Here is a 144,179-nt window from a genome sequence, read left to right as displayed (position 1 = left end):
TTCATAAAATCTTAAGGATGCTTAGTGTCATACTTGGTTGATTGAAGAGAGAACATGGTGGGCAGCTGGTGAAATAATGCAGATACTTTGTGTTGATCTAAAACATGCATGTTGAAATTCTGCCTGAGAAAAGATCAATTAAAACACAGCTTGTAACATGTAGCATTTGAAAGAGCAGTTTTATACTCTTAAAGTTTCACTTTTTAAATGTAATAAAGTATAACATTCCTTAGAGTCAATGATACTTTAATTTTGCATAGCTGGAGTGGGATTTTTCCCAAACTATATAACTTTTAAGTATTTTTCAAGAGAAAAATGTATCTAATGATCAATGTAAAGAATAATTAACTAGCAAAGTTGCTGCATTTTCAGCTGAGTAAAACAGCAGTCAAAGCTACTGAAGTTGTGCTCAGCCCTGAACAGTCATGTCTGCAGCCTACTTGTGTTTTCCTGGAGAAAATTACCTAGTGAGAATGGACAGTATTTGAAAGCATGACATGTATTTTATTAATGCTGATTGCACACAGGAAAAACTGTGTTGGCAGTGTTTGAAGGTGAATCATGAAGCATTTAAAAATATGTACTGTAGAGCTACCTATATGGTGGGCTCAGAAAATGAGACACAGCAACATGGGCTGTAAAAGGCTTTTGAACAAGTGCTTCCGATAATAGGAAGAGAAAACCAGAGATGACCAGACTTGTCTGAGAGGTTCTTATTGATCAGTTATTTATTGGGTGATGGAAAATACAAGAATAAACCTCAGGGTTCTTCCATTAGAGAGTTACACTGCTAACTTGCACCCCAATGCACCAAACTCAGGCAAGTACTTCTTCTAAATGGTTTGTTCTCTCCTGAGTGCTTTAACAGCAATAGGTTAGACTTTTTTTTTCTTTAAATATTGGAAAGAAGCATTTGCTCTCAGACTAATTCCAGAGAGTCAGGGTGACATTTCTGCTTATGGAGAGCATGCTTTTAAAATGTAACAGTTGGCTGAATTGTCTTTTATTTTCCCTGACCTGTTATCTGCTTTGTTTCTTGTGTCAGGAAGTCTTGTAGCTGAAGCCAAACAAACTCAAAAAACTAAAACCAAGAAAACAACAAACCAAAAACGGACCTCAAACAAAACCTAAACATGACGACCCCACCCCAAAACAAAACACAAAAGAGAAAAAACACAACCCCCAAAATGATCCCTCAGCATCATTGCACAGTAAATGATCTGCTAATATGACTTCAGATGTATATGTACTGTTGCTTCACCAATCTGTATGCAAAGATACAGTCGAAGTTGTTTTCATTTAAAGGCTTGTTCCTTCTGGTGTGCTGCTGCGATGGGTGGAGGTTGGGCACGACGATCTCTGTAATACAGTGCATATTATTTAAATTTCTGACCTGCAGCTTGAGGGGGAAACACATATTACAATGACAAGGAGCTAATAAGTGTAAGCATGAAGGAGTTTATAAAATCTTTGTGGAAGTGAAGTCTTGACTTACAAGACAGTGCCACCAATGTCCCTGTCACCTCGGGGGCCCATGTGCTGCCTAATAGGTTGGAATTCCAACAGCTAAGGATGGAGCAAGGCTCTGTGCTGCACCCCTGCCTAGGTGTGTGTCTGGTGGTGGCAGGTGTCCCTGCTTTTCTGATTGCAGCTTATTTGCAGTGAAAGTCCAGAATGATTAAAATGATCCAGCTGTTACAAATTAGTCCATACTGTGTTTCAATAAAAAAAACTTAATGAAGCATTTTTTTAACCGTAGCAAGTGACTTGTGTATTGCAGTGCCAGGGATTCTGTGGAGTTGAGACCTGCTCTGCTCAAGTGAGGTGTGGTGGACACAGCACAAGAAGCACCAGAGGCAATAAGTATAGGCAGGTTTCCTATCTATTACTATAGATCTATTGCTATATGATGTTTCTTTAATTTTGAGATGTACTTGTGTGTTCAATTGTAATATAAAAGTAAGAAATCTTGCATTTTACTGTAGTTTTAAAACAGTAGTTTGAGCTTCATTGAAAATTTATGGTTAAATCCAGATTACTTTGCCACCTACACTTTGATCCAAGCAGTGATGGGCCACCCTGCCATTTATTGTTTTAAAAAATGCTCTTCTTATTCCCATTTTTTGTGTACTGACTCCTTTTATAAAAATACTATACTATTTCTCTAGCACTGCTGAAATCACAGTACCATGTTTGTAATTTGGGGAGTGCGTTTCAGTTCAGTAGGCCTTGACAATTCTGAAGAGTATTATCGCTCAACATATTTAGGTCTCTTATGAAATTTAAAATATAATAAATTACAGCTGTTTGTAGCTGTAAACTTCTCTTTGGAGTAAATTGGTGGGGAAAATCAACTGGTTTTCCACAATCTGACTTAATGTAAAGCATGACCAGCATCCCTTTTGCTTGTACAGAGGTCAGGACAATAATTTTCAGCATATTGCACTACTTGACTACATAAGGAGCAATCCCGTCTAATCCAATCCAGAGTGGGTCAGTAAATGATAAATTTTGTTTAGCTTGTAAGCATACTGATTTTCACAGTTCATTTACAGAAGAACCATGCATCTCCGCTTTTGAAGATGCTCCATTTGTTGAAGTCCTTGTCTCTTAGCATTCCCAGTAAAATGTGCAAGATGAAAAATACTGTTTTAATGACATATTATTGTGGAGATATTTTACATGGAGAAAGCGGGAAATAGGACTTGCATGGTTGATATAGAAACCATTGTTTAATTTTCCTGAATATAATCAAATGTTTTGATTACCTCCTGGCTTCTTAAGGCTTATTGCAGTTGCCTGGATGTGATTCTGTCCTACTGGTTGAGGTTAGTTGTTTCTAAAACCATAAAACCCAGGTCTTTGTTACCACCCAGCTACTTACTGGTGCCCTCACCGAGGAGGGGGACAGACATCAGGGTGAGCTTGATGCTTATTAGACGTGGGAGCAGGTAGTAACCCTTGGTGGTCCTGATCTTGTAGGTGCAGGACAGTAGCACTCTCCTGGGTGGTGGGACTGCGTGTTGGTGGAACATACATGTGCAGGATGATGTGCAGTTTTTACATCAAAAACATGACTAAAATGTCAGCATTTACTGTGACTTTTTCTTTACTTAAATGGTAGGGTTTTTGGTGCTTGCTGCCACAAGTGTTGTGCAGGTTCCTGTATGTGCAAAGCTGAGGTTATGAGTGGGAGGAAAGCTCTCTTCAGCATCCTGGGTTATTTAACATCTTGGCCAAGTGAATTGATGTAGGTTGTAAATGGCAATGAAAAGAAAAGACTGTATATGCATGTATATTTTACTAGGGTAATCTATAAAGCAGAGTATATGTTGATAGCATTTCTGCTAGGTCACTGCTTGACTACCAGTACCTCTTTCCCACTGCAGCATGTTATGCTCTGGGAACATGCTGCTGGACAATTAAATAATAACAGTAAAATGTTTGGTTTTAAAAAGTGCTGCAAATGCTCTAAAAAAACCTTAGCTACTGGCATATACACTGTTGCACATGTGTGTGCACTTTGAGTGTTTTTCATTATTAAGAATAGTGGAAGACCCTCTGTGTTCTTAGCCTCATTATTTGAAATCTGAGCATTCAAATGCTGTGGAAAATAGTGGTGAACATTAATTCAGCCCTTCAAAAGTGTTTAAGGAAAAATACATTTATCTTTCAGGTTATTCTACTGAGTTTTCTGTCTGAAGTTAAATATTTTGTTGCAGGAAATTATATTGTTCATTGCAATAAGAGACCAGAGGGTGTTTTTTAATAATTCTAAATTGCTGCAATCGATATACAACTTTAAAACAGCAGGATTTATAAATGTAATGGCATGAGTAGTGTAGGGTAATGATTACATAGGTAATCGTTGCATATTACTGAAATGCTGCGGGTCTGAAGGTAGGATGTTTCTGGCATTTCAACAGTTAGGAGAGAGCTGTGTTGAATAAGGATCTTCCCTAACTCCTGTTGGCAGTGGTTGTCTCCTTGACCATATGTTTCTGTTTGGAAGCTTGTGGTTGGCTGGTGAGGAGGATTTCTCTAGGCTGTGATGTAGTTCGAGCCCTGGTGTAGGTGCTTAGCAGTGATGCAGGAGGAAATCTCACTTCTGCAGGTGGGGCAGGATCTTGGGGCTGTAATAGGAGCATTTCTTTCTTGCTGTAAAGAAATTAAATCACATGGTGCAGTTTCATAGTGTTTCTTATCTAGCAGAAAATAGGGCATTTTAAAACAGCTTCATTAAACAGATCAGTACTACATTAACTATAAGCATTTTTTGAGATGGTAGGACTGGACTTTGTTCCAACAATGCTTTGGCTATTCTCCATCCCATCTCCTCTAAAATTTGACCACTTTGAATACTCAAGGAGGTGACAGTTGCGGAGAAACCAGAAGTGTATTAGAAGGAACAGCTGGTGCTCTTGATTTCTTCTCCTGCTGCCAACCATGACTGGGGAGAAGGGCGAATCAAGGGCATGGTCACAGAGGGGAGGCTGTTCCAGTTGGAGGCTGCCCTTCTTGGCAGCCTTTTGACTGCCCTGACCACCCAGAATGATGTGAAAAAAGCCCATTGCCAAACCACTGTGGTGGTGGGATGCCCCATTTCATGCCATGTGCTCACATCTGCTTGTGTGGAATTGAGACTGAAGGGAAGGAGCAGAGCTGAGTTCAGACTGAAATTAACCTTTTCATTTTTATGGTGTGGAGTTTTTTTTGTTGTGGTTTTTAAATTTTCTTTTTACAATGAAGTATATGCCTGAATTATTGGTAGGCCACTGTTCCCATTTTGAATTACAAGGGCACATTATTATAAATACTTGCCCTTGAAACATATGTGAACTTATTAAGCACTAAATTTCTCTGTCACGTTGTTCTGTACTAAATTTAAGTTTCACTTCATTGGTCCATACAGTGGAACTGCTAATGATATCAGTTGTTTCCTTTTAACCTTGGGATTTAAAATATATTGCCTTAGAGTTATTAAAAGGCAATTGAAAACATTTGTGCTACGTCACAGGGGGATATATTTAAACATTGATTGATTGAAGTTGCAAGAGAGTAGCCTTGCCACTTTGGAGGTTGCCTGTTAAGTAAGCCCTAGTTTTAAGTATTGGTACCAGCTTCTGGACTATTCAGATCTGCATCGGGCTTTTTAGGAAAACTCCTAATGTTTTTGTACATGAATTGGCATTCGTTATACACTGGTGCTGGCTCCAACTCCTTCCTTTCCATCTGTCCTAGTTTTTGCTTGTGTTGACTAAATACAGTGTTTTTTCACTGTGCAGATAAATGTATGAAAGTGAGTATCTGCTTTGGGTAGTCTAGGTGGAAAGGGTAGGGGTTTTAACTTTTTTTCTTCTCTTTCTTGTATGAGTGCATGTAAACATGTGAATTGAATCATCTGTTAGCGTAATGACTTGTACAAAGTAGTGGGTGTAACTTACCGAGGGATTCCAAGTGCTTTCATGTAACTGTCCAATGAAGCTTGGAACTGAAGTTTTCCCTGAGACCACAGATCAGTAGGTAAATATTAATATCAGATTATATTTTTCAAGCATGTTTTCCTATGTCCAGATCTTATGATTTGGACACTGTATATAGTGGTTTAAATCGATGGGAAATGCTGCTAAGCATGCTTCCAGAAACTTCAGGGGAAGGAAGCCCATTGAAGGCAGTTCGTAGTAAGCTGATCATCTTACAGCAGAGGGAAGCCTTAGTAACTAATGCGTGGAATAACTGATAGATAAAATATTAAATTTTATGGAAGCCCTGTTAAAAGTCACATGGAATATTTTCTGTATACTTGATTATGTCGTCCCTTATGTTTTTTTCTGTGGCCAACATCTTTAGTTTTTGTAACTAGAAAACACTAAAAGTTAAAGGTCATGATGACCTTGGGGAGTCAGATGCTTTGGGATCTTCAGGGATCCCAGTCCAGCTCTTCAGGTAGATACGCTTTGAATGGAGTGGGTGACTGCCTACTGCTCTAAATTGGGGGTATGAATGGGGTAATATTTTCTATTCCATAAAAATTAGATTCTGAATATTAAGTTGAGTGTAACTACTGTAGTGGGAGTGAGTACCAATGAATGGAAGGGGGGGAGAAATCTGTCACTTTCATCTGTGTTTATGAAAGAAGTGAATTCTTAAAAGATAATGCAAATCAGCAAATATGAAGAACTACATAGTTAGAATCCCTTTAAACCTTGAGTACTGAAATATGCAGAAATGTTGGGAATGGGTGTATAGGGTTGATAAATGTTTATCTTGTGGATTGTGTGATGCTACTTATGGGCAGATTACTTCAAACACATTCAGATCTACAATGACGACACTAAATTTTTAACTCTTCTTTCAAAAGAACTCACACATAGCTCTCAAACTTTGCAAAGAACTCTTTGGGTTGTTATTTCATGTCTGCAGATGGGGAGACTTGGGAGAGGTGAAGGAAAGCACCAATCATCCATTGGTGGCATAGTAGGGGTGTTGTAAATTCCTGAGGTTTACTGCGATTTATCACTCATCCTGCCTCCCAAGGGAACACAGGGGGGAAAACGGTGTGTTAATTAGTCATTTCATTATGGATTGGTACTTGTAAGTAGAACAGGGACTGCCAGAGCACTTCATTTTAGAGCTGACTCTTCTACCCTCTTGCCCCCTGGCCAGACAGATCTGCTCACCAGGCAGGACATCTGCACTTCACAGAATCAACTAGGTTGGAAAGGACCCCTTGAAGATCATACAGTCCAACCGTTAACCTCACACTGACAGTTCTCAACTATGCCAGATCCCTCAGCACTATGTTGACTCTACTCTTAAACACCTCCAGGAATGGGGACTCCACCACCTCCCTGGGCAGCCCATTCCAAATGCCTAACAACCCATTCTGTAAAGAAATGCTTCCTAATATCTAGTGTAAACCTTCCCTGGCTCAACTTGCACAGTTCCCTAAGGATGGAGGAGGAGGTGAGGAAGACAGCCAGGGGCAGCTTTTGGGTCTCCTGCAAGGGAGAGGTACAATATGATGATGCTGAGCCTCTCTGCTGAACCATCTGCTGGGATTTTTCTTTTTTTTTTTTTTTTTTCCCTTATAAAACCTCATAACATTAAAATGGAGAACTGTTTGATTTCTTCACTTGAATTGATTCTCTTGTTTTATCTTTTCTGTAAACTGATTTTAAACCAGACAAACTAAAATAACTTTAACAGGGAGAGGTTTTATGTTTATCAGCCTTATTACTATATTGGCCTTTTAGTGTATCAGTTTCTAGCTCTCATGTTTTTATCTTTTAGGATTTTTCTTACCTCTTTTTCCATTAAATTTTGAAGCAAGCTGCTGAGGTCAGGAGGTTCCAGATGATGCTGCCATACTAAAAAGGGGAGAGGGAAGAGTTTAAAATAGAAATCAGAGTTTTACCTAAAAATTTGCAGAATTCATTAGTTAAGGCTGAGTTGTGGTGGAAAATAAGCATTGCTACATGTGTCTTGGGAGGTTTTGCCACTTCCAAGTGATGCACAAGAAAAGGTTTTGAGTCTCCTTTATGTGCAGTCATTGGTTTACAGGATAAAAAGCAAAGCTAAAGCTTGCAGAAGAGGAGGAGGATAAACAAATCTAATTTAGCAGTCAGGAAGGAGATACGGTTAAGAATAGAGGTAATTTAAATAAATTTTTTTAATCCCTCCTAAGTTTGAAAGATTTGGGGGATAATGAGTAAAAAAAAAGAGATGCCTAAGTGACTTGGCTGTTTCTGAGCTATAATCCTTGAGTTAAGGGAGACATACAGAGGATCAAGTCATCTATCCCCTTAGTAACCCTTTAATTTAGCCTGCATCAGCTCTTTGACTTTGTTCATTGCAGGTCTGACAAATGGCTGTGCTGGCATCACCTAAGGAGTGAGTAACTAGGCAAGGGTACAGGCAAAATCAACACTGCTGCTGAAAAAGCATCTGTGTAACCCAACCCTTGAATTTGAAAGTGATTAAGTCTTTTGGGGAAAAAACAGAACTTGCGTTCCTAAGGTTTGTAGTCCTTCATGTGAGGTTTTCAACTGTGCGGTCCCAAGTGTCTGTTTGAGCATTTAAGCATATGTTTTTAGTAATGTGCACCTCCTCTAGATAAAGATTTATTGATTTTACAGAGATATTCTAGGTACTTGTTAGGTTTGTGTGCATGTCATTAGTGACATCTGAAAAGCTTCTATTTGTATACCAAGCTTTTTACACCATAGAAAATACATGTTTTCTTCTTGTAGACTAAAGATCTCATCATTAATACTGAAAGAAGAAGAATGTATATATGTTTTCTTGACCAAACAGCTCCCTGTTAAAACTGATGGAAAACCTGGTAGAAGGTGGCTGATTCAATTCATGCCAAAACCTTTTTTCTTTGATTAGAGTTGGGTGCCAGTTTACCTGGACCTGTAGCCTGCAGAAGCTGTGGAGCCCAGTGCTGCTGTGTGCAGCCCTGAGGAGCTCTGTTGCCATCACTGCTCAGCTGCAATGGAAGCGCACTCAAATATCATTCTCTTCTTGACAAGATAAAGGGCAGCAGCTGCTCATGTGTAACACTTCGCCCATTCTTGAACATTTACTTGTTTGTCTATTTTCTCCTCTTGACTAAGCTGTTGTCCCAGAAGTAGCTAAATTAATGTAAACCGAAGTTATTTTCCTCTTCTTCCCCCGCTCTTGAGGGTCTGCCTTCTCACATAGCACTGCTCCTCTTGTTGCTTGTCTCGCATCTTTTCTGTTCTAAAAATTCTGTTGAAATTATAGTGGAAAAAGCAATGAAGCCTTACAGAGAACTGGCAAACAATTTGTGGAATCAAATACAATTACTGAAGTAGTTGCATATATACGGTAGTTTTCCTTTTATATGTTTAGCTTAATCTGTTTATAGATCTTGCAGTTTATCAATTTCTCACTATAATTGTTGTAGCTATTGGATTTTGACTCTCATGTTGACTATCGTTGCTATTGTATTGCTAAAGAAGCTAAAAATCTGTATGGCTCTGGTAAAGAGTTGTGTTTCTAATGCTTTAAAAGCTGTAGTTTAGTCTATTTGAGCATCCTTTTTCCTTGATAAGCCAACAGAAGAGGTGTTATGTCTAACCATGCTATTCTTCTGTAACTTATGTGAAGAACAAGTAGGGTTTCCTTCCTTGAAGAATAGCAAAAGATTGTGGGTTTTGCTTGGCATTTTGTTTTGTAGTAAGTTCTCCCCTGCCATGTAACTGATTCACACACCAAAATCCAGATACTGGAAAGTTCCAGTATTTCATCAGGTGCGCTTGTTAGACCAGAAAACCCTTCTGCAGATCTGTCCTACAAAACAGCTGAAATAAGTGAGTCTTCATCAAGAAACACACCATCGTCTTCAAAAGCACAGCCCTCAGAAGCCCCTGCGTGGGGAGACGAGTGGTCCCAGCCTCTCCGAGAACCAGCCCTTGTGTATCCACCATGGAGATCGCGGTGTCCTGACCTGGTGTTTGACACTGCTGTTGGGTTTCCTCTGGAAGTGGTGATGGTGGCATTTGATGCCTCTCCATAAGGCCCTGGGGTTCAGAAAAGGATCACAGGCTTTTCTCAGTTTTTCCATGTTTTCTTCAACAACTTCCAGGAGGAGCATAGTGTCCCTTTCATGTTCATTATTTATTCAAGTCCAAGTTTTGCTGCAACTTAATCAACACTTTTGTAAGACTGTAAGGTTTTGACCTTGTCCTTATTCTGTCCCAAGAATATTCTTGACTAGACCCATTGTGGGTTGATTAATTTATTTTAAAATTAAAAGATCCTAACAACTCATTGCAAGTCTGCTGTTCTGACTAAAGTAACTGCAGTATTTATATTCCTTTCTACAAGTATTTCCAGATGACTGCAAAACAGCTTCTTCATAGTCAGGCTCCACTTAAAAACTGTAAAACAATTTCTTACTCATACTGCCAAAGCTCAGCAGCTGGGCTTACTGTGCAGATGTTGCATGTCGTGCACGGGAAATATCAAGGAAAACAAGTATGACAGTTACATTCTCTACTAAACTGTACTTAGCTTCTAGTGGGTGGGTGGTTTGGAGGGGGGGAGAGGGGATGACAGGATGATGATGACACGTGACAGACGCAGATTTGGGGTTTTTTGGCCTCTTTCATTGGTAAGAGGGCAGAATGTCAGTACTTGAGAGGCCTCTGTCCCAAGTGTAACTTAGCTTGAAAACTGTTTTGATATCACTTGTTGAATGTACTCCAGAGTTAAGGAAGTTGTATAAGCTCCTTATCTGAAGCTAAGCAGCTTAAGGCAGTTGCAAAGCTCCACCACCTCGTGTTTCCTGCTGGTGAGCTATTTTGACATACAATCTTCTCTTCCACCAGCATCTGAACATCCTAATGTTACAGATTTCGATAACTTGCATAGTTAACTGCTCATGCCTGTATGTTATTCTGAAAGAACAAGATCTCCTAGACTTTTCACATTGTTGCCATTTTTAAAAAATAAAATAAAACAGCAGAACTTGTGAAACTGATAGAAAACAGTAGTAAAGTTTGGTGAGATTAAACCTGAAGTTTTCTCTCTGCTTTCATTCCAAGATGGATGTTCTTATCACTTAATGCAGAGTAGTCATGAGTTGTGATCTGGTCTTTTTATCCCCTTAACTTCTAATTGGGTATCCACTTTGTTCCTGGGAACCTCGGATACTCTCAAGATAGAAGTTGCCAGCTGCTCCCTGAAGCTTTCTACAGAGTTTGAAAAGAATTATGTAGAAGCCTCAAACTTATAAATCGCTAATAACCGAGACGTTTCCTTTTATGTCCAAGGATGCTCTCTTTCCAGCAGATAACAGTCTGCAGTGACATTTTTAAGAGGACTAGGCTTGGAATTTGTAATTGATGCATACGACGTCATTTGGAAGGGGAAAATCACTTTTTTTTTTCCTCTCCAGGTATCCCAACAGAATAAGCAGAAGAAAATAGTCTCCTTTATCCTTATGCCCTTTGCAATACTGTAACAAAGGGAATCTTTTCCCAGTTCTTGGTTCCTTGCAGCAGGGAGGGAAGAATCAACATTTCCACCATATTTTCAGAAAACTTTAAAGTAAATCAGCTGGGCAATAAGCACTGTGGAAAGTTAACTGTCTGCAATTCTAATTTAATTTTTCTCAAATTCTGAATTTGTAAGAATCCACACTTTTCCTTTCCAAAAGATTTAGCAACTCGTCCAGTCAGCCTAATTAAGGTGGTAATGAACATACTGTTCTCAGATTAATTTGCCCCCGTACTTCCTAGGAAGTAGTATTATATAGTGATTTGAACTAGCTAAGTGGCACATACGAGAAGCTGTTTGGGATACAAGCAGATCTTGCAGCAGAGAACTGATTTGTTATTTTATTTGCACAAAAGAAATGTTAATGTTGCAGTGATGCACCACACATTTACACTTTACATATGTTAAATTTAACCCATAATGGATTTATGGAAATAGGCTTTGCTACTTTTATGAACTGGGGGGATAGAAAAGTGCTAGTGTGGGGTTTTTTTGGTGGGTGGTTGTTTTTTGGGTTGGTTTTTTTTTTGTCCTTAACCAGGTCATGTTTGGCAACAGAAATAACATTTTTTTTCCAAGTCATCTTAGAACTGCCTTTTGACATCACTTACTGTCAATGTCTCAGAGTTATGCGAAGTCACACTGAATATTTGGGTGATTGTTGCCAGCAAACAGCCAATGCCAGTTACCTGGAGGAGGGTGCAACAAGCCTGATGGGATCTGTGTCTCTAGAGCTGCTGCTTGGCAGAGCTGGTTCCCCCTCTGCCTCTGGCAGCTACAGGCTGTGTCCTGCAGCACTGGCTGCAGCCCCTGTTTACTTAGGAATGTAGAAAACTGTAATTCTGGGCACGCTTGTTATTTGTGTTATTTATCTGGTTCCTTTGCGAATCCTCCTGAGTCCTGAGTGATTTATTATTCTGATAAATTCCACAAGTTTTCTCTGCATTGTGTAGAGGACTTGTAAAAAATACAACCCTTCTTAGTTTCTCTGGGATATATTTTACATACCTTAGACTTTTCTAACTGAAAGACACTGGTACTTCTAGAAACAAAATCCCAGCAAGGCTTTATCATCAATTGAAAAAGTTGTATTATGGTATTCTACCTCTCCACTATGACAAGGATATGTAGATCCAATTAATATTACAGGAATGTGAAAGAAGTCTTGAAAGCCCTCTTTAACCATTAGACTTTGAAAAATCCTGCTTCTTTGTGTATGGTCAGGTGAATTTAATGATCTTGTTAGTCAAAAAAGTCTCCAAAAGGCTTTGTAGAATTAACATTTTTTTTAATGACAAAAACATATGCGTTGTAGGCACAGCTTCAAGTACTCTTGTACAAGGTTTTTTTGTAGATGAGTTTATACTTTGTTGTTTTGCTTGATAGCACTTAAAGCCAGACATAATATGCTCTTTATGTCTGTTTTAGCACAAGTTCCGATCTTCACCTTCCCTCTCCATTACAATGGAGGATGCAGAGGCATCCCAAACTTTTTATTAATTGCAGTGTCTTTCATGCATTAGGTCACAGGTCTGACTAATCAAATTTCATATTCAGATTTCATATTCAACATAGAATAACTTCTCACTGCAAGGAGGAGTAAGAACCCATCTATGTGACACACGCATGTACCTATTCTTCATAGAGGGTCTTCCCTCTTCATGAGGGTAGCTCAGAAAAATGTAATGCAGAAGATCTTGATTTCTGTAGGAACATTTGGAAAGTACTAAGGGATACTCCTCTAGGTTGTAGAGGTTTAGGAAAAAGTTTTATGTAGGAGTGTCCAGGAGCCTTTACTCCTTTGGCTGTAGCATGAAAAATACAGATTCAGTGATATGAAGTAGCCTGTCTCTAGTGGAGCTGTTCATAAAGGATTTCTGATGTCTTTGGGCCTCTTCCTTCTTTTCCTGGCTCAAAACGCAGGTGTATTGTTAAACTATAGAAACCATTTCCACTCAGTGCTTTAAATAAGAGGTGGTAGTGAATCTTGCTAAAGGGAGTAAAGCAACTTGGCTGCTTGCAGCCCACTGCAGAAGGGCTGAGCTTTCTGGTTCAGTGGGTTTATTGTTTCTTAAAGAATTACAAATTTAGTTTGAGGTCACTTCTGGAAAAGCGCTTTCTCTTGGTCTGCAGTACATGATTAGTAGTGAGAACATTGCCAAGTGCATTAAGACATAAAGTGAACGCTGGAGATTCAAAAGAAACAGCATCTTCTGGAGTCTGGGGCTTGTTGCTACTTTCCTGTTAGGCACAGTGGAAAATAATTTTTCTTTGAAGCAAATGTAAAGTATTTGGGAAGTGAAGCTTTTTGGTTAGCAAAGCTCTAAGCGTAAGTTTTCTGAAGCTGTTTTTCAGACATGTTTTGGTGCCACAAGTGATTTCAGAACAATACTAGTAGTCGTAGTAGGATGAACTAATACTTCTGAACCTCAAAAATTAAGTTTGGGTTTGTTTCTGCATCTCCATCCCTCGTGCAAATTCCATGCACTCTCTCTGACTCTTCTGCAGGTTTGCTTTCCTGCCAGGGCATTTTGCATCAAGGTAGTTTTAATACTTTACAAACCAATAAACCTCCCTCCCTATCTTTTTCTTCCATGGTTTTTGAACCTCTGTCAGACAGAGATTTCCTGATTTGAATTTAGTTCCTAAGTCAAGAAATAGTTGGGGATTTTTTTTAGTAGTCTAGACATTCTTAGGTTCATCGCCACTGAATGTTATCTCAGTGTAGCTCTCTGCTCCTTCCAGTTTTATTTGGGTTTTTTTTTTTTTTTTTAAACCAAAGCTGTCAAACTTACCCAGCAAAGCCTATATAGTCCTTATCATGTCTAACCTTGTACTGATACTTGAAGAGATCTTGCTAAGTAATTAACACTGCTTTTTGTAATTTATTTTGTTTTCCTGAAAGTGAGACCTTACTATGTGGGAGGGATAAAAGGATAGCCAAACAACTATGAAACTCAAGTCTAGTAGTTTTTTACTGCTTTTTATGGCCATAGATCAGCTGTGGTTGCATGCAGTAATTTTGCTATAGATGCTAATATTCCTCTTTTAGTATCAATGGAAGAAAAACAGTCAGTTTAACTTCTGGTATTCTGCATTTTTTCAAATTGTGGTCTCATGCTGAGACTTGGTTTCCTGCCTGGAGACATGAGTAACAAGGATACCCAATTAATAATTATAATCTCTAAATTATGCAAAACTGAGATTACCTGCTGTCGCTTCATTGTTCATCATGTTTCCTCCTTTTCCCATTTTACTTTCCATTGTAGGGATCTGGGTACTGTTCCCTTCCAGTGGTGAGTTAACAAAGCAAGTGTGTATCTGATGCTGGAATTAATTTTGCAGTAATGGAGGGGAGCAGACATGTGTGGGGCAAAACAGAGGGAAAATGAGGAGTGGGAGGAAGTGGGGTAGCGTTCTATTAAAATCAAAATAAAAATACTTTAGAAAATACCATATTCTGTGTCTTAATAGTAACCATAAAATGGTTTGGTGCTGTTAAACAGTGTATTGTCATGTGCAAGCTAATCAGCCGTACTAATCAACTGAACATCTGTAATGGCTTTATCGTATTCTCCAATGGGTATTATTCTGCCAGCTAGTTCAGTTTAAGTGTTTTTTCTGTTATAATCTCACTTTGAAGTTAATATCTCTGCTAGTAGTTAGAAATTTGGCTGAAATACAGTATTCAAGTTTTCAGGCAATATCTCGTAGTTTCTCTTTTAAAAAAACTTTGCATAAAAATATTTGAGCATTTTATTTCTATTCATGAGAGAGGAAAGTCTCTCGGGCTGAATAACTTTTAAAGTGAAACTTCATAGACATCAATGCAGATTAAGCTGCCTTGGTTTCAAGTAAGAAGTAGAAGGGAAGAAAGTACTGAAATGGGTTCAGCTATAACCATTCAGCTGTGACTTCGAGCTTTTCTTTCCTTTCACATCAGTGCTCTATGCTGCAGGGGATTATTTTCTTGCATGTGACTTCAAGTGAGATAATCACAGACAGGATAAATTAAGGGTACCTGTGGCCATATCTCCTGAAGCTCAGTTCCTTGCTAAAATTGGTGAATTCTTCTATCTAACTCCTCCATTCCCAGGCTATAGATATTTCAAAAGAATAAGAAAAGGCAGGTAAGACTATATATGAAATTTAAATGCCTCACATTTTTAAACTTTTCTCCTTTGTTGTTTACCTATGTACTTGAAGCATTTATGCCATTTTGTTCTCTTGGTATCTTACTACTTGGGAATTAATTTTTCTTTTACAGTTAAACAAAGACAATACATCACCCTTACCTATTTCATGTCAGCTTTCAGGCTGTAAACAAGGGTTGTGGCTGGAGCATGTGGGGAAATGGACTGGTCCTTCAGTTTGCAAGGTGAGGTCTCAGTTTGGGACTACAATGGTGCATTCCCCCAGTGCTGTTTTGGTCGGTTATCTTCAGCCATGTAAGATGGTTTGATGTGAATTATTCCCTGTGAGGAGCTGACTTGATGTAGGGCACCATGGGTGGTCCAGCACCATGTTTAGCTTCTCCATCACTGGAGGCAGTTTGAAGGATGCATTGAGCTTCAAAGCAGAAGGCTCTCCAGGGGAGCCTGTGGTCGTTGGCTTCCCCACCCAAACTGCTCTGTATCACATCAAGTTGAGTTTTCAAGCGAATCTATCCAGTGCATACATACTGGTTGAAAGACTGTTGTACTAGAAGGTATGTGCTGACCTCAAACCCAAGGATTTACTGTTAGTTCAGTGATATCTGTGACACCTCACCCTTGCCTACCGTGGCAAAAACTGTAGATGTCTAATAGCTAAAGAAACAACAAAGGATTCCTTGTGTTCACCTGCAGGCTTCTTCCTCTGCTTGCCTGTCCAGGAGGCAGACAGAAAGCCTGTGGGTTCTGTCTCAGGTCATCTCTTCCTCTTGGCTTGCTTCTGCTTGGAGGGAGAAAAAAAGAAAACTATGTGCGAGGCTTATGGAAAGAAGAGAAACTTGCCGTTTCTGCTGGTGTGGAGCAGTGTGTCTTGCCAACAAGTTTGCATCAATTCTATGTCAGTTTTGGTCTAGAAGGTTTTATTGATACTGGTCAAGAAGAAACAAATGTATAGTGTAATAGTAAAATGCTAAATTCATACCTATGTGTAAGCGTATAAATGTGCCAGAGGCTCCATGTAAGGGACAATCATCTGCCTTAGTGTCACAAAATACAATTGCTTGGGTTTTTCATGTGTTATCTTTTGTAATGACTCCATGCTGTTACATTTTAAAAAAAAAAAATAAATCAAAGTAGTGGTTTAAAAAAAAACAAAACACAGAAAACCTGGCCATCAGACTTCTGAATCATAATGCAGGAAAGACTGTCCTTTCTTGCTCTGAATAACTTGGCTGGAAGAGTCTGCACTAAAATATGTTATTAAAGACCTTAAAATATGAAGTCTTGGAGACTTTTCAATTTAAAAGCAAAATTGAGCCCAATCCTTTGCAGGAAGCCGCAAGGCCTGTGGTGGCATTCAGGGAGGAGAGGTACAGGTGGAGCCTAGATACTTAGAGGCTCTTGTCCTCAGACCTCTGTTAAGATTTTTTTTTTTTTTTCCATTGGAAACAAAGTTAAGTAACTATTGATTTTTCTGGAAAATGCCTGGTTAATGCAATACACAGGTCATACTTTAAGTTTTCATTGGGTGTTGTAACTAAAGAGGTGGTCATGCATTGAAGATTTCTTGCCTGTATTGAGTTATGCGTATGACAAGAATGCCATTAAAATTGAATAAATGTTCTTGTAGGTACTTGAGCGTTAATGAGACTTGGAAGGAGGAAAGAGAGGGTGAGAAGGGAGGGATTTTTCTGCAATTATCTGTTTAGTATACATTATTATATTGTTACATACACTTTTTAAATATGGATCTAGCTGAAAATATGTGTGTGCGTATGTGTATATATACAGCTAGCAACACATTTACTGTTTAACCTAGAAAAATCTCTTGTTTTTTTCAGGCCCAAAGTGCACTGACTGTTTAATTTGTCAGCTATAGAATTCCTAGGCACAGAATGATTTTTCTGATATGTTACAGTTTAAACTCTTCTTTAAACTGAGAATTTAATGGGATAGAAATGTTGAGCTTCTGTACTGTCTCCTGTAGTGAGACAGACCAGAAAGGCTAGAGTGTACATTTTTGATTATTTTGGGGACTAACAGCAGCAGTATTTATTATGGGGAGCTTTGTAAATCAGTGTAACTTTTGTCAGGAAAAGTTAGTGAACACGGGTGCCTGTTGGTGTAATATTTGGCATAGTCTGGTATTGAGAGTATTTCTGTGTTGAGTTGTGTATGCTTTTGAGTTGCAGTGCCCTGACAGAGTAATATATTGTCAGTGCTTTTAAAGTGGATGGACTAGACAGTCCATTATTACTCTGTGGCACTTTCCTGCTCCCTAGATGCCTCAGTTCAGGTAAATGGAACTACCTGAATTTCAGTTACTGGGCTTTGAAGCCTGTCTCAAGGGTAGGATGAGTCTTGCTTGTCCTGTACCCTGATTTTATGTAGATACTGCACTTCTGTATGGGAGAAATATGAGGCAGAAGGACACATTCTGTTTAAAAAAAAATATTTGAACTAATGATATTACTGTGGGCACTAGGAATATTGGAAATTCAGCAGTCTTTAAATTTTTGATGAGGGAACTACTGACAAATTGGTGTAGGTAACCCTTGGAGCCAGGTCAGCAAGCCCTGATCAGCATTCCTGGGGCTCCCTGGCCAGGTGAGATGGTGCCCGGCGGGAGGTGGATGTTAATGCCGGCTGGGACAAGGCAAGATGTACAGATCAACTTTGTTCTCGCCAAGGAATATCAAAGTGAAATTATGTATGCAATAGAAAGTGATGAGTTATATTTGGGCAACCATGCAGGATAAAAGAAGCTTTTGAAGTTATGATTTGTAGAGATGGAACCAAAGATGTTGTGAAAGAAATACTCTATTATTTGTACCTCATCAGAGACCACTCTCATATGCTAATACAAAAGCTCCTTATATGGGAATGAGGAATGGCTAATGAAAGTAATCCTAACTGCCAAAGGTTGGTCTTATTTTCACAGACTTAAGTATTGGCTCATCAGTAACGTTTCCTGCCCTCCCAAGGCTTGCTGTGCTAATGGTCAGCAAACACTGGCAGCCTGGAGAGCTGGTAATGCAAATGCAGACTTTGTAGTCATCCAAGGTATGGAAATAGAAATCAGGTGGTCGGGTTGCCCCCTTTCCCCCCGCTGCACCTATGCAATGCATAGTTCAACCAACTTCAGATTTGATTTTTCCAATAGCTTTGATTTATTTATCATAATTCTAGAGCCTTGGGTTATTTTGAAGTGATTTGTGACATCTTGTCATCTGGGTTCAAAGAATTTCTGACCTCTGGAAGTACCTGTCTTGGAACGCCTGCCTGAAGGTGATGACCCATATGTGTTACCAAAAGAGCGTCTGAAATTGGTAAGTTACAGGGGGAAAGCTTCAGGCATACAAATTATAGGAATAAGGGTCAGAAAATAACAGAGGAAATACTTTATTTGTGACAGGTCAGTCTTCTGGGGGAAAAAAAGAAGCTTTTTGAAGTTGGTTATTGGTTTGAAATACTGTTATTCCAAGGAAGGAAGAATTAATGGACAGAGCTCAGGTTGTGTCATCAAGGGTGCATTGCAATTTTAACATAATCATAGTGTTTGAAATGCACGATGTTGTTGGACTGATGTTGTGTAGCATGAGTTGGGAAGGCATTTAGTAATCTACTGAAGAATAGAGGAATCTGTAACAGTAATAAATGGACGTATTTGAAATAACAGCGGAAGGTAACTTTCGGCAATGACTGGTGAATAGGAATGTGTATTTTTTAAAAAACTTTGATAACGCTTGTAGAAAATTTCAAACTTTTCTTTGTGCTAAATCAACAAGATTCCTGATTACTACAGGTAAGGAATTTTTACCAAAAGTTGCAGCCTGAAAGTTTTGGTATGCTGTAAAAACACCCTTTCCTTCCATGTGATTTGGAAGTACATTTTTTTCACAGAAGAGACGATTTTACTTAGAAACTCAAAGTGAGCTTGATAGTAACTAGGGCACACAAAGTCTGTATGCAGATGAACACTGCAGCAAACCTACAAGTCTGCTCCTGAGGGCTCAAGAGCCATCCCTCAGCAGCAAGGACAGAATCCACACTTGCATCTGTATCAGGACCGTGCTCTTGCCATTTGAAATCAAATATCTTGGCTGATGCCAGTGGGGCTAATACTGTCAAAGCAGCTGTCTAATAGGTGTCTTAGTTCTATTTCTTCTGTGAGTAAAAGTCTTCATTTTTAATACTAGCAGCTTCTGTAACTAGTGTTCTTCAAAATATTATGGAAAAAAAATGTCATATATCTTGAGTTTTTTGAACTGGTTAATCACAACTCATGACTGGTTGGCCAGAAAATGCAGATAATATCAAGATAAGTTTTAAGGTCTCAAGAGTGAACTTCTGTGTGAATGTACTTTGTCTCATCAACTTTCATATTTACCAATGTGTGGATGTTTCATGATGTAGAAAAGAGCAATATAATTCTGATTTAATATCTATATTTTGAATCTGATAGGGTAGGTTAATTTTTCAGTGTAACACCTTCACTGTACGAACACCAGAAAGAGGCATAATTTAGATCTTGGTGATAATAACTAAATATATCATTAAAACGATTCACTGTGTTTGGCATAGGTCTTCCATGTATGTTGGCTCTAGAGTTGCTGTTGCTTAAAAGCTTACTAATTTTAAATTGTATCATGTAATTGATTAAACTGAAAGAGTTAAAAGAGATTCCCCTGTAGACTTAAGGAAAAAAGCAAAGCTGGTTCTTTTGTGAAGTGTTCCCATGGGTGTCCCAAAATTGATTGAGGTGGGCTGTCTCTGCAGTGGTGCAAGGTAAAGACCTCTGGCAAAATTTAAAGAGGTTCTCAAATTGTCGATACACAGAGTTGTGGAAGGTGATGGTCTTAAAATAAAGTAGGATTCCTCAGGGCTTTAAGATAAATGGCATTCCTTAATTATTTTCCTTTTGCAACTTCAATGGTTTTGTTGACGTGGAATAAGTCCCTGTGGTAAAAGGCTCAGCTGAGTTAAAGGTTTCTTTGGTGGTTATAGCTCTTAAATGGAAGAACTGCAGATACCAAGTTCAGTAAACCCTGTTGGTGTATTCAGAGAGGGTCATAATGTTGTGCTGAATAAGAAGTATAAAGCAGAGAGGCTCTGTGATGCTTTTTGGAGAAAGATTAGTATACAGGGAGAGTGGGCATCCAGTTACTGCAAATGTTCTTTGTTCCACTTGGAAAAGGAGGGACTGAAATAAGTTTAGGGCTAGGGAAGATGCTCTGTAAACCAGAACCACCTATGTGGTCTGTGTACAGGAGAGATCTAGATCAAGTGCAAAGGATGGATGGGCAAGTGAAGCAGGGGGCGATGGCTGAAAGAGTCAACAAATGCAGTGAGACAGAGTTACTGTAAAAGAACTATGTACAGGACAGTTGCTGGTTCTTCTATTTTAAGCTTTTATAAATTGTTTAAAATGACACTTTTAAGTCACTGCTTATGACACACTGGAGATGTCTTTAATCCTGTTTAGTGCTTGGTAATGGTGAAGTTTCTCTAAAACTTTCTTCCTCTTTTTTTGCGCTCAGGTCCAACTTCATCATCCTGATTTGTCTATTGTTGATATCCCTGTAGGGACAGGAAGGCCACAGGCAGCCTCACAATTGCTACCTGTAAAGGCTGCTGCCTAATGAGTGGTGCTACCATGTTCCTGTGGAGCAAAGATCTAATGAGACCCCAAAGGAGTCAGAGCAACCACGGTTTTCCTTGGAGCACCATTTTAAACTTTTCTTTGGAACAAGCCATGGTATTGCTTAGTGGTTTTTTTAACTCTATCAAGCTTCTTTAGCATTTAGCTGGTCAGTTCTTATTTATTTGCAGTCTTTCAGGTGTATTGGATGCATTTTACTTCTCTCTCAGAATTATGCTGCCAGTGCTGGCTCTAATATTCTGTGTTTCCTTTGTGTCTTGTGGTTGTTTTTTTTTTTCCAAAGCCTCTCCAATCTCTAACATTACTCAGATATTCACTCTCTAGGTTTGCCTATTGGATGATATCAGAGTTGAATTAACTATTCCTTCAAGTGACAAAAATCCCTTCTGAGGCATCATCTTGAGCTGGCACCATGTCTGCATCAATGGAACAAAGTTATGTTTGATTTTTTTTAAAAAATTTAAAACATAACAAAATTTATGGTCAACTCTGAGATTGGATAGGCCTGCCCTTGACTTGATAATTCCGTATACCTTTAGCACTTTTGAGTTGGATTCGTTTATGCAGCCAGATCCAAGTGAACTGGGCTATCTTGGCATCAAAGCAAAGTTTAGGTATTATCTAGTATTAGAGAAAGACTAGCTTGATAAATTAAGTGGAAACATAATAGTTTTATAGTGATTTTGTTCTAGTCTTTTCAAAATTCAAAGGAAATACAATATTAGCATTTTTCAATTTTATTTTTTTTTTTACTGAGCATGGAAAAGTGTGTAGTTACCATACAAAACTACAATATTTTCATTATGGTACTGATTCCTTTCAGTCTTAAGAGTAGGGACTATAAGAGGCTGAAGCTTAATTTGGTGATGTGGAAGATAACTGTTTTTTCACAGCCAGTAATGTCATTTTGAGGAAAAAAATGAAAATTTCCCCCCACCTCCCCCCAGAAAAGGGTTACTTAAAATTACTGGGGGGCATTTTACACTCATCAGTGCATCTTTTTTATGATGCCCTGTGGAGATGACTTTATCATTAACTAGAGTGTTAATCTCATAATTTATCAAGATGAGATTCTAATAAATCTTTCCCTTTGCAAAGATATGGTGACCTCTAGTGTCAGTACATCAGTTTATTTTCTGTTTTGTAGCTTGTGAACAATACAGAAAAATAAGTTTTAGGTCTCTGTAGCTCTCCTAAATTTCCGGAGTTTCTGATTAATTTAGACTCAGTGATGGCAGAAATTCCTCCAGCTCAAATTCAAAGTTTAACTTGAACATCTCAGCCAGATCTGACAAGTTCCACTTTTATATATAGAAATAAAAATTCCACCTTTGGGAAACTATTGCTTTTTACACCTGACTCTGGGTAGTAAAAATTAAGGTCACTGAATAAAATTACTGGCTCTTGAACCTTTCCCAAACTTTCTATTTCTTTCAGACTTTCTTGTCCATCACTTGCTGTATGATATGATCTGAAAGTACATAGTTTTGGGGAAACTAATTTTGAAGGAAGAAAAATCAAGTTAAATTTCATGTGTGTGTGTGCGCTTTCATCCTATGTAATTTGTTTGGCTGGTGTCTTTTTTTCTTGCTATCCTGTGGTTGTCTTCCAACAGACTTCTTGGAGGAACTCCTAAGAACTTACTTATTTCTGAAAGCCAATGAAAAGTATAATAAATACGTTATTTTTTCCCTGGTGTGTTCACATCAATTCAGGTTTGCTTTCTTACTGTTTTGAAATACTTTCAACTTCCGAAACCAGAGCGTTATCTAACACTGGGAAGCTTTCTAGTTTTAAATATATTATTTGTATTTACTTTTAAATATTCTGTGGGTATTATTCTTTTCTTTACCATCTTTTTCAACCACAGCAGGTGCTACTTGTCTTTATTCTTTCTGGTCTTTACATATCAAGTGCTGAATTTCTGTGGAGGTAATTTAAGTCCAGTTATTTCCAAAAGCACCAAAGTGATTATGTGGATCTGCCCCTCTGCTTCTGTAAAACCAGGGGGACGTGAAATTATTCTTTGCTATTAATAGTACATTGCTCTCCATTTGTAAGATGTGACATATTTGAAACATTGCAATCAAATGGCAAGGAGCTGGGACTTTTACTTCTACTTTTCCTCGCCTCTTTCTGAATGTGGATGATCTGAAAAACATCCAGGGTTATCTAGGAGCTTTGAAGGTGACAAAGATGCTCGGCATTGTCATCTGACTTTTGAATTCCTACATTGGCAGGGAATAGTTTTGATGCAGGTTATTTCCATGTGCTAGATAATTGGAATATGTACATTTATAAGAAGTAATTGACTCCAACCTTTCTAATACAGTGGATTTCTCTGTTAATGTCTGATGGGGATCTAGATTTTAGATTTATACAATTAATACAGTACCTATACAAGTGATACAGTAAGTTACAGTAAAGCTGAGCTGCAGTGGTACTCAATGCTTGATTTTTTTGAGCAGTTTCAAAGCAACAAGCTTTCCCCACTGCCAGTATTCACCGAGGGTCTAATAAACAGCCTAATACCATTCTCCGACTTGTCAAAGGCGACCTCAGTACAGAAGGGGAGGGCAGGGAGCCCATGGTGGGTCTCATGCTCTGTGACCCTTCATGTACCTATGGGCAGCACACTGGGATGGCATTGGCAGAGAAAACCTCCTTTTAGCTTCCCTTCTTTAATGGGGAGGCTGTTGCTCAACAAGGAACTGAGGAGAAACTTCAAGGATTTTATGCTTTGGTGTCAGCATGGTGTTAAATGGGTGTGTGTATGAATTTGCATCCTCCGTTGTAAAGAACTGACATATTATTGAGCATAAGGATATATTTATCTGTCTCAAAGCTATAAATCTGAACACTGGAATGAAATTTTAGGTATTTGGGAATTAGATCCTAGATTGGCAAAACCTTATAAAACAAAAAATGAAGTGTTTAAATCTTAGAACATTAACTAGGTGGTAACTACCATTCTCTCTTTTAGATATTAAAATACAGTGCAGGCAAAGGTTGGGATGTACTTTTACGATTTTATACCCACATAAAACTTTTTTTTTTAGCTTCTGCCAAAGCACTTTTTTTTCTGGCCTCAGATAGATCTATCATGTTCTACTTTGCCCAGAGCACTTAAAGAACAAAATCAAATTAATTTAGCTTTTCCACCTTCTTTTTTCTTCCTTGTAGGAGTGCAAGAATGCTGACATATAAGAGTGACCTACTTTAGTATTCCTACTCCCCCTCCTCCCCTTTCTGCCCTTCTGGCTATCCTCACTGCTCAGGGCAAACATTGCAGCTATAAAATTGCTAGTTTCCATGGACAAGGATGGTGATGCTTAGGCAGGATTTGTAGCCTAAAACTGGGGGTGTCCCGAGATGCACCTGCACCAGGCTGGTGTGGCACTAGAGCTGTTGTGGCTTCTGACGGCTGCAAGAGCAACCGGTCCTCAAGCAGCGCAGCTGGGGCTGAGTCCTGGACAAGTGGTTAGTTGTCCAGCCCCTGGTGTTTGGCTGCCCACCAAGAGAAACTTCTTGGGGGAAGGCTTTGCACGTGGCCCTTGGAAACAGGGTGGGGGATGACCAAACCCAAGTTTTGAGTTTGTTTTCCTTATTTTGTATTTGGCTTTTGTTTTTTCCTTCAAACAAACAAACCCCCCAAAAAAACAAAACCAACCAAACTTGCACTGCAGATCTGATACATAAAGGAAGGTAGGAACTCCTTTTGTGATCTCCTCAGTGTGTGCATCTGACCTCAGTTTTTTTTCTGGCTCCAGGAAAGGAAGAATTCTAATGTTGCCAAAACACTGTTGTGGGGTTTTTAACATGCAAACTACCAGATTTTATTGTACTTACATGACTTATTTTAGAAACCAATAATGTTTTAGTTGCATCTGATAAATTTACTCAATTCTTAGTCTGAGAACTGGGTGTGGTTCCTCAAACTGTCTGTTCTAAAGAGCTGCCTGGGGGTGAGATATTCCCACCACCACCACTTTTTTAGGTACTTAAGAATTGCTGTACCCCTGCAGTAAGCTTTCCTCTTGTACCAGCTTTGCTGGCAGCAGATACTTGCTGAGCAATCAATACCTGTAACTTGATAGAAATTTGAGTGTTGGGGTTCACTTATTTTCTGTTTTAGAAACACATGAAAAAATCAGAAAGCAATACTTCTGGAAGTACAGGGGAGAGGATGCTGCTGTCTGTGCCATGTGCCTTGCTGTGAAAGCTGCTAACGTACCCTTCATGAGCCAGCATCCCAGGATTCAAAAAGATACAGTTCTTGTGACTAAGGGCCATGTGGTGTTTTTCTGGGGAGCTGCAGTTCTAGCAAGTCATTGGGTGGGGATGTATCAGAATGTGATCTTGCTTTCTGGGGTGCTTGGCTTGAAATTCAGACACCTGATTTACAGAAGCAGTAGAAATTTTCAACTATAATGTAAAATACAGGTCACATGGAAAAAATGAGTTCAGACATCTTAGATTTGGCTACTCAGAATTAGTTGTTGCTTTCTTGACCTTAATATTTCTGTGCATTGATCCGTATCCTAAATCCAATAGGAACCACTTGGTCTGATCTGTGTACTGCAGAAGCTCAGATTTTTCCCAGCTACCACAGCATCCTCTTTCTTCAGAAGGGAAGTGACACGCACAGAATATAAAAGCCACAGTTGTCATACAACTTCAGAAAATTTACTTTGAGGCTTTTTTAGGAAAAACTGAAAGTAAAATAGCAATGTCATTCCCAGGCTAGTAAACCTTGGCAAATCATTTATCTGCTAGCCAGTAACAAAGGTAAAAATGGAAGCTAGCAAATTAGTTAATAACATGTCACTACATCTGACACACTTGGGTTCAGTGTGCTCACTGGTGTTTTTTTTCAGTTGCTAGAGCTTTATCTTCAGACTTCTACAGTGCTGTTACGCATACTGAGTACAGATGTACTATGGAAAACAACAACAAAAAAAACCTGGGTTAAATATGGCTAGGACATATATATAATCTTTTGCTGATAGCTAAGTCATAAGAAAAAAGAGGAACACTGGAGGATCTGTCAACATTGTATTTATAATGAAGTGTATTAACAAGGAAGCCAGTTCTTGGGTGTTATCATGGGATTCAATTTTATGTTTGTTCTTTTAACAGGTTATTAAACCTTGCACCTGGAAGACTAGACATACAATTCACCTGAGACTGAACCAGAATTACTGAATTTAGGTGACTGAAGATGCTGCTGCTGTGGAAACAGCTGCTCCTGGTATCATTTGTTGGCTGTCTTGGAGGTAACAATATATAATAATCTCTAATTTACAGTTTCAAGCTATGTATAAGTCTCCAGATTTCAGATTTGAACTGCACCTGAGGAATAGAACCACAGAGGCTTTGAAATGCCAATGTCACACAGAGTTTAGAGACCAAGCATGCAATACATATCTTAAATAATACAAAATTATTAACAGTGAATGAATTAAAATAACCTCTTTTCTCCAAAGTTACTACTGAGGACTATGCTTTCAGAGCAAGCAGAAGATGCTTGAATGCATTAAGGATGTTACTAGTGTTGCATGCATCATATGTATACTAATTTAATAGCTGCAATATGTCCTTTTTTTAACTGGAAACTTCTAAATTCTTTCTGTAACTGGGGATGACTGCTGCAGCTTTTGTCAAAACTTTTACTGTAGAATTGGTTTATTCATGAGGAGTAGAAGAGATAGGTTACTGCTGCACCAGTTCAGCAGTTCAGAAGTTTGCTTTTCCCATCCTGCTAGATGATAACCCAGCTAATTCTCAGTGTTTGGAACCTGTGCTGCTTTTCAGGTCGTCTCTCTCCTGTGACATTAGATCTTATGAATCTTTCTTTGCCTCATTGAGGTCAATGCTCACACCAGCAGAAGTCCCTTGCTTTTCTTGATGATCTCTTTGTTCGGTATGTGTTCTACTTGAGCGACTCTAGTAACACCAAGGTGCTTGTGAGAGGGAGAGGAGAGGTCCCTGTTCTGCCCTCAGGGGGTGACTCTTGGTGATTTCTGTGCTCGCTGGCATCGCAAGGGTTGCAGAGAGCAGGTATAGCTGATACTGCTCAAATTAACCAGTGTGTGTGCTCTTCATAACGGTCAGCACTACTTTGGGAACGAGCGTAGTATATATGCATGTGCTTTAATTAAAACATGTAAATCCAAATTGTTTATAGTCTGGGTCTGTTGTGAGTAGATATTTCCTTCGCAGTAGCTCTAATGCAGGGATGGGTGGAGAGAGACCTTGGTGCTCTGCCTGGCCTGTGCAGTCACCCAGCTGTGATCTCTGATGCTGCGGCATGTGCTGTGCCAGACTACTCTTCTCTCATCTCCCTTCCTTCTGTAACCAGCACTTACATTCTGACTGCCCTCAGGAAGGTTGAATTCCTGCATGAGGTGCACACAAACTTAACTGAATAGGATATGTGGATTTAGCTTTTTATGGTGACTCAGGACAGGATTTGGTTTTGGCTCACTCAGAAATTTTGAAGAAAAAGAAGCCACATTGTTAAACTAGTCTGTAAAGTGAAAGGTGCTAATATTTTCTCTTATCAAATCCAAACATTTTTCTACAGAAAAAGAAAATCCCATGAGACTTAGAAATATAAATTGTATTTCCTACAGGACTACTTCACGGGTCACTTTCTGAAAGAGGTCTTGGGCATTTCTGACACTGAAACAATCACACAAGACTTGCAGAGAATTACTGGTTGAAGTAGAGGGGCTTTCATTTTCTCCTCTTTAAACTGCTGGGAGCAAAACTACCTTTTTAATAACTTTAGAGTAGATACTGCCTTGCTGCTGGGTCCATGCTTTCCCTGTGTCTGTCTGTTCTGTCCCGCTGCTGTGGCATAATCCTTGCAATAAGTGTGACTCCTTTTGAGCCTGTGAAAATCCCAAAACAGCGAAGGAGAATGTGGCAGGGAGCTGTTTTGCTCTGTGAGGATTAGAGGTAGCGTTTTGTGCTGTTGTTTGATGCTGCTCTTGTACTTCCAGCTCTTCTCTTCTAGCAGCAAACATATGCAGCAGTGGTGCGCACGAAGCAGGTTAATGTGAAGTTGTGAGCATCTTGCATGAGCTAGAAAGAGCCAACCCAGCAAGGGCTGTTTCTTTTGGGCTGCATTTGGAAATACCTGAAGTTGAAAATGTGTTTGTACCCTTAAAACTAATTGAGAGATGTAAGTCCACTCTCTGCAACACCTACTGCTACATCTCTCTTATTGCTTAGGAATTACTTACAAGGCCAGTTAGCCACTGCTGTATCTGAATTGGCAAAATTTTCACACTATAAATGTCAGCAAAACAACTTGTTGCAGAACATATGTACGCGCTTCTGAATCTCATATGTAACTTTGGATTTCTACTGACTGTTCAGTACAGCTGTTACTTAAAGGAGATACATTATTTGTTAATTTGACTACAGACTAACCTAAACCGTTTTTTAAGAAGTGATTAGTTGAAACCACAGGCAAAATCCAAACATTAAAAGATTTTTTCAGAGTGTAGTCTTGCTGGTTTTTGATCTGCTGGATATTGTTTTTTTAATATTTACATTGCAATACTTAAGTAAAATGTATGAATAATTTTCATGCAGTGTATCACTTCTGTTGATGACTGGCATTATGCATGTTATTTGTAGCAGAAAGAATGATTTCATTACATTCATGCCTATGTTAGTGTTAGATGAGTATTGATGCTAAAAAGGCTTGGATTTTAAGCTGTTAAAATTTGTAAGTTTTTCAGTTGATGTAAGGAAGATAAGGACTAAGAATTTTATCTCGCTGTAGCTTTTAGTTACATTTGTGCAACTTAATAGTCATCCTTTGAATCATAACAACTATCTGAGATACAGGTAGTATAAGAACAGAAGGCCAAAATGCAGATATTTCATTCATAGATAACATACAGTAAAATGTTCTTTTGAAAAGCAACAATTGTTTTACCTGTATTGAAGTTGGATTGTTTTAAATTGCAAAGCATGCGAGTCTGGCTTGATGTGTTGAATTTAATTATGCTCTTTCTTTTAAATGGAAAAAATCTTTGAGATAGTATATGAGGTAGCATCCAGACCCAAGAAGGTAGTCTAACTCTTAAATAGCACAGGGTTCTCCTCCTCTCCCAGGCACTGCTGGTGTGTTATGAGCAGTAATATGGATAAAGCTGTAAATATCACCTGTTGGGGAGTTGCAAACAAATATTTGAGTGTGAGCTGCAACATCTGCAGAACTACAGGTGTGACACTGTCAAAGCATTGCTCAGATCACTTTGACCTTGGTAGTGGCTCGTGTGGAGAAGTACAGAAATCTTTCATCCTTGTAGGAGGAGGTTTTCACCCATCTGTTGAAGGACTTTGTTTACTCTTTAATCTTTCTTACGTTTTTATTTCATGTCATCTCAGTTCTTTTGGATCATATTTAAAAGCATCTTAGATGAAAGCAAGTTTTGTTTTTGCTGCCTATGAAGAAGGGTAGCCTTAAGGATACAGGATGAATGGGAACATTTCTTATGTTAAACTGTATCAACACCAAATGTACCAAATGGCTTCCTGAAAAAAATCTAGTCATAAATGTGTGGTTCTATGCAAATGTAACTGCATAAAGACACGGTATGAAAGGGATGATGTTAGCTGCAAATTCACCAATTCACATAAAGTTCAGTATTTTTAATAACAAAGTTGGCATTGGCTATCACTGAATTTGATAATAGAGAAATGTTTGTTACTCAATTAATTACTTGGTCACTGGAAATTAAGTATATGACTATTGTAGTGACAAGGAAAATGCTGCTAATATTTTGAAGTGCAAATGGTGTTGTGTAAGACTGTCCTCCTCCTGTGCTCGCATCTATTTCAGTTCATCTCCCTTCAGTTAGGGTACTTCCCAAATGTCAGTTTAGTAGCCATGGGGAGGCTGTAGATTGGAGGACCAGGAAGAAGTCAAGCGAAGAGCTGTTTTTCACATTGCCAAAAGCCAGATGGCTTGATGGAGCAGGAATGCTTAGAAGCCTTGAGAACCCATAATTGATATATATCCCTGACTTAATTTTGTTATATTGCAGTCATTGAGAATGCTGCTTGGAGTTACAGTCAGCACTTGCAGAGATGAGAGTTTGAGCCAGATGTAATTTGCTGAACAGCCTGAATTGAGCATTTCCAGCTGCCTAACCCATCTTACTGGAAACTCCGCAGAAGGTCTCAATCCTGACATACAGATCTTCTGCTGTTTGGAGACGTGGCATGTGTTTAATGCTAACGTTACCTGTTTGCTTCAATTGCTGTGGTATTCTTAGTGGACGTTTGGAACAGCGTGCTTCTAAAATCCACTTGGGAATTCTGCAGTTGAATTTAGTTCAAGACAGATTTTAGTAAGAGCACACTGTAAACATAAAACAAGTTGTTAAACAGTTTTGAGAATATTAGTTTTAAGCAGCATTCTGACTCTCTCTAGAAAACAGTTTTCCTTATGCTCTGTTTATAAGCAAAAAGATTCTTCTTTCGAAGATGTCTGCAGTTCAGTGTTATAATGTCACAGCTGCAGAAATGGAGATGCTGCTGATCTTGGCTTATAAACCTTGACATTCTCTGTCCTTACAGATAATGTATTTCAAACTAGTTCCCTTATTGCAGTGTCCTATATTGAACTGCTTTTTGTTTATCCTATGTGAGTCTTCACAGTTCATCAAAGTGGGGATGTGAGAGTATCTAATGGGAAAAAAAAAATGGCCCTTGGGTTTTTGTTTATTGATGTATGCTTATATCTGTATGACTGATGATCCTGCGGTCTTTTTGTCCATTTACCCAAGGGAGCAAAAAGATGATTATTTAGCATGGAGTTTCAAAACATGTACTTTGTTAAGAAAGGAAGTGCAAAACACATACTTTAGTAGTATTGTGTTTAAATTACTCTGAAGAACAACTTCAAAGGTAAAAATTAATAAAATATGCAAAACAATGTGAACAGTGCAAAACTAGGCCATGAGCTGTGGTGAAGTCATGAATTGATTCCAGGTGTGTTACAACCTCTCCTGGCTCTTGTCTAGCCTTCCACCCCTCCCCAGTGACCCAGGTGATTCCACTTACTCTTTAGTGAACTAACTGGGTAGCGGTTCCTTTGTTTCCAGAAAGCGGGGGTTTAAGAGTGCTGCAGACTGGTGCACTGCCACTGCAGTGACTGGTGAATATGGTGAACATCCAAGACTGTTAAGGTAAGCACCTGTCACCTAAGTGTGTAAACCGCTTCTCTGTGGTTTGCATGACAGCTGGCTTTTCTTACCACTCTTGCTAATTTTGCTGGCATTGTACTTCTGCCATTTATTTTGTTGCTCAGCTGGAGAGGAGGGGTAAGCTCTGCAGGGAGTGCTGCCTCCATCAGCCTCGGCTGACACAAGTGCTGTGTTTGCTCACCCAGCCTCTCACAGCAGCACTGGTGTGAGCAGAGGCATTCGTTTCTTTTGCTTTCTCATTATTTTCTACTGTTTTCAGGTGGTTTATACTGCTAAAACTGACTGCTGTGTTCTCCCTGGAAAGGTATCTTTTTAGAGTTTCTCTTGAGAATTAAGAGGGAAAAACAACTTTTTGAAAGATGTTTGAAAGGGAAAGAAAGCTGTGAGTAAAGAGAAAGTTCAAAGAAATGAAGCAAGGAGAACTGTGTGTAAATGTGTAAAATTTTTGTTCTTCAGGAGATTAAAGGGTACACTTCAAGCAGCATGTCTAGGGTGAGACCTTTAGAATCCTCTTGAACTAACTTTCTCTGCTAAGTTTTTAACTTGTTGCCACCACAAATAGTGTAATCCAATAGTATCTTGGCTCTGCTTTATCTGAATAGGGTGAAACAAAAAAAACGCTGTTAAACTTTTCCCTCCAGCCATTACAAGTCTTGGCAAAAACAAAAACCCAAAACCAACAACAACAAAGCCCAAAAACCCCAAAGAAACAAAAACCTCGGACCCCAAAAAACAAGTAGTATAACATACAGAAACTGTTTGGACACTGAAGCCTGATAGCTGTTCTGTCCCTTTACACTGAAATTTGTTCCTAATTCTGTATTTAATAGTCCATATGAGTTTAAAACTACATCGTGTTATATGTATTTCTTTGTCAATTCAGGTGTTTTCATTGTTTTCTTTTTTCATTTTGTCTTTTCTGTATTTGACTGAAAAAACCCTTGTTTAAACCCTCAGGCTTAGTAATGTTGTGTGTCAGATCCACAGCCCTCTTCTTTATTAGTATTAAAGTTAGGAGACTTATGAAACTGGAAAGCATGATTCTTACTCTCTTTATTTTCCAAAGAGCATGAAAAAAACCCTTCTGTGTTCTTAGTGATTTATTGTTGCTATTAAATCATGCCACAAGGAAAGTAGAACTACCCTCTTCAGAGGAAAAGCTTGTTCTCCACACTTATTTTAATACCATTTTCTGAAGTGGTGATTTACTTGTTTGGGCATGTGCAAAGGATCCCAGTCAGGTTCCTGTTTTGACCCCATGTCTTCTGTCCCATATTGATATGGAGAGGCAAAAAGGGGATCTTACTGTAAACAATGGGACATGGGTCCACTTTTTAATACCATTGCACTTGACCTGGATCTCAAGTATCAGGGTCCTGTGAGATTAGTGAACAATATTCCTGTTCATTCTATCATTCAGTATATTTGGAGACAGGCTTGAATTTTTGTCAAATCCTTACTAGCCAGCTGATCGGGAAAGCCAGTACCTTGCTCCTGTACTAGGTTTACAGGTGCACTAATACATATGTTTTCCCATCAATATATGTATCTTTTTAAATTTCTGCTGTAGGATCTGACCATAGCAATGAATGTGGTCTCAGTCTGTTCTGCCTTGCATTTATACATGTGTTCAGTTTAAGAGCTCAGTCTCTCACCCAGTATCCATGGGTGAGTCTCGTCTTCCTCTTGCGCTTATGTAGACAGATGCTGTTTCCTTGTGGCTAAACATCTTTTGAAGGCACAGAAATGCTTTTTATTTCTTTTGGCTCCTGTTTTTCTGGAAAACAAGGGGTGTACAATATGTTGTTGATTTGATGTAGATGAGGAAATAACTTACGTGTTTCTGGAAAACTCTTGTATTGAAACTAATCCCACGTAGGAGTATATTTGCAGTCATAAATGTGTAATTCTTAGTACAGGCTTCTTGGACGTTGGCAGAATGCCAGCAATACCTTCCCCTGTGCAAAACAGATACAGCTCTTAGAAACTTGCAATAATTTTGATTTAGTCTTCAGTGAGGAGTTTCTGTATGGGTGAGAATCCATTTGTAGAAAAAAAAATAAATAACTATCATCACTTACTACTATGACGCTGCTCTTGTTAAAATTCAGTTTTCATTAAGAGTTACAGCATTCAGACAGAGCCAGTCTGTATCTTAATGCATAATGGTTTTGCATATTAATAGTAACATCTTTTTTGTACATTATATATGTAGAGTCATAATGTTAAAAAGCATCTATGCCAATAGTAACTGTCAGAATTGTTTAGCTTGGATTGCTTGTATATTGCTAACAAGATTCATTATACTGATAGAAAATTTTGTTTGCTTATTGAATTAGTTACAAAATGAGGAACTAATCTTGGAGTTCTGCTTTCCTATGAATGTTTGATGACATGGGTGTTTAATACAGATCTCATATCAGAAAAGAGGATTGCTGCTGTAAATCTGAAAAGGCACCCATTGTAGAGATCCCTTTGCACTTAAGCCCAACACACTAACAAGCCTAACTACTCCTCTCTTATGATGAACAAAGGATAGAGCAAACAGCCTTGTGTGTAAGCTCTGGGAGGCAAGAAATTTGTCCTGCTGCAGACATCTTTTGCCTATAAACTGACAGATGGTGGTAGCTTACTGGAGACCCAGTTTCACCTCTTGCTATGAACCAGTGTTCATCTTGCCTCTGCCTTCCTGCTTCAAATACAGCTATAGTCATCTTGTACACTTGTGCCTTAGCATCGCAAGCTTTTCTGTTTTCAGCCTACCAATGGAGCACACTCATTTCGAGAGGTTTTTTAGGTCTTGTTTTCATTCTTCATTAATATTGCAGTAAGAAGGTGAGCAGCAGTCGGGAGTGATGCTAATCCATTCATTTGGAATTAAGTGAGGAAATAGTCTCCTTCATCAAGACTCTCTGTTTTTTCCTTTTAGCTATAAATAAACCTTGGGAGGTCCAATTCAATGCAAAGACTGTCATTGACTTAATGGACTTGCTTTAAGTTCAGTGGATTTATAGGAGTCTGTATTTGATGATGGGCATGCTCTTATCAGTTGCAGTACTTAATTCCTTAAGTGTGGAAAATGCTGTGATATTAAAACTCCTTTTGAAGAGAGACCTTAAATACTACTGAAGAGTCTTCTCAGTTTCTGTTTCATCTCCTAAGCTGAAGAAAACCTCCTCTTGAAGAGCAGCTCCTTCTTGCTACAGATACTGTCTAACCTTAAAGCTGAATCCTCACCTCCAAACAACTTAATGCTTCATTTCAACAAGACAAATGCTGTCTTTGCCTTTGTTAAACTCATCACAGACTTTATGACATTTAAATGGAGAACTTTTGGCTAGTGGCGATTCTAATTTTTACATAAACGACCAAGAAGAAATTTTCAAGTGCTTTATCCTGCAATAAAACTTTGTTACTGCAAATATTACTGAGCATGAAGGCTGTACATTGGTATTTATACAGTTCTTCTGCCTACTGCAGTTTATAGTAGAATATAGCAAGTAATTCCAATACATTTTTTTTGTAAAAGGTTATGGAGCTTGGGTACATTTAATAGTAACCCCTAACAGAATACTTCCTTAAATCCACAGTCTAATGATGTCTAACATATTAGAAGTCTAACATATCATTGAAGTCTAATACTTCCTTAAATCCACAGTCTAACTCCTAGTGTCTTGACTCTTCTGTTTGCTGAGTTTCTTGGTAGGTAAATCATTGCCAGATACTTAGTATATGGCTACTTATTGTATGACTTGAGTCTCCTGTCTCCAAGAGAGTAGCTTTGGAAAGTACATAGCTGTTCCTTAGCACACAGCATGTCTACCCAGTGATGAGGGTAGCCTATCCATAGCTGTTTTTTTGGGTTAGTGTGGTCTAACATCGTCAATGCAGTTTCAGAAGCAGCAAGGTCTTGGAAGTTGCAGCAGGACAGCTGGTTTCCATCACAACATGAGGCAGCCCTGTCCTTCCATCCTGAGGTGGTACAAGGGGACGGTAGGATCAGCATCGAGGAGAGGCTGTCATCTGCTCTATGCAAGCTGGGATCTCTTTCTTCTTTCTTAAAGCATCGGATTATCTCTTCTTCCCTGTCCCCTGGCAGCAGCTATTAAAGTCATTCTTCTTTACTTGCCAGGCTGTCCTTACTGAAGAGATAAAAGCTTAGAACTTGACTGTTTTGCCTTTCTTCTGCTGGTTTGTGTAACAAAATGAAGATAAAGCTTTCACTCATTGCTCAATAGCCATCCTATTATTTCTTCTGCCTTTTGGTAGCAAACTAGGCAGAATCATCCCAGGCTTGCTGTTCAGCCATCTTAATTGATTAAACTACCTTCTGAAGCCTTATCTATCATTGGCAGAACAAATGATGACTAGGATTGATGAGTAATCTCATCTACTGTGATAATTCTCAGGGTATTGGGTACTACCTTTAACCTTCTATTTCTTACCTACAAAATGGATCTAGTGATGCTCAGTGCTTTATGAAGGCTGGAGGTCTGCAGGTGGGTCATGCTATGGAAATAATGAGGCAGTTGGGGGAAACCCTTTTCTCTGCAAGCAGAAAGGTAAAAGACATCGGAGAGGGGAAACACAAGGGAAAAGGACCTTGGCAGAAGTTTGCTGTGCAGAACATAAGCTGTGTCAGCCCCTTACTTGAGAAGTTCAGGACATTGCGAGGTGAAAAAAAAAAAACAAACCATGAAAGTTATTGTGAATGACAGCTGAAAAACGGGAGATATGCTGCGGTTGAAATCTAAAGATGAATAATTTGGCAGATGTTTAGGAAGACAACAGAACTGAGAAAAAATACTTTGTTTTGTATTTTAAAAAGCCTTCCAGAATAAACTGTTCTGACTTTGTTCTTAATGATCATGCTCAAAATGAATGCTTTAGCTTCTAAATTTTTGGTCATATTAAATATGCTGCTGCTAGCCTCTTGGACAAAAGCTTGATTTTTGCCATAATTAACCTTTCAGTTCCTTGTTTAATAACAAAAGGGATAATACTAGCCTTTAAATTTTTCAATCCATGACATACAGATCAGTGATGAGACTTTGGGGATAAGTATTTATCAGGGATCAGAACACAATTTTCACACTTGCTTTACAACCTTGTGTAATTTTTTTACTGAAAATCAAAAGCTTCACTTCAACACTATTACTGTATATGTTTGAAAACCAAAGCAAATAAAAGCTCATTTATATTCTTGTCTGATTAGTACAATCAGAACTTATTGATGCTAAAATGAACTAAATTTCCATAACTATAAACAGAATATTAAAATATAGCCATTTAGTGTAGCATGATGTTTTTTCCTTCTTGGATGGAACAGATAGTTATGACTTTCCTGTCAACTCTTTAGGAGTCTTGTAGCAAAGTCAAAAGCATTTCAAACACATGCCTTCTGGCAGGTATGTAGACCTTTTTCTAGAGAAGTGCTGCATGCTCTCTTGAAAGAGAAAACATAAGAGGACATGTAGGTGAGTGTTTGTGCTTGGTTATCCTTTACTCTTGCCTATTTGAAGGTGAGATGTTCAGGGGCTGTGAACTCGGCAGAGAAACATTTGGACATAGAAACCACTTTATTTGAACCAGTTGCTGGAAGTGTTTGAAGTGTTTTAATCCAACAGAGGGGATTAGAAGCCTAAGGGGAGGTACGGAGTAACTTTATACAGTAAGGAACTCTGTATACTCAAGTTGCCTGGATGTTTCCCTGCAGTGTAAAATGAGAAAACTGGAATAGCTTAATGCAGAGGGCATGGGGTTGTGGGTTTTAAGGAGACGTGGGTTTGAATTGTGATGGCAGTGACTTAGTAGTTTTTATTCAATTTGCCAGAAAAAAATCATAAAGACCCTTGCAAGGGTCTGTGTGAAAAGTAACAAAACAGAGACTTTCTGTATTGTTCTAAATAAACATCAGGGTTTGCTCATAAGTGTCATTTTGTTAAGAAGTACCAAGTGTGAGGAATCAGCAGATATAACATGACTTTCGTTTAGTAGAGGCGATGGAGTATGTCAGGAGCTTATTTTTTAAACAAGCATAAAATTTCAGAACTCTTGTGCTGCCACTCCACCATCTCAGATTGGGGAGGCTCAAAATACCACCTTGTCCCTGGTGAGCTGCAAGTCACACCTTGCACATAAGGCATATACTTTGCAGAGCATCTCAAGATGCACCAAATTATTTTGCAGCAAGAGGCAAAGGACTGCAAAGAACACTCTTAATGTTCATTTACCTTTGGTTGTTGTGCAATGAACACTTCAAAGTGTTTTAAACCTGATTCTTAATTGGCATAGTTGAGGGTAATTACTGTATATCTGTTCCTCATACAACTGTAACTGAAAGCAATATAGAAAAATCCACAAATAATTCAGTGTTAGATTCAGTTGAGTCATCCCATACTTGAGAGGCGGCAGAGAAAGATATTGGTATTGGTCAACGACTTGATGGCAGATTTTATGATACTGAAGATAGAGGGCAAATTGTGACACAGCCTTAGGGTTAGTCACACTGATGTGAATGTACCCCAACATAAATCCTTCAATGGCACCTTAAAGCAGCTTCAGATCTGTGCCTTGGTCACCTAGGAGGCCTTTACATAGCTTGGAAAAGCTAAAGTCAAATAAGAACTGGTCTTCTAAAGCTCTGCTGTATGTTCAAGAAAGTTTTTTCTCTAGTTCATTCCAGATTACTTTCTGGTCTTTATGTTGCCAGAGATCATCCATTGGTAGAGACTTTATGAATTGGGTCTTTTAAGGTTTCATCAAATTTCTCATTTTTAAGGCTCACTGTGTAGGGAGATCATGTGGCATGTTATTTAACGAGTCAAGGCAGCTATGGAGATATGTAATGGAAAGAAATACATTTCCCTACGTTTTTCAAAATGTGAAGAAACATGTATCTTGTATCAACAGCTTACAAACAGGACAGATTCATTCCTTCCCATGATGTTTTGTGCTGGCTGGGAAGTGATTCCAGCAAGCTCTGATAAGCGACAGTGTTTTTTGAGATAAACTACTGACACTAATGGTGCCTTGACTTTTTGGAGAGAGGAGGCAGTGTGACAGTTCTTTCTGCCTTCAAAATTTCTAAGAATTGCCTTGATTGCTGCTGTGGAAAAAAACTAAATCTGAATTTACTTATAGCCCATGCAAAACTTTATTGCAGACCACAGACTGTAGTTTGAAGAAATAAAATTACATAGCTGAATTTTTGTGTGTCTATTTTATACATACAATCTAAAGATTCATCTCAAATTCCAGATCTACATCTACAGCATTGATGCAAAGTGGAGATATTTCAGCTTTTACAAGAGTTTACACGTGAGTGACAGTAGTGAGCAACATACTGAAAAATACTAATTTTTTTTTTTTTAAAGTTTTTTGCATCTTAACTTGAATTACTGAATTCTGTAAACAGTATCTGAAGAGACATAAAAGCATGGAGTAATTGAGGGAGAAAAAGCAGTTGTTGCAGATCATAACCTTATTGGTTGGGGTGACAGTTTCAATTCTATTTGAGTTCTCTCCAGTTCTCATCCTTTTATGTTGGATTAAGTAACAGTTTTTGTCTTCTTATTCCCATAGCAACCTTATCTTTTTTTTGATGTAAATCTACTTGTCTCTTACTATCTTTCAAAGCTTGCACATGAATAGCTTGTGAAAGAGAGGAGTCTGGTGAAGAGAGCAAGCAGACACTTTCTGGTGTAGGAAATAAGGAAAAGACTATTTTGGAAAGAGACATATAAAAAACATTTTATTTTCAGCTGAAGCTATTTATTACATTCGTCTTTTAGTGTAGTTGTTTTTTTTATGAAGACTAAAAATTTTATGCTGTTTTAGCCGATTGTCTGGGCAAAACTTTTTCAAAAAGTCAAAGGCCAACTGACATGCGCAACAAAAAATACCAACAATGACCTGCAACATTCTGTCTTATGATGTGTCACTTTCAGTGAAGATAAGTCTTAACTTGCTGTGATTTTGCTCTTCAGGTAACTTGAAATCTCTTTAAGGGAAAGTTGGGTGGAAGCAGAGGGTTAGTTGGGTGCTGTGTTGACCCCCGGCTGTGTTACCAACCCTTCTGCCTGTCTGTCTGTGACTGGTGACCCACAGCTCCACAGCTGGGAATACCCTGACCTGGGGAGGGTCTGTGAACCTTCCATATCACAGGGATGAGGCCCCAGGTCAGAGTGAAAAACCAGCTTGTATGAAAGGGTTCATCCTCGTTTGGTTGCATCTGCTTGCCATTTTAAGGCATTAAATGAGGTTGACAAAAGCAGCAGTTACTTGGTACATCTTTTCCTCATATTAAAACTACACTTGAATGGACTTGCTTAACGTAATACATGTCTGAAGTGCAATGGAAGGCAGTTATGTAAATACTGGTGTGAATCAAAATTTTTCTTCCATGGCTGTAATGGAGATATTTTAACTGTCTGCTACCTCAGTCCTGATGGCTGCAGCTTGCTGTGAACCAGATTGAACCTGGTTGTGGCAGCGTTAGTACTGACACTACGAAGTAGGGTGGTTCTTGAACTGCAGCTTTATATTCACCTTCTTGTTCACCTACTTTTGATGATCCACCATCTTTGAGTCATGTTTACTGTTAGTGGGGGAGGAATGCACTGTTTATTTATTAGCCCAATTTTGTTTCATCCTCATAATCTTTCCTGTTCATTTCTCTAATAGCTAGCTATGTTTTGACAATGGCTATTTTTGACTTAATTTTGCTAACTTAAATATTCTTTGGAGGGCAGTAATTTACTTGCTGAAATGATCTAGCATGTGTAGTGTCTAGTACTTATAAGATTTTTTTGATGCTTTGGTGGTGGGGCTTGGGGTGGTTATTTGGGGTTTGGAGTTTTTTTTAAGACTTTTAAAACCTAAAAGTTTTTTCTTTCAACCACAGAATATACATAAAGATTAAACTAATATGACTTATTATATGTTTAGATAATTAGACTTTATGCCTAAATTTTGAAAACTTTTTAACAGGAGTCTTTTGCAGGTGTAAAATTTTCTACAATTTACTAACAAGTTTGGCATTTTCTTCACACCCTCCACCACCCCCCATCCCCCCAACATGGTAAAAACTCTAAACAAAAAATACTTTCATTTTAATTCCTGCAGATTTTTTTTTTTTTGAAAGAGGAGTGACTGTCCTCAGTATTTTTGCACTTCAGGACTGTTCTTAAACATCTGGAATATGGCTTATTTGGGTCAACAGCTTATATTTGCCAAAAAATCAAAGCAAGTCATTGCTAGGGAAAGGATTTCAGCCCTTGTTTTGTTTGTCAGAATTACCTTAATGGGGTCTTGTTAGCCCATTTAGGATACTGCAGATAAGATACTACTTAAAAACATGTAGATTATGTTAACACCGCATTAAGGGCCTGATCTAAAGCCCATTGAAGTTGATAGGAATGTTCAGTAGGATTTTAATGCTTTGATCTTTCAGCTGCAGTTTTACAATTTACAAAATCAAACATAAAAAACATTTCAGTCAACATAAACACATCTGTGTTATCTGTGTTGTACTTCACCCTTCATGGCTAATAAAACTATTGGATTGTGAACCTCCTCAAACTGAAATATCTAAATAATAATTCTGAATGCATTTTATGGAGATAAGTTCTGAAATAGAAAAAGTGGTATTGCTAAAAGGCACATAAGAAGTGCAGTTGTCTTGCGATGTACCAAATTATACTAATGCTCAATGAATATGTAAATATATAATAAATTTTATCTGGCTGTAAGACAATAAATATCAGATTTAAGAGGGATTGAAAATAACTGTTTAAATGTCTTCACTGTCTATCTTCTTACTTTAAATACTTTCTCAGGGCTCCAGTTTGTTGCAACCTGCCTGTTTTGCTTCCTGATGTTTACTGTCAGTATTGCTACTTGCTAAGCAAAGTAACTATCCTAATATCGAAGCAATGGAACTTGCAGAACTACTCTTATTACACTGCATTGCTTTTGTCTTTATTTTTGTATTGATAATGTATTTACGTAAGTGTTTCTAGTAGAATGTGGTAGTGAGCTGTGACAGAACACAGTCTGTGAATTGTGGGGAGTCTCATTTAATAACCAAGGAAATTCTCACTACTTACAAGAAGAGATGCAGTACCTCGTTTTTATTTTCTTGTTATTACTTCTCCCAGCCCTGTGCAGTGAGAGATCTTCTTTCTTTTTTATGAAACTATTTTTTTCAGCCCATGGCTTTTTATTAAATTGTAGTTAACGATATACTTTTGAGGATTACATCACCCTACAGCGGAGCAACTTGGCTTAGGCTGGAGATCAATCTGCACATAGAGCATCTGTCACTTAATGATTCTGCTTAGATACTAGCAAAAAGATTTGAGGTCCCACTGTGTTTTGGAGGTTTTCTCCTTATGTACATGTCTCAATCTATTAAACTCTCTTCAGTAACACTGGGATTGTATTTGTTTTTATAAATGGAGTAGCAGAAGACAGGGTAGGTATTTCAGGGCAGTTGTTTTTCTCCACTCCTGCAGCTTCTGTTGTGGAATGGTTGGATGCTGAATTTATTAATCTATACAGTCACTTGCTCAGGAATCCCTTGTTCAGCTACATTTACTCACCTACTGAAGGATGTGCACATTGGTACATCATGGCATATTAAAGGTTTACTGCTGCCTGCCATAGCTGTCATCTCTTTGACCCTTCAGTAAACTAACAGTCTTCCACATAATTTTGCTTTCATTCAAGTGTAATGCCATTACTGCAGAGGCAGACAGAATGCAATTCTCTAAAGATCTTGTATTGTTCCCTTCTCTTCCAGGGAGGTTAATGTGCTCAAATGATCTCTGCGTTTTCTTGTTTTAGCTCTTTTGCTGCAAGAAGAGCAAAGAAAGTGCTCTGGATAATCTGTTTACACTAGCTTTTGGGAGATGGAGCAAACTGGAAAGATGAATTCACCAGTTAGGTGGAAGCCCTGTTACTGCTTGAATTTCAAATGCCTTCACTTGCTTCTTTAGCACTTCTAGTTTTGTAGCTTTTTACTAAAAGATTATACAGGCTTTTTTCTAATATCACTTACCGTGGAAATAACCAAGTCAAAATCTCTTTACCCAAAAGCAGCTAAACCACTTTTAAATATTAATGTTGTATGGGAATAACTTAAGTCTTAAGTTTAATTGGTGTTTCATCCATAGACATTTGTCATTTACAAGTAGTACCATTTCAGAGAACAAACACGCTCCCTTGATTCCATATTAATGTTTGCATTATATTAGCACTTTGGAGGCAGTATGGATAGCCTGTGATCTTGCAGAGCTGATGGAGAGAATGAGAGCTTGTAGATGATGGGCTGAAACTGGTGTCTGGGGACATCTATTCAAAATGCCAGTGTTGAAGGTGGCAGCTGTCATGTCATTGTGTGCAGTTTCTCTTTATGAACTTATCGTCATTGTAACGGCTAACAATTTGTATTTTCCTAGTGCTTTTATATTGATTGCTTCTACTGTATGTACTGCTATTTTACCCAGTAATGAAGTTAAACAATCAAATGAGTCAGTGATTTATTGGGTTTCTTGATTTAGAGACTGGTTCTACACTGCCAGTGCTTCTCATCTGCTATCTGAACTCTTGTTCATGATCTGACTTTCTCACTGGCTCCCCGAGTACCAAATAGGTGGGTTTGATTATTAATAAATCTAGCAGTTGTGTTTTGCATTTCTGTATCAGTTGTTCACACCCTTTTGCATTCAGCTATTTTTGAACCTCTGATTTCTAATTAAGTATCTCTTCCTGGTTTTATTTTGTAATCTTTCAAAATAATTTTTTTTTTAATATTCAGCTGCTTTGGTTAACAAAATTAGCATTTTTCTCCATAGTATTTCATAACTTCAGCTCTTAATAACATATGCTACTCTTACTTAGACTTTCATCTTTGTGCAACTCTTGTTTACTTCTATTTAAATGTAACTATAGCCTCTCTTTTAAGCCAGTTCTGTCTTACCCATCCTTTATTTTTCTTTCCCCTAGGTTTTCTGATGGGGTTTCAGTGGAATTACCATCTTGTTTCTTTTAAAATCCTTTTTGCCTCGTATTAAATCCTTCTTTGCTGAAAAAAATTGTCCAGATATTCCAGTTCTGAGCTTTGTGTTTAAACCGTAGAACCTAAGCATACTTCTAGACTCCAGACTCCATGGGCTACTGACTCCATGGCAAGGGTAAAATCAATTGCTCATGTCCCAGTGTCTGTGAGGACATGATGTCGGTCTAGAGGCTGGAAGAGGGCTGCTGTGCATTGCACCTGTTTTCACTTCAAAGCAGGACACTTAGGCACACCGTGGTACTTCTCTGCCACGCACCCTGAATGGCATTGATTTGTCACTGCATAGGGTGTCCAAGTGTATTATGTTAGAGTGAGTTCTTATCACAAATCATTGCTTTGTGTAACAAATTTAATTGATTCCAAGTCATGCTTGCAAGGCTCTCCTGTTCTTCCCCTAGGTGACACAGTATCAGATACCTGTTTGTTCTTAGCAAGACCAAATGCAGTTTTATCATCTATTTACCCCTCTGTTTAATTGTGTAATGATTACTGTTCCTGCTTTTATTATTGTTCCTGCTTTTAGAAACCAAAACATGGGATTTGTTATCTGCATGGGGATTATACTGATTTGTTTTTAAATGTGTATCTATTATATCTGGGTCAGAGCAATGATTAATGTTGGCAGAGGGGTTTTATAACCAGACTGAAGCCCTGGCACATGTACTTAAAAAGGCCGTTCTGATTTTATAGAGGACATGAAGCGCAGAAGCAGATGTGTGACAGAGCAAATGAAATTTTGGCTTAATTGCAGGGGGTACACTTTGTCTATATTTTTGGTCAGGCTGATGAGTGTATGTTTGTGCAGCTGGTAGGAACAGAGCAGTTTGGGATAAAAGGTGTTTACAGTATTTTAGATTTGAGAAAATAAGATATGCGGTAGGTTATTTGTGTCTTTCTAAGATGAAAGATTAGAAGAAATTGTAGATGATCTGTTTTGATCTCTTGGATATCTCAATACAATTTTACTCGGTGACCCTTGTATTAAACCTTTATCCAGTATGCAGTAACTTACTGCTTCTTCTGAACTGTCTGGAGTTTTAATTCTAACTTGAGTTTATCTGGCTCCAGCCATTGGGTTTCTCCTACTGAAGAAATTATACCAGGCAGAACTCCTGTGAACATCGATAGGCAGGTGTGTGGGCAGCGTGCTGCTGAGAGCTGCTGCAAAGCCAGTGCCAGCCTTGCAGGTCACGGTGGTGTTTACTCCTCCGGTATGCCTTCATGCTGCTCTAAATTATTTCTTTTATTGACTGCTGCAGGTCTGTTGATGTGCAGGTACAAGTATAAGAAAGTTGCTTACAATGAAAACATATTTCTGTGCAGATAAGGAGAACTGTTGCCGTGAGTCTTAGCTTTGCGTGTTGGAGCAACTGCAAGTTGCAACTGCTCATTGAGTTTCTTTTAAACATCCTACCAGGGGCATGAAGTCAGTACTCAGCAAGAGCTGCTGTGCACTCGAGCCTGCTGCAGCTTACCATAGGTGCAGAATAACTTGACACCTTCCACATTCAGGCTCTCAACTAATTGAATATACTCAGCAGAACTTGAGGATAGGAGAGGCTTCCAGATAAGACAAGAAACTGACTGATCTGACAGCAGGGAACTCTGGTACAAATCATCAACTCTCCATGCTGAGCAGCTCCAAAATGAGACCAGATGGCCATGGGATGGCCTGTAGGCTGTTCTAATTGAATTGACTCTTAGTCTTTGCTGTTTAAGAAACACCTTGTTCAAATTCTGCTTCCCAGCTTCACTGTAGCGTGGCCTTCTCCCTATGCTTTAAGTATAGACAAGAAAATCCCTTTCTAGGTGTTTCCCTACATGTGAAGACTTACCAAGAGTATGCCCAAACTCTTGATTGCTCCCCCTGCTTGCTGTTTGTTACTATTTCTCTGTAACACTCACCTAATGGAGTCTGGCTTTGCTATTCAGATGAAATTGTCTGTCTTGAGTTCAGACCCTAGCAGCAAAAACTATGAAATCCCTCTGGATTAAATATGAGGGAGGAGATAGAGGAATTGACTTGATTTTAATGAATATCATGATCATAATTAAAGAGTAAGAGCATGGCAGAATGAGTTTTACAAGATGGGATAAAGGGATTTTAAGAAAAGTTGGGGAATGTGCTGAGCCTGAGTGTTGGTAAGAGTTGAGGCAGCTGGAACTGGTGGGGAAGGAAGGACTGAAAGGAAAGTTGTTGGGGAGAGGGGACAAACACAAAGGTGTATGAGGAATGACAAACATCTCAGAACTGCATCTCAAGCTGAAGAGAGACCATGGCACTGGGACTAGGGCCCTATGGAGCTGGGGGTTTCAGTCTGAGTGGCTGCTCCATGGGACCTGTGTTTGTAACCTTCCTGGTGGCTTCTCTCATGATAGCAAACATGGTGCCTTTCCCAGCTGCAACGTGTCCCCAGCCAACAGGGATCAACACACACGCCCATCCCAAGCCCTTGGTGCTGAAATCTTACTGGTTTGACTTTTTTTCTTGGCCAGTATTTGTGATCTTAGGCAACCTTAATTCTGGCATTTTCTAACGCCAAATAATTGAGTTTGCAACCTCAGTATGTTCTTTTAATTTTATTAGGGCCTACAGAGTAATATATTTGCACAAGAATACTGAAGTAGATTATGCAGTGGTTTTTAGCTTGCGATCAAATAATCATTATAAGAACTCATGTTTGTGCACAGATTGGAGTTACAGCTTCATGGGAAACTTTTCATCATTCAGCTTTCATTTTCAGCATTCAAGAAATGATTCTGCTGCTTGGACTGCACAATATCCTGTCTCCTAGACATCGAGTTGTATTTTTTTCATTTTTATGTTATTTCTGTGAACCTGGCAATTCTTTGTTGTTTTAAATATCTCCACTGTCAGCATCACAATGATGTGTTTTTTTTCTTTTATTTTGTCTGCCTTATCTGCAGTAGAAAATACCAGTTTTGCTTGTCAGCTGTAAATGACATCATGGCAAGGAGTGCATTTCACTGCTTCCCTGTTCTGTGAAGTCTGTAAGAAAGGAACTACAGACCATCTGCTTTAGCCACTTTTGGCTATTGCAGAGGAAATGAACAAAATATATTCTGGCTTGCTTTGATGTGCTCCTGAACATCCATTAAGTACAACGTTAGTGTTGCTGTACAGTGCCCAGATAGAAATAGATCACTTTTCTTATCTATCCTGTCCTCCTGAGCCTGTTAATATAGTCTAATCCTAGCTAGTAACCTAAGAGATTTATGGTCATAAATGTTTGCAGCAATTTTCTGGAAACTGTTTTATGCTGTGGAAGCATCTTTGTACCCAGATAGGTACTGTTCCAGTTGTAGTGGAGCACCCAAGGAAGAGTGTATTTTATCCTTGTTTCAGAAGCGCTAGATTTGAACATCACAGAGGCAATTAATGTCAGTAGTATATGCTGTATTCAGGGCATGAAGTCTGAGTTATTTTATTTGTCAGATGTGAAAATTCACTCAGCTCTTTCTTAAAATTGTGATGTGAATAGTTAATACAGTAAAATAACTGTTCTTCCTCCACACAAGCCAGGCAAATGTGCTACCATAAAAATGTATTACTTTTATTTCTACCTCTGCATTTTTAATCTATCAGTAAATCTAATAATAAAATTAAAAGTTTTAATTTTCTCTGAATTTCTCTGTAAATATTGTTCTTGATACAGATTTAATTTATGTGCTTGCACTCTATCCTCTCTATGGGTTACTTCAAGTAGGTTACTGAAATCACTTACATAGAAATAGTTATCTTCTGAGTTCCCTTGTACTTGTTTTATTAAACTAAAGAGTTGAGGTGTCATGTACCTGACAAACTCATCTGGTTTTAGGCTGGGAAACAGTATACTGGAGAACTATTAAAAAAAAAATAATCCATTGGTGTTAGCCCTTCTGAATCTCCAACATGTCAAGTTAAAAATACTGAACAGCAGCTGGAGCTAAAGATGAAACTGCTGATTCTGGAAAAGATAATGGCACAGGTAATTTTTGGCAAGGTAGGTTGTAGTTTAAGGTTTCCTCTTTTTCTTTTTTTTTTTTTTTTCCCCCTAGGCAAATTACTTAAGTATTTTAGATTTGTGGGTTAGGAAGTGGCTTGTTTCACTGCACATGCCTGTTGGCTACAAAGCTGGTGGTAGAGGGACAGGCATAAACAGACAGATAAAGCTACTCAGAGTTTTAATCACGGTAAGTAACGCTGTGGAGTTGCAGAGCTTTGGAGAGCTGATCCCCAAAGAGGTTGTCTATGGGCTGTGAAAGCTGGAGGCTCACCCCAGAGAGCTGAAGCAGCTCCATCAAGACACAAAGTTTCCTCCCGGGACCATGTTTTTAATTCGATGTGTTGCAGTTAAAATATTTTATGTTGGCTGTTCTACATAAACTTGTGCATTTCATATTATTATGCGTAATCCAGGTAGGATGCATGTTTTGAGATGAGAATTAAAAATATTTTGAAGATCTGTGAATGTTGGATTTTTATGCTGACTAGCAAGTTACTGTATTTTTACATGTGCAGCAGCAGCTGTGGTAAGACATCTGTTGATAGGACACTTACTCATCTGCTATATCTGTTATTTGTCATCGTTACATCTGTTAGAGTCCACATGGCCCTAATCAAAGCAGTGGGGCTTTTTGCCAGGTGCTCCATACAAAGTGTGATGGGGAAGATGACAGATTTTGGTTACCCGTATCCTAGCAATACTTTCTGGTAACAACCCAGCTATGTTCTGTAATATTTGTGGGAGAATCTGTCTGTTTCTTTAAGGAAGGTGGCTGTCTTTGGAAAGATGAAACAGTAAAGTCAGTGGCGGAAAAAAAATCTTATCATCCACGTGTTCCCAATGCTTCAAAAAATGAACTGTCGTAGGATGGTTTTCATTGATTTATTTATTGAGGAAAGTCTTCTTGGAAACACTGCCACTTAATAAATAAACAAACCTTCATGTGACTAGACCTAGATCTGGCAAAGAATTTAGCCATCTGTTTATTGAAATGTGAATAGCCTGGTGTTCTTCAACACTGAACCTGCTTTGTGGTTACAAGCAGTTAGTGATGGAGGTGCTTTATAGACTGTCAGGATATTCTTAGGGTTTGCTTTAGGAAAGCTTTAGGGGAAAAAACCTGTATTGCATCTGAGAACTCAGCTGTAGGATAACTTCCTTGAGCAAACATCCTTCCCTCCTGAGATATTTCTTAAATTACTTGAATTGCTTTGTTCAGTGCTGTGTTTGCTTGAGTTCAGTGATAATTCCCAGATAGTATTGAATTTATGGAAGGCATATTTTTAAAAATATTTATTGGAGAATGTCTTTCCTTCAAAACACGCATTTCCCTTACAACACTGTTTTTCCACTTCTATTGGTGCAGTTTTGCCAATGAAAGCATGTTTTTTAAAAAATAATTTCCTGCTCATCAGATGTTGACTCAAATTTTATGCTATTAATGTTCCTCTACTGCTTTTCTATTCTGCTGTTTCTGGTCTCTTCCTTCTGTTCCACACAGCCCACAAAAGCATCTCATCTCTCTGTGTCCCTCTTTCTCCCTCATTACTGCAGACACTTCTACCTCTTCCCATGCTGGCACCTCATGTTCACCGCACTCTGATACATCCCAGCCTAGTTCTTTTTATTTTTTCCTATTTGTGGTTATATAACATAGACTTTGTATAACTCTTGAATGATTCTTATTTAATTGGTGTAAGAGTGTTTAATTCTTTAGAGTTTCATTTTTTGCTGCACCCCAGGTGAATTAAGGGGAGGTGTAGAGTTTTAAAGTTTTAAGTTTAGGGTGTCTTTTGGTGCTGTTGGTTGATGCTGTCCACTGCAACTGGCTCCAGCAACCTGTTAATTCCTGCACAACTCGTTCAGTGTTCTGATTTTCATGTGGTGGAAACAACCTGCAGGGTCCCTTCCCTTTCCTGCTCTTGCAACATCGACATTTGCTGCATTTTATTAGCAATATCTCTGTGGATGTGAGAGACTTGGGTGGGCTTTGCTGAATGAGACTAATGTAAGCAAAGACAGGAGCAGTATTTCAAACTGAAAACCCAGTTGTCTTTAGTGCTTTGGCTTGTGAAGAAAAATGCCTTGAGGGTGGGAGGTTGTTTCTGCTTGCTCTGTCCTGGAGCCTTGAGGGCTGGGGCACCAGTGGGTTTAGGCAGTGGGGCTGTGTTACAGGCTCTGCATCAGGGCTGGGGCTCAAGCTGGAGGAGCAGTGCCTCGGTCCTGGGCTGCAGGAGCACGTTAATGTGCCAGAGCTGCTGCTCTTTCACCAAAATTTTGATTGAAAAATACTCCAGTGTGTAACCTGCTGTACTGTTACCTTCATACAGATAAATGTGGTACTACAAAATGAAAGTTCGGTAGTGTGTCACAGCACTGAGAGATTTTTGTAAAGGTTGCTGTGAAATTACATGATTTCCCTGTAACGCCAGTCTGACAAAAATGAAACTGTGGAGATAATTCCCCAGTGGCCAGTGAATCTTCTCTGCAGTGAGAAATCACCCTAATTCTTTGCACGCTTTGAGTAATGTTCACTTCTGCACTGTTAATATTTTTCTCCTTTCTACCTCCAACAATAATTGATGATTACATCTTGTCCCTCCCTCTCACCTCAGCATGATTCTCCCAGGCTTGAGCCAAAGCCCAAGGAAGGCAGCAGGTCTCATTTGCTCCATGTGCAGCTCTGCTATGCTATGTCCAAGTGCTGTATGCCTGCAGGCAGCATGCACGGGTTAGCAGGCCATGCATCCAGCTCTTCTGTGGAGTGGATACAAGTATTTTTAGGAAACTTAAAAACTATGCCAAGTGTATGCTCAGCTTCTGGTATCTGTCTGAAATAGTATAAAATACGTAGTCGCAGAAATGCCTTCATGTAAACAATCTTGGGGTATAGCATGGTGGGGTTTGCTTATGCCAGTAGGTGATTTAAGTGATGGTCAAGATTTTTTTTTGGTGTAGTTTGGGTTTTTTTTTTTAAAGAAGCAAATTTGTCTTATTTTCTCCAGAAGTTCACATTACCAATATAGCTTTTACAACATGCTGAGGCTGTTATTTTTTTTTCTTAAGAGCTCAGGCTGGTATCTCATTTCTTTTTGATAATGTGACTTTTACCGGGGTGAACAGGTTGTGAATTAGTACTTCATTATGCACTGACATCGAACAAAGTCCCCACTTCACAATTAAGTATTCAAGAAAATGGTTTAAGATTTGGTTGTCTGACTCATTTAAGGTACTTGAACATCCTATCGGTACAGAAGTATATATAAAATATATTTTAACAAGTTCTGATGCTTTGAATAATAATGAGTCTAATGAAGTAATGGAATAAATATTTTTGTGGCTTTTAAGGGACAGTTTGTAGTGCATGAACTCTTTCTGCAATTATCAAAACATAGCAGAATTGCTAATAAATGTGTATTGACAACAAATATCAATTGATGTAAGTGATAAAATGCTTGGGTGTTACTGGGCTTGGAGTTGGAAACCTACTGAATCTTGCTTTTCTCTAGGGAGTGAATGTATCCTATGTATTACTTAAAACAAACAAAAACACTTAAATAATTAGAAGTTGGTATAATTTCTAGAAGCCTCTACTAACCTAATGCAGATCGTATGTACAGATACGTATGACTGGGGTGAAATACCACACGGGTTTCCTGGCACAATGCGATACAAATCGGTGCTGCCACAAGCTAGGAATTGTGTCTGGAGCAGCTTTGCCATCAAAAAATCTCTGGATTTCTCATAACATGATGCTCTAGGTCTTCTCAAAGCGTAGGTATAATACTTGATCTGATCTTGTATGATCCGTTTGCTTACGTTCTTTGGTTACACAAACCTGCTTTTGGTTACAGAAACCAGAAACTTTTTAGGAAGTACTTGCAGTGAACCACAATGAATGTGGTCAATAGGTGTGTGTTCTGCAGGTAGAATAAGATTTAATCTTCTTGCATGTTGACATCAGGAGTGAACAAGGTCTGTCTGTCCTACAGACGCTTCAGGTAATGTATACTCTCCCCCTCATGAATTCACAAATCCGTATATTTTAATAACTGTGGATATCAGACAAACTTTTCTATGCTTCTGTTCCAAACGCATAAACAGCTCTTCCAAAGCAGAGGCAGTGAAAATGATGCTTGTGTTACTTTTACTCCATATTTTGAAATCTTTCTTAACAACATGCTTGAGACATAAAACTTAGCTTGTTAAACGGAAGGAGAGAGAACCCAGTGGAATATGTGGTTTTCATATCCTTGCTGTTTGTATGTGAAAGAATGCATTTCATTGTTCTTTTCAGGCAGAATAAGACTTTTCAATAAAGCTGAATTACATTTTCTTGCTCCATTTTATTGCAATGGCATGTGTATTTTCAGTTGATGTCACTTTATGCACTTGTTACTAAAGCAATGAGGCAAATATATGTATTGCCTGGGAAGGGAGAAGAAAATGCTGTTTCAGGAGTCAGAAAAGTCTCAGTTGCTAATTTTAAACTTCTATATGGCAAACTATAAACAGGCAATAAAAACATTTAATTTGCAAATTACACAGATCTAGATTGGTTTTAAGTTGAATTTTTTTTGTGTAGTCAGGTTTTTGTAACACTTTTACCAAAATATTTTCAGTGCTATGATTAGAGACTTTGCCTGCTAGACTTAAGTAGTAAAGTTGCTCATTTCCTACTGGAATAGTAGCATTTCAGATAAAAGTGTGGCATAATAAATAGTAATAAATGCAAATAAGAAGTAAAAAGATGTAGGCAAGAGTATTTACTTAAAACACTTTATTTTGGTGATGAGTTTGAGAAAGTAGATAGCTTTAAAAACCTGATGATGAATAGGACAATGCATAGATCAATAGATAAAACACAAATACTTCATATTCTTCTTCATTCAAACAAAACAGTGGGAGGTTGTCAGCCCATGGGGTGCTGAAAAGTGAGCCCTGGTCTGACTCATCACTGCTCAAAACCATCTTCTGTCCTGTTCTTATCTTTGCTCTTAGTTTCCAGTTATATTTTATCTATTAAGACATTTCAGCAGGATAAGAGCCTCTGAATTCAGAGATACAAATCGATCTGTAAAAGTAAACATTGTTTTCCATTATTTGCCCACCTTTTACAGTATTTTATTTACCCTGTCAGTTTTCTGAGAACTTAATGTTCCTTCCCAAAGTTTTCGTATAATAGCAAGTTTTGTTAGAAGATACTGCACTTCTCCCTAGTGTTATTGCTGTTAGGATACTGGCTTTATTAAAAAATAAAAATAAAAAAATTTAAAAAAAAAAATACAAGCAAACTAAAAACCCTCCAAACCAATCTGTTCTGATATTCCACCAAGCAGGACTGGCTTTGACCTTTACTCTGAATATGCTACAGAGAATCCTGAAAACCACATTAGAATCTCATATAAGCAGGGAGTACTTCCCAAGGTCAGAGTTTCAACTTCATTGTATAATGCTAATAGAGAACTCTATTACTATTTTGCATGGTGATTTTTAATTATTTTCAAAGTGGTGCCCGTCAATGTGTAAAGAGAATATACAAGTACATAAATGAACTAAGCGATGATATTTCTGCAGCTGTGTGATTAGTCTGGTAGTTAAACCACTCTAAAAGGTAGGATGGAGAGCTTCCTGCTAATTAGCCAAAATTATTCTTTCATTGTAGTATGGCTCATATTCTTCATTTTCTGATGGATTCTGCATTGCTTCTTGTTGCCCAAAAAACTATTCCCCTGTGAGAGCGGTCTTCATCTGCAATCAGTGATTAATAACTTCTGCAGTACAACATTGCAACAGATCAGCCTGCAGAGCTGCAGTGGGTCCCCGCCGGGTACCTGCAGGATAACGAGGATGTGCCTTTCTGAACACCTTGGCATGTCCCATAGGTCACATCCCTTCCAATAGGGGCTCCCAGGCCACTCCCATCCTGCTCATACAGTGTGTGTCAGTGCAAAGAACTGAGTTTCTGAAGGTCTTTATTTTCAATAAATGAATACATGTGCTTAGAAAGCAGTGATAAACCATTTCATTTTAATTACAGAAATTGTGTCTTACGTAAGATAGATACATGACTCATAGAGGTTGTGATGTAAGAGGGTGAGATTTGATGTAAATTCTATGCGTAAAATTTTTTTTTTTTGTAAACTTGAAAACAGCTATGCAATTTAAATTTTAGTCCTAACATGGAATAGTGTGTGTCGTTTGGGTTCTTCCTTTTGGTGACTTGGGGGAGTTGTGTCAGGGCAACTAATGAATCTATGTTGTTGTGGAAGGAAGAGAAGAATGCTTAGAAAGCCTGACATGAATTGCAAGGCATGCTGTTTTAATGTCCCACTGAAATTGGTTTGGCTGTGGTTTTATATGACCTCCATAACGTTTCCAGTGGAAGGATCCAAACCTATTCTGTGCATGAAAACGTAGGCCCTGAGATGTACCTGCACAGAAATTCAGTTGGAAAGCTGAAAACAGCCCTTTCAAGTAACTCTCTTAGGAGCTTTATGTGCAGTAGCAAAGAATAATACAATAATATCTTACTGCAGCATTAAATGGATTTTTTTTTAAATGAAGCATTAAAATTCTAATCACCCTTGTTCAGTGTTCTGACTGTAACAGCTGTTGCTTTTCAATATTAAAAAATACTGTATTTTGGGAAATAGCTACTCTTGGTCAACTCACTACTATTATTCTTGGTTATAAAGACAGCCTTACTTTAAAGACTGTGTGTTAGTACCCTTTACAAAGTTATAAACCAATGTTTTTTAAAAACTGTCTTCTGTTTGGTTTTATTATGGAAAAAAATATATGGTTCATTCACAGAAAAATATTTCTTAGTGTAGTACCTCAATCTTAGTTTGTGTTGAATGTTCTATCTAGCTTAATTCAAGGACATAATGAGGCCATGCTTTCTTGGATCTTGAGTCACCAGGTAGAGGGAAAGTTAATTTAGATTTATGATAAAATACTGCTGCTCCACAATTTTGCAGTTATTATATACTCAGTAGCATTTGCCTCCCCTCTTACACAACTTAAAAAGATCACAGAAGACCTGAAGCCAGGCAAGGCAGAGAGCTGAGTCAATGTGCCAAGGTGCACAGTGCCTGCCTTCACCAGAGCTTAGCAATGTTACAAGGGATTCTGCCATGGGAAGATGGTTGAGGGGTTTCTTTTCTGTTTGAAAAGATGTATCCATTTTCTGAATAGCTGAGTTATTAGCGTTATTTTACGGTTGGTTAGAGGAGCTCAGTAGGATCTTGATGCTATTTTCATCAGAGCATTTCAGAAGAAACAGTGACTTAAGGACCTATTTTTAAGTTATGTTTATGATTCCTTTTTGGCTATCAAAATTAGGGTAGCATAAGCCTAGCATAAGAACAAAATTAGCCATAAGATCTGTTTAATTATGTTCTTGTAAATTAGTTCACTTCAGTCCTAATTCTGTCATCCTCCCTCGTGTTGAACAGTCATTTCTCTTGCAACTGATTTACTGAAATCGCTGAACTTAATTGCCTGGTAAGAGATTTGATGTCAGGGTTTGAGAACTTGAAAGTCCTGTATATTTAGTCTCTTTCCTAATACACAGCTCACCTTTCTTTCAAAAACAGATCTTGAAAACTCACGGACGAAAATGAGAAGTGCGGTGTCAGTTCGAGAGGGGCAGGGAGTCGTGCTGCTCTGCGGACCGCCCCCCCGGGCAGGAGGTAAGAGACCTTTCAGGCTTCGTGCTTCCACCAGAGCTGATGGACTGTAAAGGGTAATAACTCCCTGAAAATGCAGAAGAGAACAAGAATGAAACCTGGTTTCTGAAGTAAATACAGAGAGAGAGAAAACAAAACCAAATGGGGATGGGAGGGGGGGAAGTACTTAAGAGGATTTACTTTTATCTTGGAACAGCTTGCTAGCTCCTAGTAATTTCTGTGCACTTAACATGTCTGATTTTTATTATATTTCCAGTAATTAATTGAGTATCTTCTGGAGTTAAATTCTGCCCAATTTCACAATTGCCAAGCCTCGATGAATCTGGTTTTCGCTACGACTAGACAGTTGCAAAGGGTAGATTGTTGTCTTTTAATTATGCTAGTATCTGCCTGTTTTTTGCAATCAAGACATTTGATAGTGTAATGTAATGATGCTGGCATAATTTAAAACACTGCTGTCTTGAGGCAGGGGATGAGAAAACTGAATGTATGGATTCTTGGTAGACCAAAAGTTACAAGTATGTCTTATCATTCATTCTGCATCTTCAGTCTTTGACTAATTGCTATTGAGCCTCAAGTACTATTTGAAAGTAACTGGTTTTATTTGTTTTTAATTGATATGGAGTCTCATTATTGAAGGGCTGTGGTGTTAAACATCAGGTTTGATTGCAAAGACAAGGTAATATAAGCTAAACACTGAATACAATAGTAATAGGTATTGTGGCTTCTTAAATTTGGAAGAGACCAGGCAGACACAGGCATAAAGTGGCAATTTTACCGCTGTCTGAGCTAGCAGAATTTTTCACTCTCTGATCTGATACATACTCTTAAATCATCTTTATAGCTTAAAACAGCTTTGTCTTTTCAGCTGCTGAGAAAATGGGTCATTCTCCCAGCTATCTATAAGAATTAGAATGATTAAATTTTGCTTCTATATGCAGTCCAAATTCTGAATTGCTCCACTCACTCTTATACGCCCAGAGGTGATCGCCAAACTGACTGCAACTCTGCCTGACTCTTGCAATGTTTAAGTTTGAGGTGTTAAACAGGAGGTGATACAAAGCATGCTCATATTGCTACGAATGTTGGTTCAAATCAACACTTGAAAGAGGTGAGAATTTCTTTTGCAGTCAGCAGATGGGATATGATTGACACCCCCACACACTAATTGTGTTATTCAGGAAAAAAAGAGAACTGAGGGCTCCCTGAATTTATCAAATGGAATTGAGAACTGGTACCAGAATTATGTAAAATCCTTGGGTTTGTCTGAGGGTTGGAGGATTAACCATTAAAGTTTTCAGGAGACAGGGAGCAAGGTGGAAAAAATTCTTACTTTCTTCACTAAAACAAACCTATAGCATGTTGACATCAAGCCCACAGTGCCTCTAGATCTGGCACGGTAGGATGCAGGTCGGTAAGTCTTAGATAAAATACCCATCTGTTAAGCAGAAGTAGTTTGTTAGGAATAGCAGGAATGGTTTAGGAACAGCTAACCTGACCTGAGGGATCTGAGGCATCTCAGCCCTTTTCCAGATCAGTGATCTGATTATTTTTTTCTCCTGTTTCTTTGCTTCTGTATTTGTTGCGCTGAGCTATCAAATACTTTCAGACAATACTAGTTCCAAAAATCTTCTCAAATACCTTGTTTTCTCTTCCCCTTAAGCCCCTGACATACTCTTTGTGTTCTGTCATGTCATGAAATTTCTGAGGTGTTGCTAGCTTAATTGCACTTATTTTTTACATTATTTGTAAGGAGTCTTCAAGAAGAGACTTGATTTAAATTGTGATTATTCCTCCATATGCAGCATTGCAGTTACCGTAGAAAACAATGTTGGTCCCAAAAGAAATACCAGTTCATAGTATGTAAAAAGGATGCTTCCCTTCTTCTACAATTTGGCATTTTTTTCTTTGTTTATCTTAGCAACATACAATAATATAATAGGAATATCAGGTAATATGAATATCCCCTTTCAGTGGGGAGCAAATTATTCCTTCAGTTAATGGTACTTCTGTCCTTTTGAAGTTTGCAGTTCTAGTTCCATTAGGGTACGGACATCTGCCACTTAAACCAACAATGAAACTCCATTTAGCTTCATACACATCAGGTCATAAATGGAGCTTGTACTTCAGCTTTGTTTCTGTCATGGCCGTTGGTGTGCTGGGGGAAGAAGACGGTGCTTAATGCTTCCAGTTGAGGGTGCACAGATCCGTTTTATATTTCTGTCATTAAACATGAGCTGTACCACAAACCCCTCCAATATTTTCTTTAGAGTTAGCGCATTTCCCTTTTTGGCATTCTCTTTTATAGCAGTCTTGTTTGAGATTTACTGAACAGGAGATTTGATAAATGACTGGCTTTGTGTGTGCAGTCTTTCTCCCAACTATTTTATTAATTCAACTGGTTCTTACGTTAGGTGTTGTAAATTGTATTATAATTGAGCAGTGATTTTTGGATAATTAAGATGGTTATCTGTCATTGTTCTGCATGACCATACTTCTGTACATAATTCTGTTATAGAGAACCTGTAAAAATACCCTGGTTTTCCCACAAAGCAGTAAATCATCTCTCTCATACTCAAAAGATAAAATTACATCTAAAATTGATTTATGTAGATCTTCTGCTGTCGTCTTCAGTTGTTATAACCAGTAAATTGTACTGAACTCTATACAGCTGTTGTGACTGTTTACTTGTTATGCCTTTGGCTTTAAAGGACCGTTGATGTAACAAACATTTCAACATACAAAACTTAATATTGGACACACTTAACATACAGCCAGTTAAAAAACATTCATGTGAGGCTAATTTTTTTCCATTCTGCCAAGAATGGAAAAGGCTAGACATACGGAGATCTAAAAATGAATTTTCTCTACTATTGATTTTGTTCCAAAATCAGTATCTAAGGAGTGACAAAACCCCAAGTAAAGCAAATCTCAAGTCCCTTTAGGGCTTTACCTACTGTTACTACTCTATGTGTATCTTGATTATCATGTAGCTTATCTTCAGCTATTATTTCTATTTGCTATATAGTGATTTATATTTGCTTTTTTTTTTTTTTTTTTTTTTTTTTTTTTTTTTTTTTGATTTATGAGGTATATGCTGCTCTACAGGTGAGGAAGCAGCAATGAGGCATAGACCTTTTACATTGTCTGTGGTGGTTTCAGGACTGCTTTAGACACAGAGAAAAAGATGATTTTTCATGGTATAAGTAAAGATTTGCTTGAGGATTATGCAGACATTTCAAAGAATTCAGGCTTGCCTGGAAAAACTAGGCATTAGTCTGTGTTGGTGATTATACTCCCACTTACCTTGTTGCTGTGTGGAATATGACCATAGCCCACAAGAATTTAGGTAAATGGCAAGAACATTGTAGAGGCAACAAAAACTGTTGCTTGGAAGTTGCAAGGAAATTCTGCTTGTGTTATATTCATGACTAGCCTCGTGTGATATGTGTTCCTATTTCATGTGGTATGGCAAGGATAGTTCTGCATCTACAAAGTAGCAGGAATGTTCTTCATCTTACTATCATGCTCTGATAAATGTCGACTTAATCAATAAACAAGACTATTTGAAATATAGTGATCAATTTAGCTTATAGCATATTATTTTAAAGTTGTGACATGCTGATAAGAAATAATATTAAGTCATGGAAAAATAGTTCCCAATGTATTGCTCACTGTTTAATATGACAAATCATTCAGTGAATAATGTCATGTCTGTTGCAAATTGGTATTTAGACTTGCAGATTTTTGCTCATGTCTGTTGTATTGCCATTTGGAGACCTGCAAGTTCCAGCAAGACTGTGCTTCATGAATAACATGGCATGGAAAGTATCACGTATGCCAGAAATATTTTGATGCTTTGAATATTTCTTTTCTGAAACTCTTGAATATCAACATACTACTTTTCTGGGAACTGCAAATTTAATTGATTTTGCTTACTTTGCTTTGGAAACATTTCATACCCTTAAAACAAAGCCAAATCAAACTGATAGAACTCCAGAATACTGTTTCTTTTCTACTGCTCATCAGAGTGTTTTCAGAAGGTGGAAAGCATCCTGGTTTTGCATCTTTATTTTTTTGTTTTTGTTGCAGATTGTGGATGACACTCATCTGGGCATGAGCAATAAATCATACTTGCAGTAGGCACGTTATGAGGTTTTCGCACAAAAATGCATTCTAAGGAGAATAGTATGTTGAATATTGTAAAAGCAATGGCCTTAAAAATGGTTCCATAGTGTTCTTGAGCTGATCTCAATCTGCCAAGGAGAAATGGTATTTTTATTTTAAAATATATTTTGCAGTAGTCCTGCTGGTGTCATCATCATCTGCACAAATTTCAGCTGACAGTTTGAAATCGAATGGTACGCAAGTGACACTTATATTTGTCCATATGAAGGACAATAATACACGTTCACAGCTGGAATTTACGATGATTTCTATCTGTCAGAGCATCATTTTCACCACTAGGAACAAACCAGTGCTATAGAGTCAGTCTCTTGTGTTCTGCACTTTGTCAAATGCAGTCTTTCTAAAGCACTACTTCTTTTGATAAACCTGTGTTCCAGACTGAAGTAAACCAGACTAAAGTTAGCATATCCTTACATATTTGTGCAACATTTGCAGGTACTTTACAGTACTTATTTTTAAGCTAGTATGGAGGTGTATAACTGGCCTAAAACTTTCAGCAAAAGATGCATGATTCCAGTCTGGGAAAGGGCAAACTGGACAAGCACGTACCACTCCCAAGTTTGTACAAAACTCTATTGACTCCATGTTTCATTATGCGCATCAGTGACACTGAACAGATGAATATATTAGTATTTCTATTTTCTATCTTGGATATTTGTTTGTCTTTTAGTCTTAAACTAAGAGATGTATCTAGATCATGAAGGATAGCTTCATAGCCAGGTAGTCAGTAGATCATAAAGCCTCGAAGCATCTGTGATCAGTAATAATAGCTCTCATAAATTTTGCACTACATCTTGAATACCCACTACAAAATTATGAGAACATTGCAGCTTTTTTTTTAAGGAAAGATTCTAGCCTTTGAGTATTCTTTTTTTTTTTTTAAGTAGCATTCCCAACTATACAAATGAAAAAAACAAACCAATATTCTTAAATCTCAGTATTTTAAAGCTAGATTTTTCTTTTCATTAGTGGGGTGAGAGAGCATGTCAGAACCTACAGTCTTGGGTAGTCAAGGGTGTGATTTCACCTGTAGTCCAAGAAGGAGTTTTTCATAAGACTAGATCAGCTCGTGCTAGCTGCAGAACATTGGTTCTCGCTAAGATTCAGAGAGTTGAATACATACAGTACTAGCATGTATAATGTGGGCTGTTGTGGAGAGAGCAAGGAGTAGAGCAGACTTTTGTGGGAATAATACAGCATAAGTTTCATCAGCAAAATGTGGGCACTCTGCAAGACCTCAAAAGGCTCTGGGATTTGCACTATATATAGCCCTCTTTCCTGAACCTGAATAAACTGAAAGAGGCAGCAATATGGGATAAGAATTTTTTGATGGGAAACAATGCCTCATGGTGGTGAGGTATTTGTTGTAAGAAGGGGAGATGGAAAGAAAGAGGGAGAGCTAGATTAGGCAGAACTAAATTGCAAGGAAAAAGGTTCAGGTTTAGCCTTTTCACTTAGCTAGTCCCAGGTATCTCAGGTATGCTTTGGGAAAAATAGGAGAAAATTGGAGAAAATAACTGTGTTTAGCCCTCTACCAAGATTATCTTTATCCCTAAATTGTTACTGTGGGGGTCTTTCTCCTCCAGCTCTTTATCTTCTCTACTAAAATATTTGAGGTTTTCTTTGAAAACAAGATAATGCATTAGAAAGAGGCAGAGGGAGATGGCTGCAGTCCCAGCACACAGTCATAGCTGATCATTACACTCTTAACAAGAGTACTGAAAGTAATTTTTGTTTTTCACAGGGGTTTACCAAGTACCTTCTCCTAAATTAGTGCAAGATTACCAAATGAAATTTGTCACTAATTACTACTTCCATCTATAAACATTAGTACGTTCCTTTGAAAATTTACTCTTGGGTATTTCTATTTGTTTCCCTTAGTTTAGCTCCCTAATATTTAACATTCAGAAGAAATCAGATGTGTTTTAGTTGAGCAATAAACTAAACTATCATCTTTTTATCCTCAAAATTATTATAGGCAGGAAGCAATTTAAAATACTTCCAACTATTGAAAAAGCACAACAGAGTTGTTAAAACTGCTCTGAGCAATTAAATGTAAAGTTCTAGGGACATGATTAAAAGAACAATTTGTCATTTGAAATGGATATGGCTAATGGGTACGTATTTAAATATTGCTTCCTAAAGCAGTTTCTTACTTTTCTACATACTTCCAGAGTACGAACAATTTGATCAGAGCCAGTACACTTTGAATGACACAGTTAGTCTTAAACAATTAGTTCAAAAATGTGATAAAGAGAAACTAATCCATCATCCCGCACAGCTACAGGGGAAGTGAAATTGGGTTTTTATTCAGCACTGGAACGCAAATGTAGAAAAGTGTTTTGTTAGACTCTCCTATTAGCATCTGGATTTCCTTCGGAGCACCAAGGAACATTTAACCTGCCAGTTAAGGAGCACTTTTATATTACAAAGTCATGTTTAGTTTGAAACTTAACACGAGTTAATGGTCAGATCCCGCATGTGACAGGATGGGGGTGGCAGGAAGACAGACAGCAGGCAAGGCCATACTGCTGAGCTGCTTTTCCAGTGGATACGCTGTTTGGAAATACACTTACCACGAGTTTTTCTGTGGTATTAATAAAGAAATAACACTGCCACTCTTGGACATCTGTGTTTCCCAAGGATGAGCTTAGAAATGTTCATGTTCTAATGACAGTAGTGTGCTTTGCTTCTGATGCTGCTTCGAAAGCCTTAGAAAATTGTTGAGTATAAAGACCAGACCTTTAGTGGGCTATGCTGCGTGACCAGAGCTCTGTCACCTGTGGCAGCCACCAGACTAGTGTGTGCAGTTGCTACTTAGCTGGTTCTGTGGTTGTGGTGTAGGTGAGGGAGCAGCAGAGAAAAATAGAATCTATGCTGCTACTGTTTAAAGAATTGCATCTTTTTTTACATCACACTAGCTTATTTCAAAATCAGAAAACAAGTGGACTCTTACCACATTCCATTTAAAAATGAAAATTAAGTGTTAGCCTGAAGTAGGAACCTTGCAATTTCAGCTAAAACATTTCAATATTCTCATTAAATGTCTAGATTGAAATTGCAGAATATTACATAGGTGTCTTGCACTGCTCTCACTGTTCTGGTTATTCCATATGCAGAAGTTGCATGCCTAATTACCTGCACAGCATGCTGAAAATTGATCTTTTTATTTTATCTATAAAATAATTCACCTTTTATGCCAACATTACTAATAGTATACATTAGTTTCAAATCAGAGTGTTTCCATTATGCTCTGGAATAAAATTAGTTTCTCAAGATACGTTCTTCACTTTTTGTATCTGGACGCAGATTCCCGTCATGCAGTTTACATTTTGTATAAACCAGAATATCTTCAGCCAAAAGAGAGTTATTCTAAAGAGTTCAGGGGGAATTTCAGAAGCATTTATAAATCTCCAAACATTTTTTTTCCCCAAACTGGGAAAATGTTACAACTATTTTAACCAGGTACTCACTGTCTTGCCTTACTCCTGCTGACCACAATTCAAGCGCTGTTACAGTGCTTTCTTTGTAATTGTCATTATTTTTCTATAGAAAACATCAACAAAAAGTAAACTACCAACCTACAGTTTATAGATAGATTGTGCTCTGAAGTGTGACTGCAGCTAAAGACCTTTGTGTTATTAGTGATATAACTACTTGCATGCAAACAGTACAGGATCCCCCTCGGAAATACACAGACTGTGGTCTGTTTCGTTTCGCCCAGCTGAACATACTTAGGACAACTTTTCCATTTCTGGGTATTTAAAGTGCTCAAGAATATACCCTAAACCCCTGAAATCATGTATAATTTATTTCCAATAAAATTCCAAAGAGTTTTTTCATTGTCAAAATGATATCACTTTTGACATCAGCACCTGAAAACTTTATAATATCCAGTTTACGCCTACGTTATGGGATCCCATATTGGAGTATGTAAACACCTTGCCTTACTCTTACAGTGCATAAAGGTTGTTCTACAAATAAAAATCTTAATGTTTGCCAAAAAAACTGAGAAAGGTGTGATTTATTTTATGGCAAAGATAAAGTATTATCTGTTTTTTTGGCCAAAGTGCAGGCACCAAGAATAGCATTGCAGCAGGTTGTGCTGGCTTGCTAAAGGAAGGATGGAGTACTCAAGGTGGTGGGCTAAGTCTAATAAAGTAGCTAGAGTTTGCCCAAGTCAAAAAAGAAGTCTGAAGATTGTATAGGATGCAGTATTATACCCTCTAGGGGCACTCATCCCCAAGTACAGTGACTTAAGCCCACAGCAGTTTAATTCTCTAAGGATTAGGCTGCAGTGAACTACGGACAGTTTGTCTAGGCTAAGAGTGTCCTTTTACCTCATGCAAATTAATTTCCTAGTTTTAAATAATTTGGACTTTCCTAGGGGTTCCTGTGCAGACAGATGTACAGAGCTGTCCTCAGCAGTGTTGACAAGTTGGTATTTCTGTGTGTGACTGTCCCTCAAGACCATACCCAGTTGTTTCATGTCTGTGCTGTGAGAGCTTGCTCCTTCCTGAGTGATGCTCATCCACAAACCACAAGAGGATTTTCTTCATTTTCTGTGATTTCATCACAGTTTAAGCTGAAAGTGGGCCAAATGGTGAACTAATTGGTTTCTTCCTTAATTACAGATTCTGTCATTATCCTCTCAAAATTAGTGTTACTTCTCCATTGCTCTCAACACTAAGGTAGATAATTCAAAATAGCTAGTTGTTACGAATTCTCATGTCTTTAATTGCTGTTTCTGTCATTGCTAAATTTTGTCTGATTACTTTCTTGCAAACAGTTTTTAAAAGCTATATGCCATCCTGGGGGTTAGGCAGAGCGCCAGTTGAAGACAAAAAATACCAAGATTCCGCAGCTTTACATTCTATTTCTATTACAAAATATTGTAAAATATGGAGAACTGTATGGAGATAACATGGATATGGGTGTCAATGATTGACATAAACCTTCTTTTCTGTAAAAAATAAAAGAGAAAACCGCTAACTATTGTTCAGTCAGCTTGATGCACTCAAAATCAAGTATTTTAATTTCTTCTCAGAATTATCAGCTTCACTAAATGAAATCCAGTTTTGAACATAAGTTTAAATCTATTTCAGAACAGTATTGTTGACATAACTTACTTTTGGCTATTTTAGAAATCATATTTGGTGTGGATTATGGGGCTAGCATGTACCATTATTAAGCAGATGTATAAGAGTGCTGGTCCAGCACAAAAGGAGCAAGAGATGACCTTCAGAATTCATGCATTTAGTGGATAAACTAAACCTTATGCAATGTCCCTCTTTTGGTCATAGGTCTATATGCTTTTCCGCCTTCCACCAACCCCCCAGACTTTTAATATAACTAAAAGCAATTTATTCAAAAGCATGTACATGAGCTTAAGGCCTAACTTTGAACCCAATTTAAAAACTACTAAATGTGTAGGGCTTACCCCTTTATGTTCCTTTAGCAGCCTTTTTTTATATAGAGAAAGTGAAGATATGTATTTTAAGGCTCATAGATGGCAGGAAATAACCATGGTAGACCTCAAAGGCCGTGCTGATTTAATTGTTGAATTTTGTAAAAATTTTATTTTTAAAGATGACAGGCAATTTTATAAGCAATTTTTAATTGAACACTTACGTGCACAAAGTACCTGGAACAGTATGAGCATGCTGAGTGTATTGTGGCTTGTTGACTGCACAGTAAATAATAATCAAATAATGCCAAATAAAGAGAAGAAGCCAACCAAGATGTAGTAAACAAATAAAAATTGAGTAATAACTGTAATTTCCAATACCTTATCCATGTATGGTTGCCAAATAAGGAAAAAATGCATGGGAAAGCAAAGGCTTAGATCTCCAAGGAAGCCCAGGAGAGACATATTACTTCCATTTATAACACAAAATCAACTGAAAACTTGTAATTGACAGAGAGGGAGTGAGTTTATATCCCTTGAGGTGCCTAGGATCAGCAACAGGCAAATGGTGTAAACATAATAAATCACAGAACAAGTTGTTTAATATGAATTTTTTTTAAAATAAGAATACAATTTTGTAAAGTACAATAAATATCAAATGAGATATTGGCTGTGGGGCACTGGTAAAGAAACACCCTGCTCCTTTCTTAAGAGTGTCGATGAAAATATATGTTGAATGGGAAATTAGGTTTCCAGGAGTGCTTATTCATAGGCTGGTGAAGGATCCAATTAAACTGGAATACACTTTGCATGGCTTTCATAATCATAATGACTGATTTCAATGAGTTTACTCTTGACTTAACCCAATATAGTAGGAACGAAATCAAGCTGCTTATTTTCCTGCTGTGTATCCAGATCTGTCCATCCCCTCTCAATGTTTTGAATAATGTTTTTTTTAATTGAATAATACTTTGAGCTAAGGAAAACAAGTAGGTCAATAAATACTAGAACCAATAAAGCCTGGCTTCCCACACTTTTGTGGATGTCTGAGTTTGATATAGGGCTGAAAATGTAATTTAATCTTTTTCTTACCATTCCTGAGTTGATACCTATTTTGATCTACAGCCTCTTCCTCAGCCCTGTGATCACTCTCTTCATCCAGGTGCTATGTAGAAATGAAATCATGGTTTAGTTTCCAGTCTTTCCCATTTAGCAAGACTATATAGTCTTTACTCTCAAAGAGGTCGTAGTCCCCTTCAGACTCTTTGGGCATACTTTTTCTTTTCTACCTTTTTAAAAATTTTTATTTTTTTCTATTTGAAGTCACTGATAGATATTGAATAGTGCCAGACCATAGCCAGAATGGTGCACAGATGCCACCTCCCTGCTGCACAGTTCTTACTCAACAAGCCCTCTCAATTCAACAGCAAACCACTGACACCTACATCTTGGTATTTGTGTTGTAAGATGGGAGAAGAGCTGTACAGAATATTTTGTTGTTGACTGTATGAATATTCTCTGGCTGGTGTATGAGACTCGTGGCACATCTCAGAAGTCTTTCTCAAGTCAAGCTAGATCAGAGGGTTTTACTTCCCAATGCATCAGCTGCCCTATCTTTTCTTGGCAAATCTTTGTTGGCCTTCCTTATAAATTAATCACACCTATCCTGTTATGTAGGAAGGAACTTCTAGTGAAAGTCATTGTTTCATCTGAGAAGACATGCTGCAACTCCAGAAGGGTAGATAGCTGTTTTCAACAAGCAATATTTCCAAATCTCACAAAAGTTTAACTCTTGAGAAAAGTCCTGAGACTGTTAATTGTTCATACAAACTGCTCCTGCAAAATCATGTTAATGGCAGGAGTTTAAATATTGATAGAAGAGAATTGAATGCAATTATGATAAGTCATTTCATTTGATGCCCTTTTTGCATTAGCCAGTCCATAAATATTTTAATAATTTCATTTATTGAATGTTTTTTTCATTTGCACAATCTTACCTTGTGTTAAATTGGTCCTGTTGGCTTAGCACTTTCCTGGGTGCATATTCATACTCAACTGTGAGGGTTATGGAAATGTGTACTCTTCCTTTCATGACTGCATCCAAATGTATGCACTTTCAAATTAAACCTGTGCAAAAAGGGATGATCTCCATTTTGTAGGGGCAGTGTAAATGCTACAAGATATTTTAACATGAAGGCAGGTCAATCAAGCTATAATCGTCTCTAATTAGCTCTTGCAGAAGCTGTAATCTTTTTATAAACTTTCAGCTGAACGGCATTTGGGTGAAAAATTATTTCTTGCCTGAAAAAACATTAAAAATTCATTTCCTTTGATTCTGTAGGATATGAATGAGACAAGCACATGGTCTTGCACAGGAAAGGGGTTTTGCCAATTAAAATTGGACACACACAGCTCAGAGTTGTGTTTAGGAAAAAACAAATTCTGATACAGTTTTGCCAAATCTCTTGGTTTATCTTTTGAAGTGTGGTTTTCCTTGCAAATGACCATAATGACTGGTAGTGAGGGCTACTTTGCTATATCATGTAGAGATTTTTTTAAATTGGATTTTTATATTTAAAACAAAAAAAGTTTTGCCATCTGGTGAGCCCTACTGCTAAATTATCCTTTCATAAACCATTTTGTATTCCTTTCACCTTTTTCTTCTGCTGGAAGAGATAGGGATTTAGTGAAAAAGGGTTTGTTTTGCCCTTTGTTTGGTTTTTGCTACTTTATGGTGGTATATAAGATTTATTTTTCTCAGTCATTGGCTCTCTGGTTATGTAATACAGTATTGTATATAATACAATATTGTAAAATACAATAATAAAGTAAACTGATCTTTGAAGAAAAAAACATTAAAAACCCTACCAAACATCTTTACTTCTTTTTTATTACCAACTAGAATTGTCATTTGCTTGGATCTTCAATGAATATCCATCATTTGTACAAGAGGACAGTCGGAGATTTGTGTCTCAAGAGACTGGTCACCTCTACATAGCCAAAGTTGAGCCATCGGATGTAGGAAATTACACCTGCGTTGTAACCAGCACTGTGACCAACAGCCAAGTTCTTGGGTCGCCAACTCCTCTAGTGCTGCGCACGGATGGTATGACTTCCCTTCTGCACTGGGAATAAATAACATATCTAGTCATCAGTGATTTTTTTATTTTTTTTGTCTTTTACAGTGTAACTCTTCAAGCATTCTCAGATATTGACTGCTTTATAAGGAGATACTGTTTTGTGTTGCATGCTCCTCTTCCTCCACTAAGTCTGACAGCGATTTCACTGGCAGGTCTTTACGCTTCACTTTATAAGTGGAGTGCAAGAGAAATAAATTTGATTTTGATTTTAATATGATGTAACACTAAAGAGAAGAAAGGCTTTACTTATTAAGAATTACATTTTTCAATTGTCTCATATAGGTGTGATGGGAGAATATGAACCAAAAATAGAAGTTCAGTTTCCTGAGACACTTCCCGCGGCTAAAGGGTCAACTGTGAAGCTAGAATGCTTTGCACTAGGAAAGTAAGTTTTTGACTTCACCCATACTGAAAGTTGAAGCACATTAGAGTTCATATGCACAAGAGATGTGGAGCTCTGGCAGTTGTTTTGGTGGTGTTTTCTAAAGACCCTGTTTTGAACATCACAATTACTGCTTTGGAATAAGAGGGTAAAGGGTCTTGGAATAACTTTTTATTTTGTTTAGAAGTAAAATATAGGAATTTACATTACATTTCAAATTATCTTGAAGAGGATATGCAGTTTTGCATACGTCCTTTGACCTAGCTCTGCTTTCTCTGTGTAGAAGGAAATGTTGAAGTCTGAGAATTTTGCCTAGCTTTACTGCTAAATGTACTTGATGCTTTCATAATACTGTTCTTCCTTTATATCTGAAATACTCAGATTAAAATGCATTCCTCTTCTGAATGATATTTCACACACAATTGATATCTTTTCTATTTCAGAAATTATCTGATAATGCGTTTATGTTTCTGAAAATGTATTTACTTACCACTTTGTGGTTTATTTGCAGACAGCTTTGTTCATAATTTATAAGTGCCAGATTGATAACTTAATTGCAAGCTATTGCTTTGGCTCCCCAGCTAGGTGAATGAAAGTTATAAAGTTGGAGAATGAATGGCTGTTGTAGGATGGGAATTTCAGAAGCCTTGCCTTGATTCCCCTTCCATGGAACTCACTGGTAAATCTCATATGTTGTCAGGGCAGGCCAGTGGTGATTTGCAAGAAATTTTACAGTCATTGGACATTCACACAGATATTAATGAAAAATATGGTACCACAAATTACAGAGTATGAAACAGAACTGTACGTGCAAATCAGTTGCCATAGTGTCTGCCCACCTGTCATATACAATATGAATACTTCTTTTAAACACGAGCTTTTAGTCGCTTCTGAGTTTTATTGTAGATTAGCTTAAGTTTCTAATTTTGACAATCAAGTGCTTTAACCTAAGGTGTTTAAAATCCCATTATTTTCTTTTTAGCCCTGTGCCTCAGATTAATTGGAGAAGAACCGATGGTCTGCCATTTCCAAGTAAAATAAAGCTGAGGAAGTCCAATGGCATGATTGAAATACCTAATTTCCAGCAGGAGGATGCAGGACTTTATGAATGTATTACTGAAAACTCAAGAGGAAAAAACATTGCAAGAGGACGTCTCACTTACTATGGTAGGAAACTTGCTTTCTCCTTCTCTCTTACCCTTCTTTCTACATGAAATATAAACTATAGGGTACTTCGGGGTTTATAGCTTCTACAATACCATCAAGCATTTGTGCTTAAAATTCCGTGACATCTTAACTACTCACAGAGAATGAGAACTTCTGCACTAGGTTTTTGCACAACACTTGTAGTAAATGGCCAGGCTCAAAAGGGTTGCTAAGAGTAGTTTAGAAAGCGCTTGTGCTTATTTTACAATGATGGAAAGACTTTTTTCTAAAAAATTCTTATTGGTGCATTGGTGAAACCTTGAATTTTCAATCAATTGGATTAATTTAGGGGTTCATTTAGGCCTCACATTTACAGGAAATATAAATTTTATCTTGCTTTAGGAAAAGATTACTGGTAGATATTGTCAATCCTTTGCTTTCAAAATGGCCAATTTTATTTTAAAATGAGCACGTAAATGAGAGAATATAATCCAGCATAGGAAAGGAAATAATATGAAATTTAATAGCTGAAAACAGGCAGTCTTTTGTGCATTTAAGGCTGTAGAGTGAAATGAGTATCAGCAGAGTACATTGGTGGTGTTTTAAAGCTAGAGTGATTTGCCACAAAGTGGTAATTGACAATTTTTGTTAAAGCCAGATCTCAGCAAATATAATTTTCTTTAGGTAAATGGCAATTTAAAGTGTTTCACATTGTGCTTTAGAATGCTGTTCCTCATATAGGAATATTTGAGCAAAGATTTTTTTTTTTTTTAATTATATAAAAAACCATAGACTGTGTAGCTACTTTGCAACTTCAAGCAAGTGTTCTTTCTGTTTACTACTTCTGTACGGGAAGCTGCTGTTTACTAGAACACAAGGAATGCTGCAATGTAGATTTTAGTCAATGAAGATTTTAATTTAAGGCACAACAGATTTTACAAGAAGGAAGGAAAAGGGACATCTCCCCTCTGCCTCCAACCTCCCAATAAATAGCTACACTGAATCAACGCCCCATCATTGGAAATGTTCAAGGTTAGGTTAGACAGGCAACTCTGAGCAACCTGAATTTTTCATCTACTAGTTGTAATTACAACTTTTTGGGAAATACTATGAATAACATAGGGTAAAAAGTCTAGGATGCTTCATCTGCCCATGTCATCTGTCATTCCAAACCTGGCAGTATGCATTTGATTTTATAAAGTGACTTATTTTATACTTCAAAGTTTCAGACAAGTTGTGCTTCATATATCAGTTTGGCTCAATATTCCTACTCCAGTTTTAAATCAAGGCAGTTTTAAGACACGTTAATGTAAACTATATACAAAATAGAGTAGATTTGTTCATTATTCTTGTAATATAATTACGACAGTGGGCAATCTCGAGATATTTAACCTGCTTCTCAAGTTTTGTTTTGCTCGTTAAAGGGCACAGAACTGAAACAAAGGATGTTGCTAATCAATAAAAGCAAGTTCGAGTTTTGTGGCAAGTAAATCAGTGTGAACGTTTTCATTAAAAATCCAGAAAGGGATTCGAACCCTCAGATAGAGTTCATATTCCAATATAAATGTCTACCCATATTAGATTCATTCCTAATATGGATGTTTAGACTAAAAAGAATAATGAGACCTGTAATGGCATTAATGGCACTCCAACTGTTTCATTTCATTTGTTCTGCTTAATGAAACCCATTCTGCAGAATTAAGTAGACCTAAGTAATCTTTCTCTTTTTTTGCTACTTGCTTTGCTGTCACAAATAGAATGCCAACAAGTCTTTCTCCAGGATAGGATTATTTTAACACTTTTTGATACTTTGAAGAGTTTTCATTCTGTTGTGGATTAATAATGTTCTATAACTGAAGATCTTACCTTCTGATGACTTGCCACTACATCTGATATCAAAGCCAGAAATCAAGAAATCTAACCATATGTCTGCCACTCAGTCTTCCAATAAAAGATCAATATTTAAGGAAGTTGTTCTAAAAGCAGATGAGAGTAATTGGGGGAAATTAATGCAATATACTTGAGACTTAGAATAAAAAACATCCATCTGCCAGAAAGTACCAGCTCTGGTGAAGATGACTCAAATCTGTGTGGTAATGTTAGTGGATGTTGGCTGCTGTTAAAACGTTTTATTGGTAGAAGTCTAAGATGTGTCTGCTAATCATATGCAGAAAAATATACACATTACAAATGGACAAATTCCTTTGTGCTTCAACAGTGAAAACGTTTATTTTTCTCTTCTCAAAAGAACAGAGCATGTTGCTGGCTTACCCAAGAAAGAGTATAAGAGGAATTAGGGTTAATATTTTCCAGGTTGTCTTAGTGAAACAATGTGAAAAATAAATCTCTTCGGGGGTGAAAAAATAGACAAAAGTTTTCCATTTGACTGAAAAATAGAAGGTTTTCCTTTCTTGGCAGATCTTAAAAATTCTTTGTAATTTAAGCATAAAGTAGTCCTAAACAAAAGCTTGAAACATTCCATTGCTTTGCCATGAAGGGGTTTGTGTACCTTAATTGTATCCATAGTCGTTTTCTCAAGAATGCTTATAAATTTGGTTTAGAAATTCTGTGCACATCTGTAACTCTCTTCATGAAAAATAAAATGAGTCTGTGCTTTCTAATTTCATTGTGGGTTTTAAATATGTCTTAACCTATAGTTGAAGTCAATAATTAATATAGATACTCTAAAATAGGTATTTTGGGTTCTTTCATAATATTGCTAACAGACTATGAATCTTCCTTTTTTCTCATGAAAAACTCTATCAAGAAAAGCCCAACATCAAATGTTCATTTTTTGGTCCTTTGTACACTTGCAACATTTGTTTAATGCCAGTTTTCTCCTCAGGGGAGTTCAGAATATGCTAAAAATAGGACAAGATTATCTAACTTTGATTTAATATAAAACCTGAATATATAAATAATTTACTTTCATTATATTAGTATGTTCATTTGTCATCACTATTAGCCTTTTCCAGAAAGACGTAATAGAAGAAGAATCAATACATGGAGACATTTCATGGCATGGAAAAGTGAGGAGAGATAAAACAATTAAATTTTTGTATTTTAAGATGCAATTAAACATGTAACATGGTAGAGATACATAAAGTAATTAATTTAATGTATAATTAAAGAAAATACATTCTTAATTAGCATATGCTGATTTATTGCAGCTCATGCTTGATAGTACCAAGGTAGAATGTTTAACAGGGAGAAAAAATTCTGCAGTTGTCCTCCGTTTGCTCTGCATTGGTGGTCTGTAATAGCAAAGGCAAATCCCCCAGTAATACATAAACTTTACATAATTTTTTAGTATATCAAAAATAACTTTTGTATTTTTGTTAATTATACTGAAACTACAATATTCATGCATGTGGAAGAACCTCACTGTTTAAAGTTTTTGTCTGATATCCTGACTATCTTGTTCATGGAGATATCTTCAAAGCATTAACTACAAGGCTATAAATTAATAAATAATATCAAGAAGTTTCTGAGTTGGATCAGCCTGGAGTTTAATTGACAATGCTGTCTAATAATTCAGTTGCCTTGTTACACAGACAAATTGTTCATCTTTTTTATATACTAAAACTTTCCCCAGTGATGTAGCGATTACCTGTTGCTTGAGAACATTTTTATTTGTGAATGGAAGTCAAATAATAGACATTTTCAGGGATACGTTAGATGATTCTCTAGGCCCAATTGTTTTACCAGAAAAATGTTTTTCATGTGTACAGTCACTTGGCATTTTGAGATTAAATAAGGTTCATCACTGCTGTAGGCATCAGTATGAGTGTCATAGCCTGACTTTCAGATACACTCCCTAGAAAAGTGAAGGTTACATTTTCAGGTTGTTTTTTTCCCCAGTATGCTTCATAGCTGCTTTCTCTTGAACTATAGAAAGTTTCTTTTGACTCTAATTTATTGCCCAACTGCTGAAAGTATCCAAAGGTATTTTCAAAGGAGATTTCTAGCCCAGCTTTCATACTGTAAATTTCAAAGTAAAGATATGTGTATAAGCAGACTGCATCTTATGTGCAAGCCCCACTTAGGGACTGTTCTGGAAGACCTTCCCGTTATCTTCTGCCTCCAAGCAGGCATGGCAGACCTTGTACTCTCTGGGAGAGCACGATGCCTAGACAAAAGTCATGGGCCTGAAGCTCTGCCTTTCCTTCATGCTGTTCCTATGGCTTACAGAATTAAAAGGAGATTTTCACTGGAATCTCCTATTTTGAAGGAAATTTTATACAAAAGTACATATTGACATGCATCATGCATGGTACTCCACAAATCATTTACAAATTAGATCTCAGCACAACTTCTGAAGTGTCAACTTCTTCAGCTGTTGCTTCCAAGAACTTGGTTGGAGTCACTCACTGCAGGTAATCTTCATTCACAGCAACCCCCAGAACAGTCATCTCAAAGGGTTTCTTAAAAGTCTAAAAAAATGGTTCTTTCTTTCCTTACGGCATGCAGGGATGCCCTAGAGTGTAATGAAACAACAGTTGTTTTCTTCAGGAAGACCTGCCTGGCCTAATTAGCTCTAAGAAAAGGGTGATTGTATCCACCAAAAAAAAAAAAAAAAAAAAAAAAAAAAGACTGAGTCTTCTCACTAGGATAAATTTTATGGATTATACAATTGTATCACTTTTTGCCTGTGGGACCATGAGTACTGGAAGGAATATTTTAGGCAAAAGCAACTAAAGGAAAATACAGGCTGGTGCTTTTCCAGGTGACTGATGATGAGGCTGACAGCTAACCTTCTTTAGAAAATCAGTTACCTGCAAGTATTTAATCCTAAGGGAACTTTATATGAATCTTTCATGAAGATTGCACAGCAAGTTCCTAAGAATTCTTAATACTATCACACAATATGGATTCCTGTCACAGTCTCAAACTACAAACTCTATTAAAATTAACTTCCAACCTCTCAACTTACAGGACATCATCTTTTTTTTTTTTTTGTCTGAATGAAGATACGTTGCCTGCTTGCCTGTTCCTTGCTTAAGGAGAAGGGAGAGGGGTCTGCTCAGAGTTAAGTTATACACCAAGCCAGTGCAGTAGCTCTATGAGAGAATGAGGCTTTGTTACCAAGTCATTAGTCTTCCTTCAGGAGCACAGATGTGGAAGTGGTGGTGGAACCAGATGTTCTAAGCAGGTAACATGCCTAACAGTGACTAGACCTCAAGAGGAATAAAGCTGTATATTCAGAATCATTTAGATACAGTTAGGCAGAGCTCAATAAAAAGAGAAATGCTGGGCTTGGAAAGTCATGCTTATGTTTTGAGTGGGTATGTAGACCTGCTGGTACATGACCTTCTGTCTGCACTTTTCTCAGCTGCTGCAACATGGACCCTCTTTATTTTGGCCAAGATTCAGAGTATTCAGTGGAATATTCCCAGCTGGAATTGCCCCTGTCTAGCTGCCTTTTCAATTTTGAACTGGTTAGTTGAATTGTTCTTTTTCAAAGAGTTCCTAATACTTTTACAGCCTTTTTATTAAAGACTTTGAGATGTGGCAGATTGAAAAGGGTATTTTTCTTTCTGCTGGATTTCTTCGTCAGTAATTTGAGGAGAAAAAGAGCCTTGCTCAAGAAAATCACTGAAGTCTACATCAATACTTTCTTGTGAAGGAACAAGCACTATAAATTTCTCGCATTGTGGCTCAGGAAGCTCTGTTCTGTTCATTTCTGGTTGGAGCAATTGTCTTGCTCCCACACTTTCCAAGACAAGCCAGTTTTATCATGGAGACTTGGGAGACCCTCCTGTGGAGATTGTCTGACATGCAGAGTCCTGAAAGAAAGATTTGTGGTGTAGACAATGTTTTCCTTATTAATGGAATTTAATCAAAGATCTTGAACTTGAAAATAGACGATACTTAACCTACTTTCAAGCAGCGATAGGCAGCAGATGTGAAATATTGCACATGTATGGATCCATCAGTGATTCAAGCATCGTTGTTTGTTGCATAAATATTTAGGTCAGGAAGCACACTGACATGGAGTCCTGAGTTTTTATGCACTTGACACATGGGGGCAAATACACCAAAAGACAGTATGAAGTAAAGCAGTAGCTCTTTCTTGAACTTAGTGTTGTAATATTAACCTTCAAGATTTAACTAAAATTAGTATCAGTAAGATAGTACTTGTCTGACGTGGACATGAGGTTATTCTGTCTTTTAGAGCTGACCTTGATAAAGAGAGCGTAAAAAAGATATCATCCCCCAAATCAGTGAAGGGTGTTAACTCTCATGGGGTGTAAGGGATGTGCAAAATGAAAGAAGTAACAGAGGGTTTCATGGTCAGCAAATACTGGTTGAATTCCAAAACCTCCTAAATTGATATCTCAATTAATACATTATTTTAGTAAGTTCTTCTCTGAGAAGTTAATCCTATGTATACATAAATTATAAATTAAATATATATAATGTATGTCTGTATGCCCGTCTACATATGTATATATGTAGGCATGTCTACATATATACATAGATACATATATACATAGATACATATATAGTTATATATATTGTATATATACATAAATTATAAATTAAAATCATTGTTATAAAAGTATGGTACTCTACGTGGTCCTGTTGAGATCTTATTGCTGCATTGCAGAATATGTGATGGAGGGAAAACGTGTATGCTGGAAAAGAACGAATCTTTTTAAATGAAGTTAATACCAACCCTCATCCAAACGTTGGTTTGCTGGTCTTGTGCCTATGGCAGTGGAACAGGTTCACGTCTCTGCTGTGCCGCAGACTTCTCTTGTGGCCATAGGCGAGTCATTAATTTCCCTGGTCTGAATTAATTCCTGGTGTGAGTCCATTGTAGTAGGAGGTTCAGCAGGAATTAATCTGGCCTTCTATGCTTCCAAAGCTCATCTGTTAAACAATAATATTTTCCTGTATCACCAGGGACTTTTTTTTCCCCTATTTTTTTTTTTTATGTGAGATTTTTAATTTGTTACCTTTTAAGGTAAACAAATTAACTCTGGAAAATTCTTTTGCCCTTAGCTATATATTTGCAACCAAGTTTCATCCTACTTTTTATCTGTTTTCTCCATATGCAATATCCAGAATTTATCTTTTTCTGAGAGAAACATATACTGACATTATAAACTCTCTGGTAAATTGAATAAATTCAAAGAAAGTTCACATGAATTAGCTACAAAAAAATTGTTGTTCTGTTGTGTGAAATAGCACTAAAGGAATAAACTACTGTTGTCTTTCATACAGTGATGTTTATTTGCCAAGGGAGCTCTTTTTTTAACCCTATGAAAGCTGTAACAAATGTTTTAAACTCTATCTTCACAGTTTTAATTGTGGTTTTAGGTAATTCTGAAGGATGTATAGTATTAATACATCAAAACTTCATTTTAAAATTAGTGATTTTTATGGACTTTCTTAAAGCTGTATTCTGGTTTGCATCACCCAAATGCTGTGCTAAGACTAATGCTTTCAAAAACAGTCTCTCATATCCAACTATTCATCCAATTAAGTGCTGACTAGCATTAGAAAACAATTTTAATGGTATTTAGAACTAAGGCTGACATACCATTATGGTTTTTTTAGGAGTTAAAGGATTCTCTTTAGTATTAATTTGATGATTTAACTACCTCAATTATTTAATTCCAGTATCATCACTAATTTCTTTATCTTACGTTTATCTCAATTTCAAGTTGTGTTGTTTAATCATTAGTGATTTTAATACTGGTTTCAGCAGTTCAGCTTTAGTGATCTGTAATCCTCATTTTCCTTTGGTTTACTGCTTGTAATAAAAATTTATAAAAGGAACGGTGAGCAATTTGTTTCATTAGGTGACTTGAAGCAGAACCAGTGAGAACCTCTGTTGGTACAAACCAGTCTATGCAGAGAACTGATGAGTGCCTTGCAAATTAACCCTTTGATTCTCACGTGGAACAATAACTTGTTAGGGTCTTTGTTGTTGATACTGTTGTCTCTGCAGCAAAACCTCACTGGATCCAGACTATAAAAGATACTGAAGTTGCTGTAGAGGACACCTTATACTGGGATTGCAGAGCAAGTGGGAAGCCCAAACCATCATATAGGTGGCTGAAGAATGGAGACCAGCTGTCAATAGAGGTAACATTATGTTTTGAAAATACGATGCTATGTGAAATTAGCAGTGCTTTGTATAAGTATGAGAATGCACAAAAGTGCATATAATTAATCAAGAGAAGTATTTGATACTAGTTTTTGTATGTTTGTCAAGAGCATCCAGATGGAAACTTCAAAATCTGCAATACTAGAAACACAAAGACAAATTATGTTGTACAAAAAATATCCCAGCTAAAAGCAGATTCTAAAGCAATGATAGAACCATAGAAATAAGTATGTAAGGAAAGTCTAGAAAAGAAAGTTTAATTAAAAAGTTATACATTAAGAACCATAAATGAGGGATAGAGAACTCTGAATGGTTTTGTTATACTTGCTATTAGCATTTCATTGAAGGTAATAAAACATATTCAAGCTTCTTGTCAAAAAAGACAAAAATCCTAAAAATTCATAGGGTCACTATTACTTGATGCAAAGAGGAAATATAAACAGAAATATGACACAGGTATTTGCTTTAATACAGTTGTTGAAGTAAATTAATGAAAAGTACTGCATTTGGTGACAGGGAAAAGAAGTTGTTCTTAGAAGGTGAGGTACTTGATCTCCCAGATCAGAAATGCAGAAAAGCATCTGATACCCACATTGATTTTAAATCTTCCTGCTTCATTGAGAAAGCTGCCCAGTTCAGGTTATCAGGAATATAAACTGTGGGCACTAGCCCATCACAGGAAAGCATTTTGCCCTTGGCCAGCGTGTTGTGCTCAACGTTGGGACTCACAGTTGAAGAAGAAAGAGCGACTGCTCAAGTGCATTCAGTGGATGGCTATGAAAAATGATCTAAGCACTGGAAAACATTTCTTACCATTGAGAGTGTTACAGTTATATGCTCACTAAAAGGAATGGTAGTGTTTTGCGGACAGGTTAAATGAGGGAGTACAAAATCTCATCTCGGTGATTTAAGAGCATTGTTACTGTATCATACAAAGTCACTGAGGTAATGTGCTTTTTTACCACAGTAAGTACAAAAATACCTTTCTTCATTCAATCTTCCCATTTTTCCACTTTTGAGTGTTGGTGTCCAGCCTTTTGGCATGGTGTCAGGGCGTAAGAGTGACTTACTCTGGAAATATTTAAAGACTGTAAACTATAGGCCTAACTTTCTCAAAGCCGGCGCTGAGGAGACATCAGGAGTTCTCTGTGTATAGTGATCAGTTGTCTAAAGCTCCTTGACTGCAATAATCCTTCTTCATGCTGGGTCTCCTCCACAAAAATCTGCTGTGGTTGTTCCGCTTAGCTCCCCTTCTCCATAAACAAATCTTTTGTAAGGAAGAATAAGAGCAGCTTGGGATGCTAGTGAGAGGATCAAGACATGAAGACCCAGGCTTGTTCCTCTTTGGGATTGTTTTGTCCTTTGTCTAACTGGCTGAGCACCTTGCAATAAACTGGGAGGGGACCTGTCAAGGAAGATGCTGAGCTGAGCTGTCCAGGCTGCCCGTATTTAGCCAGAGTCATCCTGCACTGGGGCCAACTGCAAGTACATGCCTTTAGGAAAAGGCAGAGAGTGAGTGTCATTGCATTAGGGCTGGTAAGCCATGTCCAGATCCAAAGAAAAAATAGAAAATATTTTAAAGCAAATTGTTCTTTTGTCAGTTATTGTTTCTCTGACTTTACCCAAAGGAGAAGCTTCTTTGGTTTTGTCTTTGTCACTGGTTCCTCTTCTCACCAGTTCCTGCAGCTCCATCCTCAAAATAGTCAGTTCCTATTTGAGTTCATATAGCTTTCCAATAATAAGCAAGATGAGAAGATCCCTGTACTTCAGTAGCTTTGTTGGCTCTAAGGCACTTAAATATGTATCTTCCGTTTAATGACTGTTGGAATTTTTTCTGCATAGTATTACAGAGAGCTCATTAGCAAATGGCATGTGTGAAATCTCTAAATGGTATGAAATGCCAGTGCCATCTGTATAGTTTGGATACTCTGGTCTGTCATGAGGAGCCTAGTACAATTTTGTCCCTATTTCTGGGGAAATACAAGGGTATTTGAGATTGCAAAGCCTCTGTGAAACTGAGCAAGTTTGAAGCATTGATTCCATATGCTGTGTTGCCAAGTCTTACTTGATCACTGTCGCCATACTATGATGCGGTCATGGAGCTTATTTTAGAACTGTTCTCATGACTATGCTGTTGCGTTTACCTCATTTATTGTACTTATGCTGTCCTATTTATATTTCTTACTTATTTTAAATTTTTCACAGGAAATATATCATCAATAAAGATATTTTTCTTAATATTCAGGGAAGGATCCAAATTGAAAATGGTGCACTTACAATATCAAATCTAAATCTGACAGATTCTGGCAGATACCAGTGCATAGCTGAAAATAAACATGGTGTCATCTATTCGAGTGCAGAGCTCAGGGTTGTAGGTAAGATTTTCCTTTTTCACTAAAACACAAACCTCATTTTCCCTCTCCTCACACCCTCCACCTGGCTTATATTCTACCTCATCACAATCTCAAATTTAACTCACACAGATGCTATCACTAAAATAAACATTTTTGTTGACCTAATATCTTTTTATCGGCAGTGTCAAGGAGTTTGACTCATCTGCATCCAGAGGATTTGCAGTCCAATCATTCACTGCTTTAAAACAGAACACAGCTAAATTATTCATTGGGGGAAAAGCAGAGATGGGGGTTTGGACACAGGCCCAAAGATTAAAACCGCTCATGTGCTCTGGAGGCAGCACTGGCTCCACACATCAGTCAGCTGCACTCACCTTCTGCACAGAAGTTCCAGTGCTCCCAGGGGAACTGTGTCATTTAAAAGCAATAGGCTGCTCTTCTGTGCAACCTTTCTTGATTGAGGGGACAAGGGATTGTCAGTCAGTCATTCAGACGGCGTGTCCTTGATTCTAAAGTAGTGACAACCGTTTGTTTGAGGGAAACACTGAACTTGTGACTGCCTTATGCACTCATATTCTCGTGCTTTTTCTACCTACAGCGTAGACTGATTGCAAAACTAAGCATCTAAGAGCAGTATGTTTTGGGGACGTGAGTTACTTCCTTTCTGTTGTTAAGGTTACAGTCGAGCAGCAAACTGCTTCCTCAGCCTTGATCTCCTAATACAATGAATTTCCTTTTGAAGTTTAGTGCTAGTATGGGTAGAAGCCATGTGCCTTTTCTTAACTGTTAATGAAAACTATTACCCATTCAGAGTGAGCTGTGCTGTAATTTAATGTCATCTAACATATCTGATCTGACCTACATTCTCACACGAAACTAGAAGCCAACCAGTTCCTTGAGTTTTAATGAGACTGCTGGTGTTGACTGCCCTCCCTGGACTTAGACAAATCCTGTATGCTCACAGTCACCAAAGCGTAAAGTTAGGCACATGTGCTTAACGCTCGTTGGGTTCGCTCAGCTTCAGCTCAGATGAAGTGGGTGTGATCTTCTGTGCACGTTTCATTAGGTGATATATTCTACGAAACTGAGACCTTCACTTTTGTACCAGTATAAAGAGGAGAAATGCATAATTGTCCAGTGGAAGATCTGTTTAATTGTGTTTGGAATGTGAGAAGCGTCATCTAAGTGCTAAATAGTAGTATCGTTAATATAATGAAAGGTACTTTATTTCACTATTACTATCCCTTCTGTTTTAGCTTCTGCTCCAGATTTTTCCAAGAATCCAATGAAGAAACTGATCCAGGTTCAAATAGGCAGGACAGTTGATTTTGAATGCAAGCCCAAAGCTTCCCCTAAGGCCAAATGTTCCTGGAAGAAGGGAGGTGAGCAGCTACACGAAAATGAAAGGTATCAAGTTACATTGGTTTATTTGTTTTAATATTACAGAAAGCTTGTTTATGTCTTTTATGCAGTGGTATCATCTGTAGATGCAAGTATTTGTAAAATTTCTCTGAAGTCTGTCTAGCTGGGGGGGCGTTTGGTTGTTTTTTAATTGTTGTATCTGAGCACTGAGAGTGCATGCACATTGCTCTCTTTAAGGTCAAGGGTCAGATTTTATTTTCAGGTTAATGTAGAGTTTGGTCCAATTTAGAGAGAACTGGGTACTGATAGAAAACTGGAAAGCAAAGCCTATAAAACAGTACTGAAAGCCTTCAACAAAATACTCTGAAAATGCTGGCTGATGAGGCATATTAGCCATGGTGATTATGTGGGTGAGAGAGGAAAGGAAAAAGTTAATAATTGGGAGGTCCAGAATAACAGATGAAAACAAGAAAAGAAAATTAAAATACGCTTCCCTGTTCTTTTCAAGCAACCATGAATTTTATCTACCAATGATAACATATGTCACCATTGCTTTAGTGTTTACATGAGTGAATGTGTTTTGGTGTTAGTAATTCTCAGAGGAGAGCTTGTGATTCACCTATATCCCTGGCTATTGACTTCCAACAACATGTAAACATTTTTTCCAGCGATAACTGTTAAAGCATTATTGAATTAGTCATAAACTAAAATTGCACAAGTCTACTGACTAAATTGTATAATCACGCTGTAGAGAAGTGTACCTCTCTCTGCTCTGGACCAGCCATTTGCTTTGCACCTCTCCAGCATTGGGGATCACTGCCTTTACAAGCTTTCTGTTTTACATTTCAATATTTGTATAGACTGAGAGTTTCAGGTGATAAACTGAGACAGGGAAAGAACTCCGTGGATGCAAGGATAGTTAAGATAGTTACATATCTGATTTAGCATGAAAACTAGGCAGTTTTGGTGCTTAGGATGTTCCAGCTGCAGCACTTCAGCACTCAATACAGTCTGTAAAAATTTGGAGGAGCAGAATAACTATTTGGTTTAGTCTACCCTGAAGTCAGCCTTTTTGCAGCACCCTTTCTGGGCTGAGTTAGATACAGACTGTAGTCACAGCAACAGCCACAGAAAGTCATAGGGTTTGCCTGGGAGCAGTGAGGACAGGATGATGGGAGGTGTTCCTCTTGCAGTGTTCTGGTATCACCCTGTATATAGCAGGATAATTCAGGGATATCGCTGAAGAGTCCTAAAGTCCAGACATGAGACTGAGGAACCTGAACGTTTCTGTTTCCTCCTCCGAGAGGAGGATTGCCATGGCAGTGTGTTGTGATTTCATGAATGTATCTCTGCTCCTCTAGGACTTTGTGTTAAGTTGTACAAAGCTTAGCCTATCATGGGGAAGCTATTTCTGAAACAGGTGGAGTTTTTCTACTTTTATTCCTGTAAAACACCACATTGTGATTTTGTTTTTAAATTTCTAAGCACAGAAGATGCTACCAGATAGGTCAAAACTTTCAGAGGTCTCAAGTGAGACCAGTATTTGCTCCATCATAAGGCTAGAGCTTTCTCCTTGTACCCAAAAGGTCTGCACACTTGCTGTTGTCTTGATCTGTGCAGCCCTGGCTCTTTCTTCAGAGGGACCACAATAGTTTTCATGTGTTCTAGTGTTAAGTGTTGTCAAATGTGGCAATTTGGCAGAAGATTAGGCATCTGCCTTTATAGAGCTTTACACTGGTACCACAGGCTCAGTATCTGGCTGCGCGCCTGTCAGCAAGCAAGCAAGAGCTCATTCAGAATAACACTAGTTGTTTTTTCTTTCAGTGTGAAATCTCCCATTGTCCTATAGTATCACATTGATAACTAAGTCTGTAACACAGGGCCACAACGATCTCTAAAACTCCTGTGAAATCTGTTGCCTTTTGATGATTCATTTGTTCTCTCATTTGTTCATATTTTTATGATCACTTTCGTAAAGCATGTATGTAAATGCATAGCACTTGATATTCTCCATTTAGGGAATATCCTAGGTTTTGTTCCCATACCATTTCCATAAAAAGGTAGGCAGGAAGAGTGGTTTCCTTCCTGTGCCTGCCCATCTCTTGTTGGAGCTGCCCATCATCAGCCTTCAGATAACCTGTGTAGGTTTGATTCATGATACTCAAAGCTGCCAGGCTTGCCTGGACCTTGCAGGGCTCCACACAGTGTCCCAGAGGAGAGCATTCCAGCCACCACTTGTGCCTTGCTTTGTGAGTATCCGTCTGGATAGGCATCAGATCTGGTTTTAATGGTTGCTTGGGATTGCCCTTCAAAAGCACTACCCACCAGTTTCATTTGTGGTGATGGTACCAGGCAAAAGAAAGTAATGTTCAGTTTCTGAAAATGGTTGATCATACATGATGCTGCCTGCTTAGATTTATGACCATAAATTACAGCTTTTAGTTCTGCAAAGTGCAGGTATTTCCAAAATATGGCCCAAAGTGTCTCCTGCTATATTTTGACAGCACACTGTAAATGGCTTATAGAGGAAACATAATAACAAGCCAGTAATCCTGAATTAATCTAAATGAAGTATGCTCACCTTCAGAGAAAAGCAGAAATGGGATTCTTTGCAGAAAGCACTGGAGTTCATTACTGTCTGCTATGAATAATTGCGATTCATGAATTTCTTGCAGTTCTACAATTCTTGCAATTCAGGAAAGTGTTTCCAATTAGCAGTACATTTTTCAACCATTAACTGCATTTCTAATGGAGAAGTCAGTTGGGGGGAGGAGGAGGAGGAGGTGCCCTTTCTAATTGGAGAAAAAGGGAGGAATGAGTTCCCAGAAGGGGTAATGCTGGCCACAGCGGTCCAGCATGCCCTTTACCTAGGAGAGGTAGGGGAGGCAGAATGAGCTTAATTACGTTTGGAGCGCAGACCTACGGTAGGGTTCAGGCTCACAGAGTGCTCCTTAAAGAGAGACAGACAGAAATTAAGTGTGAGATGGAGACTGAGATGCTTCTCTCTTATCACTGCCATTTGCTTGTAAAAAGCAAGCAGGGTCTTCAGAGAGTTCAGCAAGTTGTTTTGTCTCCATAAGCCAGTTCCTATAAGGGAACAGCTCTTGCACTGTATTTCACATGATTAAATACATGTATAGTTTCCCAAATCTGTTTGCTCTTGAGTAGTTAAAACCATACTCCTGTTGATTTTGGTAGGTCTGCTTGTGTTATAGTGGAGTTATTTCAGTGTTGGCAGAGAACAGGGACAGTGTAATGTTTTGTGTTTCATGTAAACGTAGACAAATGTTGGAGTGAGTCCTCTTCTGAGGACGTGTTAGTACACTCTGCCAGCACTCTGGTATAGATACTGTGGTTAGATCACACTAGTTTGGACTGTACCCAAACTAGGAAGGCCTTCTGGAAGGCTTAGAGGCCAAACATGGCTTAACATGAGGGTAGAACTAGTTCTTAATGTCAGCTGTAAAAGTGAAAATGTCACACAAGATGCAGCAACATGGATTGAGTCGGTATGCTTTAAGAAAATTCCCATTTGAATAATAAAAATTAAGCACAAATCCTCCATTACTTCAGTGTAGTCATAGTAATTTTCTGGGAGAGAACTTGTGTTTTGCTGGAGGTACAGACCACGTTACTTTAGTAAAGCCTGGAAGATTTTTGTTTTGATGGTACTGCTGCTTGTATTCTTTAATGTATTTTTAAATGGTGCTGCGTTTTCAGTATGTAGAAGATTTGGATAATGACTCAGTAAATTTTAATTAAATGAGCTGAATATGGTGTGTCTTGTGGACGGAAGAAAATGTCATTCAAAATGGATTCATGAGCTCTGGACTAAGAAATCACTCAACATCGAAGAATACAATCTTATTTCTTGTTAGTTTTGCAAAATATGTGATTTTTTTTTTTTTTTTTAGAATATCTTGAATATCAAGAAAACTAGACAGTAAAGAGCAGTGGAATAGACAGAAAAGTGAAAGCATAGGGGTCACTGTAAAATATGCAGAAAGAAAGACAGAAAATGGGAATTAAATTAATTGGATGTTGAAGGAAAATACGCTGCCCACCAGAATGCAGTTTTGGACCTTTGAAATAAATAATTTTGGGTAATGTAATGAGCATAACAATCTGGAATTATCTCTTGTCTTTAATGACTATCAGATCAGGTACTGAGGATACCTGAATATGGCAGAGGTAATTTTTCACTTGATATTATGGTTATAGTGTACACCACCACTCTGGGAACAGCTTGTACTCAGGCTGTTCTTGCCAGCCATCTCATACTATAAGTCCTTTAAAAAATGTCTCTAAAGTATATTTTATCTGCAGTTGTTAAGCCCACAACTAGGTTTCTATTCCAAATTAATCTAGAACACCTTCTACTGATAGCAGGCCATAACCCTCAGTGTCTCCAGGGAGCACAGAGGATGCGAACTGGAGCTGTCTTCATGTTGCTGCTTCTGTGTTGAAAAGCTGGTCTGAGACACCTCCACCTCCAGGTGGAGGTTAAATACACTTGATATTAGTTTAACTCATCAAAACCAGAAGACATACCAAAATATGCTGCAACCTAGATGACCCCTTTAAATGTTTTATGTATGTATGTGATTTTTAATTGAAATATATAGCACTAGGCAGCAGCTGCATTTGGCTGTAGTGGGTCCTGTGCTCCTGCCTCAAATATGTGACTGGAAACAGATTCGTACAAGGGATTTTGAGATGATGTGGAGCAGTGGTTCACCTGTAAACAAATCCGCCTTTATTCCTAGATGTTTCTAGAGTTACTAAGACTAGAAAAAGACAAAAAGATGCTACAAACTTTAACTTCACTAAAAGATATTCCAGTGCAGTTCTCGTAAAAATCTCCAGTTTCAGCATCTTTAACTGTGGTGAAGTGATGTCTAATTAAGGGGGAAAGAAAAGAGGAGAAATAATTCCTGATAAAATGTTGCATGATTCTTAGAAGTATCTGTTACTAGTTTTATCTTCCCTGTGGTTTGAATTAAGTATTTTTATTTCATTTTGCCTTACAGTTTGAAATGCTGTTGTGGGAAGTAATGCAGTTACTTACCAGTACTTCAATAGGAGCTGTTATTTTGCTGACTTCCTTGTTAATTAATCTGGTTTAATTTAGTTGGAATTTGATTGATATATAAAAAGGCAGTTTTGACCCACTTTTCCACTGTTCCTTTGTACTGAAGTGTTATGAACTGAAAAGCAGCATATTTATGTTTATTATCATATCAATAAGGATCTAAGAGTTGCTTTTTCTGCTGAATAACCTGACAAAAAAGGCAGTGATTACTTAGTTCGATTATGTCTGATATTTTAGTAATAAAGTATTGTCACAGGAAGATGAGGAAATCTGCGTTCATTAACAGTTTTGTTCATGACAGTAAGTTTCAGGTGGCAGCCTTGTGGTCTTGGATCCTGAGGCATGTTCTGGCTTGGAGTCGTGTATATGGTTGTACTGCACCAGCATTTCAATTTAGCAGGATTTTGGTCACTAAGGTCGAACTATGCAAACCTCTAGCTAATGCTGTGCCAGTTTTCTGAGCAAATCCGTATGGGGTAAGTGAATGCAGAATAGCTTGAATATTCTTACACTACAGATACTGAAGTTGACAGATCTCAGATTGGCATCCTGGAGCACCACTTGCCCTCTAGTCCCAGATGATACTTGTTTCCATGTCTGAAAATATGAAAATTTGGTGCAGTCTGCAACAATAATAAAATAATTTAACGGTATGAGAAGTACATGTGCTTATTTCACAGTTGGATTTCTCCATGGTTGGTTATGACTAAGGTAACTAATAACAAATTATGATGTCATGTGTAAAACCTGACAGACTGGGCAGAATTGATGGAGACTGTAACATCCACTGACATCATCTCTCTGGAAGATCTGTAATGGCAAATTCATGCTCTTGGTTTTTGGGTGGGACAGGAAGACTCTCACAGTTTTACCAACATGGGCCTCTCAAGTCAGGAACTGTGAAGTACTGAAGTTGGTTAATCCCTCTCCCCATTCTGTTGACCTCAGTCAAAGAGTATGGCATGAGTTAGGTCATTTGGCTGTTACAGATTTGTTTAGTTGGGGGGGGTATGGCATCCCGTTGACTGTTGGACAAAAAGAATCTTCTCAGTGATTAATTTCCCACAATTTTGCCCAAGAATTAGCAAGAGGTGATGGTTTTGTCAATGATGTTTTGATCTCATGACCAAAGAGGTCCTAAATCAGTCTGCGGTTGTGCCAAAACATTATTGCACCAGTTATCTCTATTTTACAGGGCTAAAAGTTTCTGCTATTTGCCAGTGCATCAAAAAAATGCAGGTTGTTAAAAATTAAATTCACTTTAAAAATTGCTGGCCTTCAGCGAAATGTATTGGGAAACCTCTTGTAGATATGGGGAACACGAAAGGATGCATTGCTTTTCTGTATTAGAGATCCATATCGCTTCCTGGCCTTGGGCCAGCCACAGTACGTTTGTTTTATCACAGTGTGTGAATATCTAATTATTTTAAGTATACTAAAAGCTTCAGTTTGATGTTTCAGCAGGATGGGGGAGAGCTATTTCTGTGTTCAGTGTTTTCATAGGCTGCACTGCATTTACTGTTTTGTAATTGAAAAAGTAAAGCATTTCTTATTTTAATTTACCAGTAAAGATTTTATTTTGACAGTAGTTTTTTTCTAGAATTGATTGTTGGTCGGGGTTTTTTTAACAATTATATCTTGGTTTTAATAAGCCAATTACTTAATTATTTTAGGCAAGCTAGACTTGCAGATAGCTCAGAGCAGTGTAAATGTGATTAGTTTTAATTAAACAATAGACATTTTCTGGTTTATACCTTGATACTGTTTTTTCCTTTGTTTGATCTCAGGCTTTGTCAACACTGTTAGGTTTTTATTTGGTTTTGCATTCTATTCTCCTGGAAACTGTTTCAAAGTAGATGATGCAATAGAAGCCTTTGCAAAATATACAGGTAGCTAGAAAGTCCAACAATTCAATAGCTTCCTTGCAACCATAATTGATGTATTTTAACACCTCTTACTGATGTCATTATAATTACCTATAAAATGTATTAATCATGTCTTTAACACATTTAAAATACCTATAAACCATATTGTAAGATTTAATTATAAATGTTCCATCTGATATAAAGTGCAGCCAAATATTACTTAGGAATTTTCCAAAACAAGTTAATAAGCCTCAGGGAGGTCAGCTGAGCTGACAGTGATGAAGCACACCCTCCTTACAAATATGCCTCAAACGCCACCACATGGGCTTAGGTACCTCGGTACGCTTTGGAAGATTGAAAGATGGTTACCTCCAGATGTAAACTGATTAAACTGTCTATTTATAACTCTTTTCTCCCCCACATAAGTTGCTTTTGTCTGTCATTCTAACAAGGTGACTTGTTCTCATTTATAATTTGCATCTGTTAATTTCATGATTGTATCACCTTTGCCCAAAGGAAATGTATTTCAGCTGCAGTGATGAGTGTTGCAACACCTTTTTTAAGAAAATAGAAAATGCAATTCAGGATAATTAAGAAAAACAATTCAAAGTGGTGCTTATTGCTAGAATGTGTTTCATTGCAAAGAGCTGTGTGATACTGGTGCATTGTGGAAGGAATCCAAGCTCCTGGTTTCAGACATTTAAAATGCAGTCTCCATGTGGCCTTGAGGAGTAGCTGAACTGGCTGTTCAGGGAAAGGAGCAGCGTAACCACAGAGCCATGATAGATCGGCTCCCACCGCTGTGGTCTGCAGGCAGTGAACGCGGGTTTGGAGCATCAGAGAAGTTAAGGGTGAAGGGTAAGATCACTGAACCCATCAGACTCCAGAGTTGCATTCTGCTGCCCTTATTTACCAACTTAATTATTCTCTGAAATAATGGATTCAGGTGTATTGCTTAAAAAAAAAAAAAAAATTAAAAAAACACAGAAACCGTTGTAACATATAAATCAATATAAATAATGACAGTGCAGCTTAGCGAAGCATATACCTTTTATGTGCCAGCTTTTATTTTGCCAGTGCAATTAAACCTAAAGTGGTGCGTTCACCAGGTGTGTCTTAGCTGTGCCTGCCTCCCGTCCTGACAGTCCTTACAGGCTTGCCCTGGTGCTGGTGCAGGGCTGTCAAGCTTGCATTATCCTTCATCAGCTACTGTGGCACATGCGGGGTTTCACAGGGAGAATTTCTCACGCTGAGCTGTGAGATACAGCACCTGAATGCCAGAAGAGCAAGGAACCTGTGTTTTCAAGTGAGTATCCTGCTTATCCCATGCTTGGGACAAGTTTTGAGAAGAAAGGCAGTGATCCCAATTCCTACCAACACAGCACACCTCTCCACCTACATTTTGTGATACGTATTTAACTGTAGAGAACTAAATCTGAGTTGGGACAAATGAAGATCCGTTGATACTAATTCTGCCTCAAGTGTGTTAAAAAGAGCAGCAGGGGTGTGTATTTCATTTTGTACTGAATAAAGAAGCAGGTTAATAATAAAGTACATGCAAGCGAGAGGCCAAAGTCCTCATGACTTGTGAGAAAGGGAAGATAGCAGTGTTATGTTTCATGACATTTGCTGCTTTCCCAGCTGATACTTGCTCTGACAACTGTGTAAGACTAATGTCATTAGAGGTTCCCCTGGAGCGTTAATGTTGTTTGCTGTTCTGTTGATTCTCTGTAGCTAGATGTGGGTGTTTGGGGCATTTCCAAAGTACCTTCTAGCTAAGGTGCTTAGGGAACTGACAGAATAGCCTCTGTGATTCGTTTGGTACCTTTGAAATGGATTGACAGGATCTGAGAGAGAAGCTCTGAAGCTCTTTTGACTTAAGTGTATCAGGTAAACATTTCCCTTCTTGTTAACTATTCTGGACATTTTTGTATGCAGTTAGTTATATAGCTGCTTCAGGTTATCTTAGGGAAGACTTGGTAGAAGGGATAGGATAGGATGGGATGGGATGGGATGGGATAGGATAGGATAGGACTTGGTATCTAAGGATATGATGGATGGGAGGAATAGAAATAGGGGAAGAGGGAGTCAAATTAGCTTTACCTTCACATCCCTCCAGTGCTAGGGTGTCATCTGTACTGGGATGCTGGTGCTTTTCTGTCTATATCAGTACTGCAGGTCTCCTTTTGTCTACATCTTTTATAAGAATCTTTCTGGTTTGTTCTGTGCTGTCTGTCCGTTTGGCATGACTCTTACTGCTGGAGTTTGTGTGGGGTGGAGGGAATTTTCTTTCCTTCAAGTTGTTCCACAAAGCACACCTCTACCATGTCTGCAGGTCGCTCCTGCTCAGTGTGAGTGACAAACTGAGACAGAGGTCTGCAACGGCGTGAACTCTGTTTGCTTTCTAAACAAGTACTGAGTTTATACTTGCATGGGCTGAATCCAACTCTAGAGTCAGTTGTGCAAATGAGCTATTGACTTCAATGCAGTCAGTGTTAGGCTTGTATCTGAATCCTAAAAAGTGCAGAATGTAGATTGTTCATGAAAAATCCCATTGCATATGGACAGCAGCATAATACAGTTGAAAATTATTCTAGTTTCAATTGGTGCAGCTGAAAAAGATGGAGTTAACGTGGGATTTCTCTCTCTCTCACATACACACACACACATACATATGCACACACACATATGTTAAACATTGGTTGTACTGGTGTCCCAAATGGTGAGTAATGTACAGATGGGTTCAAGTTTGTTATAAATTGACAGTGTATGGCCATAAAATTTTCAAACACCAGGTTGTGTGAGTATTAAAGCATTTTGTCTACAAACCAATACTGCAACTTTGAAAAATCTCTTCATAATTTTTTAGAATCGTGTTATTAAAGGATGGAGGACTAAGATTAGTCAACGTGACCAAAGCTGATGCTGGAAGCTATACATGCCTGGCAACAAACCAGTTTGGAACAGCCAGTGGCACAACAAACTTAATAGTTACAGGTAGGTGAGCTGGAACAGAGGGTCATCTGTGATCTAAATCGAATTGCAGACTCTGCAACAGAAGCCTGCAACGATGTGGAGTCTGTTTGCTTATTGAAAAAATATTGAATGTGATGGGGAGAGTCTAAGTTACATATTTAACAATATATAAAGATAAAAGGATATTTGTTATAGATCTTTTATTGGGTGAGAGGAAAGAAACTGAGGGATTTTCTGTCTTCGACAAAGATATCTGTCAGAGTGAGACTTCTGAACGCTTTCCTCCCTTCTCTCACTTACCTAAATACTAAATAGCACAATTATGCTTTTAAGTTCAGGGCTTTTTTTTAATTTGTTGAGAAAAAAACATGGCAATTAAAAAAATATTTGAGGTAATTTTATATTCCAGTCCAAAATCTGTTTAGCCCTAAGGAACTATGTGCTGTTTCCTTACGGAAGAAGATGTGATAGAAACTCCAGCTGCAGGAGTGTGCAGGGACTCCACAGGCAGTAAATCATAAAATCTTTCAAATGCAAATTGGTGTACATAATTGTTGTTAAAAGGCTTCTTGCCCCTTCCCCTTAAGTCATCACTTACTAGCTGCTGTCTAAGATACTGGATTAAAAGGACCAGCAGTCTGTAAAGTTTATCTGAAGAATGTCTTCTCTCATGACATTCATTTTTTCAAGATTGGAATATCTGAAAGGTTTTCCAAACTCAGAAGTATCTAATATCCCCCTGCATTGCATATCCTATATATCTCATAGATCCAAACACAATTATTTTGTTCAGTGAATTAGTAGGGTCACATTTCCAGTCTGTGCTCCTAAATGATTCATGTCCCTTTATATACAAATAATAGAATTATATACAAAGGATTTCTAGAATTAAATTTTATTTTTACAATATTTACAGTACTTGAAATTTTTCTCCATTAATGTGGTTCTGGAATAACAAGCAGCTGTTCTTAATGATGCTATGTTCTATATGATATATGGACCCAAATATTCAACAAATTCTACCCTATGTGGATTTCCTCTAGTCTCCAGATTTTTATTAGGTCCTTCTCTCACTCCCACCTCTTAATCTTCCCAGTGGCTGCTACTACAGCTTCCTGCTCCAAAACATGAGTGTTATTGCTGAGAATCACACGTGCTCTTGAATGGTAATTTCCTTGCTGTGGCTTGCAGTGCTTTTAGCTTTATAAAGTATATTGGCCTGTGCACAGCAGGTTAACATTTACCTTTTCAGTGTCAAGTAGCTCCCGCTGCTAAATGTGCAAGGACACAGTGCTCCAACAAGAGGGGTCGGGCAGCAGCATTTATAGTCAAGCTGCATAATTTGAAGTGACTGTCATTAATTGGATTTGAAGAACGTGGTAGAATATTAGTAGCAAACAAAGCTCAGCAATACCAGAATCCAATAACTGATACTTTTGCTCTCAACAGAGCCAACAAGAATTACTTTGGCACCTTCCAACATGGATGTCACTGTTGGAGAAAGCGTTGTCTTGCCTTGCCAGGTTCAGCATGATCCTATACTGGACATCAGCTTCACCTGGTATTTCAATGGAACACCCACTGATTTCAAGAAAGATGCTTCTCACTTTGAGAAGGTTGGAGGGGTAAGTTGCAAACACCTTCTCTTCATTTGCCTCATAGATGTATGCAGCACAGACAGGCTTCATCTTTTTTTCATTTTTCAACATGGTAAAAATAGGATGTTTCTTCTCTTTTGGGCCTGCAGAATCTTTTGCTGTGTTGGAAGGAAATCATTCACTGAGCTAGCTTGCTGCCCATAACCCATTCTTCAGACACTTTGTATTTTAGACCTGAGGTATTGCAATTTCCTACCTTTCTGCACATGGCCCCATGTGATTTTCCCCAAGATCACATGAAACCCAGCAATGACAGATAAAGGAACTTGATGCAGACTTTGTGAGCTTCCTCCTAAAGCTGAAAAAAAGACCATCCTATCTTTTCTTGTTTTTCCTTGCATCCCTAGTGTATCCCTCAACATTCTGCCTGAGCATCCCTGGGTGAGAAGCCGTATGTCTCATTAAATAGTTCTTCTGCAGGATGCAGAGATGCTGCTGGTGGGGGGGGAGGTGTGGTGACACTAATGGTTTTTAGAATTTAGCTTTCTAATCAAAACATGAAAAGTAAAGCATTAAGACAGATGAAGGATGTATCAGGAGAATGAAATCAATTGCAACAAAAGGTCTTATTACAGCACAAGCCATCGCCAAGTGATAACAAAACAAGCAGCTCATCATCAGCCTGGAACTGGCCATTATAAGCCTTCATAAAGTTTCCTTTCACATATTCTTGCCAGATCTCCCGCTCTAGAGGAATGAATAGCTGTGGGTTAGACACACACATTTCAGCACCTAACTTTTTTCTTTTTGCCTGTAAAACCTCGAAAGATTTAGCATTTAATCAGTAGGCCCCAAACACACAGATTGTTCTGCAGTTTGCCATTGATTAAATATAAGTGCATGTGGAGATGATGAGATTTCCTTGTAGGAGCCGTGAGATATTCATATATCATGTACGTTTTCACAGAAATATTTTGAGAATTACAAACTGACCATCTGTCATGCTGTAATGGGAATGCTCCGATTTCATAGCCCGTTACCTTCCAGTACTGCTACATGAACTTTATTTATTTAGTAATATTTCCCCCCAGCTGTACTCTGGTTGTATATACAAATAGTATTATTAGAAAGGAAAGGTTAAAGACAAACCAAAACCTGAATCTGACAGTTTTAATGGCTCAATTAAGGCATCAGAAGGTGATTGGAAAATGCAGTATTTTTTCTTGCCAAAAATTACAGCTTTTTCCTAAAACAAAGATGTGCATAATTCCAAATCAGAGCCTCATTTAGGGGTCTTTATTTTTTTTCCCCCCCTCTGGGAGAGAAAGCATCAAAAAGTAATTTCTCACATAAAATTCTCAGTTGGTGCTGAAGAAAAATCCAGATTGAGTATTGGCTAACTCAGAACTCTGAATCTAGAACATTTTACTTAGAAATGTGTCATGAGGGACAGAGTTAGGGGGAGTTTATGGAATGTAAACATTTGGGGGGGGGGGGTGTTAAGCTCTTATTTATGTAAAGAGGGACTCAAGATCATTAATATAGAAAACTGCATAGGTTACCAAGAGAGCCACAAAAATGTTTTAAGGGCTTTGTATCACTTTTAGGTCAGTGGAGTAATTTTATCTGGAGTTATATGGTATGTGTATAAGCATAAATGTGTTCTAAGCCTTCCAATAGTTGCAGTGTGTATTTGTAAAATGAAAATATTTGTGCAAAAATAACTTCAGCTTTCTTCATTGTAAATGTGGCAAAAGGAAAATAATTTTTCAGTGGATAGATTTCTTATATAATAATGTCTTGGAAGTTCCTGTCACACATGCCTGAGGTCTCTGACATGTCGTAGTTACTGGGAATGTTATGGGACCACCACCTGGTCTTCCAGATGGTTAGAAAAATATAGGATGTAACAGTGTCTTATGGCTCTTTTTTTTTGTTAGACGGATGATTTATACGAAGAGTATGGCAAATCAAGCAGATTCCAAAATTTTGAACAGATTGCCTCTAAACTGTTTCGGGTGTCACCTGCTTATAGAGCCCAGCAATGGCCGAGATTGTTATGCAGGCAGAAGAAAAAGCAATTTCAGCAGCGGTTCAACTGCATGGACCACTCTTTATTTGTATTCTGTGTAGCATGGAGAAGGGAAGGTGACCTTACTGTCACCTGGACTTGTCCATGCTGACACATGAATGTTGATACTGGTGGTGGTCAGCAGAGCCATGGGAAGGGAGGGTGCTTTCTACGTTGTAACTTTTGGCTGCTGCAGGTTTCTGGGTTTTCCCCAGTACTTGGGGATCCTTCCCCAAAATATCCACAAATAATTTAAATGCCGTGTTAATATTCTGGTGGGGTTTATTGCAAGTAAAATTATTCTACTTGACAGTCCTCTTTGTTGAGAGGTTTTAAATTTAATTCATTTAAACGAGTTTTTGTAGAACACCGATTTGCTGGCGAGTATGCATTGCTGCTGTTGGTCATTCCTGGAATATCCACTTCCAATCAAGTAGATGGGTTTTAGATTGCCTTTGACTCAACCTCTAATGTATTGTAGGCAGTCAGCACTGAATTGTCCTACAAATGCTTAAATCTGTGCTTTCACAAAAGACCAGGCATTGTGTTTACACACACATGGAAGGGAATCAGGCAGAATTGTTTTTAGCTTAGGTTGAATAAAGAAGTGAGACATGATAATGCTGGTATGAGTGTGAAATAAAAAAAATAAAATAAAAATCAAGTGAATAAAATCTACTGTTTGTTTTTTTTTTTTAATATTAATAAGCTCCAGAAGTGTGTCTTTGCCTTTCTCCCAAACTACTGTGCACCCAAGAATCAGTGATGTGGCCAGAGTAGCTGAAAAAACCCACAAAATAGGCTTCTGTATTCAAGCGAAACATTGCCTCTCCATAAAAATTTTTAAAAATAAAAACTTTTAAAAATTGAAATCTGAGTGAGAGATTTTTCGCCTGGAAAATATGATGTGAACTGGGTTAAAGCAGTAATTCAGCTGGCGCAAAAGAGGTGATTTATTGAAGTGACACTGGCTACCAAAGGTTTAGTATCAAGTTCTCTACTCAGTGACGCAGAAAACAAGTGGTATACAAGGTGCCTTAACATGATATGAAGTTACAGTTATCACTCAAGTTTTATGTATGTTTCCATTGATTCAGGAGATCAACCACATGCTGTGACATGAGAGAGACCAACAGGGAAAAAATGACTAAAGAGTAAATATTCAGTGAAGAACTGAGTAGAACTTAGATGTGTAAAGTGATAAATTTAGCCCCAAATGTACAACCTTTAAATGAAAGTGTGCTTGCAATAACCTGTAGAATGGACTAAATTCACCTTTGTTGTTTATGTATTTGAACTCCTTAGAAATCTGTGATAACTAGACTTAGAAATTCTGTCTAGAAGTCAGATTAGTTAATGGCAATAGAAACCCCATGTTTTTCTCTTTCTTAGGGCTTTGAGTCAAATGGTAGGGCACTGACTTTCTTCATGGTTCCCAACAGCCATCAGGAGGTGCGTCCCAGTACCATGTTGCAGCTTACTCTTCCTGTAGAAGAGGGACACTAACTCATGTTTATTTGGAAAATGCTTACAGACAATTACCATGCAGCAGCTGATGGGTAATAACTTGCTACCCTGCAGGCTGTCTGCCGATGCAATTTTTGAGCAGCTTTATCTTCAATGGTTTTGGTTGATTTCTTTTCCATTTACAAATACAATCTTAATATTAAATTACAAAGTAGTACATTTATGTTAATAAGAACTTTGTATTTTAACAGAGTGCATCAGGAGATTTAATGATTAGAAACATCCAGCTGAAACATAGTGGAAAATACGTCTGTATGGTGAAGACAGAAGTGGATAGCGTAGCATCTGCAGCGGACCTTATCGTACGAGGTAAATTTAAGCTTCAGTTACCATGAATCATATTTACTAACTTTTTTTTGTGTTGTAGATTAAGAAAGAACTGATGTTGTAGGTTACAAAACCAATTCATGACTTGAATTACGTGATGAATGAATGTGACTTGAATTATGTCATACTGCCCTGCAGTTAGGGAGAATTTTAGCTTAGTTTTTGCATGAAGCCTAATTTTCCCCAGAGAAATTAAGAGCTGGAGGATATAATATTGACTTCACATCTTTTCTTACTGACAGTCCTTCAAATCACTGACAAGAGGGAACTTGGTACTGGCAGCCGTGAGCAAGCTGTGAGTTGCTGCCTCGGCAAACCAAACAGGTTGGGGTTGGTGACTCCAGAATCTTTCTTGTGAAATGAGCAACTGCTGCCAGAGCCTAGGAGAGGCTTTGTCCTAGGGACATGCTGGAGTTTAAAGCATATAATGCAGGCTTATTCCTTTTCATTCAGAGCTGGAATGCTCACAGATAAGCTGGAACTGTATACAGCATGATGGTATAGCTGCAATTATTGCAAGAGAAAAGCTTTGATCTAGGAAAGCACGTTATGTGATCACTTATTCAATGTATTTTAAAATATGCCAGATATTTTTAAATTGTTGGTGTACTGTTGGTTATTTCAACCCCTTTTGCTAATGGAGATGACACAAACCCCAGCATTTTTGCCAGGATGCCCAGAGTCAGCATTTTCCAGAAGGCAGCAGAAAGCTTGCCTGACTGAATTGCTGCTCAGGGTGCTGATCAGATGTTGTACTGAAAAATTGCTACAGTGCATTGTACAGTAAAACAGCTGTAGATAACAAATTGGCAGACTACAGAGATGTGTTAGTAGATTAAAAGAGGACATTGAGGACTAAAGTAAAAGACATTGGAAGGATAGAGGGACCATGCTGAACAAAGGTTCTTGAAAAAAACCAAAACCCTGTCCTCTGTGCAGCAGTTCAGAGTATTTCAGAATTAGATTATCGGAGTTGAGTGAGTGTAGAACAATAATTAGAAGTGTTCTTATTCCAAGCTGAATTGTTTTCTTCCTCCAACAGCGCTGATAAAATGGGAATCTGTACTGCTCTGCTAGTGATTTCCGGGGTACTGGCATTACAAAACACTCTGTATTTTTTAATCCGATTCTAGGCTCACCTGGGCCCCCTGAACATGTGAAAGTGGATGAAATAACTGATACCACAGCTCAGATCTCCTGGCAAGAAGGCACAGATAATCACAGCCCAGTAACTACTTACACCATACAAGCAAGGACACCCTTTTCAGTTGGCTGGCAGCGAGTTACAACAGGTAAAACAATTCTTGTTACAGGTTCTGTTGAAATGTTTTTGACCAGGGACATCATGTTCTTAGTTCCCTTCTTTTCCTTTCTTTTTGTTTTTAATAGTTCCAGATGTGATCGATGGAAAAACATTCACAACCACAGTAGTGGATTTAAATCCTTGGGTTGAATATGAATTTCGTGTAGTTGCCAGTAACAAAATAGGAGGTGGAGAACCTAGTTTACCCTCAGAAAAAGTAAGAACTGAAGAGGCAGGTTAGTGGGTTCTTCTATTTGTTTTTAATTCAAGAATCTTTAATATTAACAAAAAAGGAGCGTTCATATCCTTGGCTCTTTGCAAACGAGCTTGGAATTACCATGGAATATAAAAGCCTATAATGTAGTTTGTTTGTGATTTTTCCATTTAGCTGTGGGACAGTTTGTGTTGCATTACTGAACATCACAGAAACACAACAACATCTAAATACGTTTAAACTGTATTTAGTATGCCAAAGCCTGTCAGTTCAGGCAGTGCTGCAGAGTCTGAAGGTATTAATGGATGGAAAGAGGTTAATTTTGACAGGGTTTTTTCATTCCTAGCGTTTGATCAGTGTACACCTCCCATGTAAGAAGCATGTGGCTCAGAAGAACACATCAATTAAAACCCCAGGAGTTTACTTGGAATAAGGCCATTGCCCGATACAGCTGCATAAGTTAACCCTAGTGAAAAAATGAAGCATGCCTCCAGTTTTTAGAAGATGGTAAACATTAGCATACGTGGTTCAGTCTGCCAGCTCGTGAGGTTCTTCAAAGCGCTCGAAAAAACATCAGCCTGCCTTAGTGATGGAAAGCAGCAGAGTGAATGCAGGACAGGGCTGGGGCTTCGCAGGACTGCCCACCCTGCCTCAAAAGTATTTACCTTGATTTGCAAAAGCACTATAAATACAAGGGGGTTAGCTTCAGAGCATGAGGTTAACGTTATATGATGTCGTCTCTTGTATCTACACTGTGTAGACAGCTATACGTTTCCTTTTCACAGTTCCCGAAATTCCCCCATCTGAAGTCAGTGGGGGAGGAGGCAGCAGGTCTGAACTGGTCATAACATGGGATGTAAGTTTTCTGGCAAGCAATTTTCTTCAGAGAATGATTGTTTTCATTCAAACTCACTCTTCTTAAAAGATGAATTTCCCTGGCTGCTAGCAGCTTCTCATCTAGGATGTATATGTGCTCGGTAACATTCTGTAATGTGAGCTATGCACGTTTGCATTCCCTCTTTCGCTTTCACGTGTTACTGTGCTAGATAGCAATCAGTAGGAAATTTAGTTAGTTTGTCTGAGATTGCTTCTGTTCCCAAACCAATGTTAACGCTAAAAAGGGGGCAGGAGGGCGGGGGAAGAGGAGGGGGTAAGTGCTCAAAGGTTGAGCCAAAGAATTAGGCTTTTCAGTGCAAATTTGCAGTTCCTGCTTTCCTACCATTAACTCTGGATGTGTGTGATAGCCAATACAAACAATTAGGTACTACTTTATATTACGTATCCCTCTTTTTAATGAGTTAAAGAATGTTAATAATCTGTTACTAACATTGACTATTCTATGTGGTTATCTAATCATAATCACATCAGAGGAAGGTATAAGCCACTGTACAAAGGTAATATTGAATTCTGTAATAGTTGACTAAGCAATTATTCATTTTTTATGACTTATGGATTGTGAAATTGAAAAAAAAAAAAAAAGTATTTACTGAAGTGTGTCTTAAAACAGTACATGTAGTGGGAAACAAGGAATATACCTGGAAGTTGTTCTCTTCCTGAAATGAAAACCTTAAATTGGTTCAAAGGAACACGTTTTGCTCTGCTGTACCAGAGTTAATTTGCTGATGGAATGATCCCAAATGCAGTACCAGCACCTGGTTACAGTCATACACATTAGTCTTTCAGTACTTTTCTTCCTGCAAAATGTGTCCAGTGCTGTATGTGGCATCACAGACTTCTGTTGTCTGTTGCTTTTCTCACAGCCCATCCCTGAAGAATTACAAAATGGAGAAGGATTTGGCTATGTTGTTGCTTTCCGCCCCTTTGGCACCACAACATGGATACAGACGGTGGTCACCTCTCCTGACACACCAAGATACGTCTTCAGGAATGAAAGCATCCTGCCCTTTTCACCGTACGAAGTCAAAGTTGGTGTCTATAACAATAAAGGAGAAGGGCCGTTTAGTTCAGTAACCACAGTTTTTTCAGCTGAAGAAGGTATGTGATTGACTTACCTCCAGATTGAGTGAGTTACCTCCAGATATTTAACATGACATGTTTCATCAGAGAATATAACAACAGTTAATAGCCATGAGATCCCTTTGAATGCAACAGATTTATTTCCACAGTCACCAGTGCTGCTGCTATCTCTCATTTATTGATTTCTGAAAACAGAGCCCAGCATAGCACCCTCCGGAGTATCTGCGACGAGTCTCTCATCCTCAGTCATCGAGGTCTCCTGGACAGCCATTCCCTGGAAGATGAGCAGCGGAAGGTTACTGGGCTATGAGGTAAGCTCTTTTAAAACACTCCCATTCGTGAAGAGGTTTGCAGGCTGCCAGCACAAATTTCAAAAGATTACCATATGTCTTGCTTTCTTCCTGCCCCACCTACACCCAGGAGAAAGGTATTTTCTTCTAAGGATCTTTGAAAACAAACAACACAGAATGAAATTGGGTTTTGCATCCTGTGCTGATAGTCATGTATCTAGCAGTGCTTTCAAACTGACACATTTCTGCAGAATTACATTTACTTCTAAAGAAACTATTTTGTAAGGTACGGTTTTCTGAGTTTAACTTGTTTACTTTCTAGATAAAGTAATGGTTTTCCTCTTGTCATTTTTTAATTCAAGCAAGATCTAATACTTCAGTTTCCTTTTTCCTACAGTCACACTCAAAAGAGCAGCAAGCATGAAAGCAGATGGATGAGAGTTGGGGTTTTTTTACATAGTAAACATATTTTTGAAACTTGAATGCATTTCTACCTTTCTCGGCTGAGAAAAAAAAATGCATTTAAAGGAGTCAAATGCAATGCTGTGGGTGAGCAGTCTGTTTCATACAAGATTTTAAATGGTTTTGTTTCATATCTACTAGGTTAGGTACTGGAATAATGGTGGAAAAGAAGAATCTTCAAATAGAGTAAAAGCTGCAGGGAATGAGACATCAATAAGAATAACAGGTTTGAAGAGCAACTTAGCATACTACACAGCTGTCCGAGCTTATAACAGTGCTGGAGCAGGTCCCTTTAGTGCCACAGTGAACGCTACCACAAAAAAGACACGTAAGTATCCTGAATTTAAAGTGGGGAGAGACATAACTGTGTGTTAGCACTTGCAGGCGAAATGGAAAACGGGTGCATTACTGGGAATCACAATAGGCATAAATGACCTGAATTTTCATACAGACTAGAAGAGTTACACAATTAAGTCGAGCCTAGGTCTTCCATTTTCTACCCTCTGCTACTTTAGCAGGGTAAGTAAAACTCATATGCCAGTGGAGCTGAAGTAAGATAAATCATTTCTTCATAGAATCGTTATTACTCTTCTAGTGATTGGAAGTATTTTAAAAGAAAAATGTCTATTATGTGGAAGATAAAACAGACTTGTTGAATTTTTCAGGGTTTTATAACATACTTGTAAGTTCTCTAGGGCTTGACTTCTGAAATGCAGTGATCCTCATACAATTCATGCAAAACAATCCTTCGTGTCCGTTGTTTCCCCTTGAACAAATTACACAAGAGGCCACTTTACTATTAAGGGAGAAAGAAAGCTGGAGAACAGATTGTCAAAGGCTGCACTAATTTTTCTGCAAACAGAAATGTTTTTAGTATGTTCTTGCATTGTAATACAATTCAGAATCAGAGTCATCAATCTCAAAGTACTTCTGTCAGACTTGCAAGAATGTACAATTAAGCCTGCCTGAAAGGTCAAATTCCCTGGAATAGTAATTAAATCCTACCAAAAGTAGTCACATCACCAATATTATGAAATAAGCTAGTTTATCAGAAATTATTGTATGCAAAAATGAGTGTCACTGAGGACTAAACCAACTCAGATTAATTTATATTTGCTAGAGTTTAAATATATTATATGCATAGTTACCATAATTTGGATGATCTGAACTAACTCACTGCCTGTAGCCTGTACCTGATGCGTGATGAATAGTTTTCTCTAATTAATCATCTCTGTGGCTGCTCACTAGAGGTTGTATCAGCCTAGTCAGCTCAGTGATTTTTCAGTCCCTTTTTAGAGACCACCTGCCTTTGGGCTGTGTCAGTGAGAACTGAACAAGCACTTGATTCCACTGATTTGAGCAGGATCTGGATCAGGCCCTTCGTCAAGATCACTGCTATTTGGAATAATTAAAAAGTTGCATTATGGCCATGTATCTTGCTGGTAAATAAAGAGAACAAAAACACTGCAGTACAGTATAATATCAATCTGAAGGATTTTGCTAACTACTAGTTGCATTGACTAAGACAAATAATTCTCTGTACTGCTGCAGTAGAAGCTGATTTTTCATTCAAATGTGTGATTTTTAATCAATCCCAATTTCTACCTTAACTTGTATGTTTGTGATTGATTGATGCGCTTTTCATGGTGAAGGATTTCTGTGCACGTTGTATTTACAGTCAGCCACGTAACCTACAAGATACTTTTTAGTAATTGTTAGCCATTTCAAGAAATACAAGTTCAACTGGCAGTATATTTCCAGGCTGAAAATTCAGTCTTTGACCATTAAAGCATCTTTGCTTTTATATCTGAAATACTCATGTTCGTAGCCCAGAATAACAAGTGCAATTTTGTTTTACAAAATATTGCTATATAAAATGGCAAGTAACTGCGGAAGACTTGCCTAAGTTTATAAGGCAAGATGTTACAATTATTTCATGTTTATAAAGTCTTAAAATACAACCAAATGCTCTCTCCATTGCTTCTAATTTAGAGAAATACTAGTGTATATGACCAACTTCAAGCATCTGAGGAGTGTCAGAGAAATCTGTGTAGCTATTTGCACACTTAGCACTGGACACGTACTTACGTGATGTGGTGGTTCAGGATCTGACCTATTACAAATTAAGTTCTGCAGTTCTGAACACTGAAGATTACTGGAGATTTTGGTGTCTGAAGTGAATTTGGAGTCTTCTGAATCACTTCCATAAGTCAAGTGATAGCTAGAGGCTTACAGTTTTTATATATAATTACTCTTCATTTGTTCAGATGGCATATTAATACTTCGTTGTGGATTTAAAAGAATGACTCATTTCATTTGAAATTCAAGCTTTAATATCTCAGTGTGAAAACTGTTCATAGATGCTGTAATAATTCTCAGGAGTAAAACAATCTCCTCTTACATTTACAAGAAGTGGCTATTAGTGCATCAGGTTAAATCCTATTTAGTATATAGAACAAGGCACATAGTGCAAAAAAATACTTGTGAATGCTTCTTTGACTTTAGAATAATTCTCTTAAGTCTCTCTCTTACATTTTTGTGTCTACTTTGTGTTAAGAATTATAATCAGGTGGGTTTTGATCTGACTGCTCATGGAAAGAAAGTAGGGAGCTACCTGTGTGAAAGAACTGAGAAGAGGAAAAGATACAAAAGACAAAACAACTCATAAGCACATGCATAGGAGTGTTTAAAACCACTGTCAGTGTTTAATACTGGAACTGTCAGCATCAAAGCATAGCACGGTCCACCTAAGCAGCAGTTGCCTCCACTAGGTGACAGCAACAGTAAATTGTTTTCCTTAACACTTTTAGAAAAGATTTTAATTGTTGATTGTGTCACTGCATGACCCATTTTCTGGGAAACCAACTTAAGAGGTTTGTACTTACCTTCGCCTTCCCTGAAAGCTTGGCAGTTTCAAGATATATTAAAGTGCACAGCCAAAAGCATACTACTCCTTTTGAAAATAACAGTCACGGATTGTTAATGAACAAAAAAAAAACCTCAATAGATTTACTTGGCCAAAGCCTGTTACTGTTCCAACTGCAGACACGGTACAGACTGCATTTCAAAAATCACACCTCAAAAAACAAAAAAAAATCTGTCAAATATTTTTACATTACAAACATGTCAGCATAGCGTGTAGATTTGAATATTCACTAAGAGTAAATTTGTCTAACAAATGATCTATTGTGAAGTATTTGCATATTCTTGGCAACATACTAAAACTAGAAATTGTCTGTTACCGTCACTGGTTTCATTAGAGTTTGTTCTAATTGATCACCCATGTCCTAAGACATATGCTTTTGTCTGGCTGTATTTAATGAAGGACCATCAACAGATAATGCAACTTCAGAAATAGCATTTATATGCCATTCTGGTTTTCCTTCCTTCTGTTTTTCTAATTTAGTCTCTGAACCATAAAGTGTACAAATGACGAGGCTGCATTTGAGTTGCTTTTGTATCTGACATGTAATGACAGTCAATTACCTGAACTATTATTTCCTACTGTAGAATAAATCACTAATGCCAATTAAATTAAAGTCATGCTTTTATTATGTATTCGAAGCACCCAGTCAACCGCCAGGAAATGTCCTGTGGAATGTCACCGACTCCAGAGTAATCCTCAGCTGGGAGGAAGTAAGAGCTATGGAGAACGAGTCCGAGGTGACTGGGTATAAGGTATGTGAGAACAGACCAGAAAAATACCCCAAAGCAATCCACAGTTTGCATTCTCTTGTCTATTCGCAAGGCTGTAAGTTCAGAGGATGCACCACATCTAAACCGTTTCAGTAGCATCTCCTTTTTATAGATATAAACCATAGTGTAACACCGTCTCACAGCCGTGCTCCTTTCACCATCAGTGGTACACTAATGCCTTCTCCTCCTGACGCAGACAGTGCCAGGAGCTGCTCCCAGCTCTTGGGATATCCCGCTTACCCAGAAGTGTAACACATAGATGTTATCACATGTATAATAACCCTTACACATTTATAACACTTAGTATAAACGTGCAACACCCACAGGTATAACATTTTGAAAGAATCCAAATAATCCAAGACTTAGCTGACGGGTGTAGTTTCCATAGCTGGCCAGATATATTCATTAGTACCACATATATCAAACAGATAGTCTTAAACCTTTCTCTTCTTACCTACTGTGGGACATGCTCATTGTCTTGATAGAAATGACACCGCTACATCTACTCTAAATGTGATGAGCACACAAAAGTACAAGTATTAAGTATGTCATATATCTGAAATGTGTTTAAGGGAATAGCTGAGGATGTTCTTGACGAGCTGCGTACAGATGGATCCCACATGATACATTCCTGCATAAAAGATTTATGCTGAAGATCTGACTGTGCAGTGTTCTGAGTTGTACTGGCAAAAAATAACATGTTTACAGCTTAGATAAGCCACCTAGTTTCATAGACAGTAGCTGACCTAAAAACGTACCGTATAGAGCTTCAAACTGCGTGCTCTGTCTCCCACAACAATTGCAGGTTCCCCTATGGATAACAAACATCGCTAAGTACACAAGGATAAGCTGAATTTTGATAAAGCTTGTTAGTTTTACTGAAGTAAAGCACTTAGGGGGTTGTTTTTATCCCAGAAGGCAAGGACAGAACGGTGAACAAAAGTTGGTTTGCCAACAAATGACACTGAAAACACCAGAGCAGCCGTGGTGCAGGCACGGTGGAAGTGAGCCACAGGGCTGCTCCTCCGAGTGGTTCATAGCAGGGCACAGCCTTGGGGAGCGTGTCTGTGGGGCAGCAGCCGGTGTGTAATTCCAGTGGCTTTTCATTTTTTTCCCATTTAATCATTATCACTGTTATTTTGGGCGGAGATGGGATTGCTGGTTTTTGCAATGCTTACCGGCTTGTCAAACTTCTGGAAGACTCCCAGGTGAATGCACTGGCTCCACCTATTTTTTAAACTCTGCCAGGACACAGCTTGCTCTGTGCCCAGCCTTGCCACTGGCACCAGGGACCCTCCAGGCTCATCAAGCCTTCAGCACCGAAGAGAGGCTGATGTTGCTCTTAGGTCCCTCCTCTTGCCTGGTCACAGTGAGCAGCAGGCTGTGAGGTTCCAGTGTAGCTCCCATTCTTCAGAACAAAGGACACCAAATGCAGTTAAGTTCCGTGACAGAATAATCACTCAGCATTGACAGAACATCTTCCAACATAGTCTGCAATTTTGGTTAGTTCTCACCTAGCTACCTATTGGCATAAGAAGCTGATCTAGATGATGACAGATTCCAAACTGTAGGATAATTTATAGAACAATATATTATTAAGACGTTCAACAGAATATATTATTAATTTATCATTATGCATTGTGCCATTTTAGATTAAAGCTGGAATAAAAGAGCTTGATTGATGTTACCTTCTTTCTTTAAATGTAATTCTGCCCTATAACATTAACCAAAAATCAGATCTTTTCTCATCCTGTCTTTTCAAAGACTGAAACCTTGTTTCTAAGAAACAAATAAAAATTGCTGCTCAGGTCCTCGTGGAAGAAATGACACACTCCAGCTCTTTGCTTGTGTTGCAGGTTTTGTACAGGACCAGCAGTCAGACCAGCATGAACGTGCTGAACACGGACAAGACAACGGCTGAGCTTTTGCTCCAGTTCAACGAAGATTACATCATCGAAGTCAAAGCAACAACTGATGGCGGGGATGGCACTAGCAGTGATCAGATCCTGATTCCCAGACTGGCTAGTAGGTTGAAGCTGAATCACTGTTATTTTGTCATGTGCTTGTATAGGGTCCCCAACCACTACCAGCCTATACCAGCCATGGTGCAGACACACGGCTCTGCCATGGTGTACCAAATCATTACTGAATTTGCAGTTGACACCCAGCAGTTGTCACAGCTTCTTTGCAGGAATTGAGTCTTTATTGATGGGGAGAAAAAAAGAATTAATACTTGTATGTTGTATGGTAATAAGGTAATAAAAAGAAAAGCAATTAACAGTCTTCATGCCCTTACGCTTGACAAGCTTCATTCTATTGAACTGGTAAATTACTACAGAAATTGGTATTAAAAACATTAGATTTCTTTTTCTCCTTTAAAAAAAAATATATATATTGCCTTGAAAGTAAAGATCATTCATACAGTTTCAGCATTTTGCAAGGCATTTCTATAGCTTTAAAATGTTTACTGTATTTTTGTAAATTTTCATTGCTTGTCAGACATTAAAATTTACAATCATTTTTAGTCAGCATCTAGGCAGAGTAGTAATTTGGCACAGCAGACACTTATGCTTTCATTTAATCCTGACCTTTTTCATCTGTCACAGGTATGGATGCAAGAGGTTCTGGTCCATCAGTCTTGAATATCTTCAGTGTGTCCAGCTTCTTACCAACAATATTTTCCTTGACTCTTAATTCAGTGTTGTGATGATACATTTTCATTTGCTGGGAGAAAAAAAAAAAAAGAATCAGTTACTACAGAGAAGTGCTTTTTTTAAAAAAAACTGCAGTGGTTAACGCATGTTTTTCTTCTATCCTGACGTGTTTTTAAATTCTTTATATTTCACTGTAGGTTGAAGTAAAAACATCATGTAAAGTTTAGCAAATCCTTTAAAAAGGAATCTAAAATGCCTTAATACTTGAACCAAAGGAGTTTACATATTACATACTTCAGATACAATGTAAGAGAGAGGGAGAGCAATGGCACTATAATCAGAGTTGCAAGGAAGAGCTTAGCTGAGTGAGAAACTGTTTTTGCAGTGACACTGAATCGGTTTGGGTATGTTCTGCATTGTTACGATAACATCATTCTAGATGGGAGAGATGAAATCAGAGACACGGCGTTTCAGTCAGTTGGTAACACATCGACCAAGCAACTGTTCTTAAGACAGTGTCATAATCCAGTAGGTTTGGATCAGTTTTCTTACTGCCCTTTGTATAAGTTACTCTAAATCTAGCAAGAAATCAAAGCTGGGAGGTAGAGAGGAGTCTCAGTCTGGATGTTAGTGTTTCAGCCCACGCTGGTGTGTCCCAGAGGGAGGGCCTCCACTGCTACTCCTAAGAAACGATTTCACAGCCGGGTTAAAGGCCCTCTGTTCTATTGCAGTGTACGTTTACGGACATTTTCAAACACCTAACCTTCCTCTCCGCCAAAAGATTTTGAAGCTAATTTCCTTATATCCCCACCTTATATTTCTTAACCAGGTTCTTTATTCCTAACCAAATTCTCCCACCTTCAGGATCATTTTTATTGCCCTTCTGTGAACTCCTGTCAGTATGCTTCACTAACAAAGTGCCCAGTCGTAAGCAGTATTGAAATGCAGTTGCACCATGGCCTTATGAAAAGGGACTACTACCACCTCCCAGCCTTGTGATGTGGTCCTTCCGAGTAAGCAGCCCCAGATTATCTTGCTCTTTTGTCTGCCGCACTGAATGGTAAACTCGTCCTTAATTCAATGTTACATTCACAACTTTTCTTCCTGCTGCTCTTTAACCAATTCAGAACTCTTTCACCTGGTCTGGCACGCTCATGCACCGTTACTGTCATATGATTCTGGTAAGTTTATGGCAATACTATACGTTATAATAAAAAACTACAGAAAGACAGTTCAGGCTTGCTATTACAGAGAAATCTGTGCTTTCTTTCATAGCAATATATTAAAGATACATTAAACGTGGTACATTTGACTTCTGTAGTTGTGAATTTACACAAATCAGCCTTTTAGACGCCTTTTCGCGAGCTGCCTACATACCTGGGAGAGCATGTGTTCCTGTGACATAAAACATACCCTTTCAAAGACTTTTTTTTAATCTCACAGTATTATTACAACGTACAGAACTACAAAGGGGGAAAAACAGGATCAATGAAATTATGGTAGCACTGTAGGAAAAAAAAAAAAAAAAAAAAAAGCCTTGATACGCATTCAAATAGCAAGTTACCTTATTAGTATCGTATCCAGATGAAAATACGTGCTAACTGTTGAAGTAAGCAAGATCTGTATATACTGTACATACATAGTTATAAATGGCTAGTTGCTTTTCAATGTGGCTAACCAGTGATGTTTTCAGACACTTGCAAATGGGAGGGGGCGGGTGGGAGATGGAAAACCCGGTGTTACTTGTAAGTATATAGTTATGTTTCATGCAACAAAGGGTGACTCTTTCTATTCTTGTTCTCAAAATTCTAGTCCACGTTCCTGTACTGCCATTTTCATGCAATTATATTGTATTATTTAATTTCTAGTTATATATCTCCATGAGATATGTACTGAGTACCTTGTTTCATATTGAAAAGTTTGAAATTTATCCTTAAACTTCCAGTTGTGTGTGTATCCTATGGCTATCTGTATGCATTTTTTTCTATTACTCTAATAAAATATTTATTACATTGAGGGATATGAATATTTTGAAGTATTATTGCTTGTTCATATTATATATTTGCACACATGGGGATTTATTACTGCATCTAAAAATGATACTTGCTGCAATCTTCATGATATTTCTGGCACGTCTGGGCAGGACAGGAGTGTTTTCCCTTGCAGTAGCTTTGCTGCTGAAAGACTAAAATCTCAACCTGTGTACCCAGAGATACTTCTACAGGGGAGTGGGGCAGGAGGAAGAGGATTATGGACATCACTGTGTTGCCCCGGAGGAGTCAGACACACAGAGACCAGGGCCTGGACCCACCGCTGTGCTCAAGCTTCAGAGCTCTTACCTCTGCCCACAGCTTTGCAGCACCATGGACAAAAAGCCCCTCCCTTTCCCTGGCTTCGTTTCCCATCTGTCCAATTAGGCTGTTCCCTCTCCTCTGAAATGGAAAAAAATAATGTAATTATATTGAAAAGTCAGTTCTTCATAATAATTTATTTAGTCTATCACTATTTCGCATTAAATCGCATGGCCTGTTCTTCCCAGCAGATTGCCTCTTTCTTACATACTGCAGCTTCCCATAAAGCCCGAGACTTTGGAGCACTGAAGCCTCACTGGGAACCACAGGCAAAACAGATTTATCGCTTTTAAGCTTTTAAACATGGCTTCTACCTGCGGTAAAAGGGAGCTGATCCGGATGCTGCAGGAAGGGTTAATAACACCCCCAGCACCTTTACAAGTGTCTTCACAAGAGGCCGGACAGTCAGGTTTTCCCTTCCCGGTGGTTGTAGGTGGATGTGTGCCTTGCTCTGTCTTTATTCCCCCCAGTGTAAACATTAGTTGTCCTTTAAACTCACCTGTTCATTCCTCATCTCGTGTTAATGCAGTTAATGTTTATTCATGGTAATAAAACTGACTTGATTCTCCAGGGAGAGTTGGAAAAAAATAAGGTGTTGCTGGGAAAGTATAAGGAAAAGCAAAGGGATGAGGGGAGAGGTCCCCAAGCCAGCCTACCTCTTTCAGGCTCTTCTAGAGCAACTTCTGTGACTAACCAAGTTTAGCAATTCAGTCCTGGGGAGAAAAATAAAAAATAATTATAATGAGAATGTGAATAACATCACTTGTATGACTGGAACTGTGGATGGTGGGGAAGGTATTCCTACCATTCCACTTTTATTTGTACTTGCAGCAAAAATAGTCAGCACTTTATCACTTACAGTTGCTATTAGTTGAAATCCAGGAAGAAAGAATAGTAGGCTTGAGTCATAGTTTTTAGGAAAACGCTTTTCTAAAGGGTATTCTTGTCATGCCCTATCCCAAACCGTGGCTGTGTTCCTCCGAGCTGCTCAGTGATGCCAAAGGCTACCACAGAGCCAAGCCCGAAGCTGGGGGCAGGCAGAGGGGGAGTGGGGACAGCGAGCCCCAGCGGGATGAGCCAGGCCTTGCTCCAGCTCCCCACGGCGTTACATCGGGCAAGGTGGGTGCTGTGGGGAGGGCGAGCGTCTGCAGCAGCATCACCACGGAGACTTCCAGGGGGTTCCTCTGGAAATTTCTTAGTCCAACACAAAACGGAGCGACTCACTGGGTGTTTCCTGAACAACAACTGAACAGCTGTCATTGGGAAAAGGTGAAAGGCCACTAAAGTCCTGCTACCAGCGGGATGCGCACACCAAAGATAAAAGGAATTTGATACAGCTTAAAAAAATAAATGTTTGCAACTGCGTGTGCCGCCTCTGGAAGCTGTGACGGCCTTTGCTGGACACTGGAGGTGATTGGAGTGCGGCAGTTTGAGATCTGGAGGGTGAGGGCTGCTGTTGGGTTATTTTTGGCATGGGTTTAAAATTTCTCATCTTACACTGCTATTCCCCCAAAATTTGCTTTCTAAAGGGTTTCTTGTGGCACTTGACCAACACACTTTTTTTTCATTCTTTCCTCACTAATGTTTACACGAGGGGACTTGATGACTCCTGTGCTTCTAAATTCTGAATTTCTCAGAGGTAGCTGGTATAAGGATTTAAAAAAAACCCACCTTTTTCTTTGGACCGTTTACTCTGTTGGATATGTTGTGAACACACAGGATCCTCTATGAATACAAAATAAGTTAAAAACTAATATCACTTTAGCCCTAAGAAATATTGGAGATCTCCATTTTCTACTTAATTTGCCTTTCACTAGTAGAATGCAGACGTGGGCAGCGCCTGTCAGGTTATATATGTTATGTCTTAATAACAGGCAATAAAGCAAGCTGTCCTGCATGAGGGAGTGCATTAATCTGACAGCCTTCTGTCTGAAATAAATAACAATGGAATATTGTGAAAATAAAATGAGTTTGTAAACAGGCACTCGCTCTCTTAGGAAAAACAACCTCCTCGATTGTTTTATGCTAATGGTTTGAACTCCTGAAAAGCAATAAAAAAGGATATGCTTAGCAGAGATATAACTGAATGTATGTTATTGTTTGTTGTTTTATCAAGCCTGCTTGATAAAAAAGAGGCACTACTTTTCTTCTGATGCATGCATAGTGCAAGCTGCAACATGATGGGGTGAGATGGTACACACCACTTAACTCTATCTCCAGCTATCAGTCTTGCCCTCTTAAAGAACAGCTTTTCTGCAACGGCTTTTCCCAGTTCATAGCTGCCTCCCCAGCGTGCACACAGCTTGGGTCTCACCGGGAAGCAGGACGTACAGCCCGTAAAAAAAGACAAACATTTGCCTTTTTCCAAGCTTAACACCTCGTTCAACAGCCTTGGCAAGTGGAGGCTGCCTGCACGCCGTGCACATGGGAGCTGTGCCTCAGAGGTGCTGTTAGTGTCTCCCCTTCAGCCTGAACCTCCTTCCCGAGGCCAGCGAAGGACGGGGACACCCCGTTAGCGTCAGTGGGACTGGTCACTCCCACTCCAACAGAAAGCGCTGGCTGCGGGGCAAGGGGATGCAGCAGGCACTCCTTGGCAGCCCTCCCAAAGACCAGCACATTCCCCCACACTGCCGCTGGCCGAGGGTGTCCCCTCCAGGACAGAGCTGGGGTCCCCCCAGGGGGCCGGTGGCCACAGTCCTGCCTCAGCAGGGAGCTGTGCTGCTCCGGCAGCCAGCGCAGGTAGCACCTCATCTCTGCCAGAGGAACGGGGGTACTCTAGGAGGTATCCTCCAAGGACATGCGGTGTCTGTGCCTAAGTGCACTTTCCACAAATACAGAGAGTCGGCCGTCTAAAGTAACCTGAGCCTGGCACCAACTTGGAGTCTATTTTCCTGTTTTCCTCTTGCTGACAGCGGCTGTGTGTCACCAGTCCTCTGACTCTGTCCTGCCTCCTGTTAGGTGCATCAAAAAGTTCCCCTCCCCGGCAGTTTGATATATCAATAAGCAGACGCTCGCCTTTCCTTTCACGGGTCCTCTTCATCAGCTTTAACAGCCATGTTGCAGTGTCTGCAACAGCACTTATTGTAATTCACTCCATGCTCTTCATTTGCTTTGGTTTTGAACTCTCTCTGTTTTGAGACTTTGCAGTTTGTGCATGAGAGTGTTTTAGTATTGGAATTTCACAAGACCTTCATGTGAATCTTTCCTTTGTTTTTTCCCATCTCTAAGGGTCAATAAAACTTGATAAACTCATTTGGCATTAAATTTCTTTTCTTGAGCTCCTTGCTGATCTTTCTGAGGTCAAGAAGTATCTTTGAAAGTTGGGTTTGTTTTTTTTTTTTAATGCACAAATGTAGGAGACATGCCAGTAACCCTATGTAGCATTACTAAGACACTTTCCTCCCAATGTACCTAAGATTATTTTCTTACCCTTTAAGAGCATAATTAGTCCTGTGAGGTCTGGACCATGCCTGCTCTCTGTGCTGTGCTCTTCATTCCATCTTATCGATCAATTCCCTTTGGGTGGAAGAACATCAAGGCATTGGCAAATACTGGGGAAAAAAAAAACAAAACCAAAAGCATCCCATCAGGAGCCAACAGAAAGGATGTAACTTCAGGTTGTTCATTAATTCATCCCATGATAATTTAAACTCATAGCAACTCCTAGGACAGGGGGACATCCCAAAATTGTCCACCAGGAAAGAGCAACTTTTGAGAGTCCAGCTCCTTGCTGCCCACTCAGCCTCCAGCCTCCCACATCCCACACTCCCCGGGATGCAGAACGACCCAGCTGCAGGAGGAGAAGGGACACAGAGTCACGTCCCCCCTCCACTGCCAGCTGGGGCTGCGGGGCTGGAATCCTCCAGCAGCACAAGGGGAGGGTTTGCATGCCCTTGGTCACAGGTGGGACCAAAACCCAGATACCAAACCATTAATAAAAGTGCAAACATAAAACCACTTCGTTTGACTGACCACGAGTGGCAGCCGTGCTCCGGAGCGACTCCCCACTCTCCCCGCGTGCTTAAGGCAGCATCCTCCTGCTCCAGGGCCTGGGAGAAGCCTTGGTGCTCTCCCCACCCTGCCCCAGAGCTACAGCACGCTGAGGCAGGTACTTCAAAGCACGTGTAGGGACTTATTTTCAGGCCGTCTGAAGTCATGGCTCTGCAGCCCGAAACGGAAGCGCAGATCGATTTTTCTTCTCCCACCTCCAGGGAAGGTGCTGTGAATGCTCCCCTGAGATCTGAGCACCTAAACGAGCTGCCCATTAATTTAGAAGGAATATCAAGAGGCAGGAAAGGCGTTCATCAGGGCTGCTCTCCCCACAGTGATTTCATTTCAGGGAATTTCCATTTTATTCAAGAACACAAGCAATGACATGTTACATCAGCTAGAGACATAAAAAGTCAGAAAATACGGGAAAGCCCTCTCCAACATGCCCTTTATGATACAAATAATAAATCATTTTCACAACTGAGGACCTGTAAAGGAGTCTATCAGAAAGGACATGTTCTTAACGAGAATTTCTCTCGTTAGCAATCCAAGAAGGGCCATGGTTAAAGCAGGCAAATAATTTAATTTTTGTCACACTTCCTAACATTGCCACCAAACTGAGGCATTTAAAGTTACACTTGTCACAACACTAATTACCTGTTTGAACAAAAGAGTTCTCGGCTGATTGAATGAGTTCTGCAGTGAGAACAGGCTGTTTCATCTGATCATCATTACTTTTTGGATATAGGATGTAAATCACCTTTAACGACAGAAAATATGGCTTTGGTACCTTTACAGCAGCTTCATATGAGACAGGGGGGAACTCTTCAGCAGCCAAAAGCTTCTGCTCATGTACTGGAAAACAACGTCTTGGGGTTTTGTGTTGCCTTGGAAACATGAAAAATAAAGCGCCATTAATTACCTATTTTCAAGCAACCAGAGTATCCCAGTGCTGAGGGTCTGGTCCAAGGCTAACAAACCCCTACCCCGGTTTCAGCAGACTCTGACTCATCGTCAGCCCTTCTAAACAAGGAGAGGACCGTGGCAGAACAAAGCTCAGCCAAGTTTTACTTCTGACTGTACCAGAAGGCTTCAGGCAGACACTCAAAGCAGCGGTTTGCAGAGGTTCTTCTTGCCTTCACATCCATGACTTTGTTACCATTACCATCTCTTTATTTTTTAAAATATATGTCCTCTTTTTTCAAAGAGATCCTAGAAGCTGAACTGATAAAACATCCAAGCAAACACATATACAAGACCTATACAAATCCCAGCGTATACATTTTCTCCAGATATGAAACCATGCTAATAGTCCCAGTCATTGGCACAGAAGCATGAGTTCAGCCAGACCTGCTGTCATTCTTTCTGCCCAAAATACTGCCAAATAACAAAGCCTCTACTATTATATCTTCTGTGTAATCATTTTTAACTGTTAATTAAACATCTTTTAACTACAGACTGCTTGCTCCTTTTCCTCCCCTCAGTAGTGGTGCTTTGGTCCTAATTATAAATCTCTATGAAATAGTTGCAGACTAGAATCAAACTCTTCTTGTGGGAGTTAGAAGCTGTCCCAAAATTTTCTTTTGGAAACACTGTTCACCCCACTGCCAGCACAGCCCAAAGCAATCAGCTAAAACTCCAGCCACAAAAGTATGGAAGGATTAAAAATAATTCCAGTAATTTATTTTTTTTTTCTTCAGGAATCCTCCTCATTTATGAACTATGTAAAGTGTCCTTTCTCTTCCATTTACAATGAGTATAAAATTTTGTCTATCAGCCCAAGCACAATTTTAGAGTGTTTTCCATTCATTCATGCATAAGGTTGATGATCATCATTGCTGAAGAACTTTGACTATCTGGTTTCAGGTTTGGGCTGGATTTCAGCACAGCAGTACTTGACACCACTGAAGGTATTTCAGTAACAGGTGCTGGAAGGGGGTGAAGTCCATGTGCCACACAGCCTGTTCGAAGACGGGGACATGCTGGCAAGCAGGAGAAATGTCAGAGTCCAAGATTCCAGCCCTTGCAGCCGTGGTGGTAACCTCGGGCAGGGGGCAGGGAAGGATCCCACAGCACAAACGCAGAGCACGGGGGCAGAGTGAAGCCGCATCGGCACACAGCTCCTCACACCTTGTCCCCTCCAACCACCCCAACCCCTTCTTTTCTTCACGGGCATGACCAAGCTCCAGCCTTGCCTTCACAACAGTTGGTACTAAAAAGGGCAGAGTTCAGCCACAAACTCAAGGCTGACTTCACGACTTAACCCCAGGAGCCTGACTTGTCTAATTCCAGCCATATCTACAGCTTTTCCATCATATGTACACGCTCCTATAGAATAACAGAATCATTTAGGTTGGAAAAGACCTTTAAGATCATCAAGTCCAATCATTAACCAAACACTGCCAAGCCCACCACGACACCATGACCCTACAAGGTACCGCCCCATGACCGCCAGCATTAGCACATGTGGAGCAGAAGACCCATTTCAGCGCTTGTAGGCAAAATGCATCAGCAGCATTTCAAACTGCCTCCTCCACTTAGGAGGTTAATGAGCAAAATACTCTGGAGACTGCGAGTTCTCCTTGGTCTCTTGCTGCCTCCTCCCCACCTGAGCTGCTTTGCCACTCAGCATACTTCTAAAGAAGCATCATTAACATTTTAAGAAATCCACCAGCAATGTCCATTCATTAAAAAAAATCATCTATAACTAGGCTCAAACTGCTCCTTTTCTCTGCCGACACTGTTCAACACCTACAGCTGAGAGGGATCCTACTGGCCACTGGTGATGGTCCCACTGTGTGAGCTGGGGGAAAGCTGCAGACCCAGCCCCTCAGCCATCCCACACCTGATCGTCCCCTGTCCCTCCACCGCAGCGCCGGGGATGGGATTTGGAGCTCCTGCCCACAGCACCGGGACGGGGCACAGCCACCTCCCAGGCTGCTGGAAAAGCACCACTTGCATCTTGTAACGCTATGCAAACATGACAAATGCTATTTTTACATAAGCAAAAATTTGCTTAAAAAGACACTGAAAGACAACTTTTTCTTTTAGTTAGCCATTCATTTCTAAATGAGCTGTTTATATGGGTAATTTTGAGTTTTCTCTCTCAAATTTTCCTCAGGAATAACACCATTGGCAATCTCCATTAATCTCTTTTGACTCTTTCTAAAGGTTAAACTGACTACAAGAAAGCTGGATCAAAGGGAAAGAAAAACTTTTTCTAGAAGCACAGAAATATTTACATAACACAAGATAAGCCAGAACTCCCCATTTCTACCACGTAGACATGCTTGTAGAAAGCATATGAAAATCAGCCATTTTCAGTTCAATTGGGGCGGGGAGGAGAAGAAGGATTTTATAGCTCATGTAAAAGGAGAGAGACAAGGCTGGCAATCAGCACAGCTTGTAATTGAAAAGATCCAGAGTTTTCAGGGTTTCCTCCCTGAAGGAGAAGAATCTCTCAGAGCCATTTTCATGCACAAGGGGAAAAGAGAATAAAGCATCCCACCACAGTCTGGGGCTCACGCCTCCTCCAAGCAGCAGACCAAGGACCGCAACGGTTAAATAAGCCAAAGGTTCAAACATCAAATGACAAAGCTGATTACTGATTGGAAAATGACTGCCAGAAACAATCAGATTGGTGCAGGCAGCCCTTGGAAAGCAAGACAAGAGCTTTATTTCAAACTCCTCTTCTGAGCTGCTCTCTGAGCTCCTCAGCTGTGACCACAAATTTTGGCAGCAGTCTACTAAGACTGATGAGAGATAATACAAATTGACTTAGGTTTGGTCATTGCAGAGCAACAGTAAAAATGAGAGACATTTTTTCACAACATATTTCTCAAGGATTGGCCTCTTTTTGGTCAGCCCTAGTAAATTCAGAATAATAGGAAGTTCAATACACTTATCGATATTTATTCTAACAAGTTCATCATCTCTCCTCACTGATGCGCTGGAACCAAACCCATAAATGTTTTTGACATCGAACACCCATTTCTACCTGCCCTCAGAGGAGCAGAGCTATCTGTTCTGCAGTTAATTAGCTATCCTCTAGGAAGAAATGAGAAAGGCCATGCTTTAAATTAGACCCATTTGGTAAAGGCTTTCTTGAAAAGATGAGACTTCTGTCATGTTTTGGAGCGATGAGAGACAAAGGTTTCCCAGCAGAGGCCATCTGTCCTGGATAACTGCTGCCAGTCCTCAAGATTATCAATTAGTCTGTAATGATTGTTTGTATGAAAAAGGTGACTGGAGGGTCAGGAGACTGACCCCTGAATACAAACACCATGGTGGAATCTAATAAGAGCCCATGTACTGAGACAAGGAGCGAGGCATTGCTTCCCAGCACCTCCCTTCCCTTCAAGGAAACAGCAGGACTCTTGTTTTTCTTTAAGTTCACGAAAGAACCACGATGCTGCTGCTGTGCCCACTTTCCTATCGAGTTGGAGTATGTGCTAGAAAGCGTGGGACAGGTTCAGGTCCCTCCCTCACACAAGGAATTTTATCCCAATATCTCTGATTTTCTTAAAGCTTCCTGGATTAGAACCCTCCCTTACACCTACCTGAACCAGCTGCACGTTTGGGATGAAGGCACTGGGATTTCTAGACCACTACAACTAGGCTCTGTCACACACAGCCACAGCCTCAAGACTAAATTGCTTCAAATCACACTTCCCAAATCTCAGAGAAGTCTCAGACCGCAGCCAGGCTTAGATCTGATTTTTTCTCCCTGTTCTATGCAGTTTCAATTAATTTCCAACATGCCACATGCTCTATTCTCTGGCCGCAGCACAGGTGAAGTACAGTCACACGAGTCCTGCTGTTACTAAAGCAGCTTGTGTCTCGCTGCTCTTATCGGGGCAGCACAGGGCTGGGACCAGCTTGTAAGGAGAGAAATTGCTTACATAATTTATGATGTCTCTTGTTGCCAAAATAACCAGACAAGCTTAAAAATATAAGCAGACACTGCAAGGAACAATATGCTTAAAATGTTGAATTTTACGGTAGTGGCATAGAATGGTAAATACTTGAAATTAGAAGAGAATAAAAATGTAGAGTATTAGAGAAATGTCAAAAATTTTCTGTATTGCACCCATCAATAATGCATCAGAGAAGATGATGACGTCCAGGTGGCTCAAGATATTTGAAATGGTAAATAAACATTTCCGCAGCAATTGGACTCGCTGGTGGCATGTCACACTGTAACCTCCAGAGACGGGACCTGCCAGACAGCTGCTGTACATGGCCTTTACAGGCATTTTTCATCAGCGATTAGGAAAAAAAGCATTTGGTTATCTATTTCTCTATATGTGCAGAACAACAAAGTTATGTGAGCGCGGTATCTCGTACACAGAGAAGAGAGATGCACAAAAGAACATGCCAAAAGGCGCTGAAGCATCGCTGTTCACCAAGGGAAAGTCTTCCTCTGCACGCCTACAGCAGGACAGGACTCCTGGCTCCCGACTTCAGGAGCTACTCGCTTAAATAGATGACAAATATATAAAGAAAACAGACACGGAAAATTGAGGGAGTGGGAGGCTGTTTTCTAAACACCAGCAGCAGAGGAAGATGCCGATTGCCAGGTTGCAGATGGACACCACACATTTTAGAAATTAAACTGTAAGTTGTTGGGTTGGGTTTTTTTACCACATCAGTTGGATTTCTGTCTGTGGGAAACTTTTCCTCAGAGAGGCTCTTTTCATAGAAACAGCAGGGCATGGAGCGGTAACAGCGTGAAATGAGAGATCTTGAAAAGCAGCGCCGTTCTGCAGGAAGCCCTGCATTTGCATGTTAAGCTACATCTATTCCCTGAATGCTCAGACACATGAAAGCAACCCCAGATTTTTAGTTAGCAGCAGATCTTTTAGCTTCAGCCTGAATTGAAAGGTCATGCGTGTTTAGAGCTTTTTTTTGCGCTTAGCTGGAGCTGTGTTGTGCAGCTCTCCTTAGGAAGAGAGGTGAGAAAAGCACCGGCTCAGCCGTGCCGGGACGTCGGGGTCACAATCCCGTCTGTAGCAAACAGTGTCTGACATCAGCCCCCGTTCCCAGTGACGGTGGCCCCGATACACTGGGATGTTGTACGAGAGACACTTCTCTGATATCGGTGACCTTAACAAGAGCTTTTTAGCACTTGTCAGGGCTGTGACAGCTGAATCTTTTTAGGCATGTAAATGCAGCGCGAGTGGAAAGCAGCTGAACAAAGCCCACCATCCTTTTCACAAAACAGTTCTGAGGGAAGTGCAAGACATTGAAACTCAAGTTTAACCTTTCTCGCCTTCAGAAATCAGATCAATTTTTGACGAGGCTGAAGGTTTCCTACCTGAAACGGCAACTGTGCCCTTTGGCTTTACACCGTGCAGCTGGAGGGGTGGGCAGGGCTAACACCCACCATCCCCTCCCAGCACCACCCCAGTGCCACCAGCACGACCAGCCAGGGCTGCACGGCATAGACGTGCTTCTCGCTCCTCCTCATCCTCCCATAACGCCCTGACAAACGGTCAAGCATTGCAAGGTTGTCATCAACATCACCACGCTCCCCAGTATGCCATTTCCTCCCTGTCTTCAGCATTCAGGAGCAGGTGAAGTGGGAGATAAAGAATAGAATTATGATGCTTGTCATTGTCTTCCAAATGTGAAACACTGATGTGGCAGTGTATTTGAATATTCAGGAAAGGGGCAGACCTACACACTGGATTTACTGACATAAATGTTGGTCTTGGCTGCTGAATTTCTGGTGCTGATGAATGTTGCAGAAAAATTATAGGTATGCAGAATGGATAAGAGGCAAGGGCTTGCTTTTGCCTGCCAGTAGAGGACTCAAATGATTATTGGTTTGTTTGGGTTTGTGACTGGATTGATATGGCTTATGTCCAAGTATACTGCTGATAAAGATGAACAATTAAACAGCTATAGAAGCAAAGATCTTTGGATTCACCCGACATGCACTGGGGAGCCAATATAGAGAAGGACCCACAGAGAGACTGATTCAACCCCAGAAAAAGAGTAGATACCCTCCCCAGAGGGTTATTATTTCAGTTCTTCCAGACTGGTCATTTATCTCACACATGGCAAGACAGCACACGGTCCCATCTCCTCCAGAAATGGAACACAACTTCTGAAGCCACAAGGAAGGGAGCAGAGGTGGGGACGGCTCTCTCACACACCCCCGTCAGCAACACACACACCAACACTGACAGCAGAGGCAAAACCCCTCAAGACTTCCCAGCACCCCTGCATATAGCGGGACTTTAAAGGGCCTGGTTCATGCTGTCCTCCTTCCCCTCCCTCTTCTGCCTCTCACGATATTGAGAGGTGGTTTCTCACGTAACTGTAGGAAAGTGCCTAACCTCAGAAGAGCATTATTTCAAAGATGAGCACGCCTCACTCAGAAATCCTAGATGTACTTGTTCAGCACTTCATTGATGGGTGGGTTCAGGTCTGACAGCAGCTCCCCTCAGGGGTACCGCCAGCGTTACGCAGGGGCAGCGTGTAGATGCAGCTGCTGTCACCAAGCCAGCAGATTGGCTTAGCAAGGCAAAACATCCACCCGGGGCTTTGGAAGGCTCAGGTTCTGCCCTCCTGCTTCCCTTGCACGAATGCGTTCAGGCTTTGCTCTGCTGCCTCCACAAGTGCTGCTGGTGGTGAGGCACCTGGTGTGCTGAGACCACTACTTATCCTGATGATGAACGTGACAAAATTGCTTGGAGTTTTGGGGTTTTTTAGCTGCTTGTTTGTCTGTTTCTAAGGAAGTCCCTTGTCTTACACTTGGAGTAAGTTTTTCTGTTACTTTCTGCTTGTAAATCTCCTACCCAAAGGCTGCTTCTTCCATTATCACAGTCCCCAAGGCATCCGTTAGCAATAATATTTGACACTGTGAAGTCTCAGGGGATTGTTCTGTCACCCAGCACCAGACAGCCCTCTCAGCCCCAAAGCACTTTGAAAGATCTCATGTGCCAGCCTCCAGAATTCCTGCTGTATATCCGTTATGTAGCACAGGACCATGGTCTGGATCAGACCACATGCAAAGGAGGAGGAGGAACGAAGAGAGATTCTCCTTTTCCCTCTCTCCCTTCAACAAATCCACACCCAGTTATCATGTTGCCTTATGGCATGTGGTGCTACTTCACACCCCTTTGCATTCACATCTCCCCTGGTCCTTGGGCTGGTCTTAAATCTGGTACCATTCTGGGACTCAACTGCTGCCAGTGTGCACCACTGACCTTCCCCAGCACTCTTCCCCTTTTCAACTATCCTCTCTGTGCACGTTGCATTAACTTACCCAAGCTTTACTGCTATGTTTAGGGTACAGAGCAGAAGTTCCATAAAGCAGCAGCATCCCTGTGCGTAAGGCAAAACTGATCTTACGAACAGGATGGAAACTGCCGTGGCTCACAATGGCCACCTGAAATGGGTTTATATAAAATTGCAGATAGTACCAAAAATTTCCAAATAGTGAAAAAATTCTCTTTGACACACCTATAAAATGGAAATATTGCATATTACTTTTAAATGTGTTATATGAGAAATGTGCTTATACTGCATTTAGATGTGTAACTATCTCAGGATTTAGTGCATCCGTTGAAAATTTTCATGGTCAAGATAAAAAAAAAAACATTAAAAAAAGCTTTGAATCAGAGTTGATCACCTTTAGCATGCTCATTTGGGGTCCGCTCAGGCTTTCAGGCACAAACAGCTCCGTATCTTACAGCACGTTAACGGCACGGTCAAGATTGCCTTTGGAAAGAGCGAGAAAAAAGCAGCTGAATCATTGCAGAGAGTATTTGGGGAATACTGAGGAGTCACTGTCCATAAGGCTCAACACTGTATAACCAGCAAACCAAACATCACCAGGAGTCATTAATCTATTACAGAAGCTTAAAACAAACACACACCAAAAAAAATTTTTAAAAAAATCACTATCTGAACTAGTGCTCTTATACATTAGTTTGAGACCACTAAAATATTCACACATCCTTGATTTTCTATGGCAATTCTGAATCGTGGGTTTAAAACACCATTTATCATTTGGAATGAAAGCACCAAAATTCAATCACTTTTAGCAAAGGGCCCACTAAGCCTTAGGTTAAAATAACGGCATGTATGCTGTCCTGCTGTTTGAAAGGCAGGGATCATCCAAACCTTAGCCAACATGCTCCAGTCTAAGCAAATGAAGCTGTCCCACACAGACGTTTCCCAAGAGCAGGCTTCATTCTGAAAACGGGGAAGCAAACTATGTCAACATCCCTAACCTGGTTTCCCTATGGGGTACCACCGTGCACAGGAGGCTTAAAATTAGATGGTTCAAAATGTGCGTAACCATGAATGTTCTTACACCAACAGTTTTCACTGCAAAAGCTGTGATATGGGAGCAGCATAGATATCGAAATATATATAAAAAACATATATAGAAATGTTTTGTGTATGGAAATGCAAAGCAAGGACTTGCTATCTTAGGACTGATGTTCTTATGCACAAGTAACAATATCTACTTCTTCTAGTGCAAGCTCAAAGCCACAGATGAAGCCTTGGCCCCAACACAGGAATATGGGAACTGCTGTTACAATTAGGCTTTTTGTATTATTCTCATTGTAGGCTATTAGGTCCATATTTGCAATTCATGTTTATAATTCAGTTATTTACATAACGAACAACAAAAGCAAATAAGACAGAGTGGAAATACGTGTGATTTCTTATTACAGTAAAAGAAGAAGACTTCAAAACGTAGCTTTAAAAGTGAAGGCCAACATTATTTCTAGATGCACAGCTTTTAATGGTCTCGAACATACACACTCAAAACTAAATCACTGATAAGCAGATGTTGGAAATACAACACACAACCTTCTGGACTAACACCCATGCAAAACAATAGTCTGAATTGGGAATTCTTGTCCCAAAACCATAATGCCTTTGTATGGTGACAGAGAAGTTGAGAAAACTTCTCTGAGTCTTTTCCCTGGACCTGCAGTGGGCAATGCAAAGCCCAGCCCACAAAAAGGGCTCTTCAGTGACCATCCACATTATCATTTTCTTAAACGTATGTAAAGCTGGATAAACAAAAGACAAAAATGAAGGCTGATGTGTACACTGTGTTTCATATTTCCCTCTTAACTCTCTCTTCTCATCAGGCATGCATTGTTAAATGGAGTAACGCATGGGGCTGAGAATTACCAAGCAGGTGTTTAAAAGACATCCGTAAGCAGTTCTGCTATAGTCTAATTAGTGTTCTAATACATATTACAGTGCAGAGTCATCATTATTTCCTCTTCATTAGCTACTGATATATAATGCATCTTAAAAAAAACGTCTAACCCGTTTTCTTTTTTTAAATAAAAAAACCCCACAAGAGCTTATTTCTGCCATTAACATAACAAAGGCAATAGGAATATGATTAATGCATGCCATCTAAACTATGTGCATTAAACATTAAAAGCCGATGCACCATCTCAGTCTAATGTACATTTGCAAATTATAAAATATGCTTGTCAATATTAACACTTGCAAATAAAAATTGTTTAGAAAGAAAGCAACAGAAAAATAAACCTTTTCTTCTAGCTGTCTTTTTGTACCCGCTGATCCCTATTCCTATTCTTTGGGAAGAGACAGACCACCAAGCTCACCGCAGTGCATCCAGATTATTCAAGGCATGGTCTGACCCGGTGGGTAGCGAGCTACAGGATGTATCTATCTCGTAGTCACTCCTGTGAGAGCAATCTGTGTCAGCTCTACACAGTTTTAAATTAGTTTTGGCTAGCGATAGCACTCTCTCTGCCCGAGCATACAGCTGTAGGATGGAGAAATTGCTAAAACACTGCTGTTCCGCTCAGCTTCTCAGATGGACTTTGCAACTGCAGTGAGTTCAGCCCTGCTGCAGCCGAACCGCCCGCAGGATCCCAGCCAGCGACTGCAAAGCTAACGTACGTCTAAACTACAGTCACAGCAACACAGAAACACCTTCAGAGCCTGGGTCTGTCAAACGCTGAGGTGTGTCCTTAGGAGAACTTCTGCCCATAAGACATACTTGATACCTATTCCCTTGGGATAACTTGTAACAAGGACAAGGTCACCTCCAAGCTCCTGGTCCAAGTTTTCTTCCATTTCCAAAGATTAACAGCTACCAAAGCAGAAGAGATTCAAGTGCTCCCTTCCTAGAAACCGTCTGACATCCGCCAAGGAAATCCACTCTGGAAACGTCTGTATTCACCTTGATTATCCCCACCCAGCTAGCAAGCTGACCTGTGCAGCGGAGCTGCTCTCCCAGTGGAAATTCTAGTGGTGGCTACAGGAGAACCCGGCGGTCCAGCACATTTGGTTGTTCATGGGAACAACCAGGGGTACAGTCACTTACCCAGTCTGCCCTCTCCTGCTGTCAGCACATCTCCTAGAGAGACCTTACGATGTGTGAGAGATGGAGTGATATGTCAAGGACCCAGCTCCCTTCCTCCCATGCCTGCATGGGCTGGATACCCACAGAAGAGCACTACGAGATACCAAGGTCTCGCTAAAATAAGACATTTCCTTTTCCATCTCAAAATTCTCCATCAAACATTGAAAACTAAGATGAACTCACCAGAGGGGACAGCAGCCAAGGAAGGTACATTTTTATGCCTGTTTTGCCTTTGACAGCAGCCCTTTAATTACAGCACACAACAAGCCTTCAGCAACTTGCCAATTATGTCTGATCCCCCAAACTCAACTTAAAGCTTCTCTGCAGTTCTGTTCTCCTCCTTCTCCGAAAGAGCAATAACAGATGCTTCACAAACTGATCCCTTATGAAATGTAACACCAAGTCTATAATGAGGTTTTACTGCAACAACAACAGATTTCGCTCTTCCTCTAGAGATCTACAGAAATCTAGTCATTTTTTAGAAAAATTCAAGCTTTTGGGAGCAAACAACCCGAAGTTGACACTAGTCACAAAGCTGATACAAGCAGCAGAGATGTCAGGGCCATGCCCTCTCGCCTGCTCTGCACTCAGCATCCAGGCAGACATAGACTTAGACCTTGAACTAAAAGGCAGTGTGTGAATTTACACCCTGCTGAAGTTCACTAGTGCTTCACCAGTGACTTGGCACTGCAGTGTCACTCTGTCCTTGTAGACGATGAGCTGGGTCCATTATCAGCACCATCACGCGGCTGGAAATAGCCCCAGGATTTGCTAGGGACAATTCTATGTGTACCACAAACACATTTTCCTTGGGTTGCCCGAGCGTGTCACCTTCAGCCAAGATGTGAGGACGTGCTCACCTGGGCTGTCTCCTTGCTGAGGACCACAGCAGTTCCAACAGGGAATCCGAGTCCCCTGTCCTCGTGATGGGGTGAGAAGAGGGACAGCAAAGCCAAGCCAGGACCAATTCCCCACTGTGTTACTCTCATGTCTCAGCAGAGTTGCACTTCACTGCGATATTACGGAGCACTGCGTTTCAAAAGCACCCCACAAATACACACAAGCACTGTGACTGATGCTATGGGTACATAAGGCTTAATGCCTTCACTTTAAAGACAGAGAATCAGCAGCAAATAGGTTAAACAATTTAGCACAGGTTGTTCAATAAATCAGTCACAGAGCCTGGGTTGGAATCCAGAGATCTTGTTTCCTGCTATCGTCTTGATTTAACTTTGCTAGAACCACCTTAATTACTTTGTTTTGTTGTTACAGGCAAAAACTTGAGCATAGGAAATAGTACAAAGCCCTGTGAAATTCTGAAAAGAAAGCTTGATGGGATTTAGTCTCCTTTGCTGTGAATACCCAGGACAAAGAGCAAAAGGTTGAAAGTAGACGGGCCACTGAGTTTTCTTGGCTTGTTTTTAGAGGGTTTTTTCCTTATTTTTATTATTAGTCAAGAACACTCTAAAGTTTCCAAAGGAAAAGGGTAATGGTGTCAAGAAAATTTAACATGTATTTTAGATTAATTCAATGCAGCTCTATTAGCTTTAGGTCATCTTCTTTTGGTGGGTTTTTTTTTTTTTTAAGACATGTTTACATCTCAGCTTAAAGAAACTATTGAACCACATATAACTGGAGTGATGTTCTATACCTGGAGGCATACTAAAGGAGCCAAGAAGCACAGTAGTTTGATAACGTCTTAATGCACCACGGATGCAGCATTTGATTTCATATATTGATCACTCTGTATACAATTAGTTGAGTAAGTGCAAATTCACAACCAGTGCTGCTCCTTACTCTTGGTTTTTGTAGTGAATACAACTGACTGAAGCATAAGTGTGGGAAAGCAAACGTCTTTCCTGACCTTAGAAATGACATCCCTTCACAGTAATGAAGTATGAAGGCTTTTTAAAATCATGCAGAAGAGCAGTCCATTTGAGTTATGCTCACTGGTTTCTCACCTATGATTTAAAATTATTTGAAATGGGTGTTTAAAGAAGCAATTTATAAATATTATTTTTAATTGAGGTTAACCTCCAGCTTTAAGGAAGTCAGAGAGTGACTACATGCTTAATTTTAGTTCCAGACATTTCTATATTTGACAAGTAAAAATCGCAAAAAAAGTTTAATATATTTAAAGGCAATATTAAAAGTTTTTGTTCCTCTTTGATCAAAGGTTGCAGATATTTATATTGCATTCTAATTGTTGATTACTCAACCGATATAGGTAAATGTCTTATCACAGAGACTTCTGAAGATGTTATTTTGACACGTCCACTCAGACCAACACCCACTTAGCACATCAGGAAGTAACTGAAAAACCAATTAATTCAACAGCTATTTCTGCAGTCTAAAGTGTAATTACCCATGAAATGTTGATGTTTTTCAGGATAGTAGAAATTTATCATTCATGCTTAACCTGGACCATTTTTTCTCTCCATATATCCAAGAACATCAAAGCAATGCTTGGATGTGCAGACAAAAACCAGCAGATGCTGGTGGGCTGGTTCTCACCTATTCTGGGCCAGTCAAAACACTTCTTTAACACTCAGGAAGGTGTGGTGGAGCAGGGGCAGATCTTCCAAACACGAACCGATAACCAGATCCCTACCAGTAAAGACACTTGTCCCCTCAGTAATACTTGTTTGTTCCCCCTCTTCCACCTCTCCTCTGCTGCTTGTCCCACTACCAGAGTTTGTGTCTGCAGATTAGGAGGTTTCCGAGTAATTTCTGTGAATATCTGCAGGGAGCCATCCCCTACCTCGATGAACACATGCTTTCACAGCACCAGCTCCACAACTGCATGTTACCACCTGCCAGACTTCAAGGACATGCACCGGGGTTGGGTTTCAAAAGCACTCTACATCCACTGCACACAGCCACGTCAAGAAGTTTGCTCCAGTAATGGATGCTGGATATTAACAACAGCTCTAAACACAATAATTAGTTCATCTATCTCAGACTTACAGTAGCCTTTGTGTAAAAGTATTTTACAGTTGAATAACTTTAATTTTTTTTTTTTTAGCTCTATGTAAAACAGGCAACATCAGTATAATCCTTAGAATCTAATAACGATTCCATCAGTGTAAAATCATTATCCTTAGGCAAGAAGAAAACCAATTCAATTATGATGTTGGTTGAAAAATCGAGGGTGAAAAGTTGTAGTACATATTAAACTTGAGGCTGGAAAAGTTGTACTACATATTAAAATGGTTACTACAAAATTTGTGCATCCAGGCTAACAAATGCTAATATGTTCTTTTGTTACCTTCTAATTTATATGATTCATGTAAGCCTGCAGCAAGAGAAACTTGTTTTAAAATTCATCTACATTAAAAAATAGCAATGCAATGAATTGTAAAGTTATTAGCATTCATGTCTGGTTGTGTTATTAAGCTGTACACATCAAGTCTGCTAGTACAAGTACAGAAATGTCATAATGAAGTAGAACAGCATTTAATCAGAAGAATTTCTAAAGGTCATCAGAGCATCACATAAATTCATCCATGCATGACAGCAATATGAAATAAATAACTGAAAGAACACAATAAGAATAAACTTCCATCTTTGAGCTTTGTTTCCAATAGTAGAAGAATTAGCCAAATTTCATGCTGAGAGAACAGTTAACAAAAAATACTGAATTCTGTAGCTTTAATTAATGAAAGACTAATAAGACACAGATAAGGAATTTTACACAAGGGAGCTAACGAGGTATGTGCACTGATAGCTTCCTGTGAACAGCTGATCTCATACATCTCTGTAAAACTGAAAAAGTGTTCAGTTTTTTCTTCCTCATTAGCCAGATGAGCCCTAAATGATTCCGTTTAAATAACCAATGATTTGTTAATATTTTTGCACTCATAACAACAGTTTGACTGCTTTAGGACATGTATTATAGGCCCAATGCTTGGCAGCTCCACACATCAGAGCCATTTTAATATTTCGTGTTAATGTGGTGACAAGTCTCCGTTTTCCTCGCCGAGCGCTGTCATGCTGCGGTACGGTCAGAGCAGACGTGGTGGTCACCGCGGGCCAGGCTCTGGTACCCGTAGCCGTGTTCAGCAGCACCTGGCTCTGCACAAAACCTAATTGATTTCACTGGGACGCTTCCCAGAATAAAGTTCAATTCACAGTGATTTAAAGGCACCGGGATCTGCCTTGGAAGGTGCCTTCACATGGTCCGGGAAGGTGACACAGTGCAGTGGCACACACGTGCAGCGAGACAGGCTAAATAACTAATTCATCAAAAGCTGTTTCTGAAGCTCTGCATGTACCCACGGCTTTCACCTAATTAGTTGTCTTGGACAGAGAAAGGACAAGGCCCTTTTTTTCAAGCTGGTCTCCAGCTGGAGGGGCACAGGGGGTGGTGAGCCCTGCTTCCCTTCTCTGACCAGCCACTTTTGGGCAGGATCAGGAGCAGTGCACTGGGGACCTAATCCTTTATTCTGTTTCAACAGGATCACTGTTACATTTTAATGATAAGGAATTTTTTTTTTTTTTTTAATGGTAGTTCTTTGTCAGAATTGAAGCAAGCCAGACTGCTGGTGCTGCAATAACAGTATCTGTGCTGGCAAAGAGAAGAGAAAGCAGATAAAAGTGCTTTACTACTACCACATATTTCAGCTGGCCAAACCTCCAACCACCAAGAAGCCTGTAAAATGGATCTCGGGGCTTTCTTAGCCTAACTGCAAATGGGAATTTCTTATAAAGCAACCACTTCTCTCCTGCTGCACCTGTAAATCCTCTGAGTTCATGGGTGTGCCCCATCTGTGTTGGCCTTTCCCTTTGAAGAGAGCACTGATAGTGATGGAGGACGCTTAGGATTTGGCACTATAAAGGAGACAAAATATATAGTAAATTTCTAGTGACAAGCCAGCTGGATTATCTAGGTGATTTTGTGCATCACCAAGAGGAAAAAAGAACATGCTACTCTACTAATTTGGAGAATCCACTACTGTCCCACCAGAGAAGTGCTTGCTCATTTCCCAAATTACACAGAATTAGGTTTTCCGTCCAGTGCCCTCTCCTCTCCATCCCCCTCCCCAGTGCCTGTGCTGGTACCCTGTACACAGGGCAGTGGGGAGTGAACCCACAGCTTCAGACTTCAATTCGCTTCACCAGAGCAATTCCTACACTGGGTAACAATACCAAACTCTCACACGCTAGGTCATAACACTAAAATCTGTACATCACCCATCTACTAAAGCAGGGCATGACACACACAAAGAGGACGTTACACTATCATTTTCCATCTCCTTATTTCATGTGTTCCCTCTAAGGCCCATCAAGAGAATAATTGCTCTTTTTTTTTTTTTTTTTTTTTTTTTTTTTTTATTCTAATAAATGACTGCAAAAAGCAACAGACAACTCCAGAGGCTGAGTATGGTCTCATGTATCATTTTAATAATTTTTTTTAATTCATTAGTGTCTGCACTAAATGAAAGAATTTATAACCACACTTATGTTTCCTGAGAAATCATCCTAGCAGCATGTTTACTGAATCAGCAGGAAAAACGAATAAACAAAATGAAATCAGAAAAGAAAAAGCAGTATCTAAATGAAAGCTAGAGGAGCTGAAAAGAAGCATGAGATTATAATCTTAAATTAAAACCACAGTGAGGGCAATATAAAAGATATTCTAATCACTACATCCAATTAAATGAAGTAAATCACTAAAGCATGTTAAGTGCCTTAACTATTATAATAATTAAGAATCAAACAGAAATCAAGCATCTTTGAAAGACCGATGATGCACATTAGTGAACAGGGAATGCTGTTCCCTATTCAAATACAGAGGCAGAGCAGAAAACATTGGCGATTTCCCCTGCCTAAAGCCAGCAAGGGCTTGAAGGTGGGTTGTCCCACGTGGAAATCCCCACCGGGAGATGGGGTGGCCTCTGCCCCCCGCACCAGTGGTGTCCCGTCCCGCAGGAGCCCCTCACTCCCGAGCTGAACGGCACCTTACGCCTCGGCCCCGCTCCCGCGCAGGGAAGGCAGCGCTGCGCTTCCACAAACCCTGACTCCTACAGAGGACTCCCACGGATGTCTGCAACCTCCTCTGCTGCTCAGCTCCTGACAGTCCCACTCCTCCGCTCCCCGAGGAGAGATGCAAACAGAAACCTGATGAGAAGTTCCATGAAAAACATTATGCTTAAACTGCAATGCTCTAGGCAAACGCTGCTTTGTACAGTTTATGGTCTCACTGTCTGAAGCTCCAAAGCAAAACATGTGAATTAGAATCATAGAATGGTGTGGGCTGGAAGGGACCTTTAAAGGTCGTCTCATTCCAACCCCCCTGCCCTGGGCAGGGACACCTTCCACCAGCCCAGGTTGCCCAAAGCCCCGTCCAACCTGGCCTTGAACCCTTCCAGGGAGGGGGCAGCCACAGCTTCTCTGGGCAACCTGGGCCAGTGTCTCAACACCATCACAAAAAAATTTCTTTATATCTAGTCTGAATCTACCCTCTTTTAGTTTAAAACCATTACCCCTTGTCCCATCAACACAGGTCCCTCCGATGCAGAATGGCACCCTACGGCTCAGCGACCACACTACCAAACATTTCTGCAAGAACGTGCATTGTCCAAATCCACACAAGTACACACTTAACATCTCTCCAGTGCTGGAATGTTCTGGCCCTAACACCGTGATAAATTAGAGCATAGCCATTCGGATAAGAATCTGTAGTTCATGTACAACTCATTATATTAAAGACAGTCATCTTCCTATTCTAAATCAGTCTGAGGCCGTGCATAGGTGATAGATATTTTAATTAGTAAAATTAGCAACCAAGAAGTACAATTTAGATACAAGATTTATCTGCAAACGATAATTCCACAACTTTTCTGCAATAGCTGGAGCTAAGCTTTCTGAATACAAAACATCACTATTGTGCAAACATGGTGGGATGCACACAGACCTCACTGATGCCTCCTCTACTTCCACAAAGTTTTCAATAATTTATGGTTTTTTAAAGTCAGAATATCCTTGCTTATACAGGACCCATTTTTACTAAAGTCCACATAGTTGGGGTTTCCTCACCTTCAGAAATCTATGCTAAATATTGCAGGATAGTTGAAATTAGGTTTTGGAGTCAAAAGCGTGCTTCGTCTAGACAAAACGTACTTGTATTTGGAAAGAACAGCTATAGACAGAATCAAAGGAGGGAAACATGTCCTGCTGGAGTCCTCTGCTGCGCGAAGACACCCTGAAGTGCAGTAGGATGTTTTCACGAGCTGCAGCGAGCACAGCAAAGGAGGGATCATTTGCACTGCGTTTCGCAACTGCCGGGGCTCTGATGATTATACATAATCCAAATCGTTTATGTAGCCACATTGCTCTGCACTTCAGGGAGAAGAAATAGTATTTGAGGGGATAACGCATACCGGATTTTAAGGGAATGTAAGTAATTATTTTTAACAGTTCTTCCTCCATTTTCGCTTTGCACATCCCTTTTGCTTGGCAAAAGTTTGTAAATGAAAAACACGCTAAGAAAAACTAAAACCGAACAAAAGCATCAGTGGGTTTTGTTCCCATTCTCCTTCATATTTGTTTTCCCTGTAAGAAAAATGCATTGAAGGGCTCAGTGTGGTATTTCATATGTTGCAATTTTATCTGAGGAAAGTAATCTCTCCCACACTGTACTGTATGAAAAGGAAGAGAATACAGCAGTAATGTGGGGTTTTTTCATTCCTACAACTTCTTTACTGCTGGCAAGTAAATACAATTACACATTGTGCACAACAATACATGCTAAAACTATAAAATAACTGCAGTATATCTAAGTCTATTTGAGAACTGTCAAGCCTCCATTCAGGTAAAGAAGAAGAAAAGAGAAAACTATTATAGAAGAATGGGCTCCTGGGCTGTTTTGGCAGCAGGAAAGAGCTTGGGTAGGAATATGAGCAATCTGCAACTTGCAAAGGCCAGTCAACCACTTACCCAGTACCAAAAGTTTTATTAACAGGCTGTAACACTCCCTACTCTGCAACTGCATTTGCAATATTACCTTTAAGAAGCTCATTTTCACCAAGTCCTGCTCATAATCACTTTTGTGTCTTGAACCATAAAACTGTTAAAATTTTACAATATTAGATTAAGTATAGGTAATTCATTGGCAAGACCCGATCCATTAATTCTTCCTTTACTACGTTCCCAAAGCATAACCTGCTCCGATCACAGTGCTGAGAGGTCCTGGCAGCCTTCAACTCTCTCAGAAATCAGCAGATTCCCCCCCCCCCAATGGTACTTATGTCCTAACGACAAACTGCTGGCACTCGCACCCACCGCCCCCAAGGGCAAACGCTTCCAGCCCAGCCAGCGATACCAAGCCCTGGTCCCACTACTATGGGTTGTAGTTTCTTGGCCACTGCATAAATCCCAGATTAAATACAAAAGGCTGTTCAATGCATTTGAGAACACAGCCTTGCAAAACTCAGGTGAGTACAGACATGCTCTGACCTGAGCCACGAGAGACAACGAACCCATTAAGATGGTATGAACATCCAGTGCTAGAGCTTATTTCAGACACATACACCCCACGGAGAAGGGATTTAACTAAGGTCTGCCAGCTAAAAGCAGTGGGGACCAGATTCATTTCCCAATGGAGAAGGATGTATCAACACGTTATCAAACCATGTGCTGTTCTTAGCTGTAGCTTTCAGACCACGCTCACACCAAAATATAGTCCCACCGAGGGGATTTGCAGTATGATGCTGCATTAAAAAAAAAAAAAAAAAAAAAAAAAAAAAAAAAAAAAAAAAAAACAAACCACACAAGTTGAAGACAAAAAGCCACAACAAAGCAACAATATTAATCTAAAAAGGCTCAGTAGATGAATCCCTTCAAAATAGGTACTTTTATCCACAATCCAGTTCAAACTTTCTCAATTTTAGCACAAAACATGGCAGCCTACATTGGAAAAATATCCCAGAGCCAGCCTTGTCCTTCAATGCTTGTGCCACACCACGACTGAGTCTCCACTTTAATAGGAGGCTTTATTTTTAGGGTTAACTCTTGGAGAGCTCCCTGCAGCTCCTGCACTTGCCCAAAGCAATGCCTTGGTCCCTCCTGCCCTTGCAGAGCCCACAACCACTGCAGCAGGCGAGTTCAGCTTCAGATCCCTCCTACAGGTGATTTTTCACCTCCAGTGGGCCCCTTCTCACAACCCACCTCTTCCATTATCTGTATCATCTAAGTCTTCAAACTCTCATCTCCAAAGATTTAACCAGCCTCCCAGGTCTTTCAAACAGTTCCTCACTCAAGAGCCTCCACTTATCCTTGGAAATATTTTACTTTTCACCATCGAAAGCTTAGATTTTTCTGTGTTTGAACTTCAGTCTACTTTATTTTATCTTCTAATATATCTCAGTGTCTTTTACAGTTCCTGGTTATATTATTATGCATTTGAGCAAGTCTCCCCTAAGGAATGACCTTATCTATAGGTATTAAAGCCTGACAGCTTTCAGCTGTTCTTTTACTGCTGGATTTGTTCTTTGGGCTGGGGAAGGGAAAGACCAGGTTCAGTGGATAAACCAGTAAATATCTACTGAGATTTCCCTGCCCAAGTTTAACCCTTTTTACAGGCTCTCTCTATAAGTCCTGGATAATTGCTCTGTCTTTTCTTCCCCCAAATTAGCCCAAGAAAGAGAAATTTGCATCTCTAGCAATATTTTGGAGGTCTGGCATTTCAGAAATGAGGACTGCTTCCCCAACTGCCGAACAGGAGGATTTGATCAGAGCGGTAGTCTGCATGCATGATTACCCTCCCACGTCAGACGCAATGACCGACTGCTTCAAATAAAGATGCCAACAACACAGAAGGCAGTAACTGGTCCCCCAAATGTGCTTCCATTAAGAGTTAACTTACAAAATGTTACTTTCCACCTAGTTTTTCAGCTCGTCAAAAATACATCCTTATTAATGAAATTCTAGATGTTCTCATTATATATTCTGCTTTTTAAGCACAGTAAATTGTGATCCTGAACACTGCCTAGTGACAGTAAGTTCTTTAGGTTCTTGTATACAGCACTGCTCTTCCCATTAAATTTCCAATAAAGTATTTCCATTTTTATATCTGAAATCCCAGAAATGGCACTAGAGAAACCTAGCATTTAACTCTTAAATTTAATACAAACTATTTCACTCAGCATGAAAGCGTTTTAAAATTACTCCAGTGCAGATTGTGGTTCACTGTTGTACTTGTGGCTTAGTATGTCCATGGCAACTGATGAATATTACTGCTGCTACTACTATAAATAACAAACCTATTTGGCAAAGTCTGGGATGTAAATATTAAATCCAACACAAAGGCAATTTTCTGTTCCTTCTTTTGCTCCCTTCTGAGTTAGGAACCTATACTTGCATGTTGGTAAATTATTTCCAAATAGCTCTGCAGGTGTCACAATATTGTGGAAACTAACAATTTGGATTGACATTGTTTTCAACAAGAATCACACGTTTGGGGTCAGATGCTGGAGTGATGCTGTGGAATGCCAGGCTGGCTGTAGCAGCCACACTCCCTTTGAACCACAAGTGCTCTCTAGTCCCAACACTGAGATGATACAAACAGAGAGCACATCTTCTGGAGAACCATCAAAATTTGTGGCCATTTGTGGCTTTATTTTCAGAAAGTTAAAGGCAGAGCCTCACCTGCAGCAGCACATGTACAATTGGGTCACTATTTTGTATGTGCATATTAGGCATGCAGACGGAGCTAATACCCTTTTCAACAGATGGTACCACTGACCGTGAGCCCCTGTTTGGAAACACGCTTCGTTGGAGGGACTGTCAGAAACTATACGCATGATTAGGAGAAGTGAGAGCAGTTACACTGCCCGGTGCATTTGGGAAGTCATGTACTGTCAAATCTCTACACCTTTCTCTTCTCCTCTTGGCCACTTTCCCACTCCAGCGAGGGAGAGGGGGACATCCCTGCTATCTGCCCACACAACAATGCTGGGATCGAGCACGGCAGGAGCACTCCATAATTGGGTTCTGGCTAGCTGGGGATGGTGGCAGTGTGCCACAGTTCCCCCCCATGAGCCTGGCGACCACGTGGTGGAGCATGGACAGAAAGCAGATCTGTCACCTCCCCAGCGGTGCCCTCTGCACCGCTGCAGCCAAGCTCTGGCAGGGACACTAATTGCTTTTGAGCTGCCACTTCGTATGCAGAATTCAGATGAACTGTAGAACCACTTACTTCACCTCGGCTCCACCAGGAATGCTGCTAGCTGCTGCTTCTTGCTATTGCATCCCTAAAGTAGTTAGACCATTGTCTCGGCTGCAAAGTGGCAATTCTCCACTAAGAGGTGGTCAGAAGCAGCTTCCTAAATCATCTCATGGTTGTGCTTCTGCCACCGCTGCCCACCAGGCTGGCTGGCCTCCCACCCGTGGGACCCAGAGGTTCTGGGGAGATGGCCTACAGACCTCCCCATGCTTACTGGGCACGGCAAGTGAGGAGTTGGGGAGCAAGCCTGAGCCTAGATCCAGGTCAGACGTGAGCTGTAACTGCAGCAAACACCACATTTTCCTTCCTGACCCTGCTTTCCCCATGCAGCCATTCTCAACAGAACTTTAAAGGGGATCGATGTGTTGAGTCCTACCCAGATCTTGCCTTCCTGACATTCCACTGAAATGCCATCGATTCACTGGGACACTGCAGCTCCACAGCTCTGCCACACTAAGTTACTCCAGGGTCCACACCAAGACACCAGCCAGCTACTCCTCATTCAAAGGCATGTTGGAATATCCTTTGACAAAGCATTGGAAAAAACACTGTTGAAACCCATTCAGAAGAAAAATAGTAGCATCAGCACAGACCACCCCTCCTCCATCCAGGAATTTGCTTTATTAGATAAATATTAGCTAAATCTCACCTTGTTAGGAACAGAGGCCTGCACCGAGGTGTACCGCATCCTTGACATTTCAGGATGTTGGTAAACAAGGTAAACAGAAGTGTGGGAGAAATAAATGGAAATGTTAGAGAATTGCTGCTCAGACACAGTGCTAAACCCTCCAGCACTGAATGCTACGATCCTTTGTCATAAACACGTCGGTTACAGTGTTTATATCAAAGCTCTCAATAGATTATACTAGTAATAGAAAAATGACAGCTGTCATGTAACACATACAGCAATGTCACAGTTTTGAAGCCTACAACAAAAATATGGGGTTTGATTCTGCAAAACTCAGATTCATGCTCAGGCAAACAGTTGATTAAATTCAAGGAAACTACTCATATACATAAATAAAGACCTTAGAATCAGTGCCAAGATCATGCTTGCAATGCAATTTAAGTACATTATTCTCAAGCAACTTAACTAATTCTTAACATAATAATAACAAGTAATTAAATTGTAAATGTGAGCAACTATGGATTTTTCAGTGTAGGTAATACAGCATTTACAACCGCAGAATCACTGCGAAGTTCACTGCATCCATTTGTAACCTGGATTGGTTAAGCTGCTTTCAATGTAGGGATCAAATCCCTTTGGCTTCAGCTGCTCTTACAGCCAAACACTCTGAGAGTGAAGTGGGGTCTCTCGCTCTTGAAAACAAAGCTTTAGAAATTAATAAATGTAGACTTTTGTACCTGTGAGTAAAGAATGCTCTTAAGGAATCACTCAGACACATGATGTGCTGGCTGGAGACCACAGCAATAACCACAGCCACGACCTCAGGAGGAACACAGCTCGAACCAAAGGCACGCATGCGATATTTAACCTCCTCGCCACAAGCTCAGGGGCTCATGCAACACACTCCTAAAAGTCCTCTTGAAGCACACTGGTGTTTGGAGAAGTGGAGGGTGAGGCTTGAGGAGTCTTGAAGGGGGCTCCAGGCAGCAGCAGGAATTCAGAGGAAGTGCTGGATTTAGAGCTAATGTTCTGTAATATGTTGTCAAGCAGAGCTAAGCATGTTAAAGTAAAGATGGATGAAGGCGAAGAGAGGATCAACCTCGCTGTCCAGAACCCAAGAGCAGCCAGCTCACACTGCAAGCACCTATAGAAATGTGTGGCAACCCTTATTAGACCTCCCCTGATGCACCTCAGTATACATATAGTGCTGTATCCGAGCAAATAATTTTAAACAATTGAGCCATTAAACTCTGCATTTACCACCTAGAGCCAAGCACTCAGTGAGACTATGTCCATGATTTCTTGGAGAATAATTCATTATGGGCTGTAACTGCTGGTTTGTCACCAGGACAATTTGTTGGAAAAGAATAAGCTCTGGGTTTCTTTATAAATCTTATAGCTGACAGCTTTAAAAAACAAAACCCAACCAAGTATTACGCTATTTTAAAGACTTTAGAAAAAAGCTATTTTCTTCACAAATGTAATTGGATGGACAGGAACAATACAGACTTTTCTTGCAACAGTTCCTCTCTTAACTGCCTCAGTGGAATGGATGGGACAGAGTTCAGGAATTCAGACTCTGTTCTGCATGACTGAGACTACCAAGGTCTGGGATATGGCTTGGGCAGCCGGCCCTGGGAACTCAAATGCAAATGCAGATATTGGTGTGGAGAAGAGGTGAAAGCATTCCTTCTAGAAAAGGAAACAGCAACTAAATGCCATCATGAAAAATATACATGAAAAGCCTCTTAATTTGCACATTCAGATAGTAGCCTCTTCCTTATGTAGAAAAAATGAGGGTAAAAATAACTTTTAAAAAATCATCCAAACAACAACTTAATTTCCTGCAGAATTTTTAATAGAATAATTTATTCTCATTGAAAACTCTGCACATGAGAACCTATTTACTGTCAAAACTTGAAAGAAGCTGTTCTTCAGCTTCTTCTCCAAGGTAAACCCTTGAAGTTACTGAACATTCTGAGAAAAGAAAACCCTGAGCTGAGATTTCACTCAGGAAAAGCTCCTGCCAGGCCAGCTATCACCTACAGGAGTTGTGTTGAAGGCAAGATAAAGCTGAACAATAAATGCAATATTTCCATGTTTCCATCCTCTCTTCTACTGAGAGTTTAAAACTGGAGGTGGCCTATAGCACAGCCATGGAAAACATGAGATCTGTTCATTCATTTGATTACAATTAAGTGTAATAAATCTAAAGAAAACTCAGCCACCACATAGAGCAGGCAGTTACAGACTCAACGTGAGGACGTGCTCTCTACAACGGCTTAAATTCTGTCGCACTCAACTAAGCTGCAGTGCCTAAAACCTCCTCCAAATCTTGCCCTGGGCCATTTTAAATGCACAAACAGATGCAGAATGAGTCTTTCCACAGTGGAAACACCTCTCAAGAGCCTAAACCACCTTCCAAACAGCTTTGCATTTGTTTACTAGGTTTTATTGTCCCTGCTTCCCAAGTGCCTGCTTTTAAAATCTCTGCTGCTTCCTCTACTGTTGCTAATATTACCACTCTGGGCTATTTTAAGTTTCTTTCTGCCAGCAACTGTCTTTGAATTGTCTATTAACGCCCAAATATTCACATCATAACTGCACGGACATTCCCAAATCAGTTGGTTTTTAAATCTTTTCCATTTGGCCACGTACATGCGGCTGGTTTCACCCTTCCTCCTCACCCCACCAGGACCCATTCCCGTCTGCTGGGGCCGGGGGTGCAGTAAGGACTCCGCTGAGTTATTTCACAAGCCTTCTTTTATCTCCAAGTTTCAAAGAGTGTAGGAACGTCTTTCAGAGAAAAGAGGTTGTACTGATGCAAACACTAGGGAAAATCAGTTTATCTTTATTCTTATCTATAGCCTCATCTGCAAGAAAGTTCTAGCCCAATATTTCAACATATTGCTGCCAGTTCTTACTGTCTGGATTAAACGCTCCCATTTTTCCAGAAATTGCCACACTTCAAATATTTTATTGCTGATTTTGGAAATGGAAAGCTCCTGTTGTTTAAAAAAAGATCACCCATGCAGTACTAGAAAGAATCATTGCTTTCTCAACTTGAACCAAAACAAATGCGAGAGAGAAATTCCCACCATCAGGAGCCCCAGCAGCAGAGAGCTCATCCCCCACAGGCCAAATCTGAACCATCTCCTTCAGTTTATAATTGGTTTTTTCCCCCTAAATTACATGGCCAGGACCAAGAAACAATCTGAAAAGGCAAGAGGTGACTGAATGGGAGTTAAAACTAGAGCTGGCAGCCAACTGGGTTTGACCCTGACCCACGACATGTTGGTCCCAGCATCAGCCCCAGTCAGGCCTGGCTCAGGGACCCCCCCCCGGCCTCCAAAGGAGCAGCACGGAGGAGACAACCAGGCCCTCCCCGGGCTGCAAACTTTACTTCTCCAGCATTTGTGTCTAGAATAGGTCTCTGTGTGTCTAATGGAACACTAACCCCAACGCTGGCTTTGTAAGGAGAAGAATTTAACGGGGAAGGAGGAGATTAGAGCAGACACAGCTGCCATCAACCGGCTGCAAATACCGTAACCCACTGGATGTGCAAATCCTCAGAGCCAGGTGTGAACTCACTAACCCAGCACTCAGGCAATTAATTGTTTTGCTGTAAATGGAATCTAAGCATATCTGCTGCTGCTGCCTCCGATTATTGGAATTTGTTTCTGTTTACATGGTATTTACATAACTGTATAGGGCTATTAAGCACTTGCACCCAATTAAGAGCTGAATCATTCACTGGATAATTCAGAGGCCCTGACCAAGCTGCTCCACTCCAGAACTGGCAGAGCACCCGCATCTATCGCCATTTGCCACAACAATTCTGCTTTCCCTTGCAGCTGGGGCAGGAGCCGACAGCACCTGTCCCAGCACGACACTTGCACATCGCTTTGCATTTCCAAATGTACAACAGTGTTTTCTGATCTCTGCACTGTCGATTCTGAAATTGTTTTACACCCCATAAACTCCATAATGTGCCAAAGTAAAGATCTACAAACCGTCATCATTTAGGATGATATACATTTAATTTCATCCAATAAAGCTACTAGCACTTACTACAGCGCCTTTCCTAGAAAACAACTCAGTGTCATCTAAACAGCGTGTCTCCTGCCTGCAGCTTTCATACAGCACAGAGCCGGGGGAGATGGGGTCAAATCTGATCACAGGAAAACACAAACTCTGTCAAGGCAGCAGAGCCGCAGCTGCTCATGCTGAGCCTGAACCAGCGCAGCACAGGCGGTGCTGGGTCTGTGCAGCTCCGGACAGGCTGCCCTGCGGAATAAAGCAAAGTCAGAAAGGTCTGAGGCAAATGTCCAAGCCAGACTTTTTTTTTTTTTATTGGTCTGAGTGAATTAACATGCTGACAGCTCACCGTGTCTTCATACTCACACTGTCAGCCTGCTGGCTACCTTGTCTGAAGCAGGTAGAAAAACTTGGGTACAAGTGGTATTTGAACCTTTCATCCTTAAAATCTGAAAAGCAGTCCCATTTTCCATTTCCCCTAGATGCCTTTTCATCCTTTCTAGCCACTGTCCATCCGATCAGTGGTCTCTGCATGGTGAGGACATCAGGCTTCTGTTCCAGCCGACGATGTGGAGGCTGCAAAACCCACGCACTGTGCCAGGACGTGGTAGCACAGGCTCGGGCTGCAGAAAAGCCAGATACGTGCTCCAGCCCTGTAGACTCAGACCCTAAAAGCCTCCCACATCCTGGACCTACATGGGACACAGATCCTCTGTCCTGATCTTGTCCAAGTCCCAGGCTTGCCATATAAACAACACAGCAGGAAGGAGGTAGGACCACAGGACATGCAAACACACTTCAGCCTACTGGTACCGGCATCAGAGGCAGTGAAGAGCTGAGCTGCATGGGCTAGCAGGCCAACAGCAAACACTGCTGTAACTGTTAGAAAGGGGGAAAAAAGTTCCTGGGCCTTAACGTATGAATGGATGACACTGATGTATGAATGCATAATGAAATAAAGCACAAAATCCATGCCATGTGTCCTCATGTTTGTCATTACCTGAGCTAGCTTGTGCATCACCTCTGGCTCTTTACCAGCACATCTCCAGTGGGAAATGCTGGTATGGACCCTGATTAAGTGCAGCAAGACACAGATCACCTGCCAGCCCTCACCCTCCCACAGCTCTCGGTCCACTGAGCAGATCTTTGCATGGCCTAACCTAGAGAAATAAAAAGCAAAATGGTGCTAAAGAGACATCGAATAGACCCTACTAAATAGGGGCACAGGTGTGTCTGTCTCCCCCCACATCCTACTGCACTTCTACCTTGCCCTCATCCTTCTCTGGAGTGGCCATTTTATGCAGTTTTTCTCTGGCGAACCCCTCCTTCCAGCATGCTTTTATACCTCTCTGGCCTAACTTGCAGTCAAATTTATTTCCATAAATTCACTGAATTGTAGATTACAGTAAAATGTTTCCTTTGCTAGCTAATGTCTCCCATGTGTTTGAGTATTTAAAGCCACTTTCAAGCATGCTTTGCTATCTCTCCTTAGCATGCGCAGCAAAGTCCCAAAACAGGGTTTTCAGTGTGGGAGAGTCTAGCATGGAAAGAAGCTAAACAGAGAAATACTGTCACCAAAGAGGAGAAAAAAAGAAAGAAAGAAGAGAAAAGCTGACAAGAAGAAAAACTGACTGGAAAAATGCCAGCTCTGTGCAGTCAATCTTTGGGTTGACAGCAGAAATGCCATTAAGTGCAAAAGAAAGAGGGTCTCTGATGACAGATGTATGCACAGGCTTAACACAGGGTTGATTAAAAAATAAACAACCATAAAAAAGTCATATTCTCTCTACTTAGCGTTAGTAACAATCTATTGCAATTCACAGACACGACTGTGCCGAAGTTTATAGCATACACTCAAAGAGAGCCCTTTCCCAACCCCACAGATCAGAAAAGACATGTAAACTATCCAGCCCAAAATACTTGGCTTTCTTCAACTTTAGCTTTTTTCGCCTCTCTGGGACAAATCCAGCTCTTGGCACCAAACTCAAAGAAAGCTTTGCAAGAGTGGGTCCAGCCTTGGCAATTTCAGTAGCTCTGGGTAGTGCCAGGGTGCAGCAGTGCTTCGCCACCACAAGCATCCCATGGGGTGCATCACCCTCATCCCAGTTCTGTCCACAGCAACTTTCCAGTGATGGGTCCACTGACCCGGAGCCTCCTACGAGAGCACCCAAGTTCAGGCATCTCTGCCCAAGCTCTTTACCTCTAGGAGAAAAACCAGACCTTGTTCATTTTACCACATAGTTGGAAGAAACCCTTTTTTATTTATCAGTATCTATGCGAGTGTACTTTTAAAATTTTTCTGCTATACCAAAAGGAACTGTTTTCAAAAAGCCCATTCAAATAAATTCAATTTTAGAGTCTTTTCCAGATTATTATGATACTTAAGCTTTTTTCAGAAATACCTGTGTGAACTGAGATCTTAAGTTGTTAAAAAGTAATGTCGATTTATTAAATTATTTCAAACAAATGGGACTGGAAATTAAGCTTAGCTTTAAAATGTTAGATATGTGAAAGTATTTAGAAGTCTAAGGATGCAGATAGTCACATAGTAGGATTTTTATTCTGAGTGCATCTGTCAGTATTTAAATATCTATGAAAACTGGCCCACTTCCACATTTTAGAAATAGGAATATGCAGCAAGATCTTTAAACGAGTTTAGATACCCAACTCCCATACATTTTGCCCACAGCTCCTAAATCATTGTGTGGTTTTGAAATGTTTATCTTCCAGCTAAACAGTATCAGTTGTCTGAAAACCATAAATGCAACAAATATCTGTCGTGGTAAATTACCCAACCAGTACAGCTAGTGCCCAGACACATGATTAAGTTGCCACGGATTAACAAGCAACTACATTTCACTAAGCTGCCTGTACCAACACTTTTAGCCCAATGCAAATTAAGAAAAATGTGTTAGCATAAACGTATTTCACTGGGGTACGAGCCTGTATTTGTCACGGGCAGAGGACACAGGCAATCAGTTACTGCGGCTCAGTGGAGCCACAGTAACTCTCCAGGACTTTGCTTGGGTGCTCTAACAACTACAGCAGTGGGATCCAGAAAGCTATACCCGAGAGAAGCAAAATACTTGCAAGAGACAGAAGTGTCATCACTGGTGCCTTAATATAGGGCTTGTCGAAAGGCAGAGGAGAGATTGGTGATGCTCCTGCCATTCGGCAGCACCGTGTAGCCAGCAGCTCCTCTCCAGCAAAGCCCCAGCTCCGCAGCAGGTGACGAGGGCGGCTTCACAGCTGGATGGGGAAGGAGTCACTATCATACATTAAATAAACCAAAGCAGCCTAGTAATAATGTGCTAAAAATAACTGAGTAAGCATATTGCTTATAAAACTGAAATCCCTGCCAAGTCTTACTGGAGTAGGACACGCGTTACTCCCCCTTCCCAGGCATCTAAATAGATATTGCAGAGGAGTTTTAAAAAAAAAAAAAAGTGACACAAATTTCCATGTGGGAGGAGAAAAAAAAAATCCCCTATAGATTCCCCCTGTATTTTTCTCAGAAGCAACTGGTGCTGGCCACTGCAAGGGAGAGGAGGTCTTACAT

The 144,179-nt window shown here is 39.4% G+C and overlaps 1 protein-coding gene across 3 annotated transcripts; it reads left to right on the top strand.

The window, feature by feature from the left end:
• Positions 1–25,987: 25,987 nt before the first annotated feature.
• Positions 25,988–108,463, top strand: CNTN3 (contactin 3). Of its 3 annotated transcripts, XM_026857432.1 has the most exons (20): positions 25,988–26,120; positions 54,767–54,862; positions 67,357–67,560; positions 67,877–67,979; positions 68,959–69,143; positions 77,083–77,219; positions 79,487–79,616; positions 80,852–81,002; positions 90,784–90,911; positions 92,340–92,515; positions 96,278–96,395; positions 97,547–97,705; positions 97,803–97,952; positions 98,716–98,786; positions 99,691–99,925; positions 100,103–100,218; positions 100,801–100,987; positions 104,225–104,337; positions 106,212–106,380; positions 106,962–108,463. In XM_026857432.1, exons 1-20 carry the CDS (start codon positions 26,066–26,068, stop codon positions 107,060–107,062), a joined length of 2,784 nt encoding a protein of 927 aa, XP_026713233.1. In that variant the 5' UTR covers positions 25,988–26,065; the 3' UTR covers positions 107,063–108,463. The 3 variants fall into 3 exon arrangements, with proteins under 3 accessions (XP_026713233.1, XP_026713232.1, XP_026713234.1); XM_026857431.1 differs by lacking the exon at positions 106,962–108,463 and having other exon boundaries at positions 106,212–106,945; XM_026857433.1 differs by lacking the exons at positions 97,803–97,952; positions 106,962–108,463 and having other exon boundaries at positions 106,212–106,945.
• The last annotated feature ends 35,716 nt before the right edge of the window (positions 108,464–144,179 follow it).

The sequence above is a fragment of the Athene cunicularia genome, assembly GCF_003259725.1.
Source record: "Athene cunicularia isolate RWA chromosome 12 unlocalized genomic scaffold, athCun1 chr12_part1, whole genome shotgun sequence".
NCBI lineage: Eukaryota > Metazoa > Chordata > Aves > Strigiformes > Strigidae > Athene > Athene cunicularia.
Note: the sequence above shows the minus strand (reverse complement) of the source record. Positions and strands in the feature narration are given on the sequence as shown.

What these genes read in the sequence shown, in the direction of transcription:
- CNTN3 (XM_026857431.1), top strand. Translation starts at nt 26,066, where the DNA reads ATGCTGCTGCTGTGGAAACAGCTGCTCCTGGTATCATTTGTTGGCTGT. An exon ending in TCTAGTGCTGCGCACGGATG is followed by an intron (nt 67,561 to 67,876) that starts GTATGACTTCCC and finishes TGTCTCATATAG; the next exon opens with GTGTGATGGGAGAATATGAA. An exon ending in CCGAGGTGACTGGGTATAAG is followed by an intron (nt 104,338 to 106,211) that starts GTATGTGAGAAC and finishes CTTGTGTTGCAG; the next exon opens with GTTTTGTACAGGACCAGCAG.